Consider the following 121896-nt stretch of genomic DNA (forward strand, 5'->3'; position numbering starts at 1 on the left):
TTACTTTTTAATATCTTTATAAATGATATTGGGTCTGAGATCAAAAGTAACTTTTCTGTCTTTGCAGGTGACACCAAGCTATGCAGTGGAATAACGTCCTTACAGGATGTCTCCAATTTACAAGCCGACCTCAATGCTCTGTCTAATTGGGCGACTATGTGGCAGATGAGGTTTAATATTGATAAATGTAAAGTTATGCACTTGGGGGATAAGAATATGCATGCATCATACATACTAGGAGGTGTACAACTGGGGGGATCCGTAGTGGAGAAGGATCTGGGGGTTTTGTTAGATCATAAGCTCAATAATAACATGCAATGCCAAGCTGCGGTTTCCAAAGCGAGCAAAGTCCTTTCTTGTATTAAGAGAGGTATGGACTCCAGAGAGAGAGATATGGGGCCAAATCCTCAAAAGAGATACGACGGAGTAACTGCTGTTACTCCGTCGTATCCCTGGTCCTAACTATGGAACTGATCCACAGAATCAGTTTTCCATAGTTAGGGAGAAGATCCGGCATGTGTAATTGAATTACATTGCCGAATCTTAGGATGCAGTACCGCATCCGCCGCTGGGGGCATTTCGTGTCGAAATGCCGCCTCGGGTATGCAAATTAGCACTTACGGAGATCCACGAAGCTTTTCAGCTTAGTTTTTTCTCCGTAAGTATTAAGTTGCATACGCAAAATTAGGGCTGCTTTTACAAGGTGTAAAGTTAGTACACCATGTAAAAGCAGACCCTTCTGTCTAGCGATGCGTTTTTTTTTTCGAATTAGAATTTTTTTTTTTGCGCCGTATCTTTTTTTTTTTTCGACGCAACTTTATTGACCCGTCGCAATCCACAAAGCCCGGCGTAACGTAATTTCGCGCTATGCACGTCGGGAAAATGACATCACGAGCATGCGCAGTATGGCCGGCGCGGGAGCGCGCCTCATTTATATGGGAATCGCCCCCATGAAATGAGGAACGCCTTGCGCCGGCGGAATTTAAGTTACACGCCCAGAAATTTCTAGGTAAGTGCTTTGTGGATCGGGCACTTAGGTAGAAATTTTAAGGCAGTGTAACTTAAATTAGAATTTCGCCGTTACGCCGGGTCTTTGTGGATTTGGCCCATAATTTTTCCCCTGTACAAATCATTAGTAAGACCTCATCTAGAATATGCAGTCGAATTTTGGGCACCAGTTCTCAAAAAGGATATCGGGGAACTGGAGAAAGTGCAGAGAAGGGCAACCAAACTGATAAGAGGCATGGAGGAGCTCAGCTATGAGGAAAGATTAGAAGAACTAAATGTATTCACTCTTGAGAAGAGGAGAATTAGGGGGGATATGATCCACATGTACAAATATATAAGAGGTCCATATAGTGAACTTGGTGTTGAGTTATTCATTTTACGGTCAACACTGAGGACAAGGGGGCACTCTTTACGTCTAGAGGAAAAGAGATTTCACCTCCAAATACAGAAAGGTTTCTTCACAGTAAGAGGTGTGAAAATGTGGAACAGACTCCCTCCAGAGGTGGTTCTGGCCAACTTAGTAGATTGCTTTAAGAAAGGTCTGGATACTTTCCTAAATGTACAGAATATAACTGAGTACTAAGATTTGTAGGTAAAGTTGATCCAGGGTAAATCCAATTGCCTCTCGGGGGATCAGGAAGGAATTTTTTCCCCTGCTGTAGCAAATTGGATCATGCTCTGCTGTTTTTTTTTGCCTTCCTCTGGATCAACTGTGGGTATGGAGTTGGGTGTATGGGATTGTACTGTGTTTTTTATTTTGTTTGTTTATTTATTTTTTTGTGGTTGGACTGGATGGACTTGTGTCTTTTTTCAACCTGACTAACTATGTAACTATGTATACAATTCTTTTTTGAATGTATTGATACATTTTTGCCTGTGTTATACTTTGGATCTGTGATACCATGACGGATGTCAGATAATTTTTTGCTATTCTTGCTATGTCTGTACTGTTTTGTTTGTCTAATAAAAAAAAACTTTCTGTTAAAAAAAATGGTTGAGAAGGCTGCTTTAGGGTGCAAAGCAAAATGAATGCATGCATGCTGCAGTACTTATTACTGCAACACTCTTCAATGTTTTGATAAGGTGCAGCCCACCTTTCTCAGAGTCTTAAAGCGGGAGTTCACCCATAAAACATTTTTTTCAAACAATCCCCTTAGATGGATGCTCATTTTGTATAGGGGAATCGGCTAGTTGTTTTAAAATATGAGCTGTACTTACCGTTTTCGAGATGCATCTTCTTCCGTCGTTTCCGGGTATGGGTCTTCGGGAGCGGGCGCTCCTTCTTGATTGACAGTCTTCCGAGAGGCTTCCGACGGTCGCATCCATCGCGTCACTAGTAGCCGAAAGAAGCCGAACGTCGGTGCGGCTCTATACTGCGCCTGCGCACCGACGTTCGGCTTCTTTCGGAAAATTGTGACGCGATGGATGCGACCGTCGGAAGCCTCTCAGAAGACTGTCAATCAAAATAGGAACGCCCAGTTCCGCAGCCCATACCCGGAAGCGGCGGAGAAGATGCATCTCGTAAACGGTAAGTACAGCTCATATTTTAAAACAACTAGCCGATTCCCTTAGAAAAAATGAGCATCCATCTAAGGGGAAAAAGTGTTATGTACGGGTGAACCCCCGCTTTAAGAAAGCCCTTTGAAAGAGCACACTATTGAAAAAGTAGTTACCCGTTATATTACTGGCAAACACAGAGGGAATGAAAAAAAGAAGAAGCAGAAACTGTATTTAAGATTTCTGACAAATGGACGCAAATAGCTACAAAAATGTACTGCCTCCACACTTATAGCTGGATTCAGAGACGCCTCCGCAACTTTAAGGCGGCATAGCGTATCGTATTTATAACGGCGTATCTTTACTGCGACGGGCGCACGTACGTTCGTGAATAGGCGTATCTAGTCATTTACATATTCTACGCCGAACTCAACGGAAGCGCCACCTAGCGGCCAGCCTAAATATTGCACCCTAAGATACGACGGCGCTAGGTTTAAGTGTATCTCAGTTTGAGAATACACTTAAACTTAGGACAGCGCAGATTCTGAGTTAGGTCGGGGTATCTACTGATACGTCGGCCTAACTCTCTCTGAATCCAGCTATTATAATGTAATCTGACAGCAGGCCATCATGTATAAAACAAATATGTGCATTAAACACCTCTTTTTATTCTGATGCACCCTGAGTATTTGTTTTCCTGCTCTTACATACGTCTATATACTGTCCATCCTCACTGAGCTATAAGCAGGATACACTTTAAGCCCTTTATCAGATTAGGATTAAAGGAGGATCTTCCATCTGTGGCCTTCTATATCGTGGGACTGAGTGAGAGGGATCAGATATGAGAGGAGATAGAGAAGGGCCAGCTTCAGTGTTTCTTGGTTTTTGGCAGAACAAAATACACAGATAAAGACATAACCATCTTGGAACCAAGTGATTTGAACAACCAACAGGCCAGCTTCTGACCGCTTTTCTGTCTTTCTGGACGAGCAACGCAGAAAGGTCGCCTCATCTGCTAAATTTCCACATCAACATCTACTTAGTTCCTCTGTGAACTCCACTAAAACCATTCTGCTGGGTGCTCCACCTCAAACGTTTCAATGGCTCAAGACATGACAGAGAAGGACCTTCTAAAGATGGAAGTAGAACAGTTAAGGAAGGAGATAAAGACAGAAAGAGCACTGGTAATTTTTTCCTTTTATCTTTTCTGTCTTTGCATTACCTTTAATTGTTTATGAATCATGTCATCCTGTTGGCTTTAACTAAAATGTAACCAATTTGTCCTATGGAGATCCTAGCAATTACTCCAGGACAAGAACTGTATCTGATGCTCCTTTAAATGGCCGTCACTAAGATATCTCATCTTAGAAATGTGCATCTGCTTGTTGGTTGAAAACCCTTTGGATTTTTAGATGAATGTATCTGTCATATAATTATTATTTAGGACTTATTGCTTACCTTTGGCCTATAATTGTCACCCCATATGTGAACTATGATTCATGGTTACCCTTTTCGCTTGTAACTGATGAGGTTATTCGTCGCCACTCTAGTTGGAGTGGGTAAAGTGCCCCCGGACAGACCCCTCTCACAAGCCTGGCAGCCGAAGTGTCACTTAGGATTTTCTGGGGAGAACAGATCTCTCTCACAGACCTGGCTCTAGGGCCTCTGCCACAGGCCAATTACTTTTAGGTGAGCTAGATGGATAGATTGAGCGAATCCTCCCAGTAGGTTTTTAGCATAGGTCACCGGATGACAGCAGCACATACCTGTCAGCATTCCGGTCACCAGATCCCCGATTGGCTCGCTCAAGCCCTGTTGGACAACCTGCCTCCGGGTTCCCCTCAAGCTGACTCCCCAATCGAACGGCACCCAGCCTGGGACCCTTTCAATAGAACCGGGAATCCAGTAAGTCACTGAAGTCCCTTTTTTACCTCAGGATGAGGGTTTAGGTAGACTGCAATTTTGGCCTGGTGGGCCTCGCTGGCGGGGTCCATAATACTAGCCATGGCTATTGGCTAGATTATGTCGTTTTAGGAATATTCTGCCAGTACACAGCACATGTATAGGCCCAACTAATATTCTCCTAGATATTAAAAGGGCAAGAGATGTAATATGCAGGTATGCAGTGACAGCTAATACATTGCCTGGGGTATGCAGATGTATAAACAGTGTATATAAGTATTTACCAGGCCATATCAGTAACTATTGATGACTGGTCAGCCCAAATCACACTCAGATGAGTGCCTGATTGTCTTTAGAAGGTATTGCATATATATCCTTTGCTATACTCAATAATGTAAATTTGTATTATGTTTTTTTTTTTCTGAACATTTTTAGAAATTAGATTTTAATGGGCATATTTTTTAGACATATGTGGCCTAAGATAACCCATTATTTGGCATTAAACCGATATTATTAAGTTAGGTGTAACTAAAATCTCTTACACCTGCACCAATTAATATGATTGTTTATACAGTTTTAGGCATATCTAATGTTATATAATCAATGCTTAAATGCAACATAGCTCCTATGTCTGTCTGATATCTGTTAACCAGTGTGGCCAGTGATAGTATATTGTGTAATATAATGGTGCATTTGTCAGTGTAGGCTTTGCATCAGGACTGACTCAGTCTACTTCAGGGTGGATGAATATGTTGTGGGACAATTGAATACTTAGGAAGTTTTATTAGGATTCTTAGAGGTTGAGTGTTGGATGCAGGGGGTATTTAGATGGGTTGGATGGTTTCGGTTGGTTCAACATGGGTCAAGCTCAGAGTCAAGCTCAGAGTTATAGAAGTGGGGTTGTTGGAGTGCAATGGTAAAGCTCCTACACTCTTGTACTGGTGGTCAAATGCTTCAAATTGTTGCTCCGAAGCTAAATGAGGTCTGCCTCTATCGGTGTATGCAATGATTGTACATTTACGTTTGTCTTGCCCAACACATTCAGGCACCCGGGACCAAGAAGCTGTTTCTCTCTCACAGAAGGGCACTGCATGGGATTCTCATTTTGTTTATTAAGAGGCACAGAAATGGTGGATACCAAGAATCCAAACTTAGGCCTCGTACACACGGACGGACTGTCCGCTGAAAACGGTCCGCCGAATAGTTTTTAGCCTAGGCCACATAAGCTGGTGCCAATAGGAGCAAACCTTAAATGACTGAGAAGTGTATGTTAATGAGGAGTAAATGTATTGTTATAGTTTTTCTTAGTACATATGTCTGATATTAATTTAATTATTTCAAGGTTTCCAAGTCTGCACAAGAAATGAAGAGCTATGTTGAATCTCTAGCGACAGAAGATCCATTGCTGAAAGGAGTTCCAGAAGATAAAAATCCATTCAAAGAAAAAGGTGGCTGTGCGGTTACCTGACACAATTCTACCTCCTTCGAAGAAGCATATATGGAACTTTACTTGTCTTCTGTCTTTGCTGTACGTGGTGTTAGACTGTTTATTCTAGTATTTATGTGTGTCATAAAGGTTTACAATCCATTAAGTGTTTGCGATTATTTATAAACGTGTCACATTTTTCATTTTATATGATATAGCTTCCAGGTTTTATGGTCAGCTTAGTTGAACAAGCTTAACTACATGCCGACCAGCCGCCGCAGTTCTATGGCGGCAGGTCGGCTCCCCTGCGCGAGAGCACGTAGTATAACGTCGGCTCTCGAAGTGCTCTGGTCTTTGACCAGAAATATGGTCCGGGGCTTAAGTGGTTAAAGGGGTTGTAGAGGTTCGTTTTTTTATTTTCTAAATAGGTTTCTTTAAGCTAGTGCATTGTTGTTTCACTTACCTTTTCCTTCCATTTCCCTTCAAAAACATTTTTTTCTTTGTCTGGATTTCTCACTTATTGTTCCTCCTCAGTAAGCTGTTCTGGCTGACTAACCACCGCTCGGATGATGGTGGCAAGTTTACTGCAGAGTAACAGGAAGTGAGAAATTCAGACAACGAAAAAAAACATTTAGAAGGGAAATCGAAGGAAAAGGTAAGTGAACCACCAATGCACTAGCTTAAAGAAACCTATTTAGAAAATAAAAAACAAACCTTTACAACCCCTTGAAGTTGGAAGCTGATTGGTAACTGTGCACATTAAATCACAAAACCGTCATTCAGTTTAGGTGCATTTAAAGCAAATAGAATTCTGTGCCTTATGGGGCAGATTAAATACCATGGAAATGTCTAAACGCACAAAAACAAAAGTATATTTATGCGCATATGAGAATTTGATCTGGGAAGCCTAATGTGTTTTTTATACTTCCCAGAAAATTTCTTCTGCGTTTAAATAAACCATACACAGGAGGTTAGTGTAGCCTTGTGTAAACTTACAGCAGTTGCTTCTTTGCAGAATGGGAAAACTAAGGCCCCTTTCACGCCAGTGGACCAATCGGGTCTGTCTGTTTTTCAGGCGGACCCAATCGGTCAACTTATTGTTCTCTATAGGGTGACAGATGTCAGCGCTTTGTCACCCACCGACATCTGATCTGGTCTGCTATGGATCGGATTGAATGACAATCGGATGGAAACGGACATACATTCTGTTTCCATCCGACCGCCCCATAGAAAACAGCAGGCTGTGTCCGCATCCACTCTGTATAGCGAGGATCAGCAGAGAGATCCAATGCTTAGCAGGCGGATCCACTTGAATGGATTCCACTCCATCTGAAAGGGACCTAAGGCTCACAGAAAATGATTTTAATAATCAAGTGGTATAATAAATAAAGTAGAAAAACTGTGAAACTCTGGTTAAAGATAGTATACTGTAGTATGATAGTAAATTATTCAGCCCTCTTAAGTTAATACTTTGTAGCGCCACCTTTTGCTGCGATTACAGCTGTAAGTCGCTTGGGGTATGTCTCTATCAGTTTTGCACATCGAGAGACTGAAATTTTTGCCCATTCCTCCTTGCAAAACAACTCGAGCTCAGTGAGGTTGGATGGAGAGCGTTTGTGAACAGCAGTTTTCAGTTGACATTTTTTATTTTATTTAAAAAAAAAAATTGTTTGCAGAGGATACTTCCTATAAAAGTAGCAATATAGTATAACCATACATAGTCTATGGGGTTGATTTACTAAAACTGGTGCATTCAGAATCTGGTGCAGCTTTGAATGATAGCCAATCAGCTTCTGACTTCAGCTTGTTCAATTAGGCTTTGGCAACAAAACCTGGAAGTTGATTGGTTTCTATGCAGAAGTGCACCGGATTTTGCACTCTCCAGCTTTAGTAAATTAACCCCAATGAATCTTAAAATCAATGTATAACTCAATGTATACAGAAAAAAATAAAACATCCTTTTGTAAAATTGGGTACATTATAAACCCACATAAATCAACATTATGATACTAGAAAACATTTTTGTTTATCCCTTTAGAATTTGTAAATGGGCTGAATGGTCACCAAGGACCAGAAGATCATGTATTTGCAACAGCCATAATAGTCGCCAGCTGAATTTTTTTTTCTGACCTCCTTGCAACCCATTTTGAGATAGCAGTACCCTAATGCCGCATACAGACGGTCATTTTTTGAGATGGAAAAAAAATGAAGTTTGAAGTGATGAAAAAAAACGACATTTTTGAAACTTCATTTTCAAAAACGATGTAGCATACACACCATCGTTTTGAAAAATGATGAACAAAGTGACGGCACTCTAAAGGGGAAGTTCTATTCGCCTTGAGACTGCTTTTAGCTGGTTACTTGTTAGTAAAAGACGTTTCGTGCTTTTTTGTCTGTTACAGCGTGATGAATGTGCTTACTCCATTACGAATGGTAGTTTTACCTCCAGTCTCCTAACTTGCTTCTGGGCATGTGCGGGTTTAAAACGTCATTTTTGCCCACACACGATCATTTTTTATGACACAAAAAATGACATTTTAAAAAATGACATAAAAAATTCGAGCATGTTCGAATTTTTTTTTTGTCATTTTTCAGAAGACATAAAATGACATTTTGCCCACACACGATCATTTTAAATTACATTTTTAAAAATGTCATTTTATTTCATCACAAAAAATGACCGTCTGTACGCGGCATTAGAGCTTCATGTCAAGGACCAATCACCAACCAATGATTGGTTGGTTAATCCCGGGCTGCATTAGCTACAATAGGTGTTCCTTGTTGAAAACAATTCTCCACATGCCAGTAATGCACACCAAAGTTCTTGACTTTATCATGGACAATCATGTCATCTGCCAATAAAACTGGCCAAGTGTCAGGCCTCGTACACACGGCCGAGGAACTCGACGTGCCAAACACATCGAGTTCCTCGGCCAGTTCAGCCCTGAAGCCGCCGAGGAGCTCGGCGGGGCGAGAGCTCCCATAGAACAACGAGGAAATAGAGAACATGTTCTCTATTTCCTCGCCGAGCTCCTCGTCGGCTTCCTCGGCCGAAAGTGTACACACGGCCGGGTTTCTCGGCAGAATTCAGCCAGAAACTCGGTCGGAAGCTGAATTCTGCCGAGGAAACTGGTCGTGTGTACGGGGCCTTAGGGTGTTAAAGTGTTATTCTAAATTATACAACGGTAGCCATCTAGGGGGTTTACAAGTGCCAATGGATCTATCCCAACATTTTGGGGGTATCCAAAATATGAAGGATTACAATCTAAAGATAGTTTGTGACTGCAAATAAATACCATAAACATGATAGATAAATAAAGTAGAAAGATAGATAGATAGATAGATAGATAGATAGATAGATAGATAGATAGATAGATAGATAGATAGATAGATACAATAGGTAGATAGATAGGTAGACAGACAGATGGACAGGTCAACATGACATACAGCATGTCAGAGATTATATGGCGCTTCTCTTGCTCACCCCTCCTACATACAGAGGATTGTAGAATTCCTCTTGCTAATCACCCACTTAAGTCGGCCTTCTCAGGCTAAGTCCTTATACGCAGATATTAAAATACACGTCCAAGTAATCTCGTCATGGCGTCTTCACTGACCTGTCACAGGCTTCTAGATTTGTGTCAGTTCCTGCAAAAAAAATGGAGCTCTAGAAAAACAACTAAATACACAGATGAAATACCTATAAGGAGGCTGTTTCATCTACCAAAGTATTTGTATTTCTGCAGAGTTCTAAGATTTACAAAGCCCTGCCACACAGGTTGGTAGATGAAAGCATCTTCTTTGTGACTGAAATTTGGCTCATATGCATTACTTTTTGTTTGCACCTGAGCTGTTTTTGATCTCCACAATGTCAACTAACTCCTTAAATAATTCTGCATTTATCTTGTTTCTGAATCTGATGCCTTGGTACATGAGCCTCGTATGGCTGCTGTAGGTGATCACATTATGCACTGACTTAGTCTGTTAATATAAGTGTCTGACATTTGCCGGTGGTTCTTAAAGCCTTGCAGCGCTGCTTGCAATGCTCTTCAGAAATGTACAGCGCCATTTTCTTAAGTTGGTCCCACATTCTATAATCTCATTGCACAATCTACTAAGTAGGGTTGTCCCGATACCACTTTTTTAGGACCGAGTACAAGTACCGATACTTTTTATCAAGTACTCGCCGATACCGATTACTGATACTTTTTTAAAATCTCATGTGACAGTAGTTTTTTAATTTTTTTATTATTTTTTATTATTATTTTTTTACAATTTGTTAATTTTTTTTTTTTACAATGCTTCCTTCCCTTGGGGGGGTGGACAGTGTCAGTGTGTTTTATCACGGCGGCAGCACGGGGGGGGAGAAACACGGAGGCAGCACGGGGGGGGGGGGATAAACGCGGCATGAACACGGACGGAGAGAGAGAGGGGGGGGAGAAAGACAGCAGCAGCAGGGGGGGGGGAACACGGCAGCAGCACGGACAGAGAGAGAGAGGGGGGAGGAGGAGACACACGGCGGCAGCAGCACGGATGGCAGCACGGAGGGAGATGGCAGTATGGAGTGGGACACGGAGGGGGGCTGGAGAAGGATACAAGGACAGTCAGCGGTGATCAGTGCTTGTAACTCCCCCACCGCACTGATCACCCTGACTGTCCAGGTATCGGCTGAAGCATCGGAGCATTTGCCTGAGTACAAGTACTCGGGCAAATGCTCGGTATCGGTCCTACTACTAAGCTTAGATTTGTTGATATAAAGGGGCAACCCAGACTAGACATGTGTGTTCCCGTTCGTAAGAAATGGATTTTCGTACGAATTTGTTAGTTTTCGTACATTCGTATCAATTTGAACATCCGAAAAGCTGAAAGAACCAAAATACGAAAATTACGGAATTACAAATAAGCAAAATAACGAACAAGCGAAAATAACGAACAAGCGAAAATACGAACGTATGATTGAGAAATCTTACTAAAATACGAAACACCGAAAAAGCAAAAGTACGAAAATGTCATCTATAACGAACGATTTACATTCCATATTTTAAATAATTTGTCTGTTCGTCTTTTCATTCGTATGTTCGTATTTTCATTTGTATGTTTTGTAAATCTGTTTCTTTGTCTGTTCGTAAATTTGTGTACTTGTATCGTTCTTTCGAATGAGCACTGGGCAGTGCAGTTAATATCTTAGCCAATCTGCTTATCTCTTTTGTGCTGAGTCACATTGTACAGTGTAAAGCCTCGTACACACGATCGGACTTCAAACAAACTTTTCTGTGGATTTTTGTCTGAAGGGAGTTGACCGGACTTTTGAAACCGAAAAAGTTTGTCCGATGGAGCGTACACACGGTCGGATTTTTTGGAAAACGCTAATTTTGACGTTTGTTGGCAAAAAGTCCGACCGTGTGTACGGGGCTTAAGAGAAAGTATATCTTAATATGGATTAGCCGTGTGTTGCTATGTATTTACGAAAGTACAAAATTACGAATCCATTAAACGAAAATTATTATCTAACAAAATTACGAATTTCGAATCAACGAAAATAAATTAGACAGAATTACGAATCATTCAGTATAAACGAAAATAAAACTGTTACGAAAATAGAACGGGTCCGAATAGGAAAACTTGCGTCTTACGAAATACGAACGGTTCCGAATAGGAAAACTTGAGTCTTAAGAAATTACGAATCTTTACGAATCTATGAAACGAGACGAAACGGAACAAAAACGTTTTTGTTGTGCAGACGAAACGGAACAAAAAAATACGAAAAAAAAAGATTGTGCACATGTCTAACCCAGATCAGCGAATTTCCACTAGATTGTAAAGTGGAAGAGATTGCAATGCAAAGAGTTCTGGCAAAGTGTGTCTCAGACTTACGGACTTGGGAGTGGTCAAAGTGTAGCTTTTTTTTGCAGCTCCAGATGGCAGCGGGCATCAGCTGAACTGTCCAGCCACTCTACAATTTTTGTGGCTATTGTCTCTCGAACAATACACTCTAATTTATATTTAAGATAAAACATGCCTCCTCTTTTCTTCTTATATTGGGGGCCTAACAAAGCTGTTTACATACTGTCAAACCACTGAACAGTATTTGTGGCTAATATTTCCCAGATAATACACCCTCATTTTTATTGTTAGATAATCTTGTCTCTTTCTAATTGCTAGCCAGTTTTACCAAACATTTATATACCTGAAGCCTATATTTTGTAAATTTTGGGCATAGCAGGGCATATTGGAAGAAGGTCTTCTGAATGTTGGGGTCTGTGGTTTTGATGTGTTTTTGTGAACACTGTATTGGCATTTTATCAAAATTTTAAGACAATGCAGTGTGGCACTGCGAAAAAGCTCACAAACGATATTATGTTCTTTAAATTTTCTGCCACTGGCCAATCTGTGTGAATTTAAGGGCTTTAGATTTTTTGTTCTTAACAGTAAAATTTCCTATAGCTTTTAGATTTGTAGTGGCTGCTACTTGCCCTTGTTTAATTCACTCCTATTATTACTGGCTAAAAGCAAAATCTAAAGTTGCAACCAAACCTACCATATTTGGCTGCTGCTGTACTTAAAGAAAGAGAGTCGATAAAAAGGGGGGCGTGGCTTGGCAGCGGATGTAGACAGACGTGCACTGTGTGAGCTCTGCCGTGAATCCGTGCTGTTATCCTGCTATACACCTCTGTTTATCCGCTAACGATTTCTCCTCACGCTCCAGGGGTTACCCGTCATCGTTGCCCACCTCCTGGTGTGAGTGTTAGCTGCCTGGAAGATGTCCAAACGGGGATCTGCAGCCCGTTCTGCCTTGCAACATGCGACCCAAGATGGCGGCGCCGCTGGGAAAACAGCTAAGGAGAAGTACAGGGAGGCCGCGCAAAAGCTCTTCTCTCCTAATGGCGCACAAGATCTGCCGGCGGAGGGGGGACGGAGGATCATGCTGGCTCTCAGTCAGACGTGGACGATATGGTGCCCATGGAAGATCCATCGGTGCCTGTGCTGCCGTGGGACACAGTGAGTAATACCCCTGAGACTGACATTATGCGGGCGGCCACATCATCAGGCATGCCTGAACCTGAACCCACATTGCGGGATATTTTCTCTTCGGTTACATCCTGTAACCAGTCAATTACTGTCTTAGCGTCAGAAATTAAGGGGATGAAAGCTGAGATGTGCTTTTTGCGCCAGGACATGCAGAAGTTGCGAGACCGTACTACTGCTGTGGAAGGGCGCATCAGCACCATTGAGGATGAATGGGCACCCATGCAGAGGGAGTAGCACGCGCAGCAGTTGCTAGTAGCTAAACACGCCGCAAGACTCGACTTTTTCGAAAAAAGGCTTTGCATAAATAATATCAGAGCCATTGGCATCCCTGAAAAGATGGAAAGGAAGAATCCGGTTCAATTCAAAGAACACTGGCTATCTGAAAAATTTGGAAAGGATGTGTTTTCCCCAATGTTTGCTGTCGAGCGTGTGAACCGGGTCCCTTCTAAGCCTTTACCTCCCGGCAACCCCCCAAGAGCCTTCTTGTTTAAACTACTCAACTACAAGGACCGTGATGTCATTCTCTGATGGATAATTCAAAGATCTCTTTGTTCCCAGACTTTTCTGCGGAGGTGCAAAAAATAAAAGCCCAGTTTAATGATGTGAAGAAAAGGCTCCGCTCTCTGGAGCTACAATATGCCATGCTCTATCCTGCACGCTTATGGATGGTGGCTAGGGATGAAATTCACTTTTTTGAGAAACCTTTCCTTGCAATGCAATGGCTGGACAGGGAAGAGCTCTCCCTGCGAGATGAACTGGATAGGCAAAGGAAGGCAACCTGATCATCTTTTTTGCATGTTTTAACACTTGGACTACCATACTATTGGGAATTGAACAGTTAGTGTCTTATTCTCCTGGTTAAGCGGAAGACTGTGCCCACAAGGTGTGACAACAACACCTATGTCGTTGATTACCATAGAAGGCCTGTTGCCTATTGGCTCTTCAATGCTGGCTACTGAAAATAGCCCCCCTGATCAGAGTCTCTCGTGGACAATACAATTTTTGTTTTTTTCTGTTTTTGCTTTTTTTGGATGCTCTGGACCCGGTTGGTCCCATTGATTTCTACCTGACTAACCTTTCTTTTTGCAGGATGTTTTTTTTTGATCCAGAGACTGTTCACCGTCAACTGCTATATCTTGAAACTGGTCTTGCCTGTCCGTGTAAGTTATTGCCTGGACTTTGTTGAGTCTTTGTTTCTTATTTTACAATATTATGTGTCTTATACCTGTGTTTTAGCACCCCATGGCTAAGCAACATATTATAACCAGTTGGAAAATTCAGGGTCTAGGAGATGGGGTGAAACGTTTAGTGGTGCTTCACATGGTCAAACGTCTGGGATCATCTGTGGTGTGTTTGCAGGAGACCCCTTTGTCCCCAGGCCAAGATTCTCAGTTTTCCTTTAACTCATTTGGTACTCAATTTCACTCTACATTCTCCTCCTATGCCAGGGGAGTCAGTGTGCTAATAAGTGCAAATGTTCCCTTTGTATGCACTACCTCACTCATTGACCCCATGGTAGGTTTGTTTTCTTGATGTGCTCTCTAGATGGGCTGCAATGCATTGTTATGAATGTGTATATATCACCCCCATTCTCTGTGTAAGTTCTTAAAACTCTAGCTACTTTTTTGTCACGCCACCCTGGTGTCCCCGCACTAATTGTTGGGGATTTTAATAATTATTTGGATGTGGATCTTGACAAATTTTTTACAAGACCTCAGACAAGTAATTTGAGAGGGGGCTTGACATCCTTCGCTCGGCTTCTGACAGAGCTGGGGCTGAGGGATGTCTGGAGGAGTAAGAACCCGGATGTTAATTGTGTTATTCATACCATTCAGCTACGTATGGAGGCTTTTCCAGGATTGACCTTGGTCTAGGTAATGATGCAATGCTTCCCCTAATATCCTCTTCACGCTATGAAGCGAGGACTGTTTCTGATCATTCTCCCTTCTGTGTGGAAATTTTTACCTCTGGAGTGTCCAAGCGGACCTGCTGGAAGCTCAACCCGTTCTGGTTGTCGCTTTTCCAGACCCCTGACCCCATCACTGAAAGACTGTTCACATTTATACGCTTTAATAGGCCATCAGCGTGTCCTGGGATTTTCTGGGATACACTGAAGGCTTTCCTAAGGGGCCAACTTATCAAACCTATTAATGCCATTAAGACTGAGACCAGGTCATGGGAACAGTTTGTGCTTCAGGAGGTTAAGAGGGCTAAGTCTGCTTTTGTTGATTCCCCCTCTGAACAAACTGAGAGATCTTGGCAGGAGGCTCAGAACATTGCTAAGCATCTGGTGCTGACGAAAGCTGAGAATAAACTTTTTTTTATATAGAAGCCATTGTTAACCCTTCGGGGGACCTGATTTATGCTCTTGCTGATGTGTTATCTGTGTTTCGGAATTTCTATGCTGATGTGTATCCTTCTAAGGTTGCACCCAGTGGAGCGGAAATTGACTCCTTCCTTGATCGGTGTCAACTCCCGCAGCTTCCGGCCCCGGATGTGGAGCAATTGAATGCTCCCCTAACGGTTGAGGAGCTGTCGGAGGCGCTGGCGCTTTCCTCTACAGGTCTCTCCGGGATTGGACGGCTTGCCGGCAGAGTTTTACAAAAGTTATTCTGACACGCTGCTGTTCATCCCCACTAGGTCCACAGCCCTTAATATTCGGCGCTTATTTCTAAACCTTCAGATTCCAGTGGACAATCCAGCTCAACGAGCGATTCTCTCCTTAGATGCGGCTAAGGCCTTTGACAGACTTTCCTCCTTTTTTGTACAACACGTCTTATGTGAATTGCTTTTGTGCCGCTATTTTATATATCCTTATTGCTTTTTTGTACTGACTTCAGATGTTTTGCATTACTTGACTATGCAATGTATGTCTTGTTTCTGATGGCACAATAAAAATGTATCTGATTTAAAAAAAAAAAAAGACAGAGAGTCATTACACTTCTCCTAAGTTCCTCCTGTCCCCCAGGGGACAAAGTGCACATGGCATGCAGTATTCTTTTACAAAAGTTTTATTGTCATATAAACCAACAGTACAGGTTCACAACAGTATTATGGCATACAATGTATGAAGTAAATCCGGACCCGAAAGCCCACATCAACATAAAGGAAGCAAGATCTTATGCTATACTCAATTGAAAAGAGAGATGAAAAAAGTCTATACAACAAGATGGTCTAGAACCCGGGCGTCGCCCGGCTGTCTGTAAACCTGTAGGATGAGTGTGCAATACACAACCCCAAAAAAAAAAGAAAAAGCCTGAAGGTTAGCATCCCCTGGAAAGAGTACACAGAATTAACAGCCAAGGAAAATACTATAAAGGAATGGAAAGAGAGAGAGAAAAATGGAGCAGAGCGAGACGAAGAGTGGAGAGTGAAGAGGGAGAAAAAGAAGGGTGTCAAACCTAGAAGGGTGGTAGTAGGTGATCCAAGGCTGCCAAACCCTGAGAAACTTGTTGTGCGTGTCAGAAAGGACAGCCGTTAGTTTCTCATTAACCATGACGTCGTTCAGGCGGTTTTTGACTGCCTCAAAGCTAATTGTGGGGGTCTTCCATGCTCTCGCAATTGTCAACCGAGCTGCAGTAAAGAGATGCTGGGCCAATTGCCTCTCTGGACGCAGTAATTCAATGATAGGCTTACCAAGGAGAGCTACATAAGGGTCCCTTTCAATGTTAATCTGAAATAGATTACGAAGGAGAGTGTAAACCCTAATCCACAGTCTGCACGCCCACGGGCAAGACCACCAAATATGTGCCATGGAGCCCTCCTGAGAGCACCCCCTAAAACAGAGCGGAGAATAATTTGGGATAAAGCGAGCCAACCTCGCCGGTGTGTAGTACCACCTGTACAATACTTTATAGGCATTTTCCAAAATTAACACATTACGTGAGCACTTGGCCAAAGTTAGTGTCATCACCCGCCAGTCCTCAGGGTCCAGCCGCTTCCCCAATTCCCTCTCCCATTGGAGGTGGTAAGGCCTCAGTGGGGGTCTCTTTGAGGATATCACAGTCGAATATTTCCGCAATATTAAGCCCGGTGAATGGGGTCTGGCTCTACAGAGGCCCTCAAAGGGGGTCAAAGTATAAGGGGTAGGTTGAGACTTAATAAGACTCTGAAGAAAGTGGCGAAGTTGTATATAGTCATAGTGTTCTCGCAAGGGAATAGTGTGAGAAGAGCGTGAAGCTTCAAATGTCAAAATCCCAGTGGGCCTCAACAGCGAGTGAACATCTGTGAACCCGTTCGTGGTCCACCATGAGAATTGGGAGGGATTATCACGGCCTGGAGGAAATAGCGGGCAGTGGAAAAGTCGTAAGAGTGGAAGATAAGGAGAGATCAACCCGGCAGAATATTTTACAGAGTCCCATATTCGCAAGGAGTGGGCCAAACAGGGTCCCAATGCCGCCAGGCGGTACACAGGGGGAGCCAGGGCAATGAGGAGATAGGAATAGGGTCGATGTCAACCAGGTCAAGCATAGCCCAGAACGGAAGCTGATAGGTCTCATGAAGACGTGAAAGTGGGGCTATATTAGCTGCTATGTAATAGGCCCGTAGATTAGGGACCGAAAGTCCACCATTAATTCGCCTGGCAAACTAAACCTGTTTGCCAATTCGAAGGCGGGACGAACCCCATATAAGTTGCATAATTCTACGTTGATGTATACGAAGGATATGCGGGGGAACCAGAACAGGCAAGACACAAAAAAAATATAGTAGTTTCGGGAGATAGGACATACGGATGGCTGTTATTCTGTCAAACCAATACAAAGGCAAATGAGACCAAGACAACAACATGTCCGTTAGTCATTTGAACAAAGGTGGAAAGTTAGCCTGATATAGTCCAGAGTACGTAGGGGTAAAGTGGATTCCCAAATAGGGCAGCGAGGAGACCCATTGAAAAGAGAACGCCGACTGTAAATCCCTCAACAAACCAGGAGAAAGGTTAATCGATAATGCTTTTGATTTGGAGGGATTAACCCAGACCCCCTGAAGGGGAAGCAAAGGTATGTAAAAGGGATTGTAAATTTGGTAGGGAAGTTCTGGGAGAGGTCAAAGTGAGAAGGATTTAATCGGCAAGTAGGGAAATTTTATGGGCACAGTCCGCTATCTCAATGCCACATATGTCTGGATGTGAACGAATCGCCTCCACCAGGGGCTCCAGCGCCAGGGCAAAAAGAAGAGGCGATAAGGGGCATCCCTGACGGGTGCCCCTCCTGATATTAAAGAGAGAAGATTCAAATCCATAATACTTGACTTTTGCCTGAGGGGAGTCATAAAACTGACATCCAGCGCATAAACGAAGACCCAAAGCCATAACGCCGAAGAACTGACATAAGATAAGGCCACGACAGGGTGTCGAAGGCCTTGTTTACATCCAAAGACAAGAGCATGGATTCCAGCGAGCGAGTATGAGCTATGTGTTGGAGTTGCAATATACGCCTAATGGCATCACCAACCTGTCTCTGGGGTATAAAACCAACTTGGTCTTTCCTGATCAACCGAGGAAGATAAGAGTTCAGGCGATTTGCCAGAATTTTGGTCAAAATTTTCATATCAATGTTAATTAGAGAGATAGGCCTAAAGTTGGCCCAGGAAGAGTGATCTTGATCCGGTTTAGGGATCATCACAATGTTTGCCGTTAAGAGGTCCGAGGTAAAGGAGCGACCAGTTTTAACAGAGTTATACATGGCTGTTAAATGCGGAGCTACCACAACGGCCAGTTTTCTATAGTAAAGTGCCGTAAAGCCATCTGGCCCCAGGCGTTTTCCCACCTTAAGATCCTTAATACCTTGGAGGACCTCTGAAACTTGTATGTCCCGGTCCATAAGAGTAACATGCGCCTCCGTCAGAGTCGGTAGCGAGAGACAACTGAGAAAATCAGTAGTGTCCTGAGCATTAAATTGCTCCGGGTCTGAATACAGTTTAGTGAGGTGAAATCGAAATTCCTCCAAAATACGGATTACCCGTAAGGACATTGTGTCGGTTGCGCAAAGTCATGGGGGTGAATTTGGGAGCGAAAGTCCGGAGTCTGTTAGCCAACATTCAAGTTGGTTTATTTGCCGTAGGGCATGCAGTTTTCTAAGTGGTGTGGATGCTTAGCTAGCGTGGTTGACAATACATATTCTTCACTACACTGGTCACCTAGTGGCCTCTCGTGGAATAGACTTCCTCAAGAGCTGGTTCTGGCCAGCTCAGTAGATTGCTTTAAAAAAGGCCTGGATTCTTTCCTAAATGTACATAATATAACTGGATACTAACATTTATAGGTAAAGTTGATTCGATTGGAGGATTAGGAAGGATTATTTCTCCTGCTAGAGCAAAGTTTATCATGCTTTGCTGTTTTTTTTTGCCTTCTTCTAGATCAACCGTGGGTATAGGATCGTGTATATAGGATTGTATAATTTTTTCAACCAGACTAACTAAGTAACTAAGTAACAAACCTGTCCAATATCCTATTGGGTCTGGACGCCAGAATGTCTACATCTGGTGCCTCTCACTGGAGTAAAATATTCTGGGTGCAGAGAACACTCTCCATGACCTAGATGCTGGTGGCTCAAGAAGTCTGCTTACCAATTTTCCACTTATGGAATATGCACCATGGACACAGCAGTTCTGCCCAAGTGCTGCCTGACTCCTTGTTCAGCCTTAGACTTGGACTGGCAATTCTCAGAGTTGGAGGGTCCAGTGCTGAAGGCTAAGCTGAATTGCCTTGAGCCCTGGGATGTTGATTGACATTTTTGTCTCCTCTGGTGACCATGCCTCCTGAACTGACAGGCAATTCAGGACACTTCTCCAGCTAGGCTAACATGCATTTTTTAGCACCTTCTACACCATTGTAAGATTTTTCCGACTACAGTACAGGGCTAAATTGCCACCAATCCATGGCAAACGTGGTGTTCTTGCTCAGACACATGACATGATCCAAAGAGTCTTTTTGTACCATGCTGTCAGGATGTTGAGTTGAAAGATCCTTGGATATGATTGAGAGTATGGGGCTGCCTTGAAGAAGACTGCCATCAAGCTCAAAACTCCCAATTCAAAGGCCAATAGAGGGGACACTCCAGGGAATCCAAAGATTTGCACCATATGCTGCATGCTAGCCTTAAAGCTGACTGGCAATTGCTTTCACAGGAGCTGATTGTCAAAATATCCCAGATTGGAAATTCCTAAAGCTTGTAGAAGCATGCCAGCCCGCTTAAGCAAACTTAAAGAAAGCTTGAAACATAACCGTTTTCTATGCAGGGGATTTTCACCAACAAAACAGACAACTGAAAAAGGCAAGTTGCTTGGCTCCTGCTTTAGCAGAATTGCTGCTCTTTTCACTGTTCCCTCAGACCATCTTACTCGGCTCTCCTGGCTCTCTAAGCTCTTCTGCTCACTGAGTCTGTAGTTACAGCACCCAGGGCCGGTTCTACCACTAGGCAGCCGCCTAGGGCATACTTCTGCCTAGGGCACCCAGCTGCTGGTGTTCCTACTCTTCTCTCTCTGCAGCAAGCAACTAAGTCTCAGCATCAGTAGGCAGGTGCCGCTCTGTTTGCAGGGCGGAGGACTGTGTCTGTGCCCTGACTCCTGAATGAATGGAAGCAAGCATATATCCCCTGCTGTGCATTTGTGTGCCTCTGATCAGTCATCAGTGACCTATGAGTGCTGTCCGTGACATGACCACAGCCAGCCTATTTGCCTCTCTGGCCATACGTGATTCCTAATCCTGCGTTCCCTGGCCCCGTCCCCCCCTGTCATAAAGGCCGCTACCCCTCCTGGCCTGTCCTGAACAAGTGCTATAGTGCCTGGCAGCTGCGTTCTGGGTTTGGTGAGAGCCTGCCTAGAGGAGGCACCCAAAGTTTAAAATTGTTCCTCACACACGCTTGGCAAGGTTGCATCGTCAGATGAATGCAGAACAGTCTGCAAAACCCCAGACCCGATGAGTTAAATAATGTCACTGTCTAAGATTACATTATCGCAGATTCACATCTAAATGTATTTGGTGTATAAAGACTGATCTGTCCATGTACTGAGGGGTCGGTTCGGGCCCCCCTTCCCCCTCCCTCCTTGGTAGGCTGCATTGGTGGGCACTGATGAGGCTGCATTGATGGGCACTGGTACGCTGCATTAAGGGGTGCTGGGGAAGCTACATTTGATGTTCGCTTCAATAAAAAGGTGGAGTATACATGAGCAGGGCAAAAGGGGTGGAGTCAGGGGTGGAGCCAAGGGGGCAGCAAAATGAGGTTTCGCCTAGGGTGTCTAAAATCCTTGCACCAGCCCTGACAGCACTTGCCTCTCATTAGGGGATCTCCTGGCACTCTGGGCCCTCTAACTTCTCTGAGACTTACAGATTCCCCCATATTGCTTCACTCACCTAGTCGCCTCTATTTTCCCAGTCCTCCAGACTCGCTTAGCTTTCTTGACTCAGTACTGTGGGTAAAGAATCTCTCCTCCAACATAGAGTGCTGTTTCCTGAGTAGATCACCTCTCCCAATGGAAGTAGGCCTTTCACCTGGATGTAAGTAGTGGGGTAAATACTGCGCTAATAAAAAAGTGAACAGAATACTAGTGGCTAAAGTGACTAAAGGTCAGTAGTGCAGCGAAATAGACAATATATGCAACAAAACTGCAGTTGCTGACAGAAAATGAGTATAACTCATTAAATATCACACTGAAAAATAAAGTGAAGAAAAAAATATTATTGGAATACTCTATTGAATTCCAATGAATGAACCTCAAGGCAAATAATGCATTGAAATCACATACATATACCAATCTGAACGTCTATATGTATGCAAAAGGCAAAGTGTGTAAATTTAAACCTGAAAATCCAAAATTCACAATAATATACACATACCCACATGTGCTATAGTTGTATGAATAGATATTGTGACAATAAAGAAAAAAGTTCATTGAGAAATAAGAAAGTTCAAAGTGAATATAAAACTAAAGTGGATATAGAAAGTCCACTATTAGCCAGAAAAGTCCAGTTCCAAAGTGTTGGGGAAAAAGGGGGGTGAGGGGGACGATGCGCTGAAAAAGTTGTGATTGAGGTGATAGATGATTGTCCACCAACACCGCAGATGAAACTTCTCCCTGTGATGAACACCAGAGCTTATGGATAACCTTACCGGATGGAATGGACCTCTACCCGTGGCAAGGTCAACAGTGCCTGCAGATACAACCCTCTGCAAGGTCTTTGGTTTGTCCCAGAACGTTGCGGCACCAAGGTCCTATCTCCTTCCTTGCCGTCGGTATCTCTCCTCCGTCATGTGTAAAGACAGGGTCTCCTTGCCAATGCAAGGGCCAAGTACTCTCCGATTGGGAAACAGTGTGTGAGGGAATCAAAAAAGACTCAAATAGTGTATTACCTCAAAAACAATTGTTCATTTATTCCAGGTTACAATAAAAATAAAATTTGCACAACATTTAAAAAAGCTGGCATAAAAACTCCTAGGCGAACACCCGTGCTTCTGGGGTCACATAAATGCGTAGTGACGTCAGCACGTAGCACCGTCCTGACATGTTTCGTCACACGTGACGTTCTCAAAGGGCACCTGGATGCCCTTTGAGACACCTGCCTCCTTGCACTATGGCAAGGTCCTTGCTTATAATAAATATGGACACCTGCGCACTCACATAGCCTGCATTCCTCCTATAAGACCTGGACACAGGATTAAAGGCTTTGTCCCACCCCAGACTCTTTGAAGCCTTCAGACTCCAGACCCTGAGGATTACAAAATTCAGAGAAGACCGAATACTCAGTTTTTTTCTCCAATCAGTACAGACACCCTGGAGCCGCCTCTTTTGCATTCGTGAGAACCATGTGTTGATTTTGCCTACTTTCACACAGTGGCAGGGCCAGGCACTGTCATAAAACATATATACATACATATATAGAACACCACCAGTTTACCCTTACCATTATATTACATCAACTGTTTCTATTCAAACTGTTTCCAATCAGATTTGATTATAATACATTTTATTAACACCAATTTGTGAAATCCCTCATGGAAGACATGCACTCTCTGGCCACTTTATTAGGTACACCTTGCTAGTATCGGTTGGACCCCCTTTTGCCTTCAGAGCTGCTTAATTTCTTTGTGGCATAGATTCAACGAGATGTTGGAAACATTCCTCAGAGATTTTAGTCCCTATTGACATGATAGCATCACGCAGTTGCTGCAGACAGGGCCGATCCTAGGCAGGGTGCACAGGGTGCTTTGCACCCAGGCGCCTGCAGAGATGGGGGCGCCGAAGTGGCAGAGTTCTCCCCTCCCTCCTTCTCTCCTTGTTTGTGTCCGTCCAGAACTAGTGTTCTGAGCATAGGTGTGTGTCCATCCAGAACTGATGTGTCTCTGCCCATCTCCTGTACTATGTCTGCAGTCTCCGACCATCTCCTGTACTATGTCTGCAGTCTCTGATCATCTCCTGTACTGTGTCTGCAGTCTCTGATCATCTCCTGTACTATGTCTGCAGTCTCTGATCATCTCCTGTACTGTGTCTGCAGTCTCTGATCATCTCCTGTACTGTGTCTGCAGTCTCTGATCATCTCCTGTACTGTGTCTGCAGTCTCCGACCATCTCCTGTACTATGTCTGCAGTCTCTGATCATCTCCTGTACTGTGTCTGCAGTCTCTGATCATCTCCTGTACTATGTCTGCAGTCTCTGATCATCTCCTGTACTGTGTCTGCAGTCTCTGACTGTCTCCTGTACAATGTCTGCAGTCTCTGATCATCTCCTGTACTGTGTCTGCAGTCTATGATCATCTCCTGTACTGTGTCTGCAGTCTCTGACCGTCTCCTGTACAATGTCTGCAGTCTCTGACCATCTCCTGTACTATGTCTGTAGTCTCCGACCATCTCCTGTACTGTGTCTGCAGTCTCTGATCATCTCCTGTACTATGTCTGCAGTCTCTGATCATCTCCTGTACAATGTCTGCAGTGTCTGATCATCTCCTGTACTGTGTCTGCAGTCTCTGATCATCTCCTGTATCATGTCAGCAGTCTCTGACCGTCTCCTGTACTAAGTCTGCAGTCTCTGACCGTCTCCTGTATCATGTCTGTAGTCTCCGACCATCTCCTGTACTGTGTCTGCAGTCTCTGATCATCTCCTGTACTATGTCTGCAGTCTCTGATCATCTCCTGTACAATGTCTGCAGTGTCTGATCATCTCCTGTACTGTGTCTGCAGTCTCTGATCATCTCCTGTATCATGTCTGCAGTCTCTGACCGTCTCCTGTACTAAGTCTGCAGTCTCTGACCGTCTCCTGTATCATGTCTGTAGTGTGTCTGGGGGTCTTTCTAACAGACTCTCTAACAGAAGCCCTCTCTGTGTCCATCATAGAGGCCCCCCCTCCAGGTCCCAATAAAGTACCCTGCTTCTCTTCCTGTATTTTGTTTATTGTTAAGAGATCATGTAAGGATCCCAGGGTAATGAAGACTTTGTGGGGGAGCATCTCTGTGGTTGAGTCATTGCTATAGAAACATTTGTAAAGGGGAGGGGTTAGAAAAATGACCACGCCCATGTGGGGGCGCTATAAATATTTCTGCACCCAGGCGCCTGTGACCCTAGGATCGGCCCTGGCTGCAGATTTGTTGGCTGCACATAAATGAAGCAAATCTCCCATTCCACCACACCCCAAAGGTGTTCTATTGGATTGAGATCTGAGGACTGTGGTGGCCATTGGAGTAGACTCACCCCATTGTCATGTTCAAGAAACCAGTTTGATATGATTTGAGCTTTGTGACATGGGGCATTATCCTGCTGGAAGGAGCCATCAGAAGATGGGGACACTGTAGTCATAAAGGGATGGACATGGTCAGCAATAGGGTTGTCCCGATACCACTTTTTTAGGACTGAGTACAAGTACCGATACTTATTTTTATGTACTTGCCGATACCGAATACCGATACTTTTTTAAAAATGTGTCCCTAAATGCAGCCATGTCCCCCCACATATGCAGCCATGTCCCCAAACATATGCAGCCATGTCCCCCACATATTGCAGCCATGTCCCCCCACATGCAGCCATGTCCCCCGTATATCCAGCAATGTCCCCCGTATATCCAGCCATGTCCCCCGTATATCCAGCCATGTCCCCCGTATATCCAGCCATGTCCCCCGTATATCCAGCAATGTCCCCCGTATATCCAGCCATGTCCCCCGTATAACCAGCCATGTCCCCCATATATCCAGCCATGTCCCCCATATATCCAGCCATGTCCCCCGTATATCCAGCCATGTCCCCCGTATATCCAGCCATGTCCCCTGTATATCCAGCCATGTCCCCTGTATATCCAGCCATGTCCCCTGTATATCCAGCCATGTCCCCTGTATAACCAGCCATGTCCCCTGTATATCCAGCCATGTCCCCTGTATAACCAGTCATGTCCCCTGTATAACCAGCCATGTCCCCTGTATATCCAGCCATGTCCCCTGTATAACCAGCCATGTCCCCTGTATATCCAGCCATGTCCCCTGTACCTACTGTTAATCACCGCGGCGCGGGGAACATTACAGTCAGCGTTCGTTTGAACAGCTGTTTTCCCCGCCGCGCATTGACACTCCCCCTTGCTCGCGATTGAACAGATCCGTCCAAGGGGGAGTGTCTATGTGCGGCGGGGAAAACAGCTATTCAAACGAAAGCTGTCTGTGCCGCGGTGATTAATGTGGCAGCGGCGGCGTTGGTGGCGGCGGCGGGGGGAGGGGGGGAAGTATTCTATTTAAGTATCGGCGGTATTAGCGGGAGTACGAGTACTCCCGCTAATACTCGGTATCGGTCCCGATACCGATACTGGTATCGGTATCGGGACAACCCTCGTCAGCAACAATACTCAGGTAGGCCATGGCATTTAAATGATGCTCAATTGGTACTATGGGACCCAAGGTGTGTCAAGAAAAGATCCCACACACCATTACACCACCAGCTTAAACCATTGATACAAGGTAGGATGGATCCATGCTTTCATGTTGTTTACGTCAAATTCTGACCCTGAACTCATCAGACCAGGCAACGTTTTTTTCTTCTGTAGTCCAATTTTGGTGAGCCTGTGCGAATTCTAGCACTTAGTTTCCTGTTCTTAGCTGACAGGAGTGGTACCCTGTGTAGTCTTCTGCTGCTGTAGCCCATCTACTTCAAGGTTTGATGTGTTGTGCACTCAGAGATGATATTCTGTATACCTTGGTTGTAACGAGTTGGTATTTGAGTTACTGTTGCCTTTCTATCATCTCATCTGCCCATTCTTCTCTGACCTCTGACATCAACAAGGCATTTTCATCCAACTTCCGCTCACTGGATATTTTCTCTTTTTTGGACCATTGTCTGTAAACCCTAGAGATGGTTGTGCGTGAAAATCCCAGTAGGTTCAGCAGTTTTTTAAATACTCGAAACAGCCCGCCTGGCACCAATAACCATACCACGTTTACAGTCGCTTAAATACTTTTCTTCTCCATTCTGATGCTCGGTTTGAACTTCAGCAGGTCATCTTCTCAACGTCTAGATGCCTAAATGCATTAAGTTGCTGCCATGTGATTGTCTGATTAATCACTTGCCCACTGGGCACTTATACTTCCTTCTTGCCAAGGCCAATTTTCAGCTTTCAGAGCGTTCACATTTGCAACATTGTACCCATATGAAATTTGTGTCCCTTTTTCACACAAATAGAGCTTTCATTTGGTAGTATTTAATCACCACTGGGTTTTTTTTTTTTTTTTTTGCTAAATGAAAAAAGACCAAACATTTAAAAAAAAAAAAAAATTCTTTGCTTTTGTTATAAAAAATTTGCAAATATGTAATTTTTCTTCATACATTTTGGTCAAAAGTTATACTGTTACATTTATTTGGCAAAAATAACCCAAATCAGTGTACTGTACATTATTTGGTCTGTGTGAAGGTTATAGAGTCTACAAGCTATGGTGCCAATATCTGAAAGCTGATCACACCTGATGTACAAACAGCTTATCTAATTTCTTGAGACGCTAACATGCCAGGACAGTACAAATACCCCCCAAAGACTTTTTGGAAAGTAGACAAACAAAGGTATTTAGTAAGAGGCATGGTGAGTTTTTTGAAGTTGTATTTTTTTCCCACAATTGTTTGCAAAAAAAATCTTATTTACAGGTTATTTTTCTCACACGGCATATGCATACTTTAACTGACAATTGTGCGGTCGTGCGATGTGGCTCCCAAACAAAATTTGCATTCTTTTTTTTCCCACAAATAGAGCTTTCTTTTGGTGGTATTTGATCACCTATGCGGTTTTTATTTTTTGCGCTATAAACAAAAATATACTTTTTGCTATAATAAATATCCCCAAAAAAGATATACAATTTTTTTTCCTCAGTTTAGGCCGATATGTATTCTTCTACCTATTTTTGGTTACTAGTAATGTCGGCGATCAGCGTTTTTTTTCGTGACTGCGACATTATGGTGGACACATTGGACACTTTTGACACATTTTTGGGATCATTGTCATTTTCACAGCGAAAAGTGCTATAAAAATGCACTGATTACTGTGAAAATGACAATTGCAGTGAAGGGGTTAACCACTAGGGCGCTGTAGGGGTTAAGTGTGCCCTAAGGGAGTGATTCTTACTCTAGGGGGGTGTGACGTCACTGATCGCCTTTCCCTATATCAGGGAACAGACGATCAGAACCTTCCCCGTTCTTCTGCCACACAGAAGAACGGGGAAGGTGTGTTTACACACACCTCTCCCCGTTCTTCAGCTCCTGTGACCAATCACGGGACACTGGCGGCGATTGGGTCCACGGGTCCCGTGGGTGCAGTCACGGAGCTTCGGACCGGGTCGTGAGCACGCTGCCGGCGGTGCGCTCACGACCCCGCGGCTGGGCTCTTAAAGGCAACGTACAGGTACGTGCCTGTGCCCAGCCGTGCCCTTCTGCCGACATATATCGGCATGAAGGGGTCCTTAACCACTTAAGGACCGCCTCCTGCACATATACGTTGGCAGAATGGCACGGCTGGGCACATGTACGTACAGGTACGTCCTGTACTAGTACCCAGCCGTGGGTCGCGGGCGCACCCGCGGCGTGCTCCCGCGACCCGGTCCGAAGCTCCGTGACCGGGACCGCGGAACCAGTGGACCCGATCGCCGCGGGAGACCCACGATCGGTCCCCGGAGCTGAAGAACGGGGAGAGGTGTGTGTAAACACAGCTTCCCCGTTCTTCACTGTGGCGGCTGCATCGATCGTGTCTTCCCTTTTATAGGGCGACACAATCAATGACGTCACACCTACAGCCACACCCCCCTACAGTTGTAAACACACTTCAGGGAACACATAACCCCATCAGCGCCCCCTTGTGGTTAACTCCCAAACTGCAACTGTCATTTTCACAATAAACAATGCATTTTAAATGCATTTTTTGCTGTGAAAATGACAATGGTCCCAAAAATGTGTCAAAATTGTCCGAAGTGTCCGCCATAATGTCGCAGTCACGAAAAAAATCGATGATCGCCGCCATTAGTAGTAAAAAAAGATTATTAATAAAAATGCAATAAAACTATCCCCTATTTTGTAAACGCTATAAATTTTGCGCAAACCAACCGATAAACGATTATTGCGATTTTTTTTACCAAAAATAGGTAGAAGAATACGTATCGGCCTAAACTGAGTAAAAAAATTTTTTTTTATATATTTTTGGGGGATATTTATTAAAGCAAAACGTAAAAAATTTTGAATTATTTTCAAAATTGACGCTCTATTTTTGTTTATAGCGCAAAAACTAAAAGCCGCAGAGGTGATCAAATACCACCAAAAGAAAGCTCTATTTGTGGGAAAAAAAGGACGCCAATTTTGTTTGGGAGCCACGTCGCACGACCGCGCAATTGTCAGTTAAAGCGATGCAGTGCCGAATCGCAAAAAGGGGCAAGGTCCTTTAGCTGCATTTTGGTCCGGGTCTTAAGTGGTTAAGTGGTTAAAGCAAGTGTAGTAGCTAAGTGAGTGATTGTTTTGCTCTGTCTGTGCATTTGATTCCTGGAGATTACTGAATAAAATGAAACTTAGCTTTTCAATTACAATCCAAGAACACCAAAGCACTAAGTGAAATGTGTCTAAAGTACAAGAGGTGTGGTCATCATACAATTTTCAGTAGCTGTTCATGTCTTTATATCTACACATCGCACTAGAGTCTGCATCTCGGACTTTACAGAGAATCAAGAAGATCTATTTGGAAAAACATGCAACTTTTTCCCTTATTAAAATGGATTCTTCTGTTTTCAATTATAATGACGTTGTTGTGCTTTGCAAGGTTCCTGTATACAGACTGTACCCAAAAGGCTTTCCAAGTGACGTTGAAAACATCTGAAACAAGAAAGTCACAATCTATTCAGAACTTGGTCAGGTAAGTTCTATTGCAAACTTACTTTAGATGTTTATTGATAGAGAGAAACCTCAGTTTTCAACAGTTGATTATTATTTTTCCAGCAGCTTATATACACAGTACAGATCTGCCATTTTTATACTTTCCCTTTAAGCATCAATAAATTACTGCTCATTTAAAAATTATTAGCCAGATTCACGTAGAGCGGCGTATTTTTAAGCGGGCGTAGCGCATCTCATATGCGCTACGCCGTCGTAACATTGAGAGGCAAGAGCAGTATTCACAAAGCACTTGCTCCCAAATTTACGTTGGCGTATCGTAAATGGGCCGGCGTAAGCCCGCCTAATTCAAAGTAGCAAGGCAGTGGGCGTGTAGTATTATAATGAATCGTGACCCCATGTGAATGCATGGCCGAACGAACGGCGCATGCGCGCGCATGCTCAGAATCACGTCGCAAATACTCCCTACGATACGACGGCTCAATGCGTACGACGTGAACCTAACTTACGCCCAGCCCCATTCACGTACGACTTACGTAAACGACGTAAAATCCGACGGCACTTTCGACGTCCATACCCTAAACGACTTAGACCAGCTTTTTGGTGGTTTAACTTTACGCCTTACGTAAACGACGTAGATTACAGCGATGGGCGCAAGTATGTTCGTGAATCGGTGTATCTAGCTCATTTACATATTCGACTTGTAAATCAACGGAAGCGCCCCTTGCGGCCAGCGTAAATATGCACCCAAGATACGACAGCGTAGCAGACTTACGTCGGTCGTATCTTGGCAAAATTAAGGCGTATCTCATTTTAAAAATGAGTGCATAGATACGACGGCGCACATTCGGACTTACGACTGCGTATCTACTGATACGACGGCGTAAGTCTCTGTGAATCCGGGCCTATGTTTTTAAATTTTTTCATTGATACATGTCCCCCAGGGCAGTCACCGGACCCCCAAAACCATTGTTTTCTCAATTACTTGTATATATGCCTTCAAAATGGGCACTTTGATTTTCCACGTTCGGGTTCCATAGACTTCAATGGGGTTTCGTTTTTTCAAAAAGACTGTTAACCTCTTGCCAACCGCCCCACATACATTACTGCGGGGGGCAGCGGCTTCTGTGCACAGAATCAAGTACATGATTCTGCACTTCTGGGTCAAGGGAGTGCAAAATATAATCAAAACCTGCAATATACAATTGTAATCTTGAAAGACCATCCCTATAATAGGATCATACCAATTTATGTATGGCAAATTTTTCTAAATTTTTTTTTTTTTACATTAAACTAAGAAAGTGAGGAGCATTAAATACAACTGTGTGCAACCAAACTTTATGTTTGTTTTATAGTATATATATATATATATATATATATATATATATATATATATATATATATATATATATATATATACAGCCCTCAAAATTTCCACTCGCCTATTAGCATTTGGCGAGTGGATTTAAGCTGGGGGCGAGTGATCACAGGGCTGCATGACCAATCTCCCTCCAATCTGTGCCTACACTTAGAGTCCCGATGAGATTGGCGGCCGAAGAGGAAAGGTGCATGCTCGGGAAAAGTAGTCTGGTGAGCCGCGCACAGGCAGAGCAGTACACAGGTGGTCTCCTTACAATTCTTATTAAGCCATGGGACCTAACAGTATGACCTATCTGAGCCTGCCCCCCTCCCCTGGGCCCCGACCAATGTAGCTGGAGAGCAGAAAGTAATGAGTGAGGTGGAGGATTGCAAAAATTACCACTCCGGTGCAGCGCTCACTGAAAGTTGCCCTGACATGAGAGCGGCAGCCTTCTAGTTTGTGCAGTTTTCTTCTCCTTGTGCTCTATGTAGGTGTCCAACAGTTTAGCCTGAGCACTGTGAGCAGACTAGTCTCAATCTGTGCTGTGCGCTGTCAGTGTGCGCTGTGCTATGGTGTCAATGGCTGTGCAGTTGTGTGGATCTCTCCTCTCTGCCAGCCTGAATAAAAGGGGGAAGTGGGGACATGCAAGCGTGGAGCCGCACACACAGGCTCCTGATGATGAGATGAATGGGAGAGAGAGAGAGGATGGATGGGAGTTGCAGAGGAGACAGCAAGAGAATGGGGAAGAGACCCAGTTCTAGTGCCCTGTCCCTCTGGTCTGCCCCCAGTGCCCTGTCCCTCTGGTCTGCCCCCAGTGCCCTGTCCCTCTGGTCTGCCCCCAGTGCCCTGTCCCATTTTGTTAAAGTTGTTGTTGGTAATATTTAATTTTGTAACTTGATTCTGCATAAAACATTGTCATTCCATGAGATAATCTACGAGGGCGTGTTTACGGGTGCAATTAGGCGCAGGGCAGTGTATGAATTAGGTGGGGCAACTGGTGGCGAGTAACTCTTGAGGCCTGGCTAGTAGCTCAGGACTTGAAATTTTGAGCCCTGTATATATATATATATATATATACATATAGTAAAACCTTGGTTTGTGAGCATAATTCGTTCCATTAAAATGCTTGTAATCCAAAGCACCTGTATATCAAAACATTTTTTTTACAGGGTATAAAAGAGAAGGGAAGCACCTCTAAGTGTAGCAATAAGTTGCTAAATGTTGTACCTTCATTAAATATGTAACTCCCCCTTACTTTCAGTATGGGCACTACGCTAAAGTTAGTGGGGAATGGGAGAGTTATTTTGCTCCCATTCACAATTTGCTAAATTGGGACTTCTGTCATTCCAGAAAAACCCACTGGGTCAGTCTGTGCTCCAGGGATGCGGTACCATCCCTGGCCAGCAGTTGGCGCCAGAGGGGTTCTGGCAGAGTAAGTTTTTCCCCAGCAGCCAATTAGAGGAGTTTTCCCTCGTGGGGCATGCTGGGGGAGGGGTATATTTGTGACAGGTGTCATGTGCTAGGCAAGTTTTCGCGGGGTCCCGGTTCCAGGTGCGGCATCCACCTTCAGGGTGCGTGCATTTATGGACCCTGCCAGCGCGGCCCACCAGGCCAGAATTGCAGGCTACACAAAACTTCATCCGGAGGTAAAAGGGGACTCCAGTGACCTACTGGGTCCCCAGTTCTATTGAGAGGATCCCAGGCTGGGTGCCGTTCGATTGGGGGGTCGGCTTGAGGGGAACCTGGAGGCAGGTTGTCATCTGCTTTGCTGGCATCTGGTGACCTATGCTAAAACCTACTGGGAGGATTCGCTCCATTAGGGTTGCCACCTCATCCCTTTAAAACAGAACACATATGAATTACACAGGTTCTGAGGCTAATTTAATGCAGGTAAGGCACCAAATGAGTCTAATTACCACCTTAATTAGCCACAGAACCTGTGTAATTAATATGTGTTCTGTTTTAAAGGGATGAGGTGGCAACGCTACGCTCCATTCATCCACTTCGCTCACCTAAAGTAATTGGCCTGTGGCAGAGGCCCTAGAGTAGGGTGCCCACATGTCCCGGATTGCCCGGGACTGTCCCGCAATTGACATGTCTGTCCCTGGTCCCGGCACCTTTATTCCGGGACAATACAATGTCCCGGAATGAAATAGAGAACACAGTTACCCCCTACTAACTAGTAACTACATTTCCGGAACTGGTTGCTAGGGCTAGTGCTGCCTGGCGTCTTGCAACCAGTGACAATTTACTCTCAGACAGTGAGGCCGGGAGCGAGGCCTGCACCTAGTGCAGCACCACTATCCCCACCCACCTCGGCACCTCCTCCTCCAGCACCTAGTGGCAAGCAGCAGGGACTGGTGTGATCTTCACTCTCCAGATAGCGACTCCACTCCTTTCCTATAATGCACGGGGCTCATGCAAAGGGAGTGACAGCAGTACTATGGGTGGAAAGCGGCACTGCATCTGATGGCAAGTGGCACATTCAGCTGACAAATAACCCACTGCCAAATTCCCCATCAACCCCCGAGACTACATTCCCCCCCCATCTTTTTTTGGGGAAGGTGAGGGGGAGGGGGTGTCCCTGAATGGCAGTTTGGAAATGTGGTCACCCTACCCTAGAGCCAGGTCTGTGAGAGAGATCTGTTCCTCCCAGAAATCCAAAGTGACACCTCGGCTGCCAGGCTTGTGAGAGGGGTCTGTCCGGGGGCACTTTACCCACTCAGAAAGAGTGGCGACGAATCACAATTTGATACTATAAAAACATGTGTTATCAGTAGAGACTAATAAAACATTAACAGCGCTATGGTCACTGGAGGTGACTCATGAGTTCAAATATCTCATAACCCATGTAGGCTGATAGGAAAGCTCTCAAGATCAAACAATCTTTAGCCACTAGTATCAGTCTCTTGAAGCAAGCAGTTCAATCAAAACGGAGCTGTGTGTATTCAAATATCAATTCACATGTCATTTCTGGTACAGACGATGCAGATTATATGTTCTCCAGGCACTACAGGAACCTGTATGTTTCACACTGCTGTCCTCCCCCTTTGGATAATGTACTCACCAGATTCTAGGTGAAAAACAGCATTGAGTGTATTGGGTCTCAGCTCATCTCCTCAAAGGACTGGATGGATATCAGCATTAATGGGATCCATCCTGGTGTTAATCAATCTCCTGCTGCTTTTCTCTCCGTGGTTGTGAATAGTATAATAGTATTCCTTAAATCATTTGTGAAGCACAGCGGTCATGCAGGGAGACAAAGGGAAACTATATAGTGTAAAACCCTTTTATTTTAATGAAAACACCCCTGCTACCCACATATGCTTACACGCTTTAAAATCATAAGAGGCTTGTCACTCAAAACGCTTGTATCAGCTCACTCAGGGAGGATATTCAAAATCACTATCCACTGCTCTGTAGTAGACTATATAGGGTTTTACACTATATGGGCCATATTCTGAGTATAGTTACGATGGAGTATCTCAGGATACTCCATCGTATCCCTCTTTTTTGACCCGCGTATCTATGCGAGTGATTCTTAGAATCATTTTCGCATAGATACGCTTAAGATCCGACATGTGTAAGTCACTTACACTGTCGGATCTTAAATGTAATTACCCAGCCGGCCGCTAGGTGGCGTTTACGTTCAGGTCTCATTTGTTTATGCAAATGAGCCTGTTACGCCGATTCCCGAACGAATTTGCGTCGCGTAACCATCGCTAACGTCGTTTGCGTAAGCGTAAGGTTATCCCTGCTATATGAGGGGTAACCTTACGCCAGTCCCACGTACGCCATGTTAAGTATGGCGTCGGGTCCGCGTCGTCTTTTCCCATCGGGTACGTCGTTTCCCTAAGTCGTTCTTGAATACGACTTTACGTCAATGACGCACACGTCGGCGTCATTGACGTTTTTCGCCGAGAACTGGAGCATGCGCACTGGGCTATTTTAAGCCCGGCGCATGCGCAGTTCGTTCGAATCGGGGGCGCGCTTAATTTAAATACAAGCCGCCCCCTTCGGAGTTACGCGGGGATACGCCGGGCCAATTACACTACGCCGCCTCAAACTACGGAGCAAGTGTTTGGGGAATACGACACTTGCTCCTGTAGGTTGGGGCGACGGAGTGTAAATGGCTTACGCGACGCCCGCCCAAAATCTATGGGAATATGGCCCATATAGGTAGATTAAGGTACATATGCTTAAACTTGCGGCGACGTAGCTTAGCGTGTTTAGGCTACGCAGCCGTAAGTTAGCTAGGCAAGTACATGATTCACAATGTACTTGCCTGCTATGTTACGGCGGCTTAGCCTAAAGCGGGCGGGCGTAAGGGGTGCCGAATTCAAATGTGTGTAAGGGGGGGCGTGTTTTATGTTAATAAGGCTTGACCTTATGTTTTTGACGTTTTTTTACTGAGCATGCGCCGGGCGCCTACATTTCCCAGTGTGCATTGCGGCTAAGTACGCCGCACGGGCCTATTGATTTTGACGTGGACGTAAACGACGTAAATCGCTATTCGCGGACGACTTACGCAAACAAAGTAAAAATTTCGAATATCGAAGCGGGAACGGCGGCCATACTTTAACATTGCTATTCCATCTAATAGATGGAATAACTTTAGGCCTGATAATGGCTTACGGCGTAAAGGTACTGCGGCGGCCGGGCGTACGTTCGTGAATCAGCGTATCCCCTCATTTACAAATTCTACGCCAACCGCAATGGAAGCGCCACCTAGCGGCCATCCGAAATATTGCAATCTAAGATAGGACGGCGCAAGCCGTCCTATCTTAGATATGTTTAAGCGTATCTCTGTTTGAGAATACAAATACAGTCGGCGTAGATTCTGAGTTAGGTCGGCTTATCTACTGGACAACTGTCATGTCAACAGTCTACCGAACCAGACTGAGACCTTTTGAAGGCTCGGGAAACCTTTACAGGTGTTTTGAGTTAATTAGCTGATTAGAGTGTGACACTGTGAGTCTACAATATTGAACTTTTCACAATATTCAATTTTTTTGAGATACTGAATTGTGGGTTTTCACTAGCTGTAAGCCATGATCATCAAAATTAAAAGAAAGAATCGCTTGAAATATATCAATCTGTGTGTAATGACTCTATATAATATATGAGTTTCACTTTTTGAATTACTGAAATAATCAAACTTTTTAAATATATTCAATTTTATTTTTAAATGCACCTGTATATGTTTTATTATATGTGAAATAATACCCTAAGAACATTGGATCAGAAGAGAAAATACCCTAAGAACATTTGATTTGATCCTAAGAGATGCGACTCGTCCATAAGAGGCGCAGGGGCACCGCCCCCTAATCAATGCGCCCGGCCCCTAATCTACAGGCAGGGCGCCAGACGCATTTTTTCCAATGTTTTTTTTTACGCACATGATTAGAGCCTGAGGCTCTAATTGGCTTCAAAAAAGGGTGGGCTCTGGTTGAAGAGCACTGCGTCCTGGGCCCACCCAGTTGTGTGACAATAGTGACTCCCTGGCTAATCAGGACACACTTCCTGATCAGCTGGGAGGAGAAGCAACGGTCCCAGGGGGTTGGCGGGGTCCGCCGCCACCTTCTTGTCCATCTAACGCCGGGGGGGTTGGTGTGGCTTGCGAAGATCGGCGCCCTCTTGCCTTCCCGTCCGCTGTCCGACTCCGGCGTGGGGGGGTGAGCTTGCGCCGATTACCGCCTTCACGTAAACTAAAAGACAAGAAGGCGATCCACCGCCAAACCCCACCCCACGCGAGACAGACCTAACCTTAGGAGGCAGGGGGAAGGAAGACCCGAAATATTTAGCACCAGCCGCCACTGATGAGATGAGAAAATATATTAAATATATTCGATTTTGCCCTGTCCACACAAAAGTCTCAACTTTATACATTGTGTGTAAAATCTCTAGAACGAACACGGGAATGCTGGTTAATTTGCATAGAATAAAAGTATGTACATGAAGTTTCATTGGATGAATAGCTATGTGAATTTTTTTTTATAATAGACCCCACAGTATGCCTCTTCTGCAATAAAATATCTACCTACTCTCATTTGTTTTTCTTTTAATAAAATCATGCTTTTCAATTAATTTGTAAGTCATATTATAAAAAATACTTAATCATTAAAAGTCACAATGTTTGGTATACATATCAGACTTTTAAGTCAAATATCTATTACTTTTTTAGTTATCCAGTCTCCAATAAGAGTGCATGCTCCTGCCATCGGAGAAAAGGGTTTGGGGTAAAACAGCTAAAGACATTTGTGCCTGAAGATGATTTAAGGTCCGCTGTGGAAAGACGTGAGAAGGAATATGAACATTACAAGAAAAGGTAAGACATTGATGTAGGATTTGTGTGTGTTGTATTCCTAAGAGAAATAATGGAAGATACTATTTTATCAGGAAGGTCAGGCTAAAGAAAGCAGTCCTTGCTCTGGGTTACAAAATATTGAAGCAAGAGAATTATTATGTGAAAGAAAATAAAGTGAAGGAGCGCTGGTATCCAATAAAGGTAAGTATATTTGTATTTTATTTGAAGTTTCAGCAGTAAAAAGAGGCCAACGCGTTTCGGGGGACCAAGGACTCCCCCTTCATCAGGGCTGCTAGTGGAAGTGGTTATGGAATAATCCTGTTGGAGGGTGACTTTGGCACATGAATTGGACTGTTATGCCACGTGCACATGATCAGGCAGGGCCAATCCTAGGGTCACAGGCGCCTGGGTGCAGAAATATTTCTGGCGCCCCTACATGGGTGTGGTCATTTTACTAACTCCTCCCCATTACAAATGTTTCTATGGCAATGACTCAACCACAGAAATGCTCCTCCATGAAGTCTTCATTAACCCGGGATCCTTACATGATCTCTTAACAATAAACAAAATACAGGAAGAGAAGCAGAGTACTTTATTGGGACCTGAAGGGGGGCCTCTCTGATGGACACAGAGAGGGCCTCTGTTAGAGAGTCTGTTAGAAAGACCCCCAGACATACTACAGGCATAGTACAGGATATGGTCAGAGACTGCAGACATAATACAGGAGAAGATCAGAGACTGCAGACATAATACAGGAGAAGATCAGACTGCAGACATAATACAGGAGATGATCAGAGACTGCAGACACAGTACAGGAGATGGTCAGAGACTGCAGACATAATACAGGAGATGATCAGAGACTGCAGACACAGTACAGGAGATGGTCAGAGACTGCAGACATAGTACAGGAGATGGTCAGAGACTGCAGACATAGTACAGGAGATGGTCAGAGACTGCAGACATAATACAGGAGATGATCAGAGACTGCAGACACAGTACAGGAGATGGTCAGAGACTGCAGACATAGTACAGGAGATGGTCACAGACACATCAATTCTGGACGGACACACACCTATGCTCAGAACACTAGTTCTGGACGGACACAGACAAGGAGAGAAGAAGGGAGGGGAAAACTCTGCCACTTCGGCGCCCCCACTTCTGCAGGCGACTGGGTGTAAAGCACCCTGTGCACCCTGTCTAGGATCGGCCCTGCGATCAGGCTTTTGCCCGGCCAAATCACATCGAAATTCCGACGGATGGAAGTACGATGGAATTCAGCGGAATTTCCGATGAAAAATCTCAGATGGGGCTACACACGATCGGAAAATCCAATGGAAAAAAGTCCATCTAACTTTTTCCATTTACAATTCCGATCGTGTGTACGGGGCATACGATGTTCACAACGCTGGCTGTATGTTCAGAGGCAGCAACATACAGAACATTTTCTGAACATACAGTCAGCATTGTAGACTTCTAACAGTCCAATTGTTTTGCCAAAGGCACCCTCCAACAGGATTATTTCTATAACCACTTCCACTAGCAGCCCTAATGAAGTGGGGGGTCCTTAGTACACCAAAATGCGTTGGCCTCTTTTTACTGCTGAAACTTCAAATAAAATACAAATATACTTACCTTTATTGGATACCGGGCGCTCCTTCACTTTATTTTCTTTCACATTATATGTGGAGTCGACTTTTAGAGTTCCACCCTAAAGTGGAACTTCCGCTCATCTGATTCCTCCCATCCTCTGGTGCCACAACTGGCACCTTTCGGGGGGAGGGGGACAGGATACCTGTCTTTGACAGGTATCTTTTTCCCCTTTCCGGGAGTCCAGGCCACGGCCCGTGACATCACCGCGGGGCTCCCTCCTCCTCTCCCGGCCACCTGGCCAATAGGGGGAGTGGGGTCTCACGCATGAGCAGTACGGTTCCCGGCGTGAAACCGAAAGGCTATACTGTCGGGTTCCCTTACCCGCAATGGCAGTGGCAGCACCCGACAGCTGATGGAAACATTAGCTGCGGTGCCGACATCAAGGGACTCCAGGACAGGTACAAGTCCCCATTTATTAAAAGCCAGCAGCTGCAGTATGTGCAATTTATTTGTTTTTATTGTTTTTTTTTTTTTTTTGGCCGGAACACCGCTTTAAGGACGCACACCAAGGTAGCAGCCCAAGCCCAAAGAGGCCTCACCACCACCTTTTTCTTAAACTGGGCACGGACCTCTGGAAACCAATTCTTTCCTTTTGCCCACATCCTACCAACCTGCAACACTGACTGATCGAGTCAGTCCAGCACAATCTACTCCCACTCTTCTAAAAGAGAATTATTATGACAGCCAGGCAACTGTCATTTGCATCTGCAATGGTAGCCTCTGTTTCTCTGTGCACAGTGCCCTTGGCAAGCTTTATTGCAGGAAGTTACAGTCAGTCATTTACCTGGGTAATCAACATTGAGAGGTTGGAAAGAGACGGAATGTCAGCGTTGGAGGAAAGCCGATTTGCATCGATACGATTGCAAGGACCAAAACATCCAGTCGATCTGCGTTGTGTCCCCATTAAAGCTCTGTTTTTAGAACGGGAATTGGGAAGTTGGTGAGACTATTAGAATAGAGGGAGAGGAAATATTAACCTCCCTGGCGGTATGATTCTTTCTGGTTTTAGGTGCTGAAAGCGGTACAATTTATTTGCATGAAAATTTGGCGTTTTACCTTGTAGGCCTGTAATTCTTAGGAATAACTCACTTAAATCTGTCCAAACAAGAGTCTAGTAGACATCTCGGGTATTATAAAGTTTGAAAAACAAAATCAAAAATTATAATATAATAAATAACTATAAATAATTATAACAAATAATAATATAATTATAATAAAAATTATTCAATAATGTAATCAAATCAAAAGCTCTGAAATCTGCTCAGTTGCAGAATTGTCGCTGTCATTACTTTTATTTTTTTATGACGAATTTCCCCACAAATCGCTATCGCACAATTCTGCAAGTGATTCTAATTTATTATCGCTGTTTTCTAGCTGCTCTAAAATCACTTTTGACATAAAGGGACACTTTTGGTTGCTATGGACAATCTACAGTTTGCAGGGAGAAAGAACAGTGTTTATTATATAAAAGTACATGCAGGACACTGGGCAGACCACTAGGGACAAGGGGGTGTGTATTTGTTATATACAGTACTGTAATCTATAAGATTACAGTATACTGTATGTAATGTGTTTATTTACTTTTTTGAATTTGGCGCCGTTCTCCGCCCCCGTACGTCGTAACGTCGCAGGGAACGGAGATCGGCGGCACACAGGCACTGTGTGAATCGAGCGAGGATGCCGCTCACTCACACAGCGGGGAGGAATTGCAGTATCCAGGGACGAGGTAAGTAACTTTGCTTGTGGCTGCTGCGAGGCGATCCCGAGTCTGGCTCGGGATACCGCTTTTGGTACTGAAATTTTACCCCGAGCCAGACTCGGGAATACCGCCAGGGGGGTTAAAGGTGAAGGGTGGAGACCATCCCTTGATAATTGTGTACCTCTGATCACCCAATTGGGGAACAAGTGCCCCTAGAACTATGTTACAGGAAATGCATTTAAGTCCTATACCACGGGGACGGGATACAGATGTAAAAAGGTCTAAAATGGGTCACATTTAGAAAAAGTGTCCCTCACCGGTATAGGCCCATCCGTGGCAGGAGTGGGAAAAGCATAACACTCTAAGTTAGCTACCCCTATCAATAAAACTATCAGATAGACTACCAAATTATTAAAAATAAGATAAAAATAAAATAAAAAATAATAAAAATTAGCAATAGGTAGACCGAACCTTATAAGCCCATTGGAGTAGATCATAGCCAATTATATCACAAATCGAATCCCAATCTATTTGTCTATGACTGAGTGTCAAAAATAGGCTCGAACACCGCTACTCCCATGTAAATAGATGAACACGGATGTTATAAAGGTAAAAAATGATTTCACCTTAAATCAAAAATAGGTCTGCGCAGCAATAAAACAAAACCAAAAAGCGGCCACCATGATTAAAGCGTGATTTGGATCCAGACACCAGGAAGTGTCATCCAAATCCCCAAGGCAGGGCTGCCCAACCTTTTGAAGAGTGAGGGCCACCTAAGCGACTTGGTAACCGGTCGGGGGCCACAATGAGCGGTGCGGGTGCATGGTAGCCCACTCTACTCTATAGAGCCCACTCCTCCTTTTTTTGGCGGATCGGATTGGAGGTTGGCGTTTGTAAACTGACACAAGTCCATTTATATCTGCTACTCCTTAGAGGTGAATGGAGGGTCCAATTGGGTCGGACTGACCGTGTGAAAAGGTCCTTTTGCTCAGTGCAGGTAACCAGCAGGTAAACTGCTCTGCACCTGTAGATCAGTTTGAAAGCAGCCCAGTAACCACTGCAGAACAGATATGCCCATATATACACTGTGATATTAGTAGTAAACTGACCTTTATTAACAGTATTCTATTCCGTTCCAGAGCAGGAGGTCGCGGGCCACATCAGAGGGCTCCGCGGGCCATGTGTGTCCCCCGGGCCACTAGTTGGGCACCCCTGCCCTAAGGGGTCATCTACCTACTATGACAGAGCAGCCCCTAGTGGTCAAATCTAAAAGTTCTAAATATTGAGATTGCATAAAATATACATAAGAAATATAAATATAAATTAAGACCAATGTGAATTGAGGTCCAAATACATTATTCTAGGACTATAACAAAAATTAAGTGAATAAAAAATTGAAAAGGGGAAGACAACTGTAAAAAAAATTTAATTAAATATATAAAAATATAAATGTGGACTGATGCCCAAGACTCAGATTCTGTCTGCAGCAGTTTTAGTAAATCTCCCCTACAATGTACTTACCTTACAGTAAAAAAAAAAATCTTCCCTACTGGTTATATGATTATTTAGATATATACGTGTGTGTGTGTATATATATATATATATATATAAATAAGTAGTGAAAACCACTTCAGCCCAGGAAGATTTGGCTGCTTAATGACCAGGCCATTTTTTGCATTACAGCACTGCATCGCTTTAACTGCAGCGCTGTACCTAAACAAAATTGACGTCCCTTTTTCCCCCACAAATAGAGCTTTCTTTTGGTGGTATTTGATCACCTGCGGTTTTTATTTTTTGCGCTATAAACAAAAGAAGAGCGACAATTCTGAAAAAAACAACTATATTTTCGACTTTTTGCTATAATAAATACCCACAAAAAATATATAAAAAAACAAATTTCTTCAACAGTTTAGGCCGATATGTATTGTTCTATACATCGCAATAAGTGAATATTGATTGGTTTGCGCAAAAGTTATAGTGTATACAAAATAAGGGATAGATTTATGGCTTTTATTATTATTTTATATTATCATTATTTTTTATTTTATTATTATTATTATTATTATTTTTTTTATTATTATTTTTTGTTACTAGTAATGGCGGCGATCTCCGATTTTTATTGGGACTGCAACATTATGGCGGACACAATCGGACACTTTTGACACTATTTTGGGACCATTGTTCTGTTTCAAGCATCGGTTGTACCTGTGACAAGCTTCTTGTAGACCCAGTCTGTAAGGATGTATGCAGCAGGTTGAATGATGACTTTAACAGACAGCTTACTCAATGAATAAAGACTCCAGAGGTGTTTTCCAATGCTTCTTTATGCTTCAAGGTAACAAGGATATAAACATAGAGGCTTTTCCATACGTAAATTTCCAATGAAGATACACAGCTCCCACACTCTGCAGACTTTTCAAGCAACTAAGCAAAGATGGGGTTTAGAGCAGGAAATGGTGGGTGGGAGCAACCAAACTAGTCAGAACAGCAGGGGGGTAAGGATCATACCAAATAACATAATAACATAACATGTAATAACTGCTAGACAGTAAAAGCTGCGTGACAGCACACTCCCCGCCTGGTATCGTGAGATACCACTATACTCTACATTGTTTTTCTTTACATATTATTAACATTGCATACAGTAACATGCTATCTAGCCTTCTCAAGTCTAAAAGCTAGCTATATTAAAGGTCTTAAGTGACTACTTCACATAACACTGAATCAGAATTTTTGGAAGCAGGCATTATTAGGACTGTCTCTGTGACTGGTCTCAGGAAGGTTTTTGAAGCCCCATCCTTAACGATCCTGACTTCCACACTTCGGACTCTTCCATCATCACTGGTGATGGCCTTTGTAATAAGTCCAACCGGCCACTGAATACGGTGAACTTGCTGTTCTTTTAGCAGGACCAGGTCCCCTTCCTTTAAGTTAGGCTTCTGAGTTTGCCACTTTTTACGTCCTTGAAGAAGTGTGAGGTATTCCTTCCTCCATCTGTCCCAGAAACAATCTGCAAGGTATTGAGCGTATCTCCACTGACGTTTATATATGTCCTTTTCACCGAAGATACCCTTTGGCACTGGAATCTGTCCAATCTTCCGGCTCAATAATGTAGCTGGAGTTAAGATAGTCAGAAATTCTGGGTCCGTAGATACTGTGGTCAACGGTCTTGAGTTGATTATTGGGTTCAGTTTGAGTAGTGGGCTACTCTTTGAGACTGGTCTATTGCCTCTCAAGCATTTAATCTCTTCTGCAAAGACTTCTTCTTGTACAAGACGTATGATGAATAATTTTGCGTTCTCATACTCTAACGCATTGGGTGACTCCTTGCAAGTGTGCCATCCATGACAAGACGATGTCTGATTTGGCTTGCGGAAAGTCTGGGCAATACGTCTCAATCTTGCTATAGTCTTGACTAATCTTTTCCAAGAAGAGAAACGTTCAAAGCGTCTAGCTTCCAAGTTTATTCTTGAGCAGATGTTGGAACTCAATGTTATCACTTCAGGTCGGATTTCTGGATCAGTATCTGGATCCACCAGGTGGAAATCGATATCTTCCTTTGAGTTTGTAGAAGACTGGTCCGATAAAAACTTGGGTCCTGAAAACCAAATGGTTTACGTGAGGACAACTGCTGACACTGACCTTGTTGCAATGTCTGCGGGATTCAAACCAGTCGGGACATAGTTCCATTGTTCAGGTCTACTGACTTTTCTTATTCGTTCTACCCTGTTAGCCACGTACACATAGAACCTCCTTACGCTGTTGCATATGTAGCCAAGTACGACCTTGCTGTCGGTGTAGTACTTAACCTGATCAATTTCAGAGTCCATTTCATTTTGCAGGAATTCTGCGACTTCGACAGCTAGGGTTGCGCCACACAATTCTAATCTTGGAATAGTGTGAGCAGGTTTTGGAGCTAACTTGGCTCTTCCTAGTGGAAAACCGACATTGGATCTCCCGGAGGGATCTATGATCTTGAGATAAGCCACAGCCGCTATAGCTTCGGTAGATGCATCACAAAAGACGTGAATCTCTTTCCTCAGACTTCTTGAAGTTGAAGTGGGTGAATAGCAGCGTGGGATATTAAGTTCTTTCAGTACTTTCATGGAGTTTCTCCATTTCTCCCATTTAGGCAACAGGTCTGGTGCTGGTTCAGCGTGAAGGTTATCTAAAATCTTCTGCATAAATGCTAGAAAGTGCTCTTGCATCTCTGGTTTGTTACAGAGAGTTTTCTTACATGCAGCAAATCTGGTTAAAGCTTGTCCTCGATTGTTAGGGAGAGTAAGCCTTGGTACTCGTAAGGGTAATGGAGCTACCCAACTGTTGGAATTGTCCTTGAAGAACTCTTCATCTATAATCTTGATGAACTCCTTATCTTCGACTGAAGGGGCAATCTTGTTGTCATCGCAAGTAGTCTGGTACACTGAATCACCAAGGTCCTTCTGAGAAGTGAGCTTGCAGTTTATACCTTGGAGTGCTTGATACGGAACTTTGTTTTTAAAATCAAGTCTTTCCTTCACGTAATGATGCAATGGACATTTCATCGACCGATAGGCAACATTGGTTTTGTAGGAAGCTACATCCAAGAGCTTGTGAGGTTGATCTAAACAGACTTCTCCTATTATCACCCATCCAAGATCAAGTTTCTGGGCCTGAGGAGCATCGTCTGGACCGTTACATAACTCTCTTATTTTATGGACTCTAGGAACGTCTCTCCCTAGTAGAATCAAGATCTTAACATCCTTGTTAAGTGGTGGAATGTAGTCAGCAATGTGGCTTAAATGGGGGTGATGACGTGCAGCCTCTGGTGTGGGGATTTCTTCTCTGTTGTTCGGTAGCTGATCACATTCGATTAGAGTTGGAAGAGGAAACTCTATGTCCTCATATTCTGATGCCACTATGAAGCCATGGGCTCTTCTTCCAGAAGTATTGATCTTTCCTGCACATGTCTGCAAGGTATAGGACCAGGCCTCTCCATGAATGTTGAATAGGTCAAAGAATTCTGGACTGGCCAATGAGCGATTGCTCTGATCGTCGAGTATGGCATACATTTTTATGGAATTTTGTGGGCATCCTTCAGGAAAAACCCTTACAAGACATATCTTGCTACAAGACTTGCTATGAAGCCCTTCTCCACATACCTCTGTACACCTTGTGATTACGGGGTTGGCGTGTTGCTCAGTTCTCTCCCCGCCATCATCTGATGTAGGCTTGGGGTTGCTGCCGGGTGAAGGTTTCCTTTTGAACAGGTCTGAATGAAGAGCATCCACATGTTTGGCACTGTTGCACAGAGAACATCTGATGGTGATCTTACAGTCTCTTGCTAAATGATCGGAGGATGCACAACACTTGAAACAGATATTATGCTCTTTGAGAAATGACTTGCGTTCTTCAATAGGCTTGTCCTTAAATGCACGGCATTTGGAGAGAGAATGTGACGCATTATGGATAGGACACTGTTGAATGAGATTGCTTGCCTTAATGCCTGTAGCCAAGACGTTGGATACTATCTCGGTCTTCCTCACGGCAATAGGATGCTTCAAATCCTTGAACTTACTGTTGGTGGCAATACCCCTTGAGGTGGTTAAAGGAGTGGTGGTTGTATCTGGATAGAAGAAGCTTGGGTCATTCTTGGATTTTGCAACCTTCCGCACGAACTCTGCAAAATAAGAAAAGGGAGGGAAGGAAACATGATGTTCATACTTATATTTTGATCCTACACTAGTCCACTTTCCCTGAAGATAACTAGGCAACCTTGCTACAATAGGATTCACGCCCTGAGCAGTGTCTAAATAGCTAAGACCTGGTAAACTAGGATCTAGCTTAGCAATTTCAAGTTCATGAAGGAGGTCGCCTAACTCTCTAAGCTTATGATTGTCCTTAACAGAGATCTTAGGAAAGCCGTTTAGTCTCTGGAATAAGGCAGATTCAATGACTTCGGGACTCCCATAGTCTTGATCTAGACGTTCCCAGGCAGCATCAAGGCCTGCGTTAAAGTTATAGATGTAAACAGATTTAAGTCTCTTTACTTGTTCTGAAGATTGTCGCCCCGAATACTTTATTAGTAAATCGAGTTCTGCTTGAGGTTCAACGGGCAAGCTCTTGATTACCGCCTTAAATGTAGATCTCCAACTCCTGTAGTTCTCTGGGCGGTCATCAAATTTATATAGTCCAGTTGTGATCAATTCTTGTAAAGCCATACTCTTGCTGAGCTCCGTAGCGTTGATGCTTTCAGTTTTTATAGCCACCGGGAATACTGATGGTGCGCCGACTTGAGCCATGGTTGGTATCTGAAGTTGGCTGGTTGGTGGAGCGAAAGGTGTTGCAGATGGGTTCAATCTAGGTAAGGGTCTGATGTCTGAAGGTCTCTGAGCATTTGAAGTTGAAGAGAACTGTATCACAGGGGTCATAGAGTTCATCTTGTAGTCTTTTGCTGTACCCTTGTAATCTCTATTCGCATAGGGTGGCACGTGAGCCGCGTAGGTTGACTCACTTGATTTTGTGACATGCGGTAGTTGCGGAGTGTCTCTGTTAGCAGGTGTGTCTAGTTGACCAGCTTGATTTTGTGACACGTTGCCTTCTGGTCCACATGCTGGATGATTATGAGAAAAATCTCCAACTGTAGGTGGGACTGTGATGTCGTGGTTCTGGCTTAAGACGAACTGTAGGGTCCTTTCAATGGGGTCTTGACAAGCAGCCAAGCTGGGACAAGCTGCTCCTTCTTCTTCCAATAGGGCTTGTTCCAAGACGGATAATTCCGCCAATGCTACTTCCTTTTCTTTACTCTTCTGAAGGATTTCTAGTTGAGCCTCTGTTTCTGCTTGAATGCGTTTAGCTTCTGCTTTGATGGCTGCTTCTCTTTCAGAGCAGGCGGCTTGAACCTGGGCTGCTGCGACCTTCTGGCGAGCTTTGACTATTTGGTCGCTCAGTGTTGACCTTACAGAGCAGGACCGCAGTGACTTAGAAGAGGATTTATGATAGGAGCGGGCAGATCTAGAAGATTTTCCTGAGTGTCTGGAAGAAGCAGATTTACAGGATGTAGTTTCATGTAGCTGTGCTAATCTACCTTCTATCTGTGCCTTTGCTTCAAGATATGTGCTATGCCTCTGCTGGTGAGTAGAAGTAAAGTCCTTTAATTCCACTGCGGCTTCCTCTATGCTGTAATGTGACAATAGGGAATAGAACTTTTCAGAAAGTCTTTTATAATTGTCAAATGCCTTCTTAACCCTTGAGAGAGCAGTGTTCAATTGCTCAGGATTGTTGCTAGTTTCATTAGCGGTTTTTATACAACTTAAAGTCTTATGCCATAATGCAGTCAGGTTACTAGATGTTTCTTCCTTACTTTCTTCATAAACCTCTCTTGCCTACAAGGATGGATGAGGGCCTCTAGCGGGACGAGCAGAATGAAGTAAGGAGTCTGCTTTATCTTGGTTAAATGCAGGTGACTGTGGGATCTCTGTCAGACATAATGACAAGTGCTGTAGTTTTGGTGTCTTGTTACAAATCTGCCAGAGCTGAGCTCTGTAGTGACTTCTGATATTAGGCAGATTGAACTGAGGAGCTGGATATTTGTGACATCTAGTGCTGCAACTGTTTCAGACTGGATGGCTTAGCTCACTATCACTTTATACAGGCAGGAATACACAGTTATTTCAGTAGATTCAGGTATTGGATTCACAACCAAAAACAGCTTGACAATGATAAATCCTAGGGACTTGATGAAGCTATGATACAGTCTTTGAGCAGTTCAAAAGGTACTTATTGCTCTCCAATAAAGGCAAAAGTCCCTGGCAGTGAACAGTTATGGAGCATTCAGTAGAAGGCTGGCTTCATACACAGAGTAATGGTGGCTGCAGGAGTCACACACAGGCCTAACTCTCAGTGCACAGCCTGCAGATGGTTTCCTGTGTTAGGATGTTTGTTCTTCACACACACATGTGGTTACTCATGTTTCTGAAGCTGCAGAGATAGCTGTGTGATGGATTCTTCTGGAAATTTACTGTTCTGTTTCAAGCATCGGTTGTACCTGTGACAAGCTTCTTGTAGACCCAGTCTGTAAGGATGTATGCAGCAGGTTGAATGATGACTTTAACAGACAGCTTACTCAATGAATAAAGACTCCAGAGGTGTTTTCCAATGCTTCTTTATGCTTCAAGGTAACAAGGATATAAACATAGAGGCTTTTCCATAGGTAAATTTCCAATGAAGATACACAGCTCCCACACTCTGCAGACTTTTCAAGCAACTAAGCAAAGATGGGGTTTAGAGCAGGAAATGGTGGGTGGGAGCAACCAAACTAGTCAGAACAGCAGGGGGGTAAGGATCATACCAAATAACATAATAACATAACATGTAATAACTGCTAGACAGTAAAAGCTGCGTGACAGCACAACCATTGCCATTTATACAGCGATCAATGCTACAAATAGCCATTGATTACTGTATAAATGACACTGGCAGGGAAGGTGTTAAACACTAGGGGGCGGTCAAGGGGTTAAGTGTGTCCTAGGGAGTGATTCTAACAGTGGGGGGTGGGCTCACTACAACATGACAGAGATCACTGCTCCCAATGACAGGGAGCAGTAGATGCCTGTCATGTTGCTAGGCAGAACAGGGAAATGCCTAGTTTATATAGGCATCTCCCTGTTCTGCCTCTCCTCGCCGCAATCGCGCGCCGGCAGCAAGGGACGTACAGCAACTCCTATTTGCATGCCTGTGCCATTCTGCCGACGTATATGTGTGTGCAGCTGTTGGCAAGTGGTTAATATAAAGAAAAAAACAGCGCTGCAAAAAAAAAATAGGTGATATAATTGCAAAACAAGTGTTGATTATCCAGCTGCTGCATTCACTAAATGTGTGTTCCTCACATAAATGAATAACAAGTAAAAAATGAATGTGATGTACTGCTGGTATAATGACAAATATCTAAGTGCAAATGTAGTATTTCAAAATTGATGTGAACATTTTTATTATATAGTACTATATACTATATACAAGAATAATTTTTTTCTCTAAAATAGAAGTGTGCTCTAATGAGTTACACCAAATAAAGTCCAGTGAATAGCCCAAGTCACTATTAATGGTAGTGTTTTCCAATGTTTAGGGATGAGCCACCCTTCCCCCCGTTCGGTTCGCACCAGAACCTTCGAACGGACCGACCGTTTGCGCGAACATTTAGAACCCCATTGAAGTCTATGGGACTCGAACATTCAAATTCAAAAGTGCTCATTTTAAAGCCTAATATGCAAGTTATTGTCGTAAAACGTGTTTGAGAACCCGGGTCTTGCCCCAGGGAACATGTATCAATGGAAAAAAAAGTTTTAAAAACGGTTGTTTTTTCTGGAGCAGTGATTTTAATGATGCTTAAAGTGAAAACGCGCTACTCGAATTTGGCGCGAACGCCCCAAAACGTTTGTAATTCGATGAACGATCGAACATACGATGTTCGAGTCGAACATGAGTTCGACTCGAATGCGAAGCTCATCCCTACCAATGTTTGGTGTGACTGTGCCAATTTCACCATAAAAAATGTCATTCACCTATAGCAATAAACACCCTTAAAAAGGAATCCCTGCTGGTGCTTTGAAACCCAGGTCTCAGGGCTGTAAGACTTATGCCGCGTACACATGAACGGATTTTCTTTGAAAAAAAATCAGATATTTTTTCCGACGGAATTCCGCTCAAGCTTGGCTTGCATACACACAGTCACACAAAATTCTGACCGTAAAGAACGCGGTGACATACAACACTACGACAAGCCAAGAGAAATTAAGTTCAATGCTTCCGAGCATGCGTCGACTTGTTTCCGAGCATGCCTGGTTTTTGGTGCGTCGGAATTGCATACAGACGAACAAATTTTCCAATAGAATTTTTTTCCGTTGGAAAAATACTGAACCTGCTTTCTATCTAAGTCCGTCGGAAATTCCGACAGAAAAAGTCAGATGGGGCATATACATGCTCAGAATATCCGATGAAAAGCTCCCATCTGACTTTTTCTATCGGAAATTCTGTGTATACGTGGCATAATTCATCTTCTCCAGTGCCCTACCAGACAGTGAAAGTAAGGGTTGATCCGTATCTTCTACTGGTGACCCCGATAGACATTTTTTCTAACTTTTTCAGGATAGGCCTCAGGCTCTGGCCTAGCAACCTGGGGCAATTCACCACAATTCAACACACTTTAGTGGTTTTATTCCGTGCTTAGGTTGCAAGAGGCTGCTGCCTCCCCTAGGAAACCTTGGTCAAGGTTCCAGTAAAGAAATTATATATATAGTGGGGTGGGTGGCACTGCCTGTCACCTGAAAAGTTATCCTCACTAGTGGATCACTCCCCTAGATGAGTATGCAATAGATCAGTGCTTTTTAACCTGGGGGTCGGGACCCCCTCGGGGCAGCGCTGTATCCTGGCCTAGGCCAACAAGGCCCAGGCCTAGGGCAGCACTTTGCAGGGGGGCATCACGGAAAGAGTCTCCGCCGGCTTGCGCTACACTGTTGGTGTAGCGCCAGTCTTATGGGGCGGATTGAGCTGAAAGGCAAATTAGTCTAGCGCCCCCATAAAGCGGCCACACTGCTTCCGGTATCCTGACAGCCGGCATTCCGCAACTGTGTGTGTGTGGCAGGGGGGGCTGCTTCTAATTTTGACTGTCCTATCATCCTGGACCACAAACCTTCCTCACTGTGTTATGTTTTCTGCTGCACCATTGGCATGGTTATATCTTCTTCGTCTTCTCCATAAAATGATCAGAGATTTGTGCTTAATGTAGAACTATAGGCAACACTTTTTTATTTTTATTTTGGATAGCGTAAGGGAGGGTTATAGCCCCTGTCAGTTTATTTTTTACCATCCCCGTCCCATTGCAGAGATTTCCCTTCACTTCCTGTCCCATAGCCAAACAGGAAGTGAGAGGAAATCTTTAAGGGAATCCATTTCGCGCCCTCCCTCCAGGCCCTCAGAAATAGCCACTCGAAAATTTTAGGGTGGGCCTTAAACAGAAAGGGGTTTGGCCTTGACAGGAAGGGGTGGGTCATATTTAAATTAGGCGGTGCACGAGTTTAGTCAGGCCTAGGGCAGAACAAAACCTAAATACACCACTGCCTCAGGGGTCAAATGATGATTTGCCAGGGGGTCACCAAATCCTGGGCTGTTCCTGAAGCACACACATCTCCCAGCCTTTTTGCAGCCACCCAGCTGGGCTGTTCCTGGAGCCCACGACCGCACACTCAGCCTCTTCACAGGCTTAGTGTGTGGCCGTGGGCTCTAGGGCATAGCTAGGGGGGCTATGAGGAATGACTGGTGAGGAATGTGAAGTGGGAGGGGCTGGAGGAGACCCTATATCCTGATTTCGGCATAGGTGGCACTGCTATTAAACACCACAAAGTCGGAGACACAGTGAAGCCGGAGACACAGTGAGTAACACTACCTGTGATTATAGTTGCCATTAAAAGTCCCCACTACAGTTCTCAGATCAGCAGATGACCTTGATCAAGAGCACCTAAGTTGAACTCCCCCAGCACTGCCACTCATCCCAGTCCCCCCCAGCACTGCCGCTCATCCCAACTCCCCGCCAGCACTGCCGCTCATCCCAACTCCCCGCCAGCACTGCCGCTCATCCCAACTCCCCGCCAGCACTGCCGCTCATCCCAACTCCCCGCCAGCACTGCCGCTCATCCCAACTCCCCGCCAGCACTGCCGCTCAGCCCATTCCCCCCCCCCCCCCCCACCAAGGAGTAAGAGAAGGAATAAAAATAAAGAATACATGGAAGGAAGAGGGAGAGGAAGAAAGAAAAAAGGGAGAGAAAGAATAAGAGAAAAAACAAGAAAGAAAGCTAGAGAGGCGGCTAAATTTCCATGGGTTAGGGGTGCCAACAGCCCACGCTACGAAAATAATTTTACTGTTAGGGGTCCCCACAACTTGTGATTTTTTTATCAAGGAGTCAGAGCACTAGGAAGGTTGAGAACCACTGCAATAGATACAAGTTCTGATGCTGTACGTACTGTGTTCCATCACCTGAAGGGCACCTCACTGCAGTGAGTCGTTTCTCCCAGGTGGATGAGCTATAATTAATGCGTACTTATTTCCATCCCTGGAAGAAGTTTGATTCCTCAAAAGGTCTTATATACACAATGGAGAATTTATGAGAGTGTGTTTGGCCAGTGACATATATTAGATAGCGTGCTATTATCACTTCTGTTATTCAAATTTCTTAATCTTAAATTTCTTATACAACACACATCCACCCAGATAGCCGTCCAGGTGGCACAGAACCCTGATCACCTGACCTCACTCAAATAAATAGGCTCTCCTAGCAGGCCAGGACCCAAGAAAACCCCTGCCCATTGGCTGAGACACCCCATATACAGGAGAAACTCGAAAAATCTGAATATTGTGAAAAAGTTCATTTATTTCACGATTGCAACTTAAAAGGTGAAACTAGTATATGAGATAGACTCATTACATGCAAAGCAAGATAGGTCAAGCCGTGATTTATCATAATTGTGATGATTATGGCTTACAGTTAATGAAAACCCCAAATCCACAATCTCAGAAAATTTGAATATTGTGAAAAGGTGCAATATTCTAGGCTCAAAGTGTCCCGCTCTAATCCGCTAATTAAGCCATAACACCTGCAAAGGGTTCCTGAGCCTTTAAATGGTCTCTCAGTCTGGTTCAGTGGGAATCACAATCATGGGAAAGACTGCTGACCTGACAGTTGTGCAGAAAACCATCATTGACACCATCCATAAGGAGAGAAAGCCTCAAAGGGTAATTGCAAAAGAAGTTGGATGTTCCCAAAGTGCTGTAAGAAAAGGGTGCACAAGCAGCAGGGATGACCGCAGCCTGGAGAGGATTGTCAGGAAAAGGCCATTCATAAGTGTTTGGGACTTTCACAAGGAGTGGACTGAGGCTGGAGTCAGTGCATCAAGAGCCACCACACACAGACGGATCCTGGACATGGGCTTCAAATGTCGTATTCCTCTTGTCAAGCCTCCTGACTAACAAACAACGTCAGCAGCATCTTACCTGGGCTAAAGAAAAATAGACCTGCTCTGTTGCTCAGTGGTCCAAAGTCCTCTTTTCTAATGAGAGCAAATTTTGCATTTCATTTGGAAACCAAGGACCCAGAATATTGAGGAAGAATGGAGAGGCACACTCTGCAAGATTCTTGAAGTCCAGTTCGAAGTTTCCACAGTCTGTGTTTATTTGGGGAGCCATGTCATCTGCTGGGGTTGGTCCTCTGTGCTTCATTAAGTCTGGGGTCAACGCAGCCGTCTACCAGGAGATTTCGGAGCACATCATGCTTCCTTCTGCAGACGAGCTCTATGGGGATGCTGACTTGATTTTTCAGCAGGACTTGGCACCTCCCCCACTGTCAAAAGCACCAAAACCTGGTTCAATGACCGTGGGATTACTGTGCTTGATTGGCCAGCAAACTCACCTGACCTGAACCCCATAGAGAATCTATGGGGTGTTGCCAAGAGAAAGATGAGAGACATGAGACTGAACAATGCAGAAGAGCTGAAGGCCGCTATTGAAGCATCCTGGTCTTCCATAACACCTCAGCAGTGCCACAGGCTGATCGCTTCCATGCCACACCGCATTGAGGCAGTAATTGCTGCAAAAGGGGCCCAAACCAAGTACTGAGTACATATGCATGCTTCTACTTTTCAGAGGTCCAATATTGTTCAATGTACAATCCTTGTTTTATTGATTGCATGTAATATTCAAATTTTCTGAGATTGTGGATTTGGGGTTTTCATGAGATGTAAGCCATAATCATCACAATTATGACAAATCACGGTTTGAACCATCTCATATATTAGTTTCACCTTTTAAGTTGCATTAGTGAAATAAATGAATTTCACCTGTATTCCTAATCTGTTCTTGGAATGCCCTTGTCTTATCTAATGCCATCTAGTGACAGAAGAGAGAAGTGCAGCAATTCCAGAATTAGGGTGGAATCAATTGATCTCCTATCAATTGGCCAAGCCAGCTACACTTGTTGGGTCTGTATCCCTCATCTTCCTCTTGACAATACCCCACAGATTCTCTATGGGGTTTGGGTCAGACGAGTTTGATAGCCAATCAAGCACAGTGATACCATGATCATTAAACCAGGTATTGGTACTTTGGCAGTGTGGGCAGGTGCCAAGTCCTGCTGGAAAATGAAATCTGCATCTCCATAAAGCTGGTTAGCAGATGGAAGCATGAAGTGCTCTAAAATTTCATGGTAGAGGGCTGTGTTGACTTTGGCTCCCCAAATCATTACTGACTGTGGAAACTTCACACTGGACCTCATGCACTTGGATTCTGTGCCTCTCCAGTCTCCACTCTTCCTCCAAACTCAGGGACCTTGATTTCCAAACGAAATGCAAAGAGGACTTTGGACCACTGAACAACAGTCCAGTTCAATTTTCTGAGATACTGAATTTTTGAGATGCACCCGTACAGGCACCTTTAGTTCTGAATGGACTTGATGCAATTTACTGTGTGATATCGATTACTGATTATACAACACTTTCAAGGCACATTTTCTGAATGTTCTATGATGCACTTTATTTTAACTTAATTTAAGGTTTAATTTCTGAGTTGAATATATAGCACTTTAGCACAGATAGCACTTTATTGGTTAAAACATAGAATTTGTTTTGGCACTTGGAAAGATGGCGCAGCCTTTTACAGTATTTTCAATAAACTTAATCAGAACAACCCCTCTTATAACTCCATACTTATGATGTTATTTTTTCAGGGAGCAGACGGATAATATACCCTTAATAATGGCTCCGTCCAACTCACCATTGAGGTATCCCATTCATGGTGTCCAAGTCAAGCCTCTTAGCACAATCCTATTACCGGGTAAGAACAACATCTCTTGAGACTAAATGCCAGCCAGTGACTAAATGCCTTTCTTATAATGACACAGGGTAATACACCGCTTATCATAATGCATACTTTTCTAAGGCCTCGTACACACGGCCGAGGAACTCGACGGGCGAAACAACATCGTTTTGCTTGTCGAGTTCCTTGTTAGGATGTCGAGGATCTCGGCGAGACAAATTTCTCCATTGCCGTCGAGGAAAAAGAAGACATGCTCTCTTTTTGGCTCGACGAGATCCTCGACAGTTTCCTCGTCGAAAAGTGTACACATGACCGGTTTGCTCTGCAAAAAAAAAAAAAAACAGCAAGTTTCTTGCTGGTTTTTGCCGAGAAACTCGGTCGTGTGTACGAGGCCTAAGGTTCAACAAAGAGTTTGGTGGTTAAATAAATGAATGAGGCCGCTGAGACTCTATGACAGACATAAACAGCAATAGACTAATGCAGACCGTCATTGTACTCACTAATAGTGAGAAAGAGACTAAATGAGACTCATGTGATGGACAAATACAGACAGACAGTGATAGACACAGCAAAGGAAACAGAGCAGCAAGGTATAGGGATATTACTTACAGGGAGGTAGACTGTATTGGGTTAACCATGCAGAGAGATGGATGTGGCAACATGGCAAGATGGAACAAAAGGATCAAAGTGATTAGTATGCCCAGGACTAAGCACAAGACCCCACAAGATGATGGTGATATCGGTGACGTCTGAGGCAGCTCTCTATGCACGTCCACACAGTACCACTCAAGGTGTGAAAGGGGGTGGGCCGCAACATGTTTCAAGGGCTCCATTCCCTTTGTCAAGCCTGCCCAACAGGAGGAGAGACTTTTAAGCCTGGCTAGAGGGCAGAGGAAGCACTGAGAAGCTGGGCTTAGTGATACCGCAGGCAGACTACAAGTGCCAGAGATTAATATATAAAAAGGAATAAATAAAAACCTCCAATGAATACTAAATTAAAGTGGTTGTAAAGCCTTAAAGCGAAGCTCCACCCAAATGAGGGAAGCTCTGCTTGTCTGCCTACTCCCCCCTTCGGTGTCACATTTGGCTTCACTGACTGGTTCCCTTACCCAAAATGGTGGCCCCAGCACCTGAGAGATGATTCAGGAATCGGCTTGGGTGAGGACACAGTGGGATCCCTGGACAGGTAAGTGCCCTAATAGTAAAAGTCAGCAGCTGCAGTATTTTTTTGGAGGGGGCTGGAGCTCCACATTAAGATGGCTTACCTTAATGCATCCTGAGGTTTCATTCCCTTGTTGACTCATGGATTTATCAGGAACTATAAAGCCTTTGCATACCAGGCTCATTTCAAAGCTAATGCACCTAGATAAGGATACTTATTTTTCAAAATGTGACAGTTATTTAAAACAGAGGACAGATTTAAAAGTTACAGTCGCGTGGCTGAAACAAAGATTCTTATCCTTGTGTTAAAGCTTTGTGAATCAAATAAACATGTTTAACCGTTATTTTGTTTCTGTTACAGGTTTACAAATTGATGTATCTCTGCCAAAATATACGGTACAGTATACCTATGTATACACTGCTTTTACCACTTCAGTCCCGGACCATATTGCTGCTCAATGACCAGGGCCCCTTTTTGCGATTCGGCACTGCGTCGCTTTAACTGACAATTGCGCGGTCGTGCGACGTGGCTCCCAAACAAAATTGGCGTCCTTTTTTTCCCACAAATAGAGCTTTCTTTTGGTGGTATTTGATCACCTCTGCGGTTTTTATTTTTTGCGCTATAAACAAAAATAAAGCGACAATTTAAAAAAAAAAAAATTAATATTTTTTACTTTTTGCTATAATGAATATCCCCCAAAAATATATATATAAAAAAAAGTTTCCTCAGTTTAGAACAATACGTATTCTTCTACCTATTTTTCGTAAAAAAAATCGCAATAAGCGTTTATTGATTGGTTTGCGCAAAAGTTATAGCGTCTACAAAATAGGGGGTAGTTTTATGGCATTTTTATTAATATTTTTTTTTACTAGTAATGGCGGCGATCAGCGATTTTTATCGGTACTGCGACCTTATGGCGGACACTTCGGACACTTTTGACACATTTTTGAGACCACTGGCATTTTTATAGCGATCAGTGCTATAAAAATGCATTGATTACTATAAAAATGCCACTGGCAGAGAAGTGGTTAACACTAGGGGGCGAGGAAGGGGTTAAGTATGTTCCCTGGGTGTGTTCTAACTGAAGGGGGGGTGGGACTGACTTGGGGAAATGACTGATCGCTGTTCATACATTGTATGAACAGACAATCAGGAATTTCTCTCCCTGACAGGACTGGGAGCTGGGTGGCACTGATGGACACTGAGGGGTGGCACTGATGGCATTGCTGGGCATCATTACATTCAGTGCCCATGTTGCCAGTCAGTGCCCATTTGTGGGCACTGATTGGCATCGATTGTGTTTATTTTATTTTTTTTTTATTGTTTTTTTTTTGCTCCATTTGGCAACCGGGGGGCACTCCCTGGTGGTCCAGTGTTGGCATCTGAGGGGGGGCTGCGCTGATAAACCCCCCCGCCGATCGGCTCTCCTTTACTTGCGTCTGTCAGACGCGAGTGAGGAAGAGCCGATCAACGGCTCTTCCTGTTTAAACCGTGATCAGCCGTGGTTGGACACGGCTGATCACGTGGTAAAGAGCCTCCGCCGGAGGCTCTTTACCTGATCGGAGATGCAGGGTGTCAGACTGACATCCTGCATCACCGATCGCCGCGCTGCGCATCCCCACGGGCGCGCGCTGGCATGAAATCCTGCAGGACATCAATAGACTTCCAGTCAGGATTTCACAACCACTTCCCGGATGTCAATTGTATATATGATTAAAATATTGCAATGAAATCCTCAATGACTGCCTCTAAGGCGATTTACACTTGTGCTTTGCAGTATTGAGGGCACTGGTGCAGCCTCATCAGTGCCCATCAGTGCAGCCTCGTCAGAGCACCTTGGTGAAGAAGAAAAATTCCTTATTTGCAGAATTGTATAACAAAAACAAAGAAAACTTTTTTTTTCTATTAGAAAAAACTTGTTTAGAAAAGAACAAATACCGCCAAAAGAAAGCTGTATCTGTCTCAAAAAAGGATAACAATTTGTCATGGGTACAACATTGCATGAGCGCTCTGAAGCCAAAAGACGGCTACAGCATGGGCCTTAATTGCTGGGAGTGTGTCCATGTATGGCCTCCCGAGATTGCGCTGCGGTGTGCTCTGTGATCAGTGAGACAATGAGAATCCCAGTCCCTTACCATGTGATCAGCTGTCAGCCAATGACAGCTGATCACGTGATGTAAACAGAAGATCAATAATCTGCCTTTTTTCCCCTCACGCTGATTGCGTGAGGAGAAACAAAATAAGACGATCACCAACTTCTGTCAGAGGGACGTCGGTCCTAAACAGGGAGAAAAATAAATAAGGGTCTGGTGTCACCAGAGACGCACCTCCATCCCTATGTTTTGCGTCAAAAAATAAAAGTTCGCCCTTGGGACTTTGAGTGAGGTGAGCACTATGGAGCCAATAAAAATAACAGGAATAATAACGGTAAATGTTTAATTCAAGTATACATTAATGTCATGAACATGATCCAATTCATACAGAATACAGAAAATAGGTAAAATGATATTGCAAGTATCTGTCAATATTAAAACACACAAGCATCAAGTATACCGACGCGTTTCGCAAGGCTTAGCTCGCTCTTCAGGGGTAGATGCTCGTGGTGTACCTACAATAAAAGGATATAGTATATAGTATGATATAAAGGGCACAGGGTAAGGAAAATGGAAAACCCTATACTCACCAATGGACATAGCCAAAGACCAGCACATGTGAGGCTCCCAAACGGTGGCAGCGAATGTCCTGCCAGGGAGCAGAGGAGGCGGGGCCAAACCAAGTCCCAACCAGGGCCAAACGGAGAGAGCCACTGCTGCTATGCAGTGCCCACCAGTGCCACCTGATAGTGTCCACCAGTGACATCTACCAGTGCATATCAGTGCTGTCTATCAGTGCCACCAACCAGTGCCCACTAATGCCACCTATCAAAGCCCACCATGGCCACCTATCTGTGCTCATTGGTGCTGCCCATCAGTGCCTCATCCTCAGTGTTCACATATGTGCGATGCATTCGCGCTGCACATTGCCGGAAAAACGCGTGCGTCTTCTAGGCATTGCGGTGCGGCTCAGGTGCGAATTCAGGCCCCTTATCTTCTATGGACACGCATCTGATTCGCACATGTGTTCATTTCTCTTCAGGATTTCTCTCATTCAGCTCAATACACTTCCCCCTCCCCCTCCCCTCTCCCAGGTCTCCAAATTTGCATCTAAAATGGAGCTGATCTGCTGAAATTCGCACCGCACAATTGTGAATCCGGCCTTAATCTTCTTTTTAAAATTTTAAAAGATTGTTTTATATCCCCTTAAATATGTTTTTGTATCCAAATCTGAAGGTTTGAAGACTATTTAGTTCGCATGTGCCGCGCTATATAAGTTTTTCATTCATTCATCATATCTATATATTACTCCACTCGGGCTCTTAAACCAATTTCATTTACAATAGGCCCCTCTGGGGGTATGTTTAACTTTTATAACCATTTGGGAAATATTATATAAAAGGAATTCTCCCAAACAATGCACATACATACCTAAATTCTGTTTTTCTATATTCCTTTTTCAATGTATTGTTTGTCAAATCCTTTCCATTTCTTTATGGTAATCTATTTAATTTAAAATACACTATATTACCAAAAGTATTGGAAAAGCCTGCCTTTACACGCATATGAACTTTAATGGCATCCCAGTCTTAATACGTAGGGTTCAATATTGAGTTGGCCCAAACTTTGCAGCCGTAACAGCTTCAACTCTTCTGGGAAGGCCGTCCACAAGGTTTAGGAGTGTCTATAGAAATTGTTGACTATTCTTCCAGAACCGCTTTTGTGAGGTCAGGCACTGATGTTGGACTGGCTTGCAGTATCCGCTCTAATTCATTCCAAAGGTGTTCTATCGGGTTGAGGTCAGGACTGTGCGTAGGCCAGGCAAGTTCCTCCACCCCAAACTCGCTCATCCATGTTTTTGGACCTTGTTGGTTACTTGTAATTTCACCTGGTAGAAAGAGTCAGCACTTATTGACCACTAGGTGGAATGTAGAGATTGTGGCAGTTATGTCATCTAGGTGGATGACAAATTCTTCATTCCACCTAGCGGTCAATAAAGAATATTTCCTAAGTGGATCTCAGGTAAGTAATTCATAATAAACTAGTATGCTATGCATACTAGCTCATTATGCCTTTGCCTTGCAGGGTGTTTTTATTGTATTTTATTTTTTAGAGAGGGTTTACTTCCTCTTTAATGATCTCATTAGCTGGGGAACAGGGGTAAATCTTCTGGTCTTTAGATCCAGTAGTAGCCAATGGTGTCTCTCCAGGTTATGTGCCTCCAAACTCCCAAGCGTGGATTGGTCGCAAGAATCAGGTATATAAAGGGGTTAAAGAAGAATCCCCCATAGTGCAAAAACATATATTAAAATAGGTTTATTTAAACGGCCAAATGGGCACTGTGACGGTATCGGTATGATATCCCCGTCAACGTTCCCTTCTTCCCATAACGAAAATCACCCCAATAGTCCACGAGGAGGGATATCCCTGGAATCGCCCAGAAAGCCACACATGCCAAGCTTACTGCTGGAACCAAGACACTTTATTGACACAAAAACTCAGCTTATATGTGGTTACAGCCTGTTAGGAATGCCCCCCTCACACAGTGGGGTTTCCCATACAGATTATAGGAGACAAGTCGGAGCCGACCATGCAGACACGTTTCTTTAGATAAAGACATCAGGGGAGTTAATTAATACACTGAAGCAATCAGAATAATTAACATACTACTTCTCTAATCATTTAGCCTGATGATACAATACACATCTTTTAAGGGTAAACACAGATCTTCTTTACACAACACAATAGATCAATTAACCTTTAGAATAGTGAGGGGACATTAGCACGTCAATAACCGGTCAGAGGAATGAATCACACATGAAATTCCTTTCTACCTCTACCCATGGCTAGCAGGGAGCAGTATACTGAGACATATAGGCAAATGTATCACAATGGCCCCCCTTTTGCTCCCTGCTCCGGCAAATCCGGTTGGACCTTCCCTGGTCCAGTAGGGTTGACGGGTTCAGAGCTTTTAGTCCGAGGTTAACTCCGTTTGGCATGACTGACCTCCCTTGGCAACTGCTTCAGACTCAGGTATGTCACCGGGTCGTCAGATCACACGCCGGTCAGTCCCCAAGTCTTTGTGCGATTTGCAAAGTCACCAGAAGTCAGTGTGAAGACAGCGAATGGGTCTGTGCGCCGCCGTCTAGGTGTCCCGCTATGGGAGGGGGCAGGTTATGGCTCTGAAGTGACAATCACAGGAGATTCATAAAAAGAAAAAGTTATATTTGTTGAAATGCTGTAGCACTGGTGCTCAGAGTCCGGGGGGGGGGGAGGGGACTCAGAGCCCCATAAGGTCAGCCACCCCCTGCTCCCTCCGCAGCCGCCGGTTCTCCTCTTGGAGCTTCTCCAGCTCCATCTCCAGTTCATGGAGCCTGGGGGGTCAGCCTGCTGTGACCTCAGGTGGTTGTTCTCCTCCTCCATGCGGCTTATGCACTCCTCCAGCTCTATGTACTCACGGATCAGCTCCTGCTTGCTCATGTCCTGCAGGCTCTCCACGTGGTCCTTCATCATCAGGAACTGGGTGGTGGTGTAAGGGGCCACCGGTGGGCCCTTGGCGAACATCTCGGCCCGCATCTGGGACGCCCGCTGCGACTCCCTCTCCTCCAGTCACTTCTTCTCCTCCCAGGTCAGCTTGTTATACGGCTTCCAGGACCTCTTCTTCTTGAAGGGTGGCCGGCGGTGCCTCTTTCTGCCCAGCTCCCTCCAGGGCCCCTCCGGCTCAGGGCTGGAGCCCATGACCAGCTGACAATGGTGTTCCCTGTTGTCCGTAATAGCAGATTGTACCATGAGGGCTTCGTAAGGGGTGCCCAATGGTTCTTCCCGACCCCGCTCCTGGGGATCCCAAGCCGAGTCTACACAATGGGCTGCTGCTGGTGGGCGGTACCCAGGTTGAGACCAATTTGACCTGGTGTTGTCATTCATGGGGCAATTCTGCTTGAAGTGACCCAGCTGTTTGCACCGGAAGCAGCGTTGTTCGTTGCCCTCCTGGCGTGGATAGCGAGGGCTAGATGTCACCGGTCTGCTTGGAATCCGGGTGTAAAGGAGAGTAGAAGGGAAAATCCCGCTGCTGCCAACCAATTTGTGACGGTATCGGTATGATATCCCCGTCAACGTTCCCTTCTTCCCATAACGAAAATCACCCCAATAGTCCACGAGGAGGGATATCCCTGGAATCGCCCAGAAAGCCACACATGCCAAGCTTACTGCTGGAACCAAGACACTTTATTGACACAAAAACTCAGCTTATATGTGGTTACAGCCTGTTAGGAATGCCCCCCTCACACAGTGGGGTTTCCCATACAGATTATAGGAGACAAGTCGGAGCCGACCATGCAGACACGTTTCTTTAGATAAAGACATCAGGGGAGTTAATTAATACACTGAAGCAATCAGAATAATTAACATACTACTTCTCTAATCATTTAGCCTGATGATACAATACACATCTTTTAAGGGTAAACACAGATCTTCTTTACACAACACAATAGATCAATTAACCTTTAGAATAGTGAGGGGACATTAGCACGTCAATAACCGGTCAGAGGAATGAATCACACATGAAATTCCTTTCTACCTCTACCCATGGCTAGCAGGGAGCAGTATACTGAGACATATAGGCAAATGTATCACAGGCACTTACAAGGAAAAAGTAAAAAAATGGCAGAGATGTGCAAAATACGGCGCTGCAGACGCATCTTACGTCACTTTGGTTCGTTGGGTATCTATAGAATATACTGTTTTGACACTACGTTCATCACAGCTATTTCAGCACTTTATTTGTTTACACAAGAGATTGTGGTCTTTATTGCATCGCGGTTATTTTAGCACGTTATTCACTAGAACTATTACGGACCCATTCTTGCTTATTTTGCACAGATTATATATTGTTTAATTTGCACAGTATGATTATTGCTAATTTTGCACAGTATATATATTTGTTCATGATCCATTAGTCAGTTTAGCACACATGTGATTTATATTTAGTTTTCTTATAGAAAGTTGCGCTGATCATCATTCTATTCATACCAGTTTTTGTGCACTGTGTACACTTTGGCCCAGATTCACATACATCGGCGCATATTTATGCGGGCGTAGAGTATCTAATATACGCTACGCTGACGCGGCAAGCACAGTATTCAGGAAGCCAGTGCTCCCACTCGCTCTCAAATCTACGCTGGGTTTCCTCGGCGTAAGCCAGCGTAGGTGGAAGTGGGCGTGAGCCATGCTAATGAGGCATGACCCCATGCAAATGATGGGCCAAGCGCCATAGAAGTACTTAAAACGAACGGCGCATGCGCCGTCTCGTGGACGCATCCCAGTGCGCATGCGCAGAATCACGTCGGAACTACTCCCTAAGATACGACGGATCACTGCCTACGACGTGAACATAACCTACGCCCAGCCCTATTCACGTACTACGTAAACAACGTAGAATACGACGGCTCTGTTCCCTGGTTCCTCCTATATGGGGAATAACTTTACGCTGGACGTACAACTTACGCAAACCGCATATATTATGCGCCGGGCACAACTACGTTCGTGAATCGGCGTATCTCCCTCATTTGCATATGTGCATAGAAAATCAATGGGAGCGGAAAATGCGCCCAGCATAAATATGCGCCCACGATACGACAGCGTAGGCAAGTTACGTCGGTCGTTGGAAGCCTATTTTAAGGCGTATCTCAGATTGTGGGCACGGCGCACAGATACGACGGCACATAGTTACACTTACGCATCGTATCTCGAGATAAGTCGGCGTAAGTGCTTTGTGAATCCGGGCCTTTAGGTCTAGCAGCAGTTTTCAACATTATTATTTAGATTATATTTATTCACTTGATAGTGCGAAGGACCACACTTTTCACTTTATTTAGCGAAAATACTTTTTATGCCAATTACCAAATATCCAACATTTAACCTCCGAAAATTTCTTAACAATTGACATTTACCGTATATACTCGAGTATAAGCCGAGTTTTTCAGCCCTTTTTTCAGGGCTGAAAATACCCCCCTCGGCTTATACTTGAGTCAGTGTACCTGTCGGGTCGCGGGCGTCGTGACTTCCTCCTGGTCCGTGATAGGCGTTTGACACTGTGTTCTGCTACCACCTATCACGGAGGTCCTCTCATCCTCTGACTTTCTCAGCAGACACTGTGTTCAGTGTTCCGCCTATCATGGACGTCCTCTTGTCCGAGGATGAAAGAAGGGGTCCGTGATTGGCGGAACGCTGAACACAGTGTCTGCTGGAAAAAAAACTGAGTCCAAGGATGAGAGGACCTCGGTGATAGGCGGTAGCAGAACACAGTGTCAAACGTCTATCACGGACCAGGAGGAAGCTGCGACGTTTGAAAAATAGACGCCCGCGACCTGACAGGTACACTGACTATCACGGAACAGAACGGGACCAGGAGGAAGCCGTGACTTTTGAAAAATGGATGCTCGCAGCCTGTCAAGAATACAGGTACACTGAGGCTGCAATGGGCACAGTGAGAATGGGCACAGTAAGGATACAATGGGCACAGTAAGTCTGAAATGGACACATTGAGAATGGGCACAGTAAGGCTGCAATGGGCACAGTGAGAATGGGCACAGTAAGGTTGCAAATGGGCACAGTAAGGTTGCAAATGGGCACAGTGAGGCATGCAAATGGGCACAGTGAAGCTACAAATGGGCATTGTTGACCCTCTTTTCCGCTTACAGTAGCTGCTGCATTCTCACCCTAGGCTTATACTCGAGTCAATACATTTTCCCAGTTTTTTTGTGGTAAAATTAGGGCCACAGCTTATACTCGGCTCATATTCGAGTATATACGGTACTCATCTTAGCCCTGGACTGCGAAACTTCTGGCAGGATAGCTGGGTGCTTGAAACCCTGTGAGAATGCAATCTTCTAATAAGCTCCCAGCTCTGCAGGAAGGCACAGTGACGTCATCCAACCAGAAAGATCAGCCCTGATAATAAATTATTGCCTCTTTTGAAAATTACTTTCACTTATTTAACAAGTTACAGGTAATTTTATTATGTCATAAAGTTGCATTTATGTAACCATATAGTAAATATTATTCATTCAATGCCTAACTCTTTAAATGTTAGAATTCAGAATTCTGTTCTTGTAGGTGGCACTAGAGGCATCTCTTGGAACGTTTGACATTCAAGTTAATACACCTGCAATTCAGATAAATGGCAGAGGAGAAAAACGTCTGGAAATGATTACCAGTGATATTAGCGTGCTAAATCGCATTTTGGGGAAAACAACTTACACAAGTACTACTTACAGCATCGACAGTCTGGACATTGGTATGAAAAGTCCCAAAAGCTGGAAAGCAAATGCATTTACAAGATTGGATACATTAATGTGTCGCTAAAACATTTTATATTAGACAGAGTAGAATCCCTGCCATGTTTTTTGCTGCTGACCTTAAAGCGGTAGTAAACCGCATCTAAAAAAAAAAAAATGCAAAGCAATGTGATAATGTGCTAGTGTGCATCGCATGCTAGCACATTATGCAAGACTTAAGCCTCATACACTCGATCGGACTTCAAAAAAACTTTTAGACGGATTTTTGTTTGAAGGGAGTTGGCCGGCACACCCATTGCATACACACGGCAGGACTTTTCTGCAAACTTTCCCAACATCACATGGTTTTGGTCAACTTCTGCTATTGTTGGTTGATTTTAACATTGGTTCTGGGCATGTGTGTTTGTACTTTGGACAAAAGTCCGATGGATTTCTATACACACGGTCGGACTTTGCACCGTAGGACTTTTGTTGCCGAAAAGCTTGTCCGTTTGCAGAGCGAACTTTTGTACGATGAAAACCGAAAAAGTTTGTCCGATGGAGCATATACACTGTCGGATTTTTTGGAAAACTTGCTCATTTTGAAATTTGTTGGCAAAAAGTCTGAACGTGTGTACGAGGCTTTATGCCTCGTACACACAAGCGTTTTTTTCTAATGGGGAAACTGCTATGAGAGCTTTTAGTCAGGAATCCCGGCCGTGTGTATGCTCTATCGCAGTTTTTCCAACGGGAAAACTGCCGGTCAAAAGAGATCAGGATCTCTCTTTTCCTGTCAGGCCAAAAATCCGAGCAGGAAAACCGTTCGTCTGTACAGTTTTCCGACGGGCAGAAAACCACGCATGCTCAGAATCAAGTATGAGACAGGAGGGCTCTTTCTGTTAAAACTAGCGTTCATAATGGAGATATCACATTCGTCACGCTGTAACAGACTGAAAAGCACGAAGACTGAAAAGCGCGAATCGTCTCTCACCAAACTTTTACTAACACCAGGATCAGCAAAAGCAGCCCAAAGGGTGGCGCCATTGGAATGGAACTTCCCCTTTATAGTGCCTTCGTACGTGTTGAACGTCACCATGCTTTGGACGGGCGGACTTTTGTCTGAGCGTGTGTATGCAAGGCAGGCTGAGAGGAATTCTGTTGGGAAAACCGTCGTTTTTTTATATGACGGAAAAACCGGTCGTGTGTACTAGGCATTACCTGAAAAAAAGCCCTTCAGCAGCGCGCTGTCACCCCTGACAAGGCTTCCATCTTCACCCGGTCTTCCTCCTGAGTTTGTGGCCTGTGGCTACATGAGTGGCTGGGGCAGCCTAGTTTACAGCATAAGCTCTAAAGGTCCAATACAGTATGCTGGACCTTCAGAGCGCATGCGCCGGTGATGTTACTGGCTGCATGCAGGAGGAATATCTCTTTAACATTGCAAGTTTAGGAGATATTCACTGTACCTACCGGTAATCCTTATTATAGGCTTTCCTCTAGTAGGAACAAGTGAAAAAACTGCATTTACTAATGCTTTAAGGCTTGGTTCACACCTATGCATGTGGCTAGTTCCCTCACCCGCAACCACCCACAGCCAAATCTCACACATCTCAGCATGCAGGGCTTTTGCGGGTGCGGGAACCAAAGGGAAATTGCATGGTCAAAGTTTGGCCGTGCCATTTTTTTTCCTGCTGAGTCATTGTCTTCAATCATATTGTTGCATCAGGCATTGATTGTTCAGTTTTATTGCACTGTGTATGACCACCATTAGACAAGGTGTTGACTGAGGCCATCTCATAGGAGACGGAAAAAGTCACTAATCAGGTATAATTAGACCTGATTATTTATGACTTCGCTTTTTACCTCTAGTCATCAAAGAACACTAAGATCAATCATATCAGGTTATGGTTCTGAAGTATCGTATGATTATTTTTCACTATTTTTTTTGTATTGTTGCTTTTGAATGTCATGCTGTCTGTATTAACCATTCTTGGTTTTATCTTCATTGCAGTAAAATTTTCTATGAACCAGTACTTGGCTCATATCCCGGTTTCAATTAGACAACCACCAATAGCCCGCTTACATGACCCAGGACGGGGTAAGCATTGTTTCTAACATTCTGAATTTTTTTTAGGGACACTTTTTTTTTTCTCTGTAGGCGGAGTAATATTTTAATTAGGGGTGAGGCAATCAATTGTAGGTGTGGCCTAGCAGGATAAAAAAACAGCGAACAATGGGTGTAATTTAAATGATGCTAAATAGTGGGTGTGGCTTAACGGGTGTGGTTAGAGTCTGAGATGACTTAAATAGTGGAAAATGTGGTAATATATAGGGAATGTAGTTAGGGCAGGAGGTTGGGTGGGATGAAGAAGGGGAGGGAGGTGAGCAGAGTTGCGGTATAGATGGACAAGAGGGAGGTGAGCAGAGTTTGGGTGGAGATGAAGAGGGGGAGTGAGCAGAGTTGGGGTGGAGATGAAGAGGGGGAGTGAGCAGAGTTGGGGTGGAGATGAAGAGGGGGAGTGAGCAGAGTTGGGGTGGAGATGAAGAGGGGGAGTGAGCCGAGTTGGGGTGAAGATGGAGAAGAGGGGGGAGGGAGCAGAGTTGAGGTGGATATGGAAAAGAGGGGGCAGGGAGCAGAATTAGGGTGGATATGGAAAAGAGGGAGCAGAATTAGGGTGGAGATGGAGAAGAGGGGGGTGAGCAGAGTTGGGGTGGAGATAGAGAAGAGGGGGGGGAGCAGAATTGGGGTGGTGTGGATATGGAGAAGAGGCGGGGAGCAGAAATGGAGTGGAGATAGAGACCTCACTCACTAGCATGGCTGTCTGTGACGGAGGCGGATTTTTGGGATTCTGCCCGGGACAGTCTCAGACCGGGACATTGGTCTGATTTCTGTGACTGCCAAGGGCAATCTGTGACTGTTGGCAAGTATGGGTAAGTATAAGTAAAATTTGGTTATTTACACTGCTCTATTTTACTAAATGAACTGCACTGTGGCCCAGTAGCTTCTTTCATGCTTCTAGAACCGCTTCTTCTAAAATCAGAAACTGGCGAGCATTAAGGCCACTGGGCTCCATTAATAAAATAAGCTAAAATAAGGCCAGGCCTGGGAACAAATATTTGATTATTCTTCTCTTTCTGCACTCATGCCTGACCATTAACATTCAGTTACATCCAGATTATGTTATCATTGTGCTTATCCATTGCAGTTCAAAAGCAAGTGGGGATCAGCAAAGTGTTGCCAAAAGGTGTATAAGGACAAGAGAGGCTGGACAATGTCGCTCATCCTTGAATACCACTGCCCAGATATCATGAGAACCCCAAACTTCCCCAGTCCAGATACAAGTAGTGGCCGATAACAACAAACACACACTAATATGCAAGCAGCTGCCACCCACAACGTAAAGGCTTGCGAGGAACATTGCTCTTCCAAACCTAACATACTATACTCTACAGCAAGCTTGCATTCAGTTTTGTACATACTGCTCTCACTATCAGGTTACAGATACAGGTCAGCTAAACCATGTATACAGATGTAGCACTACCCCCGAAGGAGCTGCTGGTTTGTTTTGGGTGGCATGTTACCTCGTGGCTCCTCCGCCGTCTAGGGGTGTATGGTGAATGTAGTAGTAACGGTATGTCCATGACAGGTGTCTTTTTCTGTGCTCTTTATTACCCAGCCGGGTAAAAACAATAAAACTTGTGGTGAAGAGTAGAGATTCAGCAGAAGGAAAAATAGCAGATTCAGGCGTAGCAATAGGGAAACAGTCCTGCTTCCACGTGTATTCTTTCACCACTCCAGCCTGAGTGGGAATAGCGTACCTGGACAGGCCTCTCTCACTGGTCTGGCAGCCAGAGTATCACTCGGAACTTAGGGAAAAGTCTCTGCCACAGACCCTCCTTAGAATTAGATAGCGGAGATAATCCTCCTTAGTAGACTCCACACCTGAATCTCCTTCAGGTAGTTTATAGTTAGGTTACCGACTGATAGGTGACCAACGTCCAGCCTTTCAGTGTCCGGTTACCTTGATTCCCAGTAGATGGTCGAGACCCTATTGGATTGCCAGCCTTTCCTCAGGTGGACTCCCCACCGAATAGCTTCCTCTCAAAGGAACAACGCTTGGGATCTTCTTAGGATTAGGGACCCAGTCGATCACTGGGGCCCAGCCACAGCTCAAATGTTCCGGACCAATGTGGTCCAGGAACACCGCATGGCATGCGCAACCCGGCCTGGAAGACCATTTCACCAGGGCGCCGTGGTATGGTCACCCTGAAGGTGGGCGCCACACTTTAAGAATACCCAGACCAATGGCGTCTGTCTCATAAATACCCTCCCCCAGCATGCACAGCGAAGAAAACCCCTCCTGATTGGCTGCTGGGGAAAAGCACTTTTCATCCAAATTCTAAATTGCTTTTGTAAATTTCAAAAGCCAATATAAAGGAATAGTGGTAAAAAAATAAAAGCGTCAGCGGGTTTGACTTATATTTATAATTCTCCTTTTAAGGGGGCGTGGCGGGGGTGGCCTATGCTTACATGTTTTGCTAATAGGTGTCCATCATTTTCATCTCAAGAAGTTGGGAGGCATGTCATCACTACTGTCCTTTCAGCTACATTTTGTTAGTGTCTCCATCTAGTGGTGACTGGAGATAAGAGACTAGAGATAGATAGAGATAAGAGAATATGTGTGTGTAATAACTGTATAGTGCCTGGTTACTTCTAAGAACCAGTGCTAATTTAAATTTAGAGGGGGTCAGAGAGCTAGTTAGCTCTGACCAGGCTTATTTGTTTAAATTTGGGTCTCTGTCTCAGCTTGGCTGTGGGCTCATTCTTTAATACTAGGAAACACTATTTAAAAGATAAAAAGTGCATTTTATATACAACTATATAGACCAGACCAAAATGAGGGACAAATAAGGAGGAAAGAGGGACAGAGGGACATTGCTCCAAATCAGGGGCAGTCCCTCAAAATTAGGGACAGTTGGGAGCTATGGTGATGAGCTTGGGTGTTTGGACTAGGAACAGAACCCACATAACATATGCAAGCCCACCAAGAAGCTGTCACCTATACGACCAATCATCTGTTGCCAGGGCATTCCTTACCACTCAGCTGCACTTACACAAGGGGCGTGTATATGTGCCGCTGTGGGGTGGGGAAAGCCCTGGTTGCAGGTGATTGGCCCATACAGGTGACCGCTTCCTGAAAGTTTTGGATCCTAGTCCGAACACACCTAAGCTCTTCCATACTGGACACATTCAGGCAGCACAAACAATTCTGTCTATATGTTGTGGTGAATAGGCCAGTGGGGATCAGCAAAGTGTTTCAACCCATGGCAACCTATCACACATTGGGGTTAATTTACCAAAGGCAAAAGTACTGTGCACTGCAAGTCCAGAGCATAGTAAATGAGGTAAAGCCTCACTTTGCAAAGAATACTCAATCACGTGCAAGGAACACAAAAAACAGCTGTTTTCTTTGTACATGATTTGATGGTAGAAACCAGCAGAACTTTCCCTCATTTCAGATCTTCCCCTCAGATCTAGAGCAGATGCACTTAACCACATGCCGATCGTCGCACGCCTATGTACGTCGACAGAATGGCACGGGCAGGTAGATTGGCGTACAGGTACATCCATTTGAATCTGCCGTCCAGCGGGCGACCATTCCCGTGACGTGTCACATGTAGCCACGTCCCCAACAGTAAGAATCACTTTCTAGGGAACACTTAACCCCTGCAGCGCCACCTAGTGGTTAACCCCTTCACTGCCAGTGTCATTTTTACAGTAATCAGTGCATTTTTATAGCACTGATCGCTGTAAAAATGACAATGGTCATAAAATAGCGTCAAAGTGTCCGATGTGTCCGCTATAATGTCGCAGTCACGTAAAAAAAAAAAGCTGTTAGCCACCATAACTAGTAAAAAAAATATATTAATAAAAATGCCATAAAACTATCCCCTATTTTGTAGAACAGGGGTGTCAAACTCAATTTCATTGTGGGCCACATCAGCATTATGATTGCCCTCGAGAGGGCCGGTTTTATCTGTAAGATTAGATGTCCAACGCATCCCCTCCCCTTTACATTAGATGTCAAGAGCCCCCCCACCATTAGAAGTTGAGTCCCCCACATCACAGTGCACCCCCCTTTCCTTATGCTGCTGCTGGGAAAAAGCTGGATGCATTGCTTGAAAGCAAAAAGTAAGGGTCTGGAGGAGGACCAGAGGAGGGCTCGAGCTCTCCTGCAGTTGCAGGAGAGGTGCGAGGGCCACATGAAATGGCCTGGAGGGCTGGATTCGGCCCACGGGCCTTGTGTTTCGACGCCTGTGTTGTAGAAGCTATAACTTTTGTGCAAAGCAATCAATAAACGCTTATTGCGATTTTTCTTTTACCAAAAATATGTAGAAGAATACATATCAGCCTAAACTGTAGAAAAAATATGTTTTTATATATATATTTTTTGGGGGATATTTATTATAGCAAAAGGTAAAAAAATATTGCATTTTTTTCAAAATTGTCGCTCTTTTTAGTTTATAGCGCAAAAAATAAAATTTTCAGAGATGATCAAATACCACCAAAAGAAAGCTCTTTTTGTGGGAAAAAAGGACACCAATTTTGTTTGGGAGCCACGTCATACGACCGTGCAATTGTCCGTTAAGGCGACACAGTGCCGAATCGCAAAAAGTGGCCCGGTCTTTAACCAACAAAATGGTCCGAGGCTTAAGCGGTTAAAGTGCACAGTATATTTTCCTTTAGTAAATCAACCTCATTATCTTTAACTCCTCTAAATGCAGGCTGCTGAAATCTAGAATTCACAATGGATATAATTGTTTTCTGATATTTTTCCACTAGAGGGCGCACACTGTCAACATCTGAAACTGACAGAAGAAAATTTTTAACCACTTCCTTACAGGACATTTTCACCCCCTTCCTGCCCAGACCAATGTTTAGTTTTCAGCGCTGTCGCACTTTGAATGACAATTGCGTGGTCATGCGAAATAGAGCTTTCGTTTATTGGTATTTGATCACCTCTGCTGTTTTAATTTTTTGCGCTATAAACAAAAGAAGAGTGACAATTTTGAAAAAAAAAACATAATATCTTTTACTTTTTGATTTAATAAATATCATTTTTTTCCCTCAGTTTAGACCGATACGTATTCTTCTACATATTTTTGGTAAAAAAAAAATCGCAATAAGCGTATTTGATCGGTTTGCGCAAAAGTTCTAGCGTCTACAAAATAGGGAATAGAATTATGGCATTTTTATTTTTTTCTTTACTAGTAATGGCGGCGAACTGCAATTTTTATTGTGACCGTGACCGTGACATTGCGGCGGACATATTGGACACTTTTGACACATTTTTGAGACCATTTACATTTACACAGCGATTAGTGCTATAAAACTGCACTGATTACTGTGTAAATTTGACTGGCAGGGAAGGGGTTAACACTAGGGGGCGCTGAAGGGGTTAAATGTTCCCTAAAGTGTGTTCTAACTGTAGGGGGAGGGGACTGACAAGGGGAGGAGATCGATGTGTGTTCCTCTGTACTGGGAACACACATCAGTCTCCTCACCGCTGACAGGACATGGATCTGTGTGTGTTGTGGGCAATCGCGGGTGCCCGTCAGACATCGCGGCCGCGGGTCACACGCTCTGGGTCCCGAGCAATGCGGTGGGGGTGCGTGCGCGCCACCGACAGCGCTCGCCCCCTAGTGACCGGAAAAGCAAGGACGTCATATGATGTCCAGTCTGAAGCCTCGTACACACGACGGAGGAACTCGACGGGCGAAACACATCGTTTTCCTTGTCGAGTTCCTTGTTAGGCTGTCGAGGAACTCGACAAGGGAAGTTTCTCCATTCCGTTGAGGAAAAAGAAGACATACTCTCTTTTTGGCTCGACGGGATCCTCGACAGTTTCCTTGTCGAAAAATGTACTCACGACCGATTTCCTCGGCAAAAAAAAAAACTCGGTCGTGTGTACGAGGCTTGAGGGACGAAAGGTTCCCGCCGACGTCATTTTACTATGACTCGGTAGGGAAGAGGTTTTACACCACAGGAGAGTCAATAAGCCAAAGGTTAAATCAAACATTCTCAGATAAATCCATAAGATTTACTGATTAGATAATGAATAATAAATAGACACATAATAGGCAACAGAAACTAATAGATTGTTAGATTTTGAATTTATTACTATTTTATGTGATAACATTTTCTGAGAATCAATATTTAAACATGGTAATTTTGAAGGTTGATGAGGAAAGAGAAAGGTCATCTGTTGTAGGTTATATGTATTTTTGGAGTTCCACGTCAAGACAATGGGTGGAGATATGTTACTTAAAGCGGGAGTTCACCCGAATTTTTTTTTTTTAACATTAGATTGAGGCTCATTTTGTTAAGGGGAATCGGGTAGTATTTTTAAATTCGAAGCAGTACTTACCATTTTAGAGAGAGATCTTCTCCGCCGCTTCCGGGTATGGTCTTCGGGACTGGGCGTTCCTATTTGATTGACAGGCTTCCGACGGTCGCATACATCGCATCACGAGTAGCCGAAAGAAGCCGAACGTCGGTGCGGCTCTATACGGTGCCTGCGCACCGACGTTCGGCTACTTTTGGAAAATCGTGACACGATGTATTTGACCGTCGGAAGCCTGTCAATCAAGTAGGAAAAGGTTTTTGGGTGAACCTCCACTTTAATATATACAAGTGGGTGTTACGTTTGTGACAGGAGCTCACCACCTTTTCTTGGAGCTATTCTAAAAGTAAATATGCTTAGCTTGGCTTTTAAAACATTATAAGAATCCATGTGGTGTGAGTAGCTAGCTAGGAAACTCTGTGGGTCACCCGAGCCTACAGGGAGATGGGGGTAGGAAGCTTTCACTATGGAAGCCGAGCAGAAAGACGTACCATCATACCATCATAACATCTATTTCCTCCTTCTGAAACCTTATGAATTACCATCTTGCCATGTGTTATCAGCTGCCAATATGTAAGCATTGTCTTTTGCCTGTCCTTCTTGAAGAATAAACTTCGTAATTATGAAGAAAGCCTAAATATTGTATATTGGGAACGAAGCGCCTGGAAGAAGACTATTGACATAACACATGACACGTGTCAAAAATGTCCCCTCTTTTCCCCATTCAACATAGATACAGCGGGTAAAAAAAAAATAAGTATTGAACACGTCACCATTTTTCTAGGTAAATATATTTTGAAAGGTGCTAATGAGATGACATTTTTACCACGTCAATAGCAACCCATGCAATCCATACATACAAAGAAACCAAAATAAATAAGTTCAGAAATGAAGTTATGTGTAATAAAATGGAATGACGCAGGGAAAAAGTATTGAACACGCTAACTAAAATGTATTTAATACTTACAAAATACGTACAAAATCCTTTGTTGGTAATGACAGATTCAAGACGCCTCCTGTATGGAGAAACTAGTCGCATGCATTGCTCAGCTGTGATTTTGGACCATTCTTCTACACAAACAGTGTTCAAATCTTGAAGGTTCTGCTGGCCTCTTCTACCGTATGAACTCTGATCTTTAGTTCTTTCCATAGATTTTCTATTGGATTCAAGTCAGGTGATTGGCTGAGCCATTCTTTGAATTGAGAGTTTCCTTGGCTTTGTGTTTGAGATCATTGTCTTACTGAAATGTCCGCCCTCATTTCATCTTCATTATCCTAGTAGATGGCAGCAGATTTTTATCAAGAATGTAATTTTTTTCCATTCCATCCTTCCTTCAATGAAATGAAGTTTGCAATTGCCAGTACCTTATGCTGAAAAACAGCCCCACACTATGATGTTCCCACCGCCAAGCTTCACTGTTGGTATGGGGGTGTTTTTGGAGTGATGGGCCATTTGTCCTCCAAACATGTTGCGTATTATGGCATCCAAAGAGTACAAATTTGGTCTCATCTGACCAGACTATATTCGTCCAGTATTTCACAGGCTTCTCTAAATGTTGTGCAACTTTAAACGAGCTTCAACATACTTTTTCTTCAGCAATGGAGTCTTGCGTGGTGAGCGTGCATACAGGTCATGAGTGCATTACTTATTGTTTTCTTTAGAACGATTTTACCTGCTAATTCCAGGTCTTTCTGAAGCTCTCCACAAGGGATCCTTGGCTCTTGGACAACTCTTCTCATAATTATTTTCACTCCTCTATCAGAGCACCTGATCATTGCTGGTTTATGGTGAAATGATGTTTCCACTTCTGGATTATGGCCCCAACAGTGCTCACTGGAACATTCAGAAGTTTAGAAATCCTTCTATAACCAATGCCACCAGTATGTTTTACAACAATATGATTGTGAAGGTCTTGAGAGAGCTCTTTGCTTTTACCCATCATGAGATGTTTCTTGCTTGGCACCTTGGTAATTAGACACCTTTTAATAGGCCATCAGTAGAGACTGAACCAGCTGATATTAATTTGCACTGAAAAGGGGCAAGATTGTTTTTTTATTACTGATAGAGTACAGCTGGTGTCTTGGCTTTCCATGCTTTTTTTGCACCTCCCTTTCTTCGTGTGTTCAATACCTTTTCCCCATTTTATTACACATAACTTAATTTCTGAACTTATTTATATGTGGTGAAAATGTCATGTCAATAACACCTTTACAAATATATTTATCTAGAAAAAAATGGGATGTGTTTAATACTTATTTTACCTGCTGTATGTATATTATGCTATAAAAATAATTAAACTTTTCAAAAAGAAAAAAAAAAGCAACAACTAAGAATTATAAGAACTGCTTGCTTTGTGTGTAGTTAGAGTGACACTTGGAGTTCAGGCTCATCTCATTGTACTTAGGCTGTGTTCCCCCAGGAATAGGATGCTGAAGATCATACTGTATCTCACAAAAGTGAGTACCCCCCTCACATTTTTGTAAATATTTTATTCCATCTTTTCATGTGACACTTTGCTACAATGTAAAATAGTGAGTGTACAGGTTGTATAACAGTGTAAATTTGCTGTCCCCTCAAAATAACTCAACCAATGTCTATACCACTGGCAACAAAAGTCAGTACACCCCTAAGTGAAAATGTCCAAATTAAGCCCAAAGTGTCAATATTTTGTGTGGCCACCATTATTTTCCAGAACTGCCTTAACCCTCTTGGGCATGAAGTTCACCAGAGCATCACAGGTTGCCACTGGAGTCCTCTTCCACTCCTCCATGACGACATCACAGAGCTGGTGGATGTTAGAGACCTTTCGCTCCTCTGCCTTCCATTTGAGGATGCCCCACAGATGCTCAATAGGGTTTAGGTCTGGAGACATGCGTGGCCAGTCCATCACCTTTACCCTCAGCTTCTTTAGCTAGGCAGTGGTCGTCTTGGAGGTGCGTTTGGGGTCGTTATCATGTTGGAATACTGCCTTTTGGCCCAGTCTCTGAAGGTAGGGGATGATGCTCTGCTTCAGTATGTCACAGTACACGTTGGCATTCATGGTCCCCTCAATGATCTGTAGCTCCCCAGTGCTGGCAGCACTCATGCAGCCCCAGACCATGACACTCCCACCACCATGCTTGACTGTAGACAAGACACACTTGTCTTTGTACTCCTCACCTGGTTGCCGTCACACACGCCTGACACCATCTGAAACAAATACGTTTATCTTGGTCTCATCAAACCACAGGACATGGTTCCAGTAATCCATGTCCTTAGTCTGCTTGTCTTCAGCAAACTGTTTGCAGGCTTTCTTGTGCATCATCTTTAGAAGAGTCTTCCTTCTGGGACGACAGCCATGCAGACCAATTTGATGCAGTGTGTGGCATATGGTCTGAGCACTGACACCTCTGCAGCAATGCTGGCAGCACTCATACATCTATTTCCCAAAGACAAACCCTCTGAATATGATGCTGAACACATGCATTCAACTTCTTTGGCCTGTTCTGAGTGGAACCTGTCCTGTTAATCCCACTGTATTGTCTTGGCCATTGTGCTGCAGCTCAGTTTCAGGGTCTTGGCAATCTTCTTATAGCCTAGACCATCTTTATGTAGAGTAATTATAGTAATTATTTTTTTCAGAGTTCTTTGCTATGAGGTGCCATGTTGAACTTCCAGTGACCAGTAAGAAAGAGTGAGAGTGATAACACCAAATTTAACACACCTGAGACCTTGTAACACCAACGAGTCACATGACACCAGGGAGGGAAAATTACTATTTGGGCCCAATTTTCACTTAGGGGTGTACTCACTTTTGCTGCCAGCGGTTTAGACATGAATGGCTGTGTGTTGAGTTATTTTGAGGGGGCAGCAAATGTACACTGTTATACAAGCTGTACACTCACCACTTTACATTGTAGCAAAGTGTCATTTCTTTAGTGTTGTCACATGAAAAGATAGAATAAAATATTTACAAAAATGTGAGGGGTGTACTCACTCTTGGGAGATACGGTATATTCCCACAAGAGTCGTCTGTGATCTGTCAAAGAGAATTCCGAACTGGCTTGCTCCTTCTTGACTCCAGACAGGAAAAAAACAAAGCAAACCAAAAATGATGATATGTAGAATGTATTGATGGAACTTTTCAGGTATCTCATATTTTGTATATTTTATTTGTAGATGGAAATATTAGCTCCTTGGTGACAATCGCCACAAAGACCTTTCTGCGATATGATAAGTTACGGGAGCTCATAAGAAGTATACGTCTGTATTACCCCGACATACAGGTCATCGTGGCTGATGACAATGACAAGCCTGAGAAAATTGAAGATCCAAATGTAGAACAGTACTTTATGCCATTTGCTAAGGTAAAGTCCATCCCATTTCTATGGCCGAGGGATGCAACAAAATAGCAAACCCGAGAAAGAGTGTTTGTTATACGACGTGTGTCTAAAAAATGTGATGAATGGTATAAAAAAACAAACAAAACAGAAGATACAAACAAATTACCTTTATCGGCCTTCAAAATAATCGCCATCCTTCACAACATACTTTTGGCAATGTTCATAAAGCTTCTGGAAACTGTCAGCAAAGGCCTCTTTAGGATCGCAGAACCGATGTCGTAAAATATTGGAATGACGCCATGTCCGCAGAACGTGCGCCTTTTATGGAGGCTCTTCAGGCGGGAAACAGAAAGAAGTCCATAGGCGCCAGATCAGGGGACTACGGTGGATGAGTGTGATAAGTTTAAGAGTGTGTCTATGGGAATGGTTGACTATACTTCCAGAAACATTTGTGACGTCAGGCACTGTTGTTGGACAAGAAGGTCTGGCTTGCAGTTTCCACTCAAATTCACCCCAAAGGAGTTCTGTTGAGTTTAGATCAGAACTCTGTGCATGCCAGTCAAGTTCCGCCACCCCAAACTCGCTAATCCATGTCTTTATGGACTTTGCTTTGTGCACTGGTGCTCAGTCATGTTGGAACAAGAAGGGGCCATCCCCAAACTGTTCCCACAAAGTTGGGAGCATTAAATTGTCTAAAATGTCATGGTATGCTAACGCCAAACCTAACCCCTGAAAAACAACCCCACACCATAATCCCCCCTCCACCAAATGATTTAGACCAGTGTACAAAGCAAGTTCCATAAAGACATGGATGAGCGAGTTTGGTGTGGAGGAACTTAAAGTGGTTGTAAACCCTTATTTTTCACTTTTACCTACAGGTAAGCCTATAATAAGGCTTACCTGTAGGTATAAAGAATATCTCCTAAACCTGTACGGTTTAGGAGATATTCCCCTCGCAATGCCCCGCTGATTGCAGCGGTGCATGCGCAGGGGGAATCCACAGCGAAAGGACCGGCAGCCGCCGGACCTTGCCGATTTTAAATCTCCCGCGCGGGAGTGACGTCATCGCCGCTCCAGCCAATCACAGCGCTGGAGCGGCGATACCCGGAAGACACGCCGGAGCAAGATGACATCCTGCTCGGCGTGGACCAGGTAAGTGTTCTTCACCTCGTTCAGAGGTAAGTATTTCATAATCAGCTATTATGCGGTGCATACTAGCTGATTATGCCTTTTGCCTTGCAGGTTTAAAAAAAAAAAAAAAAAAAATTATATATGCGGTTACAACCGCTTTAAGTGGCCTGCACAAAGTCCTGACCTCAATCCGATAAAACACCTTTGGGATGAATTAGAGCAGAGACTGCAAGCCAGGCCTTCTCGTCCAATATCAGTGCCTGACCTCACAAATGCTTTTCTGAAATAATGGTCAAACATCCCCATAGACACACTCCTAAACCTTGTGGACAGCCTTCCTGGAGGAGTTGAAGCTGTTATAGCTGCAAAGGGTGGGCCGACTCAATATTGAACCCTGGGATGCCATTAAAGTTAATGGCCTGGATTCAGATAGAATGCTCTATCTATCTGTGGGCGTAACATATCTTAGATACGTTACGCCCCTGTAACTTTGGGCGCAAGTTCCGTATACAGAAATAACTTGCGCCCTTAGTTACGACGGCGTAATGTATGTATGGCGGCGTAAGCCCGCCTAATTCAAATGGGGATGTTGTGGGCGTGTTTTATTTAAATTTTAGTTGACCCCGCGTTTTTGAAGTTTTTTCTGAACGGCGCATGCGCCGTCCGTGAAATATCCCAGTGTACATTGCTCCAAAATACGCCGCAAGGACGTATTGGATTCGACGTGAACGTAAATGACGTCCAGCCCTATTCGCGAACGACTTACACAAACAACGTAAAATTTTCAAAAAATCGACGCGGGAACGACGGCCATACTTAACATAGTATACGCCGCATATACCCCTCATATAGCAGGGGTAACTTTACGCCGGAAAAAGCCTAACGCAAACGACGTAAAAAAAAATGCGCCGGGCGGACGTTGGTTTCTGAATCGGCGTATCTACCTAATTAGCATATTCATCGCGTAACTATACAGAAGCGCCACCTAGCGGCCAGCGTAAATATGCAGCCTAAGATACGACGGTGTAAGACACTTATGCCCCGTACACACCATCACTTTATGTGATGAAAAAAAATGACGTTTTTAAAAACGTCACTTTAATTGACCGTGTGTGGGGGAAAACGTCGTTTTATGTCTTCTAAAAAACGACCAAAAAAAATTGAAGCATGCTTCAATTTTATGTGTCGTTTTTCAAAACGTCAACTTTTACTTCACAGAAATTGACGGTGTGTAGCAAAAAACGTTGTTTAAAACTACGTTTTTTCACCCGCGCATGCCCAGAAGCTACTTATGAAGCGAGCTTCAATGGAAAAACGTGGTGGAACGTAACCTCGCTTTGCTAGAACATTGTGAAAAAACGATGGTGTGTAGGCAACTTCGTCTTTGAAAATTGAAGTTTCAAAAACGTCATTTTTTACTTCACAGAAAATGTCATTTTTTTTCATCACATAAAGTGATGGTGTGTACGGGGCATTACACCAGTCGGATCTTAGGGAAATCTATGCGTAACTGATTCTCTGAATCAGGCGCATAGATAAGACGGCGTATCAGGAGATACGCCGTCGTATCTCCTATCTGAATCTGGACCAATGTGTGTAAAGGCAGGCGTCCCAATACTTTTGGTAATATAGTATGCATATAATCGCGCTCGCTTCCCAGGCTGTGCTGTGATTAGTTACAGCACAAACTGATCAGCAGGTGTCAGCCAATGATTGAACGCCTGTACCCTCCCTCCCAAATTACCCGCTGGTTAGCTCCATCATTCAGGGAAAGGAGCTGTATGATGTAAAAACACAGAGCTCTAAATACTGACAGGAGATCTTCCTGTTTTATTTATTCCCTGCAATCCAAAAAATAAAAAACCTAGTGGTGATTAAATACTATCAAAAGAAAGTTCTATTTCTGAAAAATAAATGATATAAATTTCACTTGGGTACAGCGTTGCATGACCGAGCAATAAAAATAACAAACATGTAATACTTACCTCCACTGTGCAGTTCATGTTCGTTTTGCACAGATTGGCCCCGATCCTTGACTTCTGGGGTCCCCCGGCAGCGCTGGCAGCTCCTCCCCCCATCGTATACCGCCCTAGGAGAAGCGCTCTCCCGGGGGGTTATTTGGCGGGTGCACTCCCGAGTCCAGCATTTGCGTCCTTAGATGCCAAATGCCGGACTCGGCCCTGCCCCTCAGCGCCCAAGTCATTGGATTTGATTGACAGCACCGGGAGCCAATGGCTGTGCTGCTATCAATCTATCCAATCAAGAGCTGAGACAACGGGCAGATGGGAAGAGCGCATTTCCAGCATGGGAAATGCAGGGCTCAGGTGAGTGAAATGTGGGGGGCCGGTCAGTGAAAGAAGTTTTTCACCTTAATGCATAGGATGCATTAACCACTTCAGCACCGGAAGAATTTACCCCCTTCCTGACCACAGCATTTTTTGCGATTCGGCACTGCATCGCTTTAGCTGACAAATAGAGCTTTCTTTTGGTGGTATTTGATCACCTCTGCGGTTTTTATTTTTTGCTCTATAAACAAAAAAGTAGCGACAGTTTTGAAAAAAAAAGCATAATTTTTTACTTTTTGCTATAATAAATATCCCCAAAAAATATATAAAAAACGTTTTTTTTTTCCTCAGTTTAGGCTGATACGTATTCTTCTACATATTTTTGAAAAAAAAAAAAAAAAAACGCAATAAGCGTATATTGATTGGTTTGTGCAAAAGTTATAGCGTCTACAAAATATGGGATAGTTTTATAGCATTTTTATTCTTTTTTTTTTTTTTTTATACGGACAGGTGGCAACCCTAACGACAGTACACAATTCCTATGCATTGTTCCTAGTTGAAGATCTCTAATTTCTGAAGGCTTACTGTAAAGCCCTGTACACACAATCGGTTTGTCCGATGAAAACAGACCAATGGACTGTTCATCGGACAAACCAATCGTGTGTGCGCCCCATCGGTTTGATTTCCATCGGTGAAAAAAAATAGAACGTTTTAAAATTTTCCAATGCATAAAAAAACGATAGAAAAATCTGATTGTTTGTATGGAACTCCATCGGTCAAAAATCCACGCATGCTCAGAGTGGACGCATGCTTGGAAGCATTGAACTTTATTTTTTAAGGCTCGTCGTAGTGTTGTACGTCACCGCGTTTGGACACGATCGGATTTTTGACTGATCGTGTGTAGGGGAAACTGATGAAAGTCAGCTTTATCGGATATCCGATGAAAAAAATCCATCGGATTAGATTCCATCAGATATCCGATCGTGTGTATGAGCCATGACTATGCACTGAACCAGTGTGAAACGCGTCGGCTGTCCCTTTTCTGACTGTATTCTGTGATGCATGTCCATTCTATTCTGTGATGCAGTCAGTCAGTCAGTCAGTCAGTGTCAGAGGTGGAGTAGGGTGCTTCGGACCTTCCGCTTACGAGCCTGCTCCCACCCAGACCTGGCAGTCAGAAACTAGGCAGACTTTCCATTACCTGTGCTGCACAAGGAACAGCTCCTAGGAACCAGGAACCAGCTCTTTTCTCTCCTCGTGGACTCCATCTTTCCCCGCAGGTAAGACCCTGTCTCTCAGGGCCTACCATCCTGGGGAACCACTGACGGCCGTCCTTCTCAGGGCAGCCGTCACACAGACCCCACACTGCGGCTCTCGATTCCGTCTTTTGCTCGGCATCCCCACTCGCACGGCCACCCACGATTGTGGTGGCCCCCAGACACCCCCCCTGGGTGTATTTTCGGCGCTTTTCGGCGTTTTTACACGACCGCGCCAGCCTGCTACTTTTCGCGGCCGCCGCGCCTCAGGAAAGTCCGCGGCTTCAGCCGCGGCCTACCGGCGCTCCGACCGTTTCTCCCTGCACCTGCCACCAATAGTGCAGTTTCTCTCTGATTATCGCCCCTGCACCCCTAGAGGTCCCCTCCACCCCCCTGTTTAGCAACCAGATCGGTGGAATCATTTTTTTACCAACCTGATTGCCCCCCCAGCCTGGGTCCTGTGTTTTTGCCTGGCGGCCATCTTGGTGCACCCCAGCAACAGTGACACCCAGCATCCCCCCCCCTTTTTTCCCATCATTAAGTCATCAGTCTTTGATCCAGGGCTTGAGCCGATCGCCTTTAGGGATCAGGAAGGAATTTTTTTTCCCTGCCGCAGCACATTGGCAAGCTTGCCCAGGGTTTTTTTTGCCTTCCTCTGGACCAAAGATTGCTGAGAGCGAGGATTCTGCGAATCCTCTCTCACCGAACACCCGCACCCCCGCCCACGGTGACTGGCAACAATGGTTAAATTGCGATACTCTGCAGAAACCATTTGGGGTCTGAGACAATTCGCAACAATATTACCTGCCGTCACCAAAAAAGCCTTAATATCAGATCAACTTTTGAGAGTCGATCGACGATCGATCATCAAAAATTTCAATTATTCAACACAGCTCAAGCACATATCATGTGCGCTGCTTAACACTAGATCGGCAGTTAAACACCGTTCAGAAATCCATGATTTCTTACTACAAAACGATCTAGACTGCCTCTTTATTACAGAAAGTTGGCTGTCAGACGACTGCAACACCATTCTCGGAGAACTGGTACCAGCAAATTATCGCATCTTAACGGAAAATAGAATAGGGCAAAGAGGAGGAGGCCTGGCGGTGATTCATAAGTCTCATATTGCAATCACTAAACCGGTCCTTCAAAATCCTCTACCTTTTATGGAAACCCTTACGCTTCAACTTCAAGCGCACTCCCAGGAGACCGTTCACATTCTCCTCTGCTATAGGCCCCCTGGGCCCAAATCGCAGTTGCTTCCAGCATTAACGGAGTTCATATCCACTTACTCCCTTAACAGCAATCATCTTTTGCTGCTCGGGGATTTCAATCTGTGGGCCAACTCCTCACAGGATCCCATAGCGGAGGCCTGCATCGACCACCTGGAAGGGTTAGGACTTCAGCAACTTATATGCGGACCCACGCATGCTTCAGGTCACACACTCGACCTAATTTTCAGACAAAATCTGAAAATAAACATTTTGGGTAATGAACCTTTGCCATGGACAGACCACCATGCAATTAGCTTCATAATTCCCAGAATTCCACTAGTTATGAAAGTACCCAAGCCGGTGACAATACACTGGGCTAGATCTCAGAAGAAGCTCCACTCGGAACTCTTCAGATCTACCCTGGGAAACCGAATTGGGGTTATTCCTCCTCAGCTAGCAGCCTCAGATACATTGGATGCCATAAATGCAGCTCTGCTACAGTCAGCCTACTTAGCAGCACCAAAGCGCAAAGTCCGCAGCGGGGCAAAAAAGTCCAGCTGGTTCAATAACCAGCTGTCGCTATTGAAGCAAGAGCGCAGAAGGGCGGAAGCCGCCTGGAAAAGAAGTCCTTCAGAAGACCGCCTCAACTTCTACAAAGCAGTAACAACACGATATCACAAGGAAATTTTCAAAGCCAAAAAACTTCACTTTTCCATGGTGATTAACAGCGCAATGAATCGCCCACGCGAACTCTTCAGGATGGTCACCCAGACCATGAATCCGGGATGTCTTGAAGACCCCACTTCAGACACCCAAGAGTTCTGCAATGAACTATCGGATTTCTTCATCAACAAAATTGAAAAAATTCGGGTAAGTATTCGGCAAAACAATACTCCACTCAGCCCCCTCTTCAATCAACTACAAAACACTGACAGAAAGCCTCTACAATCAACTAAGTTCACTCTGGAACCCATCTCCATAGATACCACCAAAAAATTCATTGGTGCGTTGCGCAACAGCACAGCACCCAATGACATCATTCCCACCAAGCTACTGAAGGAATGTGCCGACATCCTGGCGCCTCCAATCACACAGCTTATAAATCAGTCATTTAAGGAAGGCATAGTGCCTTCCCTGCTGAAAGAGGGCACAATCCTGCCGATCTTGAAAAAACCTAATTTGGATCCTATGGACCCAACTCACCGCTGTCCCATAACAGGTCTAAATGCTCTGTCCAAGATAATGGAGAAAGTGGTGGTAAATCAGCTGCAACAGCATCTGGATACCCACAACCTACTCGATCCATTTCAATCCGGGTTCCGTCCCGGACACGGGACAGAAACGGCCTTACTGAAAATATGGGACAAAGCGCTCGAGGCCGCAGACGAAGGAGAATCGTGTCTCCTGGTTCTGCTGGACCTAAGCGCAGCCTTCGACACAGTAGACCATAAATTGCTACTGAGACGACTAACAGAAGTCGCCGGAGTCTCAGAAGATGCCTTACCATGGTTCTCCTCTTTTCTCGGAAACCGATCACAAACAGTGAAACTGGGATCTTTCACGTCAGAAAAACGCACGGTGCCATGTGGGGTCCCCCAAGGATCCCCCCTATCACCGGTGCTGTTTAATATCTATCTTCGTCCTCTCTTTGATATTATCAGTAGCCAAGAACTACTCTATCACTCTTATGCAGACGACACGCAGTTGTATTTTCGCATCTGCCACAAAAAGGATCATCATCTCAGATTAGAGAAATGTCTCTCTTCAATAGAAAACTGGATGACTAAGAGTTATCTCAAACTCAATAGCGCTAAAACAGAACTCTTCATGTTCGATGCCAGTCGGAAGAGACAACCGGCAACAAACTGGACACCATCGCCCATTCTGGGACAAATCATCTCCCCTAGCTCCAAAGTCAAAAGTCTAGGAGTCACGTTTGACACCTTCATGACAATGGACGCACAAATAGGGTCAGTAGTCAGCGGATCGCACCATTTGATGCGCCTACTACGCAGACTTATTCCATTTATCCCCAAAGAAGACGTAGCAGTCGTGGTGGGAACAATCGTGAATTCCAGACTGGACTATGCAAATGCCCTTTACCTCGGGCTCCCCAAGTACCAAATCGCTCGTCTTCAAGTCGTACAGAATACGGCCGCTAGACTGGTGACTGGGAAAAAATCTTGGGAATCAATCTCACCTTCACTGAGATCCCTTCACTGGTTGCCAGTGAAAGACAGAATTGCATTCAAAGCACTCTGCCTGACACATAAGTGCATCCATGGGAAGGCTCCTAGATATCTATGCGATAAGATCAAACCGCACAATTGCAACCGCATTCTGCGATCCACCGACCAAAATCTGGTCAAGGTTCCTAAAACCAAATACAAATCCAAAGGAGAAAGAAGGTTAGCTTTCCAGGGCCCCAGGCTTTGGAATGCTTTACCAACCAGCATTCGGTTGGAGCAAAACCACCTGTCTTTCAGAAAGCAGATCAAAACCCTGCTTTTCTGAAGGCATGAGACACAAACAACTAGCGCCCAGAAGCGATTCAGTTCGCATGTGCCGCGCTATATAAATTTTTCATTCATTCATTCATTCATTCATTCATTACTTTTACAAATAAAGACGACTTTTGAAGTTCCTTTGGAGTGCGGCTGTCCATCCCTTCTGAAAATCCTACATTTGTACGAGGCATGTATCCTTACCTGTCAAATGTTTCCCCTCTGTCTGTTATAAGAACTGAAAAACTGCAGATTCTGTGGGTGGGTCTGTTGTCTGGAGCTCTGTGGGTGGAGTCGTGATGTCAGACTCCTTGCCCACCTCTACACTCCCCTTGTCAACATGCATTTTCTCCTGTGTATTTTTTACACTAAATTCTGCTATGATCACTAACATCCAGTCAAAACCTAGAAAAGTAACCACATGACTTCAGCATGCCCATTCATGCTGAGGTGTGGAACTGCCTGTCTTAGGCTTGTGCATGAGGTACGTAAATCCCTGTCACTCACAGCAAGGGGGGAAGAACAGACAAGGGCCCAGATTCAAGAAGCACTTGCGCCCGCGAACCATAGGTTGCGCGGCGCAAGTGCTTACTTGCTCCGGTGTAACGAGTGCTCCTGATTCAGGAACCTCGTTACACCGACTGCATCCTAGGATATGACAGACATAAGCCTCCTTATGCCTTCATATACCAGGCTGCATTCTTGCGTTGGCCGCTAGGGGGCGCAGCCATTGTGATCGGCGTATAGTATGCAAATTGCATACTACCACCGATTCACAAAAGTTGCGCGGGCCCTGCGCACGCAAGGTACGGAGTTTCCGTACGGCGACTTTAGCACAAGGTTGCTCCTGCTAATAGCAGGGGCAACCAATGCTAAAGTATAGCTGCGCTTCCCGCTCGTGAAATTAAAATTTCACGTCGTTTACGTAAGTGATTCGTGAATGGCGCTGGACGCCATTCACGTTCACTTAGAAGCAAATGACGTCCTTGCGACGTCATTTGCCGCAATGCACGTCGGGAAAGTTTCCCGACGGAGCATGCGCTGTTCACTCGGCGCGGGAGCGCGCCTAATTTAAATGATTCCCGCCCCCGGCGGGATCATTTACATTAGGCGCCCTTACGCAGGGCTAATTAGCATATCGCCCGCGCAATTTACGGAGCTACTGCTCCGTGAATCGCGGGCAAATCGAAATATTTGCGTGGGCGCAGAGAAAAATCTTTGCTCTTTGCCCACGCAAATATTGCTCCGATCTACCTGAATCTGGGCCATGGTTTTCTCTGTTTGTCTGTTTTATCTCACTGAAAAAACATAAGAGGATTGCTCAAAACTGGATTAACTCTTTGTGGCAAGACTGGGCACAGATGATCTGAAATCTAATACTATACATTGTGCCAGCCCAAAAAAAAATTTTTTTTTTGGGTTTACATCCACTTTAACCGGTTCCCGACTGGCGCACGACGATGTACGTCGGCAGAATGGCACGGTTGCGCAAAGGTGCGTACGGGTACGTACCCTGCCGTGAGCTCCGTGACCGCGCCTGTGGGACCCGTCGACCCGATGTCCGCTGGTGTCCCACGATTGGGTCACAGAGCTGGAGAACAGGGAGATGTCAGTGTAAACACAACATCTACCTGTTCTGCCTAGTGACATGTCACTGATCGTCTGTTCCCTGTCATCGGGAAAAACGATCAGAGACGTGTCACGGCAAGCCACGCCCCCCAACAGTTACAAGCACTCCCTAGGACACACTTCAGCGCCCCCTACTGGTTAACCCCTTCAGTGCCAGGGTAATTTTGACACTAATCAGTGCATTTTTATAGCATTGATCGCTGTAAAAATGACAATGTTCCCAAAATGGTGTCAAAAGTGTCCGGCATTATGTCGCAGCCACAATAAAAATCTCTGATCGCCGCCATTACTAGTAAAAAATAAAAATGCCATACAATGATCCCCTATTTTGTAGACGCTATAACATTTGCGCAAACCAATCAATAAATGCTTATTGCGATTTTTTTTTTTTTTACCATACATATGTAGAAGAATACGTATCGGCCTAAACTGAGGAAAAAACGTGTTTTTTTTTATATATTTTTTGGGGATATTTATTATAGCAAAAAGTTAAAAATATTAAATTTTTTTCAAAATTGTCGCTCTATTTTTGTTTATAGTGCATAAAATAAAAACCGCAAAGGTGATCAAATACCACCAAAAGAAAGCTCTATTTGTGGGGAAAAAAAGAATGTAAATTTTGTTTGGGAGCCACGTCGCACGATCGTGCAATTGTCAGATAAAGCGGCGCAGTGCCGAATCAGAAAAAGTGGCCTGGTCTTTAACCAGCCAAATGGTCCGGGGCTGAAGTGGTTAACTTAGGTGGCTACAGATTGGAGCACAAATCATTTCTGAGCAATAAACATGCCTTTTTTTCTCCAGGGATGGTTTGCAGGCAGGAATCTTGCTGTATCCCAAGTAACGACCAAATATTTCCTCTGGGTGGATGATGACTTTCTTTTTACAGAGGAAACAAAAATAGAAAAACTAGTGGATGTATTGGAAGGAACCGACTTGGATGTGGTGAGATCTGCTACTACATTTCTCTTACTGGATACTTTATTCACTTAGATACTGTATAGGCATAGGAGTGCGCAGCCTATGGCATGCACTTCAAAGCTCAAACACGCAGTACTGATTACTCACTGTGTCCATTCAGAAAGGGAGGGGGCCGGTAAATTACATATTTACAAGCCTCTTCCCCCACTCATACTAAAACATCCCCCTCTGTGTGTGCCTACAGCAGCAGCCGGTGGTAGAGAAGCTGGCAGCGCTGTGGGGTGGTGAGAGGAGCCAGGGCAGTAGGGAGAATTTGCGCTGCACATGGTGATTAGGGTGTGCCCAGGCACACTCGGCACACCCTGTACGCACACCTATGTGTATAGGGTTGCTTTAGAATACATGGAATACAAACTTAACGTCAAAGTTTCTTAACCCCTTAAAGTGGTTGTAAAGGTAAAAGTGTTTTCACCTTAATGCATTCTATGCATTAAGGTGAAAAAACATCTGCGGATTAGCGTTCCCTCAGCCCCCCGTTCACTTACTTGACCCCTCGAAAGTCCCACGCCGTGAACATGCTTGCTTCTCGGCAAGGCTTCTCAGCTCATTCATTGGTTGATTGAAAGCAGCGCAGCCATAAGGGGGCCCCCAGATACCGGCCCCCCACCCTAAGTGAATGGATATGGGGTACATCGTACCCCTATCCATTCACCTGGAGGCAAAAAGTAAAAGTTAGTAAACACACAACACAAGGGTTTTTAAAATAATTTATTATTCTGCTCCGGAGGCCCCCCCTGTCTTCTTTATTAGCTCAATTACCAGGGGGGGCTTCTTCTTCCACTCTCCGGGGGTCTTCTCCGCTCTCCGGGGGGGTTTCTTCTTCCGCTCTCCGGGGGGGGGGCTTCTCCGCTCTCCGGGGGTCTTCCACTCTCTTCGCCGCTCTCCGCTGTTGACTCGGCGAACCCCGGTTCTTCTGCAGATGTCCGGTGCCTTCTTCTTCAGCGCTGGCTGCCTGCTATCTGTGTGTGTTAGCTCAATTAGTAACAGGCAGCCGGCGCGGTCTTCTGTGACGTCAGGTTCTTCTCTTCTGTTCTTCTCCCCTCTTCCGATGTTGCCTCGTCGCCTCTTGTCACTGTAATGATGGAAGCGCGCCTTGCATCCCATTTATATAGGCATCACCGTCCCATCATGCAGAAGAACCGGGGTTCGCCGAGTCAACAGCGGAGAGCGGCGAAGAGAGATGAAGACCCCCGGAGAGCGGAGAAGCCCCCCCCCGGAGAGCGGAAGAAGAAACCCCCCCCGGAGAGTGGAAGAAGACCCCCGGAGAGTGGAAGAAGACCCCCGGAGAGTGGAAGAAGAAGCCCCCCCTGGTAATAGAGCTAATAAAGAAGACAGGGGGGCCTCCGGAGCAGAATAATAAATTATTTTAAAAACCCTTGTGTTGTGTGTTTACTAACTTTTACTTTTTGCCTCCAGGTGAATGGATAGGGGTACGATGTACCCCATATCCATTCACTTAGGGTGGGGGGCCGGTATCTGGGGGCCCCCTTATTTGAGGGGACTCCCAGATTCCGATAAGCCCCCGCCCGCAGACCCCGACAACCAACGGCAAGGGTTGTCGGGAAGAGGTCCTGTCCTCATCAACATGGGGACAGGGTGCTCTGGGGTGGGGGGGCCCGCAGTGCACCCCCCTGCCCCAGAGCACCCAACCCCCCCATGTTGAGGGCATGCGGCCTGGCACGGCTCAGGAGGGGGGGGGGGCGCTCGCTCGTCCCCACTCCCTTCCTGACCGGCCGGGTAGCGTGCTTTGGATACGGGTCTGGTATGGATTGTAGGGGGACCCCCTACGTCGATTTTTCGGCGTAGGGGGGGTCTCCTTACAACCCATACCAGACCTAAGGGCCTGGTATGCTCCTGGGGGGGGAACCCATGCCGGTTTTGAATTTAAAAATTGCCGTGGAGTTCTCCCTCAGGAATGCATACCAAATGCCGTCGCTTGAATGGGCCTTTACAAGGTGTGACTAACTTTACACATTGTAAAACCAGCCCTAGTTTTGCGCAAGCAAATTCGGAACTTACGCAGAAATCACAATGATGAAATGCTTTGAGAATCTGCTTAAGTCCTCATTTGCATACTCAAAGCTGCATTTCAATGAGAAATGCCCCCAGTGGCGGATGCGGTACTGCATCCTAAGATCTGACCGTGTAAGTGTCTTACACATGTCAGATTTTCTGCCTAACTTTGGAAAAAGCCTTTTGAGAATCGTTTCCAAAGTTAGGCACAGACTGAACAGCAGTTAAGTCTGCGTATCTCTTTTGGGAATCAGGCCCTATGTGTTATATGAAAAAAGTGCAACACAAAATGATAACGTCCACTGTCACTAAATAAAGTGTCAAATATTAAAAGGAGAATCCCACTAATGATGAAATCAGATGGGTTTCATAACACACGTGAGAAAAAAATTGTTTTGATACAAAATAATAATCAATGTGCAAATTCAATGAAAGTCCAAAAATAAATAATTGGTTTCTCTGAGAAGATCTATCCAATGTTAACATCCGTGAAAACATGCAGTACACCTCTGGAATAGTGCTGTTCTCAGATTGAGAAAAAGAAAATCCTCCACCAATGCAAAACACCGCCGCTTACCAAAACGATAGATCTTGTGTTAAGGTAGATCATGCACGCTTGATACTGACAACCTGGCCAGAATGATAATGGCTCCCTGCAGTAATTCCTCCACTCCCTGGTTCCTGTATTGCGATAAGGTCTCAAACTGATCCCCTCAACAGTAACACAGATTCGGGTATAGAAGAAACAGAAGAGACTCCCATAGCGTAATCCAGTAAAATTAATATTTAATAAAGTTAAAAAGCAGATGCCATCACATTTGGAAGATGGATAAAAAGCGATTGGAAATGTATGTAGCCGGCCGGCTTGTTTCCACAGCCCGTAGCTTCCGGGACTTCAGTGGATCGTTGCGGTGACGTCAGCACGCCGCTCCTCCCTACGCACGTTTCGTCATATGTGATGTCGTCCTCTTAAATATGAGATCTGGGACAGGGGCGTGGCCGGATGTGAAGACAGCAGGACGTGCTTTCTGTGAGCTCCGTGCCTATCCTGAAAAACTATCCTAGAATCGGAACTATCGGGCCTGATTTTCGGTACGAGCGGTACCGGAATAGGTGCAGGTGATCCTGGACATGAGAAGGGGGGCCTCCAGATCGGGGAAGCAAGCCCAGAAGAGCCAGCGTGGGACCCGCTCTACACGCGGCCCAGACACGAGTCCCGCCGCCGCCATCTTGCCCTCCCCTCCTCTCACTAAGAAGGAGAGACAGCGCGCTGCGAGGATGGCATCTGCGGCAGCGGCGATCACAGGATCTGACTCCGGCTCTGAGGGCTCGCAGGCAGGCTCTCCATCGGCCTCACCGGCCCCAGATGCGTCCCAGGAGGCTATCACTCGTCCCATCCTGGAAGCCATTACGGCCAGCAAGGCGGCAGTGATGGTAAGCATAGATCATCTTACCTCTGAGTGCACGCTGATTAGGCATGATCTGGATAAGTTCCGGGGGAGGCTTACTGCAGCTGAAGACAGGATCTCTGAGGTGGAGGATGTGTCTCATTCACATGGCAATCAATTGGCTGAATTGCAATCAATGGTGAAGTCGCTGCAAAGCAGAGCAGAAGATGCAGAAGACAGGCAGAGAAGGAACAACGTGAGGGTGGTTGGCCTGCCGGAAGGGGTTGAGGGAGGGCACTCAGCAACCTTCGCAGAACAATTCTTTAAGGACCTGCTTGAACTGGGTGAGCTCCCTCCTACATATGTGGTGGAAAGGGCTCATCGGGTGCCCCTCGGCAGGCGTCCCCCAGGAAATTATCCCAGACCTTTCCTGGTGAGGTTCCTCAATTATCGGGACCGGGACATGATTTTGGCTGCCTCACGCAAACGCCCAGAGCTAAAATTTCAAAACACCAAGGTGATGCTGTTCCCCGACTTCTCGGCGGAGACCCAGAGGAAGAGGCGATCATTTAATGAGGTACGAAGGAGGCTGCGGGAGAAAAATATTCCGTACAGTATGCTGTATCCAAGCAGGCTGCGTGTGCAACACAAAGAGGTGGTCAAGTTCTTTGATTCTCCACTGGAAGCATCTGACTGGCTTGATCGGAATCCGTGAGGTGGGCTCGAGGTCGGAGGGGTACAAGCAGCAAGTTTCAACACTCAACATGCCTTGTTCTGTGTTCCGGAGGATGGATGACATGGTTTTTGCTTCTGTTTTGATATTTTCGTTCAATTTTTTGTCATTCACTGCTGGGTGCTTGGTTCTGAGCATTTTGATACGAATTTTTTTTTTTTTTTTTTTTTGAACACTAGATGGCACTCCTGCACTGTACAGTTTGGTCTGGAGGCTCTTCTCATTTCTCATTGCCCATTTCAAATTTTTTCTTTTTTTACCTTTTATATTGGGATCTTTTCTTTTGTATATTTGATGATCCTCTCTGGTTACATGATACCCGATTAGACACTCCTGCCTAAAGGTGCGGAGCTTACAGTTCTAGCAAGACAGTTTCCCTTCTTATTTTTTCTTTTTTCTTTTTTTGGTTTGGGAACTGCTGAACAATTGAACGAACGGTCATTTTTCTCAAGATTGTTTTCTCCTCCACTTTTGTTTTAGTTTAGTGGGGGGGGTTCAGGTTATCGGGACCTAAGCCGCATACCGGGAAATGTTATCTGGTATAATGGCAGGGGGGGGTGGTTTGGGGTATGGCTATACTAAGGGGGGGTTTTTTTGCTCAGCTTCTCGCTCTCTATCTATGGGGTTTGCCCATCCCGTGAGGGGGTCCTGTAGTGCCTCCCGGTTTCATGTATATGACCTGTCTATGAGACGGGCGGGTCTGGTCTTCCCACTGTGTACACTGTATGAATATGGCTAATTTAATTAAGGTGGTTTCCTGGAACGTACGGGGCCTCAACAGTAAGTTTAAGAGGGCCTCGGTGTTCCAGTACTTGAAACAGGTAAGGCCACATATTGTCCTCCTGCAGGAGACTCACCTGGATGGCAACAGAATACTTGCCTTGCGGAGACCATGGATCCAGAAGGCCTTCCATGCCACTTATTCCACCTTTGCTAGAGGGGTGGGGGTCCTTATTAGTAAATCGGTCCCCTGCACTATTCACCACGTGGTCCCCGATCCGGGGGGGCGGTATGTGGCCCTGGTATTAGATATCTCTTACTGCAAAATGGTGTTGGTGAATGTCTACCTACCCCCACCATTTAATGTACAATGTTTGTATGATTTGCTGGTTAAGCTGGCCCCTTACACACACCTCCCACTTTTAATTATGGGAGATTTCAATGCTACCTTAGACGCATTGGATTCCTCCAATGTGGGTAGATTGGGCTCGGCTGACCTAGTCGCCTGGGCTTCGGTGGCTGGGCTGTCTGAGATGTGGAGGGCGAAGAACCCTAGTGCTCGGTGCTTTTCTCATCTCTCGCAGACACACCGCTCATCAGCCAGGATAGATTTTGCATTCGGTAGTCCTCTGGTGCTGTCATGGGTGGGGGACATTGCTTACCTGGCGGGGGGGTTGTCTGACCATAACCCTCTTTCTGTCTCCCTGGCCCTCTCTTCCGGGAGGGAGTCCAGGGGATGGAGACTTTCACCTGGGTGGCTTCAGAACGACACAGTAAACGCTCATCTGATGGAAAAGGTTCTGGAGTATTGGGATACCAATCCTGCGTCTGCTGATCCTCCTATAGTTTGGGACGCCTTTAAGGCGGTAGTGAGGGGAGAATGTATTTCTGCAATCAAAAAAGAGAGGAAGGAACAACAGGCGGAGGTTCAGTTGTTGCAGGACAGAGAGAGGGAGTGCGCGGACCATAACGCCAGTAACCCGTCTGCTTCCACGTATACAGCTTTGTTAGAAGCCCAAAGACAGCTCACTCTGCACTTTAACAATCTGGCACATACAGAAGCGAAACACAGGGCTGATACTCAATTTGCGGAAGGGGATAAGAACGGGAAGCTCCTAGCGAATTTAGTAGCTGAGTCTAGACAACTTGCGAATATCCCGGTTATTCGGCGTAGGGACGGAAGTCTGGCTAGTGACCCCAGTGACATACTTGCTGAGTTCCAGGACTTTTTTTGTGCCTTATATTCACCCATCCCTTCCTATGACAAATCGGCGCTGAAGTCATTGTTGGGGGGTCTCTCCATTCCGAGGCTCTCTGATGATGACCGGGAGGCTGAGATCACTAAAAAGGAGGTGATGGCGGCAATCTTCGCTTTTCCCCCCCATAAGGCTCCGGGTCCCGACGGTTTTCCGGCGGATTTTTATAAGGCGTATGCGGATCAGATAGCACCCAGACTTACTGCCCTGCTCTCATATTGTGTACAAAATCAGCAACTGCCTAAATCCATGTTAGATGCATATATGATTTTGCTTCTCAAGCCAGGCAAAGACCCTCTGGAATGCGCATCATATCGGCCGATAGCCTTACTCAATATGGATTTAAAAATCCTTACGAAGGTTCTGGCCAGGAGACTGGCAGGCGTTATCCCTTCTCTGGTAAACATAGACCAGACGGGGTTCATGCCGGGTAAATCTACTGACACCAATCTTAGAAGACTGTTTACACACATGCAGATTCCAAATGTAGCCTCTCCCACTAGGATAGTAGTGTCTATTGACATTGAGAAGGCTTTCGACTCCATTGACTGGCATTACATGCAGGCAGTCTTGGAGGAAATGGGTTTCGGCCCAACTTTTCGAAAGTGGATCTTGATGCTCTACAGCAACCCCAGAACGGCGGTTCGTATAGGACCTCATACTTCTTCATTTTTCCACATAGGTAGGGGGACTCGGCAGGGCTGTCCTCTATCGCCCTTTTTATTTGCACTCATGATGGAGCCTATTGCAATTGCATTGAGAGCGGCTGGGGAGGTGAAGGCGCTCAGGGTGGGGTCCATAGATGAGTGTCTGGCATTATATGCGGATGACATGTTGCTTTTTTTGCAAGATCCCAGTGAATCACTGGAGGCAGCGCTATGCATTTTAAATACGTTTTCGCAATTTTCCGGGTTGAAAGTGAATTGGACCAAATCGTCCATCTTGCCGCTGGACGCTGGGGCCAGGGACGTTGCGGACCCGGCCTTACCGTTGCAGTGGGTTACACAGCTCACATATCTCGGGGTCAAGATTACGGCGAGGGTGGAGGACTATATGCCCCTGAATCTGGCCCCGCTCCTGATTTTCTTTAAACAAAAGATACAGGCCTGGCAGAGACTCCCTTTATCACTCATAGGTCGAATTAACTTGCTTAAAATGAAAATTCTCCCAGTCATATTGTACTTTTTAAGGAATGCTCCCATCTGGATCCCCAAATCCTTTTTTAAGAAGCTTGATGGGCTCACAAGCACATTTTTGTGGGCACCCAAGCAGCCCAGAATAGGTTTGAAGACTCTACAGGAACCCTGGGGGGAGGGGGGGTTAGCTTTGCCAGACTGGAAGAAATACTATTTGGCAGGACAGATGGTATTTGTTCATCGGTGGTTAACATCGGACGAGGGGGACTCGGCCACGGTGTTGGAAGCGGCGCACTTGGGTTCGTACGAAACTCTGCGGTTCGCCATTCATAGGGGAGTAAAGATGGATCTTCCACTTACGGTTTCTATGCGGGCCTCGATTAAGGCATGGGAGGCTGCGGTAGATCTAGCAAACCCCAGTTATAGGGGCTTGTCTCCATCCACTCCACTATGGATGAACCCTAAATTATCGCACTTCTATTCTTTCGACGATCCTATGGGTTGGGCGACGAGGGGTATCAAGACACTCAAAGATGTCACAATGGATGGAGAGTTGCTTACCTTCGACCAACTTAAGGCTAGGCATGATCTGCCAAATAATCAGCTGTTTCGATATCTTCAATTGCGTCATGCGTTCAAATCTCAATTTAAAGTATTGGCCATAGAGTCGGTTCCATCGAGATTGGAGGAGATGCTCTCCACAGAGGATCTTCCCAAGGCTCTGTCGGTTTCATATAAGAAGTTATTCGCCACAAGTCCAGGGGCGGTCGTTAAGTGCAGGGACAAGTGGGTGAGTGAGGTGCCCGATATCCAGGGGGAGGACTGGGATGAAATGTGGACACATCCATTCCAGCATCTGGTGGCAGCCAGAGACAGATTAATCCACTTTAAGTTTCTGCATAGGATCTACTATACGCCAGCCAGGCTGGCGACTATTTACCCATCGGTGCCGGCTGAGTGCTGGAGGTGCACCTTTGCTCCTGCAGCGGCGGAGCATGTGTTTTGGAGCTGCCCTCGGATCAAGCAGTTTTGGTCGGAGGTCACCTCTTGTATCTCAGCAGTCTTGTTGACCCCTGTTCCGACGACAATTACGGTATGTTTACTGGGATTAGTGGAGGAGGTGGTGCCATCCAGGGCTCATCGGACACTGCTAAACATCCTTTTGTTTTATGGAAGGAAAGCCATCCTGTTAAAATGGCGCAAACCGGAGGCACCTGAAGTGCGCTTTTGGAAGGGCCTGGTCAATTCAATGATGCCATACTATAAGGCGACTTACCTTTCCAGGGGTTGTGGGAAAAAATTTGACAAGGTATGGCAGGCTTGGTATAACTCTGACTTGACTGTTGGTTAAGGCCTGATGGCAGATATGGGTCGCCTCATGAACTTCACCATCTCAGATACTGGGTAAAATAGGGTGATGTGGGGTGACGTGATTGAATCCTGGAGAGGAATGGGAGGCGGAACACCTGTCAAAAGTCTGGTGGTCTCATGGGAGGGAGAGTGGGAGCTGAGCAAAAAGGGTGGGGGGGGTGGGGGGCTAGGGTGTTATGTTAACTTAGTAGCGGGGTGTGTAAGTAGGCCATGTTGGCCTTTCACCGGCCCAGTGTTGTGCTGGGGCGGCTGCCTTTTTATTTTATGTTGTTGTTTTTCTTTTTTTTGTGTTATGTAAACTGTCAAAATCAATAAAAAGAATTTTACAAAAAAAAAAAAAATATGAGATCTGGGGTCAAAAAGACCTCAGATCTCATATTTAGACTAAAATGCAATAAAAAATAAATAAAAAATTGGCATTTTGAAAAAATGACAACAAAAAAATGTGCCTTTAAGACGTATGGGCAGAAGTGAAGTTTTGACGCTGCCTCCGCCCTGCTATGGTATAGAGACGGGTGGCGGCCATCTTCCCCTCATTCGTCTCAATACTGAGCAAGGAAGAGGACCCGATCGCCTCCGCTGCTACCGACGGCTCCGGTAAGCAGCAGAGGGCGCGGGAGATCGACGAGGGGGGGCCCTCTCCCGCTGCCGATAACAGTGATCTTGAGGCAAATACGCCGCAGTGACCACCATTATCGTTTACAGGACCGCTTACTGAAGAGATGGATACCTCGGTTATTGCAGCAGCTGCTGTTACCGAGATAACCATCTTTAAAGTGCCGACGTATATATACAGTGGGTGGTCCTTAAGTTTGTAGCTGCTGACTTTAAAAAAAAAAACATTACAGCTGGACCTCTGCTTTAATTAGCAGGGAATTTCTCACACTTCCTGTTTTGGCTTTGAGACAGGCAGTGAAGGGAAATCTCCGCATTGGGACACAGATGGCAAAGAAAAATCTGACGGTTTTGCCTATAGTTCCACTTAACTGTTGGGACCCAGGATTATATTGGATCCCTCCAAACAGAGTTTTTATAGGGTACTCCTCAGATCAAATCCCTGGGGATTCCCAAACAGGGGTGGTGCTATCCCTTTAAGTAGGAGTAAAGCAAAAATGGGGCATAGTCCTCTCACCAGTCTGTCCGTCACAGAGTCTCCTCCCTCTCATGGGCATCTGGAACTTTTTGCGGTTACTGAGTGTGATAGCAGCAGTCTTGGACACATTAGCAATTACCAGGGGTGAAGTTGCAGAGTGCTGGGTGCAGATGTATTCTCTCACAGCTCCAGGGCTCGAGTCCTGCGGGAACGCGTGGGAACGACGTCCCTGCACTTTTTTCACAGCAGGAACGCGCGTTCCCATTGCAGGACTCGAGCAGAGAATAGGTGGGAAATGAATGCAGTGTTTACTAAGTGAGGGGCGGGGGGGCACACACTGGGGGTGTCAGGCCGGCGCCCCCCCTCCGATTGAAGCGGAGACTGCAGGCAGGTTAAGCAGCGGAGTGGCAGGCGCCCACCCCCCCGCGCGACTGAACAGACAGCGAGGCTGAGCGGGCGGGTTCAGAGACAGCGCGGATTAGGCAGCGGCGCGCAATTTTTAGAAAACACGTGGAGAGAAGAGCCTGAGGTAGTGTGGCTTTGCGGGGGTGCGAACCGCACTGTAGCGACACCCGGCCGTCAGATCCCTCCCTGCTCTCCGTGCTCTGATCTCCGTGCAGCCGAGTGAAGCGGCCCGCCTCCCCCTCCTCCTGTATGTCTACACAGGGGGAGGGGATCCGACAGGTTCACGAGTGTCTGGCATGTCCCGATCATCTCAGGTACATAAGGGTTACTGAATGGGGGGGGGGGGAATCTACACTGAATGGGGGGGGAATCTGTACTGGGGGGGGGGGGGTATGTACTGAATGGGGTGGGGGGAATCTGTACTGAATGGGGGGGAATCTGTACTGAAGAGGGGGGGGGGAGAATCTGTACTGGGGGGGGGGGGTATGTACTGAATGGGGGGGGGGGAATCTGTACTGAATGGGGGGGAATCTGTACTGAAGGGGGGGGGGGGGGAATCTGTACTGGGGGGGGGGGGTATGTACTGAATGGGGGGGATTTGTACTGAATGGGGGGGTGTGTACTGAATGGGGGGGGGGAATCTGTACTGAAGGGGGGGGAGAATCTGTACTGAAAGGGGGGGATCTGTACTGAATGGGGGGGGGGGATCTACTGTAGGGGGGTGGGTCTGTACTGAATGGGGGGTGACTGCACTGTAGGGGGTCTGTGTAACATGCAGGGGGTCCATAACTGTTAGGGGGGGTGTCTGTGTAACATACAGGCGTCCCGAGCTGTGGGGTGCTGTGTAATGTAAAGGGGTCCAGAGTGCTGTGTAATGTAAAAGGGTCCAGAGGGACAAGGACTGTGTAATGTAAAGGGGTCCAGAAGTGCAAAGTGCTGTGTAATGTAAAGGGGCCCAGAGGTGCAGGGTGCTGTGTAATGTAAAAGGGTCCAGAGGTGCGGTGCTACGTAATGTAAAGGGGTCCAGGGTGCTGTGTAATGTAAAGGGGCCCAGAAGTGCAAGGTGCTGTGTAATGTAAAGGGGCCCAGAGGTGCAGGGTGCTGTGTAATGTAAAGGGGTCCAGTGATGCAGGGTGCTGTGTAATGTAAAAGGGTCCAGAGGTGCAAGGTTCTGTGTAATGTAAAGGGGCCCAGAGGTGCAGGGTGCTGTGTAATGTAAAAGGGTCCAGAGGTGCAAGGTACTGTGTAATGTAAAGGGGCCCAGAAGTGCAAGGTGCTGTGTAATGTAAAGGGGCCCAGAGGTGCAGGGTGCTGTGTAATGTAAAGGGGTCCAGTGATGCAGGGTGCTGTGTAATGTAAAAGGGTCCAGAGGTGCAAGGTTCTGTGTAATGTAAAGGGGCCCAGAGGTGCAGGGTGCTGTGTAATGTAAAGGGGCCCAGAGGTGCAAGGTGCTGTGTAATGTAAAAGGGTCCAGAGGTGCAAGGTGCTGTGTAATGTAAAGGGGCCCAGAGGTGCAAAGTGCTGTGTAATGTAAAGGGCCCAGAGGTGCAGGGTGCTTTGTAATGTAAAGGGGCCCAGAGGTGCAGAGTGCTGTGTAATGTCAAGGGGTCCAGAGGTGTAGGGTGCTGTGTAATGTAAAGGGCCCAGAGGTGCAGGGTGCTGTGTAATGTAAAGGGGCCCAGAGGTGCAGGGTGCTGTGTAATGTAAAGGGGTCTAGAGGTGCAGGGTGCTGTGTAATGTAAAGGGGCCCAGAGGTGCAGGGTGCTGCGTAATGTAAAGGGGTCTAGAGGTGCAGGGTGCTGTGTAATGTAAAGGGGCCCAGAGGTGCAGGGTGCTGTGTAATGTAAAGGGGTCTAGAGGTGCAGGGTGCTGTGTAATGTAAAGGGGCCCAGAGGTGCAGGGTGCTGTGTAATGTAAAGGGGCCCAGAGGTGCAGGGTGCTGTGTAATGTAAAGGGGTCTAGAGGTGCAGGGTGCTGTGTAATGTAAAGGGGCCCAGAGGTGCAGGGTGCTGCGTAATGTAAAGGGGTCTAGAGGTGCAGGGTGCTGTGTAATGTAAAGGGGCCCAGAGGTGCAGGGTGCTGTGTAATGTAAAGGGGTCTAGAGGTGCAGGGTGCTGTGTAATGTAAAGGGGCCCAGAGGTGCAGGGTGCTGTGTAATGTAAAGGGGTCTAGAGGTGCAGGGTGCTGTGTAATGTAAAGGGGCCCAGAGGTGCAGGGTGCTGTGTAATGTAAAGGGCCCAGAGGTGCAGGGTGCTGTGTAATGTAAAGGGGCCCAGAGGTGCAGGGTACTGTGTAATGTAAAGGGGTCCAGAGGTGCAATTGTGGAGACCTAACCTACCTAAGACAGTGTTGTATCACAGTGGCTTAGCTATGTTAACTGTCTGACGTTTTTGCTTCTTGGGGGGGGGGGTTAATTTACAATGGTATTCAGCAATGAGGGGGTTAATGTACTTCCACTGATGCATTGGTGACACCAGTGTCAGTGTTTATTACCCCTATTTGGTGCAGCATGAAAGGGTTCATACACAATGACACTGGTGTCACTAATGCAGCACAAAGGGGTTAATTACCTGCCACTGGTCACCAATGCATCAGTGGCCAGTGGTGTATTTGATACTACCCACCCCATACACTCCGCACCCCTCTCATCTACATACCACCCACCCCCATAATTGTTTATTTTTTTGGTGGGGGAGTGGATCTTGGGTGGGAGTTCCCACACTTTTTTCCCCAGGACTTGACCCCTGCACAGCTCGCTAGGCTTTGCAGTCCTACAGCAATGCAGATCTGGACACTGCAGCTTCAGTGAAGTTCCACCTTGATGGGGAAACAGGAAATAGTCTCTCACCAACCATGGTGCTCAGTCCTCCACTCATAACCTCATGTGTCCTTCCACACTAGAGCACAATCCTCTGCTAACACTCAAAGTGTCCCTCTAGTGCCAGTCCTCTCTGGACAGTTGTAGCAGCACAGTCATGATCCAGTAACACAGTGAGGCACTGGGTCTGGCACTCAACAGCAGCATCCCAGATCTCTCTAGCAGCGCTTTCTACTTCCTCCTTCTCCTCATAGGCATAGTTTCCCCTAGGAATTGTAGTCCCACAATGTTTGTTGCCTAAACAGGGGCTGGTTCCAGAGGACTACAGTGTTCTCCACAGGCTATTTGGCTGGATATTTCAGTAGTGTTGCCACCTGTCCGAGATTCACCTGGGCAGTTTGGGTTGGGAATCATGTGTCTGGGTTTCAAACTCCCTGAAACCCGGAAACATTATTCAGACTTAACTATGGCCTCCCAGCAGGGTGGCTGACTCCAGTTTCTTTCAGGTGCTTTACAGGCGATTTTGTTTAACGCCAAAGCGCCTGAAAAACACCCCAGTGGGAAAGGGGTCTAATCTGTTTAATTGGTGAGATCTCTATTCTAGATATATATTTGGGGTCTCCATACCGCGGGTTCAGCCTCGATTGCTTTTGGGGAACCGACCGCTAGGTAGGGAGCCAGAACACCACCCCCCTTGCTACCGGAGGATTTGCAACCTACAACAGGTAGCACGCTTATTGACCAGCTATGCAGCTATGCATTCCCACCAGTTCATGGTTACTGGTGACAACTACTCTCCTTACGTCAACTCTTCTGCTGAGTTACCCCTTTATAGTGGCCTTCCTCCTGTACCCCGTCCCCATGTGTGCTTTGCAGGCCCTGTTCTTCTGATACCTCTGGAACCTCTGCTTTAAAAATGCTTTAGGAACATTACAGCATTAAAGTGCATCTCAGTTAATTTCCTAACCAACTACTCTGTGATTGCACTGGCGTACCTGCAAATATGTGAGTCTAAAAATGGTAATGTCCATAACTGGTGAATCCCTTGGGGTGGCAGATGAAGGTTACATCCTTCTGGGTGACATGAGCAGTGTGTTTCCTCACACCAAGATATGAATTCCATGCCTAAAAAAATACCTAGTTTCCTGGGCAAAGATCCCTCTTACAAAGTCCAGGTGACAGCTTGCATCCTAGCTTCTCCAAGATCTTCTTCTGGCAAGAGTATCTCTGTTCATCCCATCTCCTTTTAGGCATCTGTTCCAGCTCTAACTTAGCGTTCAGAGCCCTCAGCACTTGGCACATCACGAGGCCTAGCTCAAACAGCCAGAGCCAGGAGAAAGAGAGTCTGTCCCCGGTTTTGTCCCTGGATTGCAGGGACGGTCCCACTGGGTCCATTGGACAGGCGGTGATTTGAGAGGGGTGGCAGAGGCGGATCTTTCGTTAGGCTAATTTAAAGACACAATTTTCCTAGCACAGTGTGTTGGTGAAGAGCTAAAAAAGATGTTCTGATACAGCCACTAGTATTCTATAGATGTAGCACCCTGGGGTGTAGTCAGGGAGCTCCTCACAAATTTACTTGCCAAGAGTAGTTATCTTGGTCGACTGACAGAGATCTATTGATTTCTCCCTAAGTTTGGCCTTGTTGCACTTTTCTCCTCTACCACTAGGTGGCTGGCTACTTGGTGGTACTAGATATGAGAAGGGCAACACAAGGTCTGGTTATGAGTATATGGGGTATCTCAGCCAATGCATAAGGGTTTTCTTGAATCCCTTGGCCTGCTGGGAGAACCTATACATTCGGGTGAGGTCAGGTGATATAGGTTCTGTGCCACCTGGACGGCTGTCTGGGTGGATGTGCGTTGTGTGCCCCCGGGCCCCTAGGGTGGAGATTGGGCCTATCCTGGGGGCATCGGGCTGCAGGCTGTGTGAGGGCCAATCCAGAAGTAAGAGGGCAGTGCAGGGCTGGGACTTGCAGTCCAACCAGAAGTAATGGTTCTGCCGGCCGGAGAACCTGTCAGTGGTTGTAGGTAGAAGGGACGCTGTCGCCACAAAGGGACCAACCACCTTTACCAGGGGCCACAGTAAGTAACTAAATAAATACTGAAATCATATTCTCACCGAAAGGGCACGGTGGAGAATCGGGAAACTTCAGGTGGTGATCAAGACAGGGACTCAAAACACGGAGGAGACGCTTGCAGAGCAGCCTTGTGAGACAAGCCTGGGACCTCACCGGTAAGCAGGGGTGAAGCTTGAGAAGTATCTGGAGTGCCAAGCTAGGGACTCAACCGAGAAGCAGAGGTGACGCTTGATGGAGATACCACCACAACATTGGAGGAGCTCAAGAGATTCAGAGTCAGTGAATCAGAGGGTCTAATGAGAGACCAGGAGGTCAGTGTTGAAGAACTAGAAAAGAAAAAAACTGCACTAGTCAAATGGTAACAATCCGAAAAAGCATTCAGCCGGTTAAAACAGGCAAATTGAGTACAGAGGGAGGCAGCAGCTAGCATGCAAAGCACAAAAATAGAAAACAAGGGGTTAAAGCTGCGCCAATGCACCAAAACTTTTTAGAGTCCACTGAGACTAAAAGTTCTTAAACATGTGTATACAATCCTCGGGGTACACTTTCACTGTAGATCCTGTATGATTTGCTCATAACCACCACCGTGACTTTCACAGATATTGCACACTCTGAGTGAAGACCCGCCACCAGATATCAAAGCCACTTACCAGATGGGGCAAGCTCAGTTTGCAGTTGGCTATAGCCCAGCTGCGGCCTTTATCGTTGAAATAAGCCCCCAGGTTACAGGTTTACTGGAACTGGCTTCCTTCACTTCCACAGGCTCCACCAAATGGTCATGTATAAACAGAGAGGATGCAACATAGCGTAACTCTGCAAAACGTATTTTATTTAAAAAAGTAAGTTATACTTACAAAAACAAAGTTAAAATCAGTCAGTGTAAAAAATTGCCGGCCGGCAAGCGAATGGAGCCCTTCCTCCTTTATGTGGTGACGTCACTACATGTCCTCCCAGACGCGTTTCGTCATAAGACAGACGTTTTCAATGGGATCAGGGTTTGAAGAACTACAAGAAGCAGTTGTAGTGGAGCTGAAAGGACTGTTATGTTTGAGTTAGGAACTGTTACCATAGGAGAGAGCGTTCCTGCAAGTGCAGATGTGGCTTCTTGCTGGGGCCTTTTCCCTGCATGGCTGTTCTCTTATTGAAGTCTTGGAGTCTGCCAATTGAATTAGCAACTATCTAAGTGTGTCCTGGCCCTATCCCTCTTTCCCCCATAAATACAAAAAAAGAACTGTTAAGAGAATAAAAAACCTCTTTTACATCCAAGAAGTGTCTTGCGCCCAATAACTCTGTCCACCTTGCATCCACTATTCCTCGCAACCCACCACATACAGAAGGATGTCAGCTATCTTTGGCTTGGAAAGTTCTCATTAGACTGAACAAGGCCAGAGACTTTGCTACATAACAATAGAATTCATTTGTGATCTTAGACATTATCTTTTCTACAAGTTGCAGCATCAGCCATTTTGCGTGGAGTATGTAACACAGGCTTTTTTTTGGGCTGGGCGGTGGATTTGTGTGGCTTACCAGTGCCCATCAATACTGACCACTAAACTCACCTGCCTGACACTGACCATTACACTGACCTACATACACAGACCTACCTGACCAACATACACAGACCTACCTGACCTACATACACAGACCTACCTGACCTACCTACACTGACCTACTTGACCTACATACACTGACCTACCTGACCTACATACACAGACCTACCTACACTCACCTACCTGATCTACATACACTGACGGTAGTGACCTACATACACTGACCTACCTACACTGACCTACATACACTGACCTACATACACTGACGGTAGTGACCTACCTACACTGACCTACCTACACTGACCAACCTACACTGACCTACATACACTGATGGTACTGACCTACCTACACTGACCTACCTACACCGACCTACATACACTGATGGTACTGACCTACCTACACTGACCTACATACACTAACCTACCTGACCTACATACACTGACGGTAGTGACCTACCTACACTGACCTACCTGATCTACATACACTGACGGTAGTGACCTACATACACTGACCTACCTACACTGACCTACCTGACCTACATACACTGACGGTACTGACCTACCTACACTGACCTACTTAACCTACACTGACCTACTTGACCTACATACACTGACCTACCTGACCTACATACACAGACCTACATACACTGACGGTAGTGACCTACCTACACTGACCTACCTGATCTACATACACTGAAGGTAGTGACCTACATACACTGACCTACATACACTGACGGCAGTGACCTACCTACACTGACCTACATACACGGATGGTAGTGACCTACCTACACTGACCTACCTACACTGACCTACATACACTGACGGTAGTGACCTACCTACACTGAACTACCTGACCTACATACACTGACATTTACATACACTGTCTGACCTACCTCAGCTCAGCCATGGTGTGCGGTGTCACAGCAGGCAGTCAGTCAGTCGTCACTCGTCAGAGGAGGAGCCAAGGAGGAGAGGAGAGCCGAGCGGGGATGTGGTGTGGCAGCCGCATTGTAAATCCCACCTTCTGGAGCCTGCAGCCCCTATGATGGATGTCACACGTCCCACGGTCCCGGCATTGGACCAGTGGGATGTGACGTCCATCATAGGCGCTGCAGGCTCCAGAAGGCGGGACCTGCTATGACACTCAGCCACACTCGGCAGGACTTGGCCGCACTCGGGATCAGATCGGTTCGGCACTCGCCACTCAGGGCTAACAATGGAGAGCTGCATGCCTGAGACTCTGGGCTTTTCAGGGGCCCATTCAGGGCTCCAGCCCCCCAAGCCCCGCCCTCCCGATGCCCCTGTTTCTGGTTGATTGTCAAAGTAAGAAGTTCTAACCAGGGTATCCTTAGAACAGGGTCTCTGTATCCAGCAGTCACCTGCTCATCAAGATTAGACAACATTTTTGTCATTCTGATTAGAAAATCACTTAAAGCGGAGCTCCACCCGAATCGCAACATAATCTCAATATTACAGTTGCTCCTAAACATTGCCCAAACGGATATAATATAGCTCCTTCCGGTCTGCAGCCTTCGGTTTTTCTCTGGAATTTCCTCATTTCCTGCACGGCGCAGTGTGTTCTGGGAGCTTGAGTCATAGCTCCCTTGTGATCGCACGATTCACTTGTAGTCCTTTGTTTCTAATGAGCTGTATTGGTCTATGAGGCTGGGTTAACATCAGGGGCGGTAACGCCTGCCGTTGTCATGGCAACAGAGACGCTGACGCTGCTGCAAACACGCAACCAGGAAGTCCCTGCTCGTGGGATTCTAATGCCCACACTTAAAATGGCAACGGCGGACCGAAGGGAATATAAGTGTATATTCCAGACAGAAACAGAGTGGCGTGGACATTGGACATGAGAAACGTGAGTTTTTTGAAGCCTTGCTATTGGCTATTTAACCCCCCCAACCCAAAAAAAAAACGTATTTGCATGGGAGATCCGCTTTAAGTTCACTTTAAGTCCAGGACCGACAACTGTGTACCAGCCTTCAATGTCATTTAACATGGTGGATTTGTTTTTTTTGCAGGTAGGTGGTAATGTGGCAGGTAACCATTTCAGTATAACACTCCTCTTGGAAGAAGGCGGCGATGAAGGCGATTGTCTACATTGGGAAAAGGGTGCATACCATCAAATTGAAGGCTTTCCTAATTGTGTGCTATGTTCGGGAGTAGTGAACTTCTTCTTGGCCCATACAGAGAGAGTTCTCGGCGTTGGATTTGACCCAAAGCTGAATCGAATAGGACATACAGGTATTTATAGTGTTTTGTTTGCTCTTTTATGATATGTATAGGTGATGAACGTATAGGTCTAGGTTTAAAATATGTTCCATTAAAGGTCTGCAGATACACCGACTGGCTACTTTCTTAGGTACACCTGTTCAATTGCTTGGTAACACAAATTGCTAATCAGCCAATCACATGACAGCAACTCAACGCATTTAGCCATCTAGATGTAGTGAAGTCAACTTGCTTAAGTTCAAACTGAGCATCAGGATGGTGAAGAAAGGGGATTTAGGTGACTCTGAACATGGCATGGTTGTTGGTGCCAGACGGGCTGGTCTGAGTTTTTCAAAAACTGCTGATCTACTGGGATTTTCATACACAACCATCTCTAAGGTTTACGGAGAATGGTCCAAGAAAAAAGAAAATATCCAGTGAGCCGCAGTTGTGTGAACGGAAATACCTTGTTGATGTCAGAGGATATTGGAGAATTGGCAGACTGGTTTGATATGATAGAAAGGCAACAGTAACTCAAATAACCGCTTATTACAACCAAGGTATGCAGAATACCATCTCTGAATGCACAACGCAATTGGACAATAGAAGATTGGAAAAACATTGCCTGGTCTGATGAGTCTCGATTTTAGCTGCGACATTCAGACGGTAGGGTCAGAATTTGGCGTAAACAATATGAACGTATGGATCCATCCTGCCTTGTATCAACAGTTCAGGCTAGTGGTGTAATGGCGGGGGGGGGGGGGGGGCTATTTTCTTGGCAAACTTTGGACCCCTTAGTACCAATTTAGCATCGTTTAAATGCCACTTCCTACCTGAGTATTGTTGCTGACCATGTCCATCCCTTTATTACTACAGTGTCCCCACCTTCTGATGGCTTCTTCCAGTAGGATAATGCCCCATGTCACAAAGATCCAATCATCTCACCACTTGACAATGAGATCACTGAACACCAATAGCCTCCACAGTCACCAGATCTCATCCAATAGAGCACCTTTGGGCAGGGCCGTCTTACTGAGCGGGCACCCCTGGGCACAGCCCGGGGGCCCCACATTACCTTGGGGCCCCATCAGAGCTGGACATCAGAACTGGACAAATAGAAACTAGCCGGGGCCCCGGGGGAGTGTCAGTTGGTGCGCTGAATGAAGTAGTCGGCGGCGCGCTCTGTATGAGGAAAGAAGTGAGGTAGCTAGCTTGGTAGGCTGCATTTATTCTTGGCCATTCCCGGGTATGCTGCGGATGTTTCGCAAGCGGAGGAAGGTGTTTCTGGTGCTGTGGAGAGCCTTAGTTAGCTGGTATCTTTGGTGGTGTACAGCTCCACATCACCGCCGAACAGGCCCGGACTGGGACAAAAAATAGGCCCGGGCATTTTTAGACTGAGCAGCCCGGTCACTGGGGGGGGGGGGTTGTCGACTTTCATGGGGGTGGCTGGTGTGGGTCCTCCACACTGTAATGGACAGGGACACTGTGATATAAAGGGGACTGCACTGCAAAGGGGCCCTGCTATGACTACATTGCCCCTTTACAGTGCAGTCCCATTTTTATCACAGTGTCCCAGTCCTATTTTGGCCATACAATGCTAGTACTCTCTGTCTCCTATTGTCCCCACACTGCCCCGTGACACTGACCTGCTCTCTCTCTGGTGGTGCTGGACAGCATGGCGCTCTCTCTGGTGGTGCGGGTACAGCGTGGCTCTCTCTGGTGGTGCGGGTACAGCATGGCTCTCTCTGGTGGTGCGAGTACAGCATGGCTCTCTCTCTGGTGGTGCGGGTACAGCATGGCTCTCTCTCTGGTGGTGCGGGTACAGCATGGCTCTCTCTCTGGTGGTGCGTGTACAGCATGGCTCGCTCTGGTGGTGAGGGTACATTGTGGCTCTCTCTCTCTAGTGCGGGTACAGCGTGGCTCTCTCTCTGGTGGCACGGGTAAAGCGCGGCTCTTTCTGGTGGCGCAGGTACAGCGTGGCTCTCTCTGGTGGCGCAGGTACAGCGTGGCTCTCTCTGTTGGCGTGGGTACAGCGTGGCTCTCTCTGTTGGCGCGGGCACAGTGTGGCTCTCTCTGGTGGCGCAGGCACAGCGTGGCTCTCTCTGGTGGTGCAGGCACAGCGTGGCTCTCTGGTGGCGCGGGCACAGTGTGGCGCTCTCTGGTGGCGTGGGCACAGCGTGGCGCTCTCTGGTGTTGTGCAGGTACAGCGTGGCGCTCTCTGGTGTTGTGCGGGTAAAGCGTGTCGCTATCTGGTGGTGCGGGTACAGCGTGTCGCTATCTGGTGGTGCGGGTACAGCGTGGTTCTCTCTCTGGTGGCGTGGGTACAGCGTGGCTCTTTCTGGTGGTGCAGGTACAGCATGGCTCTCTCTGGTGGCGCAGGTACAGCGTGGCTCTCTCTGTTGGCATGGGTACAGCGTGGCTCTCTCTGTTGGCGCGGGCACAGTGTGGCTCTCTCTGGTGGCGCAGGCACAGCGTGGCTCTCTTTGGTGGTGCAGGCACAGCGTGGCTCTCTGGTGGCGCGGGCACAGTGTGGCGCTCTCTGGTGGCGTGGGCACAGCGTGGCGCTCTCTGGTGTTGTGCAGGTACAGCGTGGCGCTCTCTGGTGTTGTGCGGGTACAGCGTGTCGCTATCTGGTGGTGCGGGTACAGCGTGGTTCTCTCTCTGGTGGCGCGGGTACAGCGTGGCTCTTTCTGGTGGCGCAGGCACAGCATGGCTCTCTCTGGTGGTGCAGGCACAGCGTGGCTCTCTCTGGTGGCGCGGGCACAGTGTGGCGCTCTCTGGTGGTGTGGGCACAGCGTGGCGCTCTCTGGTGTTGTGCGGGTACAGCGTGGCGCTCTCTGGTGTTGTGCGGGTAAAGCGTGTCGCTATCTGGTGGTGCGGGTACAGCGTGTCGCTATCTGGTGGTGCGGGTACAGCGTGTCGCTATCTGATGGTGCAGGTACAGCGTGTCGCTATCTGGTGGTGCGGGTACAGCGCGGCGCTCTCTGGTGGTGTGGGCACAGCGTGGCGCTCTCTGGTGTTGTGCGGGTACAGCGTGTCGCTATCTGGTGGTGCGGGTAAAGCGTGTCGCTATCTGATGGTGCGGGTACAGCGTGTCGCTCTCTGGTGGTGCGGGTACAGCGTGGCGCTCTCTGGTAGTGCAGGTACAGCTTGGCGCTCTCTGGTGGTGAAGGTAAAGTGTGGCACTCTCTGGTGGTGTGGGCACAGCGTGGCGCTCTCTGGTGGTGTGGGCACAGCGTGGCGCTCTCTGGTGTTGTGCGGGTACAGCGTGTCACTATCTGGTGGTGCGGGTACAGCGTGTCGCTATCTGGTGGTGCGGGTACAGCGTGTCGCTCTCTGGTGGTGCGGGTACAGCGTGGCGCTCTCTGGTGGTGCAGGTACAGCTTGGCGCTCTCTGGTGGTGAAGGTAAAGTGTGGCACTCTCTGGTGATGCTGGGGCTATTAGTTCCCCCAGCACAGTCCTCTTTCTTTTTCCATGTCTCCTGTAGTAGCTGCTCAGCCTATTTCCTGGTTTTCTCTCTCCCCCCAACAGAGTGCATGCTGGGGACTGTAGTCTGCTCCCCACTGATAACAACTGGGCCACCTATCTCTGGGACTACATTTCCCATGATGCCCTCTCGTTTTCTGTGATGGGTCTCCGCTGTGGCCAATGGGGAGGGGAGAAGAACGGGCTGGAAATACTTCTCTTTTCATGCTGCCGACATGAGAAGGAGAAGGAGAGGGGGGCCAGCGGGGGAAACATTCCGGACTGCAGCTCTCCCCACCTGTGCGGACGCTCATGGCTGGACGAGGAGGAGTGGAGAGCGGAACTGTCAGCGCGGCTCTGAGGCTGTGCTGTGTGTGAGAGAGACACACAGCCCAGCCAATGCAGCCGCTAGTTCCGCCAGAGATGACAGGTATGGCCGCATAGCGGTAGGCGAGCGGCAGCCGCGGCCTGTGTTAACCCTGTCCAGGCCGCGGTCGTCGCTTAACTCCCGCTGTGCGGCCTGATCAGCAACATGTCACGGAGCAGGTGGCCGCAGCCTACCGGGCATTTGCCCGGTCTGCCCTATGGCCAGTCCGGGCCTGCCGCCGAAGATACCAGCTAACTAAGGCTCTCCACAGCACCAGAAAGTTCAGAAACACCTTCCGTCGCTCGCGGAATATCCGCAGCACACCGGGGAATGGCCAGGAAACCCGTAGCTTCTCCTCCCCCTCCTTTCATGGCTGCTGAGCCGCTTCATCCTCACTGCTCAATTTGCAGTGACAAGCGGCTCGGGAGGTGTGGCTGTCCTGGAAGGTATCCCCACGCTGCTCCGTCCTGTACCCTCAACATCCCTTCTCCCGCCCCTCTCTCCCTGCATGTGTGCCGCTACGTCTGTGAAGGGGATGAGGGGGCGGGAAGATTAAAGAGTCAAAGAACACAAGAATGAGAGAAGTCACTGACTGAGAGCCCCCGGGGACCATTCAAGTAAGTGAGCACTGTGACCAGACCCCCTTCTCCCCTTCCTTCTCTCCCCCCCTCCTTCTCTCCCCCTTCCTTCTCCCTTGCCTTCCTTCTCTCCCCCTGACATGCTGAATTTGGTGGCAAGTAACACGCTAATTCTGGTGGCAGGGGATGGGTGGCAATTGACATGCTGAATCTGGTGACAGGTGACGGTGGCGAGTGACACACTGAATTTGGTGACACGCTGAATCTAGTGACAGGTGGCGGTGGCAAGTGACATGCTGAATTTGTTTACAGGTGATGGTGGCAAGTGACACACTGAATTTGGTGGCAAGTGACACGCTGAATCTGGTAACAGGGGACGGTGGCAAGTGACACACTGTAAAGTAGAAATATTGCACTTCCATTCTTGAGAGTAGGTGCGGACCAGAGATTTAGAGGCGAGGGGGGGGCGTGGCCGGATGCAGGAGAGTGTGAGAGTGAGTGTGGCAGCGTGAGCGTGTGAAGGTATCCACCTCACCCCCCTCTCCCCTATCATGAAATTTATACCGTGACAGTGCTTCTATGCCCGGCTTTCCATCCCCAGAAAAGTGCTAACCTAGCACAGCGGTATTACCTGCATCGCTTGCCTGGAGTGTGATCTGTGGGCTCTGTGCCGTTGCCTAACGCTGCCCACGCTGTTTCGTCGCTTGCTCTGGTTGGCTGGCTGGAGCCTGGAGGAGTCTGGAGCTTTGCCGGCCCCGAGCGGCCGTGTGTGACCACCTCTCCGTTGGCGGCGTGCGAACCGAGGGAGCCTGGAAGTGAACCTCATTGAGCGGAGGTTGAGCGGGGTACGGAGGAGACCGTGACATCTGAGAATCTCGCGAGACTTCGCGATTTCGCGCACATACGGGAGTGCGCTCCCTCGTCGCTGCACCAACCAGTGGGGATCTGCGACAGGGGTAGTGAACCGGCGAGTTGGAGACACTGACAGCAAGAAGATCCTCTGTGGGAGGTGTGAGGAGACCGCTGGATCAACCAGGAGCACAGGATAAAGGTAATACCTGTTTACCCTCACTGCCCACACTAAGTAGCAAGAAGTGAAGTTAGGCTACAACCAGATATACTTTGCTAGACTTTGCTTTACTTTGCTGGACTTCGCTTTACTTTGTTTTACTTTGCTGGACTTTGCTTTACTTTGCTGGACTTTGCTTTACTTTGCTGGACTTTGCTTTGCTTCTCTGAGTCAGCCACCACTACACTGTTTATTGTGCTGGTCACTGGTTACTTGAGGCAGAGCTAGCAATAAGATATTTTGCCCGTACTTGAGAGTGACCCAGATCACAGATATAATTGCTGGGTGCAACCGCTAATCGGTATACACGAGCTAAAAGCCAACTTAAAAAATTGTCTATTCCTCATGTTTACCATGTCCAAAAGTGCACCCCACGCAGAGGGGGCTCCTGTTACAAGGTCCACTAAGGACAAGGACAAAGACAAAGGTAGCCAGGTAGCAGCAGCTAAGCTGAATTGCTTTTTCCACCCCCCAAAATCCAATACTCACTCCCCAGCTAAGGGGGGAGCGGCATTGGCTGCAGTGCATCCTAAGGGTACACTAGCCCTGTCAGTAGATAGGCGGAGTTTGGGGTCAGCAGCAGCAGTACCCCCTAAGACACCCAACGTAGCTAACTCTTCTGGTCCTAAAACTCAATCTAACAAGGGCCCTGGCGGGGGGAGAAATGAGACTGTGGCAATATCAGCTGAAGAGACCACTTCAGGATCTACCGTAAATACTGATCCGGAGCTATCTCAGGAGCCCACATTAAAAGATGCTAAGTTACATAAAACAACCATGGCAGGTGGCGCAACAGGAAGTGAGGGTGAACCTACATTGAAAGACCTCCTGTATGCCATAAACGTATGCAAGGACTCAATCACTGGCCTAGAGACTCAGTTGAAAGGCATTAAGGAGGACTTATGTTTAATGGGGGACAAATGGAGTAAGACCATGGAAAGAACCACCATTCTAGAGGAAAGATTAAGCACAGTCGAGGACGATTTATTCCCACTTAGGCAAGAAATCTCAGGGTTAAAGAAACAAATGGACATGCAGGGGGCCAAGATCGATGACTTGGAAAATAGAAGTCGTAGAAATAATGTTCGAATTATCGGCGTACCGGAGAGGAGCGAGGGAGCTAACCCCATTGAATTTCTTGAGGGCTGGTTGAGGGAGACTTTCGGGGCCACAACTTTTTCACCCTTTTTTGGCATCGAACGTGCTCATCGGGTCCCCTTTAAACCACGCCCGCCAAGTGAGCGCCCCAGACCATTGCTTGTCAAAATGTTCAACTATACCAGTGCTTCTCAAATAGTGGGGCGCGCCCCCCTGGGGGGCCGCGAGGCTCCGTAAAGGGGGGCTCGTGTGACCTGGCAATTATCCCCCATTTCCAGCCAGTGGCGGAACTACCGCCATAGCGACCAGGGCCGGTCTGATCGTGAATGATGTGTGCGGGGATGCTGATCTGCACGGCACCCCGGCGCTGCAGAGAGGGGGGGGGTGGCGCAGACGCGCCCAAAGTGTCTGACACTGTCTGGTCCCCTTGGCATGCACGCCCTCCCTTCCTCCCTCCTCCGCGTCTCAGGTCAGGTGGTAGCGCGGCGCCGTTGCGTGCATGCGTAAGGCATGCAGTTCAAATTCTAACGGCGGGACCAGGACGGGACTGACAGACTGCCGCCTTACACAGTGCGCTGAAGAAAAGTAAAGGTAAGGCCGCCCGTCCCCTCCACCTTATCCAGCAGGCTGACAGGTGTCATCCCTCCTCCCACCTCACCTGTACTCCAATGAGGAGGGCCAGTTTATAAAAAAAAACTTTAAAAAAAAAATGTCAAAATTGATCTTTTGTTGAAAAAAAAAGGAAAAAAATAAAACGCAGAGGTGATCAAAAACCAACGCGCAGTTGTCAGCTTAAAGTGGAGGTTCACCTAAAAACCGTATAGAGCAATAACAATTTTATAGACAAAAGATACTATTTACAGTCGCGCGGGGGGGGGCCCGAAATGTTTTCTTCTTCCTAGGGGGGGTATGACAGAAAATAATTGAGAAGCACTGAACTATACCGACAAAGTGACTCTGCTCCGAAAGGCCAGAGAAAAAGGGGAGATTTTATACAATGGGGTTAAAAAGTCTCACTGTATCAGGACTTCTCCCCCGATTTGCAGAGACGAAGAGCTGAATTTATTTCAATCAAGCGAACTCTTCAAAAACATAATCTTCCGTATGCTCTGCTTTATCCAGCCCGCCTGTGAGTCTCTGCCCTGGGGGGAACTTTCTTTTTTGACTCACCGGCAAGCACAGCGAAATAGATCGAGGACAATAAGAAAGACATCTGAAAGACTTATGAACCCAGGGACCCCTTGCTTTTTTTTTTTCTTTGTGTTCTGTTTTCCTTTTTTTTTTTTTTGGGCCTCTTCTTTTTTCTTAGGCTCGGTTATTTATTGCACTTTTTTAACATATTCACGAATTTAGTAAATACTGTAACACGGTAATGTGCCAAATACTGGCTAGTTAAAACACAGGGAATCCCTTCCCTTACACAATAAATAAGCACTAAAACTGCACAAAATGGGAAGAAGAGAAAGTAAGAGGCACTGAATGGTAGCTAAAGGGGGAGGTGGGGTGGGAGGGGATGGAGGGTTGTATGGTTGTGATTCATATAGGGAGGTATGATTGGTTCATTAAGGGTGAGTAGTATGGAGGTCACAGGTAGAGTCCCCAGGGGAGGCCTAGGAGGGCCAAGGGTGGGAGGGTTGAGTAGAATGGGTAGGGATATGAGGGAGGGATCTATTGGGGGGAGAGGGGGGAAGGGCGGGGGAGGATTGGATGGGTCACACACCACCACTAAATATTTGATAACACTATTAATATTTGTAATCTTTCTACTTAGATCGTTTTTTTTATTATTATGTTTCTTTTTTTAGGGTATGGCGAAGCGGGTAAATATTTATTGTGGCTTTTCCCCCTTTTTTTTTTTAAAAAAAAAAAAAAAAGGAAAAGACAAAGGGACAAGGGGGGAACAAAGGAGGGAAAGAAAGGAAAGAAGTAAAGAAGAGCACCTTGGGGAGTTTTTCTTATATAACCAGTATCTTATTCTTAGATGTCTATGTTTCCCGTGGTGTCTCCCGTGGTGTTCCCCCTCAGTATATAGAATTTTGATTGTTGCTCAGGTTTTGGACCTTCTTTTTTCCCTTTTACTGCCGGGACTCCTCGTTTTTTCTTGGTGTTCTCAGACACAAATCGGGCAAAGGTTAAAGGTTCATATATTTTATGATTGTACTATTTTTTTTTTGGATCTCTCTTGAGACAAGACAAGAGAGAATAATAGGGTGGCTAATGTTGAATTCAACCATAGGATATGGTAGATAAAACGTTCTGTATAAAATCTTTGAACGTGCGTGGAATGAGGGACTCTATTAAGAGAACGACTATCCTAGATATGCTGGGGGCGAGAGGAGCAGGCCTGCTCTGCCTGCAGGAGACGCACTTAACCGCAAAAACAGCCGTACAGTTGTGCGGTCCCAAATTCCAGTCCACTTACCACTCTTACCACTCATCCTATTCTAGGGGAGTGAGTATACTGGTGGGGAGAGGATTGGTATTCTCCTGTAGAGAGAGCAGGATAGACGATCAGGGAAGGTTTATATTTTTATTCTGCTCAATTGAAAATAAACTATTTGTGATAGCTAGTGTTTATATCCCCCCCCCCCCCATTTAAATTTGAAGTTCTACACAAATTGATTGAGTTCACATTGGATAAACCAGGGATACCGATACTTATTATAGGAGATTTTAATGAAGCCTTAGATAGGACCCAGGACAGGTTCCCGCCGGGAAACAGACCTAAAATAAAAGGAGAGGATCGATTAGCTCTATTTCTGGATGAAGTTGGATTATGCGATATTTGGTGTACGCGCTATCCGCAGGAACGCCAATATTCCTGTTTTTCGAAGACTCACCACACTTTATCCAGAATAGACATGGCGTTGGGTAACGACGAGGCAGTAACACTAGTAACAAATATAGAATATGGCCCAAGAGGAATCTCCGATCACTAGGGGTAAATGGTACCCAGTGAATGGAAAATTAGCCCTCACTGACTCGAGCTAATGAGTGAACACAGTATGGTGATGTCTGCTCTCAAAGAATTTCTACAGATAAATGTGGGGTGGTATGGGACACCCTAAAAGCTCACCTCCGAGGTCTCCTGATTCAAAAGATAGCAGGGATTAAGAGGAAGAATAGGGAGGGAGAGAGCGAGATAAGGAAGCAGTTGCTACAGGCAGAGAAGAGATACATTGAAGCCCCAACCTCGCACAGTCTAAAAGAGTGGTTAGAAAAACAACAGATATATAAAATGACTACATTAAAAAGAACAGAGGGAAAACGAATATTCCAGAGACAGAACCAGTTTGGAGAGGGAGAGCGAGTGGGGCGCCTATTATCTCTGCTTATTAGAACTAATTCCCCCCCCTCCACTGTTACAGCAGTCAAGTTAGCAAGCGGGGAAACTTCCACCGATAAAACTGTGATATTAAACACCTTTAGAGAATTCTACGTATCCCTTTATAGCTCCAAGAGGAGGGAGGGGACCGAAGGACCGGGAAATTTTCTCCTGGGAATGTCCGTCCCGACCCTGTCGGAGGAAGATAACATTGATATGGAGGCGCCAATCACTCTAGGTGAACTAAAACAGGCAGTGGCGGGGATGTCAACTCAAAAGTCACCTGGCCCAGACGGGTTGCCCTTAGAGATCTACAAAAGATATGGGGATATTCTGTTACCAGAACTCCTCAAGACATTAAATTGGGCATTGATTCATGGAACATTCCCCACCTCTATGATAGAAGCCACCATTATTGTCTTACATAAGGAGGGGAAGGATCCAACTGAGGCCTCATCGTATCGTCCCATCTCACTCCTAGGTACTGACGCCAAGATCTTGGCTAAAGTATTAGCAACTCGTCTAAACCGGAATATCCAAGCGCTTATACATCCTGACCAATCTGGCTTCATCCCTAATAGGTCAACCAGTATTAATATCAGGAGACTGTTCCTGAATATGCAAATTCCAACAGAGGGGGTGGGTTCCAGAGCTGTTTTAGCCCTGGATGCCGCCAAGGCTTTTGACAGTCTGGAATGGGACTACCTATGGAAGGTCCTAGAGAAATTCGGGTTTGGTCCCAGGTTTATTAGTTGGGTGAAGCTGTTATATAACCAGCCAAGAGCAAAAATTAAAATCAACAACAAATTTTCCGAAACCTTCCAACTAGAGAGAGGAACTCGACAAGGCTGTCCCCTTTCCCCCCTTCTGTTCGCGCTGGCGATGGAACCATTGGCCATCAAAATCAGAAGATATACAGGGGTTCCGTAGACTAACTATAGAGGATAAGATCGCACTGTTTGCGGACGATGTCCTGTTTTTTCTGGGAGACACCGAAACCTCGTTAAAAAATGTAATAAAAACGGTGGGCGATTTTGGGCTATGTTCTGGGCTGGTCATTAATTGGGAAAAGTCAGCACTACTGCCAATTGATCCCCTTGGTGTCCAGATACCTCACGGAATTCCTCAGTTAAAAGTAGTAGCTATGATGAAATACCTCGGGATATGGATCACGAGGGACATCAATAGCTTTGTCTCAAATAACTTAATTCCCCTCTTGTCCAAATAGGAACATAAAAGAGACATTTGGTGTAAACTACCACTATCCATAGCGGGGCAATTTAATTTAATAAAGATGCTATGGCTGCCCCAGCTACTCTATATCCTTCATAACTCCCCAGTCTGGATAGACCAAAAATGGTTCAAAAGGATAGAATCCATTTTCAGAGATTTAATCTGGAAGAAGGGACAAGCCAGGATTTGTCTCCAGACCATGCAGTTACCAGCTAATGAGGGGGGAATGGCAGTTCCTCACCCGAAAACATACTTCCTAGCTTCGCAGTTACAACATCTTGCGAATTGCGGATTGGAGGGAGACGGGAATCCCGGTACATTGATGCTAATAGGGGCACCACATAGGACAATAATGGAGGCACTCGAGGCTGGTTCGTTTATTCATAAATGTCCAACTATAAAACTTATCCTTAAAGTATGGCAAACAACAAAAACACTGATGGGCTATAAGGGAATAACAACGTTTGCCCCTCTCTGGTGCAACCAAAACTTAAGGGAATTAAAAGATATTGAGAGATGCAAGGAATGGGAGAGACAAGGGATAAACCGCTTAAACCAATTGTATGATGGAGAACATATGAAATCATTTGCAGACTTGCGACAGGAATTCAATATAGCAAACAAAACATTTTACAGATACCTCCAGATCCGGCACGGCATCCAAGCCCAGTTTGGGTCACACCCCATTGTATGGTCCTCGGCTCCTACCCTCCTGAAAATAACCTTTTCAAAAACAACTAAAGGCCTGATCTCCGAACTGTATTCCAGAATAGGAGCTAAAACAATAAGTAGGGCAGGCCCCATTAAGAGCAGGATAGGGTGGGAGAGAGACTTAGGGCAAATGTCCACGGAATAGTGGAGCGCAATCTTGAGGAGGGGGGTATTGGTCTCGATCTCTCCATCTCAGAAAGTATCACACTTGTTCCTCTTGCATAGAGTATACTATACCCCCAGGAGAATGTTCAATCTCGGGTGGAGAAGTACTGACGAATGTCCAAGGTGCAGAGCGACAGGCAGCCTCATCCACATGATGTGGAAATGCCCTAAGCTATTCAGATACTGGGAGGAGGTGATAGACATAATAAATAAAACTTTTAAAACAAATTTGGAAGCTGAGTCCAAGGCATGCCTATTAGGCAGTATTGAGGAGGATAGAGTGCCTGTCGGTGCCCTTGAGGTGGTGCTGAGATGCCTCTTCCAGGCAAGGAAGTTAATTGCGTTGAGGTGGCAGGCCCAGACTCCACCCACTGTCAAATCTTGGGTTGAAACCATTAACACAATGATCTGGAGCGAGAGAGTGACACTTACTAGACAGGGCAACTATAGAAAATTTGTGAGGATGTGGAAACCTTGGCTAGACATAACGGGATGCTCTATATAAGAAGAGGAAGTCTTTCAAATTTAATAAATACTTTAACCCGCTATTGGACATCCCTTTATGGGGAGGATTAATTTAATGAAGCAAATTAACCTAAAAAAACGGTCCAAGGTGTGATGGGAGGGCGGATGGGTGGGCGAGGGCTGGAGGGGCGGTGGGGGGGATGGTGGATATAAGGGAAGACTATTTGGAAGTTAAGAGGTTTTTTTCACTTAATTATAATGATACAGAGATAAGGGGAGGGGAAAAATGTATGCTTGCGTATGTACTATGTTAAGTCTATGCAACTTGGCGCACTACTTTTTGTACTTTACATATGCAAACAACAATAAAAAATGTTATAATTAAAATTAAAAAAAAAGAGATTTAAAGAGAGTAGGTGCGTAAATTGGGGCAACCTTGTAGGGGCCCCATAGCATTACTTTGCCCAGGGGCCCATGATGCTATTAAGATGGCCCTGCCTTTGGGATGTGGTGGGAGATTTGCATTATGGATGTGCAGCCGACAAATCTGCAGAAACTGTGTGATGCTATCATGTCATAATGTGAAAAATAACATTATTTGTAAAAGTGTTTTTAAAATTGCAGAATTCTTCATCGATGGTTTGGGACGCCTGAGAGTAGGCTCATGTGACCACGTCATTATTGACCACCAAAAAAAAATAAAACCAACAGATGAAAAACTACTTAAACTGTTCCGTAAATACCAATCATTCCGGAAAAAGAATTCTGAGGAACATAGAGCTAAACTTGAACTGCTTCATTTCAAAAGCCGACTGAGCTGTTTCATAAAGAAGTAAGATTTTTTTTGGTTTACTGGATCCCCAAACTGTAGGGAAAAAAATACATAAATACATTAAAAAAAATACATAAAGGTGTAAAAATAATAATATTTAATTAAAGCAGAGTTCCACCCTAAAAATTAACTTTCTATTAACAGTTTGCCTTTAATGTAAAAAAATAAAATAAAAATAAAAAATCTTGCACTCGCTTCTATCTGGCTGTTACTAGGCACATTTCGTAATCTGCCTAGTTCCTGGTCCTAGGTGGTTCAACTTCCTGTCCTAAGACCCCATTGCCTCCTGGGAAATGATGACACTTATTTCCCAGGAGTCTCTGGGCATTACTGTGCCTAAAAATCGCCCAGCATGCACCTCTCCCTGAAAACCAGAAAGAAAAAGGAACTGGGCTTCACATGTCCACACATATGATGGATACGGCCACAACATGAGCTGGAGGATATAAGGCAAGTGTTTGCAATGATTTCTGAAACGATTGGGGAGCTATTAATATGTTTTAGGGACTATTTAATGTGATTCA

General features: G+C 45.7%; 2 protein-coding genes across 2 annotated transcripts; both read left to right on the top strand.

Annotated features, from left to right (window-relative positions):
- The first annotated feature begins 3315 nt into the window (after positions 1-3315).
- Positions 3316-5995, top strand: GNGT2 (G protein subunit gamma transducin 2). The gene is made up of 2 exons (XM_040331764.1): positions 3316-3689; positions 5750-5995. Exons 1-2 carry the CDS (start codon positions 3606-3608, stop codon positions 5873-5875), a joined length of 210 nt encoding a protein of 69 aa, XP_040187698.1. The 5' UTR covers positions 3316-3605; the 3' UTR covers positions 5876-5995.
- Positions 5996-51475: 45480 nt separating this feature from the next.
- On the top strand, positions 51476-121376 carry LOC120918334 (beta-1,4 N-acetylgalactosaminyltransferase 2-like). Its single transcript, XM_040329873.1, has 9 exons — positions 51476-51489; positions 54945-55051; positions 56556-56590; positions 65402-65582; positions 67571-67657; positions 78124-78311; positions 89111-89251; positions 107874-108096; positions 121165-121376. The coding sequence occupies exons 1-9, from the start codon at positions 51476-51478 to the stop codon at positions 121374-121376; spliced, it is 1188 nt and encodes a 395-aa protein (XP_040185807.1).
- The last annotated feature ends 520 nt before the right edge of the window (positions 121377-121896 follow it).

Source organism: Rana temporaria, chromosome 12 (assembly GCF_905171775.1).
Source record: "Rana temporaria chromosome 12, aRanTem1.1, whole genome shotgun sequence".
NCBI lineage: Eukaryota > Metazoa > Chordata > Amphibia > Anura > Ranidae > Rana > Rana temporaria.

Coding starts and splice junctions, on each gene's coding strand:
- GNGT2 (XM_040331764.1), top strand. CDS start 3,606: ATGGCTCAAGACATGACAGAGAAGGACCTTCTAAAGATGGAAGTAGAA. Junction 3,690..5,749: donor TAAAGACAGAAAGAGCACTG/GTAATTTTTTCC, acceptor AATTATTTCAAG/GTTTCCAAGTCTGCACAAGA.
- LOC120918334 (XM_040329873.1), top strand. Junction 78,312..89,110: donor ACTTTATGCCATTTGCTAAG/GTAAAGTCCATC, acceptor TTTTTTCTCCAG/GGATGGTTTGCAGGCAGGAA. Junction 108,097..121,164: donor GAATCGAATAGGACATACAG/GTATTTATAGTG, acceptor TTAAAATTGCAG/AATTCTTCATCGATGGTTTG.